The sequence below is a fragment of the Fundulus heteroclitus genome, chromosome 3 (assembly GCF_011125445.2).
Source record: "Fundulus heteroclitus isolate FHET01 chromosome 3, MU-UCD_Fhet_4.1, whole genome shotgun sequence".
Classification (NCBI taxonomy): Eukaryota; Metazoa; Chordata; class Actinopteri; order Cyprinodontiformes; family Fundulidae; genus Fundulus; species Fundulus heteroclitus.
In genome coordinates, this window is record NC_046363.1 from 3,526,673 (window position 1) to 3,670,851 (window position 144,179).

At 42.5% G+C, this 144,179-nt stretch overlaps 1 long non-coding RNA gene across 1 annotated transcript; it reads right to left on the reverse strand.

Annotated features, from left to right (window-relative positions):
* Positions 1 to 109,594: 109,594 nt before the first annotated feature.
* On the reverse strand, positions 109,595 to 110,328 carry LOC118557730. The gene is made up of 2 exons (XR_004927964.1): positions 109,747 to 110,328; positions 109,595 to 109,674 (listed from the first exon to the last, which is right to left on the reverse strand). It is a non-coding gene; the product is annotated as an uncharacterized LOC118557730 (long non-coding RNA).
* Between the last annotated feature and the right edge of the window lie 33,851 nt (positions 110,329 to 144,179).

The window sequence follows — 144,179 nt, forward strand, 5'->3', positions numbered from 1 at the left end:
GAATTTAATAACAGAAAAAAATTAACATCCAGAGAACACCCCTATATGCTGTTTATCTGAATTATCACTATATTTGTCATGATTTCGGTTTTTTGTTTTGGACTTCTCCTGTCAGCCTGTCACCTCTCAGCCACCAGCCACTATCCAATCAGTTCAGTCAACAATCAATTAGCTCACGTCAACTCCACCTGCTGCCACTAATTGGTCAACTCGGCTCACCTGTGCACCTGTCTACTTGTACCTGTTTTAGCCAACCCATCCCTGCCAGAACCTCTTTGTTCTCTTCTCTTGCAGTTTGATGTGCCCTGTCTCTACCAGATCCTGTGTGCTCTGTCAGTTGGACTCTTCTGATAAAGGTTGCCTGCGTCTGCATGCTGCAGTTCTGCTTGTTTCAGAGCAAGTGCCATCCGCTTGCTCCTCCATTTCTGGTGGTTCCCCGGTCCACATTGCCTGTTTGGATCTGTCACTGCCTACATCTTCTGGTCCTCTGCTCATCCCTGCCTGCCAGCACCTTCAGCCATAACTCATCTGCCAAGCCTGTTTCTGCTTGCCCGCCTCACCTGCCATTATTCATCCTCTTAATAAACCTTTAAAAAGTAACTCTGTTTCCGGCTGAAAATCGGGTTCACCAGCAATAACCTTTACAGTAGAAGAGTCCAACTGGCTGAGTGATATGTGGAGTGATACGAAAACAAGCATTATGTTTAAAACAAACCGACGTTACGTTGACTCGGTGGTAGCGCTAATGTTATCGGGGAAAGCTAACAACGATATGCTAGTGAACATTCGGTGCTAATTTAAAAGACTTCAGTTCTATTTGGTCGCAATGAGTGGACCGGACAACACAAACATTAATATCCCATCAGTGTATGAAACCCTTATGGAAATAAAGTTTGTTATAACCGTAAAAAACATACTCCAGCCACATCAGCATAGTATGGTTTCAAAGAAGCTAGCGGTAGCTATGCCTGATAGCTCCAGGTGTTTTTAAAAACACAGTGTGAAAACACATTAAGTAAACCATTCTAAACTTTTCCTGTTTATTTCTCTGCCAAACCTCTGCTGTTGTCTCTGGTTGTCGTGACGAGGCGTCTGGTTGCAGTAAAGCTGGTTGGGTGAGCTGGACACGGCTCCAGTTAGGGGGATGTGCTCAGCCTCTGAAGGGGGGGGGGCTCTCTGCATGGCTTTCCAGCACCGGGGACCACCGCACAGCCTTATCTGTTGTGGCTGTGTTCGTTTTCTGGAGGCTGTGGCATAATCAGCTTTCCTCTAACAGCTGAGAAAGATCACAAGGCTAGTTTTGGCATAGACAGATTCTTTAGTCCAGCGTCTGATTATGCAGAAGACAGGCTGCAGACTTAGCTTTGATCCAACCTACATATATGGTGGTTCTTCGAACTTCAGTCGGATCCTCCGCTCTGCAGGGGGAGATGAGTGTGTTCTCCCCAATGCTACTAGGGCAGCGGGTGAAAGAGGGGAATAAACCTGGGCAGCAAGTTTTTATACAATGAGCCCTGCTGCTGACCTCCCCTGGAGGTCTGTAAAAGTCTCACATTTCAGTAGTTTTAAACTTTAGTCTGATTTTATTCCTCATGGCTTGATTGCCCACTGCAAAAGCTTTGTTATTTGACTTATCTTACACATACATTCATTAGAAAGGCCCACACCACAAAGAGTTCAAAGATTTATTGCAGGAAGGGGATGAAGGGGTGAAGGGATGAAGGGATGAAGGGGTAAGGGAATGGAGGGATGTATGGATAAAGAGATGAGAGGTCGACTCAGTGTGGGGGTATGGTCTTTGGGAAAATCCATTCCATTTATTTTCCTGAGCCTGCAGAACCCCCAAAAGAAACTGAATTAATTGGAACTGAGGCGAGAGTGAACATGGAGTAAATCACTGAGATTATTATGGATGTAGGAACGGTACGCCTGGGATGACCAGTAACCTAAATCTTGAATAGTTTGATATGCGGTACCGTAGCTGGATGCTGTAGAAGGGGCTCCTATTCTGAAAGAAAAGGCGGAATAATGTTGGGGAGAGATGCCAGACCTCAACAGGATTAAACAGAGATGTCTGGAAAACTACAATGATGAAGAGTGGCTCTTGAGGGGAGGCATTTGCTGAAAGTCTGGATTGAACATAGTTAGAGATTGGTTTGTATGGGGTGAGGAAGGGATTAAGGCAGAAGAGATGAATTGGACAAGAAACAGCAAGCTGATCAGTCTTGCTTCTCCGGAGAGTGAAGATCAGTGTAATGACTGAGGATAGAGATATCTGAAAAAGCATGGATGAATGGAAAGGTTGTGCTTAGATGAGGTTGGAGCAAATTCTGAGCAGCATAGGAACCTGAAGAAGGCTAGTAGAAACATTGATCCTACAGTCTGTTCTATGAAGGGGATAAATAGCCAGAAAGTAACGTGAGGATGCAACAGCTCAGGAGATCTGCTGTGAGTGGTAAGTCACTGATTGGCGCTTGAAGGTTTTTTTCTTTTTGCCTCATTTCAGAAGCATGGAAACATGACAATGAGACATGAATTAGCAGTTGTTGCCTTTTACCAACTTGAAGAAAAAAGTGATTCCAGACAGGTAAGTTTGAATGATAGAGGAACATATTTTGAGGACTAAATGAAAGTGAGTAGTAAAGAGGCTAATGGTTGTGGTTGGTTGGGGCCATTTAGCTGCAAACCACCTGCCTCTATAATAGCTGCCAAAGCCTATTGAGGGAACAGCATCAGTGTAGAGTTGGATGTCATGAGGATGAGTGAGAAAGTTGTTGGAAAATAAAGATATATTCCACGAGGAAAGAAAATGATGCCAGAGAAACATTTTTTCATCCTGCAGAAGTGATCACGGATGAGTGAACCATGAAGAGAACGAATGCTGGCTGCTTTTGACAAAAGATTAGAAATTAAACATTTGTCCTGAGGAATGATTTGAGTGGCATAATTCGGATGGCCAGTAGGAAGTTGATTGAGCAAAGTGGTCTGATGAATCTTTACGGGAAGTAAATATGCTTGGAGGGATGAGGAGTTGAGAGTAATCCCCAAAAACTCTAAACAGGTGCATAGACCAATAGTTTTTTCATTAGAAAGAGGAACAACCAGCTCTGAGAAAGTTTTGGTTAGAGTGCTGAGCCCATAACGAGGAGGAGAAGATGGCGAGGTCACAATCCGGAAGTCGTCAAGAACATGGATCACGTAAGGTAGCTTGTAATTGTTAAGGAGAATCCAGCATAGAACTTCTGATAAAGAAAACACCAAAAAAAGGCCAGAAATCTGGGTGAATGGGGAGGACTTTGAATGCGCTGGTGATATCTGCTTTAGAGGGTCAGGTGCCTTGGCCTGTCCAGCGAAAAAGTTTGATGGCGTGATCGATATTTGCGTCTTGCATTGAAAGAAATCTGTAAATGGGATGATACTATTGTTACTGGGAACATGAGAACCAAGGAGGAACTGAGAGATATATGATTAGCCTTTTCTTGCCTGAGTATTTCTGTGTAGCGATACTGATGGGGCGAACACAAAAAAATAGGGAAGTGTGGCTGACTAAATAGAGTTATCATGAACCGTTCCTTGACTTCTTCGGCTAGAAGAAATTCGACTGTTTCAGGATCAGAAAGAGTGGACTGAAGATTGTGACAGTGATAGGTGGAGTCTGGAAGGATGTCTATGCCAGGGTGAAAACTGTGAGTAAACCTGTTAACAAGAAAGCTGACAAAATCTCCATCAGGGTGATGATTAAGGGCGGAAATGAGAGCATTGATCTTGACTGGGGTGGAGAGATGGCTTCTTTGTCAATCTGCTGTGTCAGTAGGATTGTGGGGCCAGGGATTCCTAGCGTGGGTGCCGCCACAGAAGGAGCAGGCGTGCAGCAATCTGAAGCTGGAAACTAACTGCCAAGATCTTTGAAATTATTGCATATCATCTTGCCTCTATGGTACAGGATGGAATGGCCCCATTTGTTGACACCTTTAGGAGTTTGGAAACAAACTGAGAGACAACATTATTTGGTTTTGGGCATGATGGGGGGGCAGCGGGGGACAGATGATAAGAGACTGAAGCAGTATGAGATGAGGAATGGCAGATGAGAGGGATGATGGAGGTACAAGCAGTGGCTGGATGGGATGGAACACCACAAAGACTGCAAGAAAGAGATGCGCGACCTGCAAAAAATGTGAAACTAAAATTCAGGATCGAGTGAACCCCAGTATGTCCCCTGATTGAACTGTTATAAGCGGCCTGCTGCCAGGGTAGCGAAATAAATGTGATACTGATAGAAGCCTCTGGTGCCTCAGAACTGGAGAGCCATGTCAAGAAAACTGGAGAGATAAACGTCTGATTTGGACCTGTGATCTGGATAGACTGAGCATATGAGCAGTGACAATGCCAGAGCAAATTCGGTGGAAGTGAGGTCTTTGGTACGAGGACCTAATGGATTGCTTAATTGCATAAATCCCAGACTTGTATGTGACTCCCCAGGCTGACTAAGGCTAATGGCTGAAGTAATGGGGCTAAATCTACACAATTACCGTTTAGAATTTGTTGGTATAGTGTGGGTGAAATGGGAGAAGGATATTGAACTGATGAAGAGGGCTGGGCAGTAGGAAGTGTTATGGCGAGATTGTAAGGGTTATTGCCAAAATAACATATATTTGAGAATGAGGGAGGAAAGGGGGGAAGGAATGATCAGAAGGAAATGGAGCAGAAAGTCATGAAGTATTTGGCTGGGCTGAATTTATGGTAATTTGAACTCTTTGAAAAAAATCAGGTGCCAAACTAAGCTGAAAGCCAGCAGGAAGTGCGAGTGGTTTGCTTGATGCCTCTAAGTGGTCCACAGCAACAGGATTGCTGTGTTGTTGGAAGAGAGTGATGTACCTCAGACGGATGTTAAACTCAAGGTGCTGTGCTGCGAGATTGAGCTTGAAGGTCGAAAATCACGGAGCACAGGTGTTTATGGCATGGAGCTTTTCTCTTCATCCGAATTGCCTGCTGGCAGTGGTCAGAGGGTCTGGTGGCACCAATGTATGGCAGCCTCGCCTCTGTCAGTCTGCCCCAGGTTAGCTGTGGCTACTAAGATAGCTCACCACCGTCAGGGTGTGAATGACTGATTGTAGTGTAAGTGTGTAGTGGAGTTGTCGGATTAGTTAAAGCGCTATACAAGTACAAGCCATTTACTGTTTTACTTTGGACACTGAGGACACTAAGGTTCAGCCCAAAACAAACAAACACTAACCACAGTAGAAAAAAATGCATGTTTTGGGTAATAAAACCATACTGACAAGCTAAACCTTTTGTCTAATATTAACTCTTTCAGCTATTTTTTCATCACAAAACAAATACATAAACAGGAGCAAATAAAATGAACACAATGAGGTAACTTTGTCAAAAATATTTGAAAATGTGATGGAAAATCTTTTTCATCAATTTTGAGCTGAAAGGTGAAAACTTTCTCATTACTATTTATGAAAAATTATGTGTGACAACAAAACCAGTGATTTGCAGTGATGTTTATGACTAGTGAGGCACTGAATCCTCTGTAGTCAGTACAAATACATGAACCCAACATAGAAGCTTTTATTTCTGTTTGGACCTTAACTGAAACATTAAGTTATTTTGAAAGCTTTTAATAATGCTTCAATGAGTTCCATACTGTTCAACAATGCGTTAGCAAGAAAAAAGATTTAATATAAGATCAAATTGTATTTTTTTTTACTTTTTTTTGGAATTGAAAGTAACATCTGATCTTACTGATCTTTGCTATTGTCCCGAGTTGACATTGAATTGATTGTCTGGTTGTCTGTACCTTTCTAATCCATTCCATCTCTAAAACATTCCGGCACTCTCTTCAATAAGAACATCAAAATGGCAGGCTTAAATTGAGAAATATTCCAATGCAGGCAACAATTACAGAAAAAATGGGCAGGTTTGAAAGATTTATTGAAAGCAAGATACAAAAACGATAGATGTTCTGGTTTTGCTGCATGATCCTAACCTGACAACAGCCAGCTGCATGTATCGCTCCGCCTAGCTCCACTCACATACATCTGGGACATCGCTCATTGAAAATGATTTCCCCAACCAAATTTATGGTCCGGCCAATCAGGACGCAGGGCGGGTGTTTCCTGGATGTGACGTAGCGGAGAAGCGTTCCAACAACAACGGCGGCTCGCATCGAGGAAGCAAGCGTTAGCATTGATGCTGCTATTTCTTCTGTGTTGTCCAATCTACCTGATATTGTTTCATTAAAAGAACATCAGAGAACGGCTCTGAAGGCTTTTGTTGGTGGAAACGATGTTTTCGCCCTTCTCCCGACCGGTTTTGGCAAGCGGTTAGCCGCTAACGAGCGGTTAGCCGCTAACCGTTAGCGATTAGCGCGAACCGTTAGCGGTTAGCGCGAACCATATTAGTCCTCAACGCGGTCCGCCCGGGATCGACTCCGACTCGCGGCGCTTTGCCCCCCCACTTCCTGTCAGCTCACTGTCAATAAAACTATTTTTTTCCCCTGCGTCTCTCTCGTCAGCGTCACGGGTTAGCTTCGGTGTGAGTGGTTGAAATAGCACGTCGATAAAGATGACGGACAAGTGGCTTATCCAATCATATGCAAGAATTTTTGATAAGCCCTAGCCTTCAATAAAGGCAATTACTATGGCGGTGTCCCAGATGTATGTGAGTGGAGCTAGGCGGAGCGAGACATACATCTGGCTGTTGTCAGGTTAGCATGATCCTGGTCTGAGAGGTAAATGTTATTGTCTGGATAGTAAAGTGATGGATAATAATGAAATCACTGGTGGAAAATTCTTACTGTTGGTTGAGATGGCTGAGGCCCAGGGGCAGGTGAGCAAATCAACACAATTTATATTTGGTATGCGGATGTAAGCGGTTTCATTTCTAATGCTGTCTCTTTGTTTCCTTTCATCAAGGAATTGTGTTTGGAGGAGCTGAGAGTGTTGGAGGGTGAACAGACAGATAAGAGTGAAGTAGGTAGCTGAGATAGCCAAGTAGCTGGTATCAAGAGGGTTGCCAGAGAAGCAATGAGGTGATTCACTGTGGGGAACTTGAGAAGATTTCTCCAGGGACTAAAGGAGTAAGGATGCACAGTGTTGAAACAGTGTTGGAAGCATGACTGTGGACTGTTTCTGAGAAAGGAAGGACAAACTTGTATCAGTTTTTAGAACAAGAGAAAAAGACTAACCCTGAAAACTTAAGTCTGATTACCAGGCTGTGATCAACAACAATCTGACATCTGCCTCAGGGAATATGCTCCTTTTTTAAGTTCCTCCTGAATAGTCCTGATGTGCTGCAGCTGCCGAACCACACCTTCCAGTCATACCCTGCAGAGAAGAGGTAGAAGATACACACACACACACACACACACACACACACACACACACACACACACACACACACCAATCTGCCCACGGATGGGAGGATATGACCAAATCATTCTACTTCTGTGGGAGCTGAGATGTGAACATGGTTAAATTCTCAGACATTAATCAGCTTAAGGAAAGTTAAGTACTATTATTTGCTGTAGCAATACGCAGCCTGTTAAAAGTAATAATTCTTTGAATAATCTTTATTGAACAAATAGCCATTGTGGCTGCACAGTGGCGCAGTGGGTAGCGCTGTTGCCTTGCAGCAAGAAGGTCCTGGGTTCAAGTACACCCCTGGGTCTTTCTGCATGGAGTTTGCATGTTCTCCCTGTGCATGCGTGGGTTCTCTCCGGGTACTCCGGCTTCCTCCCACAGTCCAAAAACATGACTGTTAGGTTAATTGGCCTCTCTAAAAAAAAATTGTCCTTAGGTGTGAGTGTGTGCGTGAATGGTTGTTTGTCCTGTCTGTCTCTGTGTTGCCCTGCGACAGACTGGCGACCTGTCCAGGGTGTACCCCGCCTCTCGCCCAGTGAATGCTGGAGATAGGCACCAGCACCCCCCGCGACCCCATGAGGGAAAAGCGGTTTGGAAAATGGAACAAATAGATTATTATGGGTTTTTAAACAAATATAGGAAAATAAACAAATGTCCTTTGAAAAAATAGTTGTTTAAAACTTAATCAAAGGTAAATGAGTCCTTTTCAGATGCGGTAAGACCATAACCAATAATATTGGTTGAATTATTAATATTTAAAAGTTACAGGGCTGAAAGTCGGTACAGCAGGGTTATTCAACTACAATGCTTAGGGGGCCATCAGCTTCAGGTCTGGACATCTAGCAGTTAAAGTCATTACATTATTACAATTATAGTATTACAAGTTCAGTGTTGGGAAAGTTCTCTTTCTACGTGAACTAGTTCAAAGTTCAGTTCACACATTTTAAAATGAACTAGTTCAGTTCATAGTTCATAAATCAAAATTTTGAACTAAGTTCACAGTTCCAAAAAATGAACTAGTGCGTAGTTCTTTTTTTTCATATATTGCTCAATTACACCATAGCCTACTGTAGAGCCACAGACAGCAATAATTTTATCAGTTGTAACACTGAAACTGTGCGTCAGATTTCATCTTCATATCCAGTTTTGAATCCTTATCCAACCAGGGTTTACATTAGCATTGAGGGGACAGCATTTCCCCATTGTTGCTTTAACGCTTTGTTGCTGTCCATTCACTTCACACTAGTAGCAGCTGCAGCTTTCACCCCTACAGTATATTCTCAAAAACATCAGGAAAAATGTGCTGCTTGAAAGGTCTTTTTTATGAGGAATTATTTAAAAAAAAACAGGAAAGTAGTCTTTTAGGTGCAAATGTTTTTTTAATTTTAATATTTTTTTCCATTTGAAATTCCATTTCAGTACATACTAAAAAGGAATACTGGAATCCTGGAAAATTATACCAGGCAGGTTTAACAAACAAGTTACATGAATAGTAAAACCCTCAAGAACATTTTAACACAAACTGAGGGACCAGGCTGAGGTAGGAATTTAAGGTTGAACTTGAAAGTGCAATATTCAACGTGCAAAACATTTAAACATTATCAAGTCACTTTTCAATTTTTTGGCCATTGAATGAGTAAAAAAAACAAAAAAACAATAACTTAAAAGACTCAGAGTCTGGTTCCAAGGCCATGGACAGTGCTTCTACTTTCTGTCCAGTGAGTGAAAATACCTTAACTGAATGAATATATGTCACTGGTTACAGTCCACATAAATAACTAAAATAATACTAATTAATGAAAAGTATGCAGGGCCAAGGACAGTGTTATTTTCTGTCCAGCCCAAAAATCCCTTATCTGATTGATGATCCTCGGTCACAGTGGTCTCTCCCTGGTGGATCTGCTGTTTTTTGCTTCCTGTAAACAAGATATGCCCTGTTATTTTCATGCAGTTCACCTCTACACATCAATATAGTCATCTCCATTGGCAATACATTGTACTTCCACAGCCCAATAAACAGATCACAACAATACTACAATATTACATATACCTTCAAATCTTTTTGTTGGCATTCAAGATCAGCTGCTTCTCAAAGTTGGCATCTCCCAACCGGTTTCTCCTCGGTCTGAATGAGATAAGAAATTTGAACATCATGATTATTATGGCAAAAATGGTAACACTTAATCTGTATTAAAGCAATTGTGAACTGACACAATCACTGACATAATTTGACCTAATTTGTATAGCCTATTGAAAACCCGAATTAGAATAATATCACCAAGAACTATGACTGAGGCTGGGTATTTACTGTGCTTATTACCAAAGAATAATAATTATGTAATATAATCACACTTTATTCTTACCTGAATATTAGACCACCGATGCTAAAGAGCCTCTCTACTGGAGCGCTTGAGGGCAGGGCAGTGTTGTGTTTTATGAACAGCCTTCTGAGCTTTGGAAACTGCATGAATTCATCAAACCTGTCATGGTGCAGCTTTGTCTGCTGCACCATGCACATATTCAGGGCACTTTTCACCCTCCATACACCCCAGTCTCCTCTCCACCTCAGCAATCATCTACACCTGTCAGCCTTAATCAAGCCAGGACTCAGTCCACCTGTCAGCTTCACTATTTAAACCTCCCTCAGTTTGCCCTTCCCTGTCGGCTCGTCTGTTACCTATGCTCTTGACTGCTCACCTTACCTTTTCATTACCAGCCCGGGTTCCCTTCATCTCCGTCCGTCCGCCTGCTGTGGTTCTGGTTCTGCTTCCACTCCAGTCCAGCAAGTATTCATTCAGTCATGCTGCTTAATTCTCCTGGTCTAGTTCTGGTTCCAAGTCTCTACTCTGCCGTGCTGCTGTCAAGTTCTAGTTCCAAGTCTCCACTCTGCTGTGTTGCTGCTCCTGCTGCCTCCATGCTCCGTCTCCATCCAGCTTGCCATCCTCAGCCACTAACAGCCTCCTGCTTCCATCTGGTCTGAACTCTGGTCTTCATCTTCAATAAAACTCACAAAACAGAACTCTGTGTGTGGTTGTGTTCGGGTTCCTCACAAAAACATGACAGAACGAGCCGACCACAAGAACCCGACACCCACACAGAGCTTCCATACAGGAACTGGCAAGATGGATCTTGCCCCGCTCCCGGACCGTAGCTCAGCGGAGCATGTTCTCCAGGAGAACGTGGGGCTCCTCATGGAACAGGTCCAGGATTGTCTGAATGTCATCGCCACGCTCAGTCCACCTTGGAGGCGGATGAGTGCGGTGACTCAGGTGCGGAATCTGCTGAAGAGCAAAGAGGAGCTCCTACCGTTTTTCAAATTTCCGGAGCTATATGAGGAGCTCGACTGGAACCAACGGGCTGCAGTCGCCCAGCTCTTCAGCCGGCCACCTCCTCCCAGACCTCCCTTCACCGCGGCTGTTTCCAGCGCTGATGCCACCGCAGCTGTGGCTTTCGTTCCGCCCACCAGCCTGTCAATCACGGCTGCCATCTCCACTGCTACGACTCCACCCGCTCCTGATTCTACCGCGGTGCCTGTCGATGATCCGGCTCTCACCACTGCTGCCGCTGCTGCTGTCTTTTCTGCAACCCCTGCTTCCTCGTTGGCAGCAGCAGCCACTCCCTTGCTGCCCGGTCCCTCCCGGCGCAGACGGCGAGCTCGCCGGCATAGGAGTTCCGCCACAGCGCTCCCTGAGATCCTGCCTGAGGCAGCCGCCGCAGTCACTCTGACCGGGTCAGAAGCCACCTCAGTTCCCTTGGTGGTTCGAACGGGTGTGGCTGCAATGTTTGTCGATCAGGAGAGTCCGGTCGAAGCTCCTCAGGTCGACGAGTCTCAGGTGTGGGATTTTTTCTATGGGGACAGGGATGACCTGTTCCTCAGTCTACCCATCGGAGCCGAAGATCCAGATCCTGCTCGGCCAGCAGCAAGAAAACCAGATCCTGCTCTGCCTGCAGTTGAAGATGTAGTTCTCTCCCAGTCGGCCACAGAAAGCCCTGATCCTGCTTCAGGGGCTGCATCAGAAGAGCCTGCTGCCGAGGATCTGGTCGACGCCAGCCCGGCGTCCGACGTGGGTGCAGAGCACGCCAGCCCGGCGTCCGACGTGGGTGCAGAGCACGCCAGCCCGGCGTCCGACGTGGGTGCAGAGCACGCCAGCCCGGCGTCCGACGTGGGTGCAGAGCACGCCAGCCCGGCGTCCGACGTGGGTGCAGAGCACGCCAGCCCGGCGTCCGACGTGGGTGCAGAGCACGCCAGCCCGGCGTCCGACGTGGGTGCAGAGCACGCCAGCCCGGCGTCCGACGTGGGTCCGCTGCCTTCCTGCGACGCGGTGACCCAGGAGGGAACGCCGCCTTCTGAAGCCTGTAGCCAGGCGCCTTCTGAAGCCTGTAGCCAGGCGTTTCCTGAGGCCTGTAGCCAGGCGTTTCCTGAAGCCTGTAGCCAGGCGTTTCCTGAGGCCTGTAGCCAGGCGTTTCCTGAGGCCTGTAGCCAGGCGTTTCCTGAGGCCTGTAGCCAGGCGTTTCCTGAGGCCTGTAGCCAGGCGTTTCCTGAGGCCTGTAGCCAGGCGTTTCCTGAGGCCTGTAGCCAGGCGTCTCCTGAACCATGTAGCCAGGCGTCTCCTGAACCATGTAGCCAGGCGTCTCCTGAACCATGTAGCCCTGTGGTCTCTGTCCCTTGTAGCCCTGTGGTCTGTAGCCCCGTAGCTTGTAGCCCTGTGACCTCCGTAGCCTCTAGTCCTGTGACCTCCGTAGCCTGTGGCCTTGCGCTGCCCTTAGTAGGTAGCCGCCTGTCCTCCAGGGTACTTTTCCACCGCTGGCCACATCAGACTCTGCTACTTCGCAAGCGGGGTCGCCCACCGCGACGCCCGTGTCTGACTTTGCCTCGTCGGGGTCGCCCTCCGCGACGCCCGCTTTTAGTTCTGCCTCGTCGGGGTCGCCCTCCGCGACGCCCGAATCTGACTCTGCCTCGTCGGGGTCGCCCTCCGCGACGCCCGAATCTGACTCTGCCTCGTTGGGGTCGCCCTCCGCGACGCCCGAATCTGACTTTGCCTCGTCGGGGTCGTCCGCCACGACGCCCATTTTTGACTTGGCTGTCCCGCCGTCGGGGCCGCCCTCCTCGAGGTTTCGATCGGGCGCTATTGCTCCGCCGCCTGCCACGTCCTGGCCGTCCTCCACGACCACTCTATGTGGCCTAGCTGCTGCCGGTCTCCTAGCAGCCGTCACTGTCTGTGCCCTTAAGGCTCCAGTGCTTTCTTGTTTATTTGTTCTTGTTCTGCCTTAGTTTTGGGTTAGTTATCATCCCTTGGTTTCAGAATTATTTATTGGTTCTTATATTTCTTATAGTCCTTTAGTTTCTGTTTTGACTTCCCCTAGTTTCCCTGTTGTGCTAGTTCTCCTGAGTCCTCCTAGTTTCTCTGTTTCCCTGGTGTTTAGATTTTTTTGTTTTTCTGGCGTGTTAGTACACCCTCTAGTTCCCCCTTCGTTTCCTAGGTTTTTGCCTGCCAGCGTTGTTTAGAAGTTTTCTTGTTTGCCCTGTTTGGGTAGTTTTTGGTTTTACTCCGGCCCCCCATCCTAGCCTCCCACCACCCACCCTGGGTGGGTTGTTTTTTGTTGTGTTGTTTTGGCCGTCTGGGAGCTTGGCACCAGCATAGCGGAGAGTATGTGGTCCCTCTTCTCCAGAAGACCTGCCAGCCTTGTGCTCAGTGACTCCAAGATACTCTTTATGAGGGGTCGGCAAGTAATGAGACCATCTGCTGCAGTGGGCTTTTTGCTCTCATCCAACAGGTCATTCATATCACATTGCAGCTGCACAATGGTTGGAGCCAGATAGCCAAGAAAGATGTTCTTCTCTGCTTGGAGGATGTTAAGTGCAAGTGCTAATGGCCTCATCACATCCACAAACTTGTGTATGAAGTTGACTTCCTGTGGAGAGAATCGGCGAAAGCCAAACTTATCACTCACAGTGTGCAAAAGTAGCTCGTCATGTAGGGGAGTGGCATCATTTTCAGGGGTTACCTCAGCCACATTCATTTCTACCTTGGTAGTTAGTGTTGCTATGCGAGATAGTCGCTCCATGGCAAGAAATACTGAATTCCATCTTGTGTCATTTGGCACAACAAAGCCAATCCCAAGCTTTTCCTCCACAACATCAGAAGCCTTTGTACTTCGCTTAACCAGGTTCCACAGAGCAGATGCTTTTGCAAAAACAGCCCTCGACATTGTTTGGTAGCGTTTTTCAGTTACTTTTTCCGAATCTTTGGCCACTAGATTCAAGGTGTGGGCCATGCACCTTCTGTGTGGGGGGAGAGAGGGATGATGCAGATCTGAGAGAGGCTCAGGCTCCATCTGCTCATCCTCATCTGAGCTCTCATTGGCAGCAGAAAAGGCTGATACTGGTTCACTGTCATCTTCACTTTCAGTTTCAACTGTCTCTGGCACTTCAGTATCAATAACAACATCCATGCCAAAACAGTTGAACGCTTTGACAAAATTTGCAGCATTGTCTGTTACTGTACACACAACCTTGTTGTGGATTTTGAATTCTTTATTAACATCTGACAATAATCTTGCCAACACATCATGTGTATGTGCTCCTTTAATCCGACGAAATGCCATTGCTGCAGAGTGTCTCTTAGACACATCAGTTTTGTTTAGCCAGTGGATAGTGATTCCCATAAATGCCTTGTTCACAGCTGACCAGCAATCTGCTGTTGTGCACACAGCATCGATCTCAGACAGTTCACTTTTAAGTTCAGATATGTTTTCTTTAAATTTTTTATTTAACAGTGTTTGTACTTGTTTTCTTGATGGCACCTGTCTGGATGGCTGCAACCCCTTAACTAAGTTTATGAACGCTGGGCTTTCCACTTTGCTCAAAGGCTGCAGGTCTCCAACAATAAACTGCACCACCAGGTTGTTCACCTGCGGCTGGGAGATGACAACGGAGCCGCTACTGTACGCAGTTATTGGAATTTGGCTCGAGGATCTGTCCTGACTGTCTTTTGTTTTTTTAGTTGCTGGCACATACCTTGAGAGGCTAGCCGGGTGCTTTAGTTCTATATGCCGTTTCAGATTTGCTTTGGATGTTACTGAAGTGCGGATTTTTTTACTGAAAGCCGGCGGGCAAAGTTTGCAGAGAAATGTAAGATTGTTGCCATCATCCTCACCGACCACCTGGTCATAAAACTGTTTTAAGTGATCATACTGCTGCTTTGTCGCCTCCACGGTCGCCACCATGCTGCTGTGGCTTCCACGCTGCATTTTGTTTTGATGACGCACGCGGCGCGGCTGTAGGCTACGACACTGGTAGCTGGTGTTGCCAGATTGGGTGTTTTTCCGGCTACATATTAAGGCCTGTTTACTGTGTGATTTAGCCGGGGTTTCGCCTGGAGGGCTCTATAGAAATTTGGCAACCTATTGAACGAAGTTGAATTGAGAGAGCGTGCCGTTCCAGTGTTTCCTGCAGGAATTTGCTTAGGCGAGGCAGGCGGTGAGTTGGGGGGAAGAGACGACGACAAGTTTTGCGCGCGGGGGGGCGTATCCATCTTGGCGAGGCGGCCGCCTCACCAAGATAGCGCTGCGGGAAACCCTGCGTTCACAGACACCAGAATGAACGAGTTCACAATAACGTTCATCAGGCAGTAATACAGTACGTTCAGTTCACGTTCGCCCAAAATATGAACGAGTTCATGAACTTTCGTTCAATGAACGCATTCAGGCACAACACTGATTACAAGTATCTGTTACTTTTTAAATATCTTTTTACTGCATTAAATCACAGCATGCGTTGAAAATGTTCCAATTAAACATGAGATTCTACACTTTACATGTTCAAAACAAACCCTAGAAATAAAAGTAAAATACATGAACCTCATGTCCTTTCAGCCAAAACATGTGTCAGTTTTACTTATTTCTGTAACAGAAAAGAATAACGTTGTCAGGTATGCGGTTCTGTGCGGTAGAAGTGTGGTGTGCTCTTACCTTTCTCCTGCAGGGCGCGACAGTTGGACGCCAGCCACAGGTGTTTTCCATCCACGCAATTACGAGGAGTACTTAAGACGTCTGGAGGCGGCTGGAAGGCGTCAGAAAGCACAGGTGGTAAAGCATGAGTATGCAAGGCTTATTGTACAAAATATTTTCCAAATGTGTTTGTTTCTCTAGAAAAAATCACGTTCACTTCCAGTGGGAACAGTGCTGTTGGTCTTCTTTTTAGCCAGTGCAAGTCTGGAGTTAGTTTTGTTGTGGCAAATCTCCAGATAGAGCTATGGTGTTGCTCCGTTAACTTGGATCTGTGATGGACTTTGTTTACATTCATGATGCTGAACATCTGCCCACACATCACATCTGTTTGGTTGAGCCAAACAACGGCAGCATCTTCTGTGCCACCCTCCGCAGGATGGAAACATGGCTTTAAGTGAAGCATAAAAGTCATTCAGTTTAACAGAGTTGAACTTGTCCTTTAACACGGAGTCAGACTGAAGATCACTCAGTGCCAACTGCAGCTCCTGTGGTGCTGTTTCAGGATCTAGTGACAATGGACAGGACACCCGCTGAAATTACTTTTCAATTTTTTTTCAAAATCAGAGAACCGATGGCAGAATTCTCTGTGTAGATCACTCAGTAATTTGCTGTATTTTTTCACATTTTGGGCAGCTCTGTTTGCAAGGCTAACGTGGGAAAATGAGCGAAAAATTAGTTTGAATTTTGTTCAGAGAATAAGCTGAGCTTGGATTTGAAATTTCACATGTGTGTAGATGTTGTGCATAAACTGATCTTTCCCCTTCTAGCTGTTCAACTGTGGATAACTTTTGTTTAGCTTGTGGTTTTATTTTTCTATATAGCTCTTAAAATTGTTCTGAATTGTGTTGTCATGCACTTTTTAGTTTTTATCTCTTTTTATCCCGTTACTTTCTTATACATTTTTATATTTTATCTATTTTGTCTCAGCATCTTTTTCTTTGTATTTTAGCTTGTAAAGCACTTTGTGCAACATATGGACTGTTGAAAAGTGTTATATAAATAAACTTTGATTTTGATTGATTCCCCTAAGTTCAGCTCATTTATGTGTGAAAATATGTCCACAACAAAAGTAAAATCACAAAGTCTTGTCCCTCAGCTCAGGAAATTTGTCGGATTTTCCCATTAACACCAAAAATGGCCAAATCTCCTCTTTCAGCTCCCACACATGTTGGAACACTTTGCCCAAACGTAAGCAGCGGACACCAGAGTGGTAAAGCAAGTCCTGATGATCGCATTGGTTTCCTCCAGAAACATAATAATATGACAATGCTGAAGTCCCCTTTTGAGATAACTCCTCCGTTATCTCAAAACTGTAATTATTTAAGATAAAAATAAGGAGCTTTGTCATTATTTAGCATATTTTTACATTTCAGATAGTTTTTTTAACTGTGTACAATAAGCTAAATAAATAATTACTGTCAATAAAGATAAAAAATAAATAAATTAAAAAAAATATCTGTCTGATAAGCCCAGCGGTAGACTGGCGACCTGGGGTGTATCCCGCCTCTCGCCCATTGACAGCTGGAGATAGGCACCAGCACCCCTCATGACCCCACAAGGGATAGACATGTTAGAAAATGGATGGATGGATAGCTGTCTCATAAGTAAACATTTATAACAAAAAGAAGGATGTATTCTCAGTAATTATTCTCGAGTTGCTGCATTCTGTGATGATTTTGGAGACTGTTTATTGTAACATTGCCATTTGGAAGCTGATTTCTTCTGCTGTGGCACTGACAGCTTCAGTTTCTTTTGTTGTCTGAATCCAACATCTTTTTAAACACCATTGTGTTTTAGCACTTGCTGTGAGTCATTTATTATTTCACACCACTTACATTCAAGTAAGCAGATAAAATTCTATTCTACTGTCTCTGTGTGCAAAAATAATGCAAGGTTAGAAGGTCAGTCTTTTACCTATTAATGTACTTCTAGTTAAATGAAGAAAACCTACACTTTCCATGTTAGGAATAAAGAATTCAGAGGTGAGTAGCAGAGCCACTGCAATTTATCTTTACCTAATAAACCAGTCAGTAACTCATCGTCTTTTTGTGTTATAGTTCTTACATATTTCTATTTAGTCATTATTCCAAGAGATGCAAAATGTTTATTTACTATATGTATAGGTGTAATACATTTAATGTGCACTGTTGTGCTGTGCATTTTATTTCATTTCCAAAACCAAGTGTTTTAAAGAAATGCTCCTCTTGTTTTCTAACAAACCTGTGAAGCCTTCACAGAACAGCTAGAATCGTGCTCAGGTTACACACAGGTGGATTCTCCATAATAATCAGATGACAGGCAAACTGTATTTTGACAGGCATCCATCTTCTTTAACATTAAAGCCTGAGACGTTTAAAAAGAACATACTGGCATCTGTCCGGAAAAGGGAAGACTACAACAGCCCTTCAACAGTATAAAAAAGACAGTGCCCACATATACAGGAAGTATTTATGAGTCTGTTCAGCACAGGTGCTTTTCATTAGACAAGCAGCTTTAGGTATGAGTGTTCACACCTGCCCTCTGCAGTCAAATAACACCTCTCCTTTTTTATAATATCATTGAGTTCAGTCACTAGAAGTGGTTTATTGGGCGAACATTTACAGAGGTAGTCGGGTTAACATTTTAATCGTTAGTCTATAAGAGTGCTTAGACTTTATCGTGTAAACCAGGCATGCCCAACTCCAGTTCTTGAGGGCCCTTTTCCTACATGTATTGCATATTTCCCTGCCCCAGCCCATCTAATTCAAATTAATGATTTACCTTTTCAGTCTGTAATCAAGGTCTGCAGAGGCCTACTAAATAAACTTATTAGGTTCAGCTGTGTTGAACCAGGACAACATCTAAAACACGCAGGAAACTGGCCCTTGGGAACAGACTTTGGACATCATTGATTCCACGGTATATGCGATATGAGCAGATCAACAAAAATTTACTTTTTTTTTTAGTTTAAAACCCCATCAGAACACTTAATGATCAATGGCAGCCATCACCTGTTACTCATCAGCTGATACTGAAGAGTTACACAATGTATACTACTTATATTCATACTTCTTCAAGCTTTTCAGAATTTCTTAGTACTTTTATTTAGTCATCCATGACTTTCTTTTGCAGGCAACTTATCCAGGGTGTAACCTGCTTCCCATCTAATCACGCTGGAAACAGACATCAGCTCTCCCATTACCCTGTAAGAACACACAGATATAGACAATGTATGGATGGAAGACTTCCTGTTGCCCTGGGGTATAAAGATTATGTGACACACAAGCCTGTTTTTCTCAGAGTGTATTCCGATCATGAGGCTGCTTCGAATCTGGACCACCACCCAGTGGCTCTCCAAAGTTGGATCCTCTGAATCAGCTTCAGAGTGATCATGAGACCATGTGGATTTTTAGAACATGTTTTAGAACATGCTTTGGAGACTACGTCTTGCGTCATCACGTCATGTCACTATGATGACAGAATGTAACGTTATATTTATCTTGATCACTGAAAGCTGTAATGAGCGAGACATCTGCATGATGATTTAAATGTAATTAGGTTTTGTTTCTCACTGCAGTAGCAAGGGAAACTTATCTGTGGCCTAGTTTGTGTGTAAATCACTCCACATACTTCAGCAATCCAACTATTATCAAATTAATTACAATACATTTTCAAACCTTACATTTAAATTGGAAAGACACGCTGCCGCTGGTAGAGGGGGATGGCTCCTGCAATGACAAAAAAAAATTGCAATGCATTCTGGGCATTTTATATCCAGCCGAGGCTGTGGAGGATCCATTGATGGATCCTTCATGAATTAGCTAAACGAAGGACGTTAGCTCCGGAGGACGTGGGGAATTAAATCAACTGGAACACCACTTGGTGTGGCATTGATGATGTGGACCACTCTGTAGTGATCGAGAGTCAAAGCAGCCTCCCAGTCGGAGTGTACTTATTGTTGCTCTTGAACATGGGAAAGGCAAGAAAACATGTAATTCCTCTATCCATCCATCAACTATCTCTGTTTTTCTGTTTACCTGAGATCAAAGGGGCAACCGGACCATGAGAGAAATGGCAGATAGGATATATAGTAGAACGTATTTTGTGTCTCAGTGTAACTGTGTGGTATGGGAACTGTACAGTGCAGGAAAGAAAGGGTACAATGCATTGCCACAGATCCCATCCATGATCTGTGGCATGAGGATGCTTCAGATGCTTCTGAAGCATCCTCATGCTTCAGAAGCATCAGATGCATCCTCATGCTTCAGAAGCATCTGAAGCATGAGGATGCATCTGAAGCATTTACCTCATGCTTCAGATGCTTCTGAAGCATGAGGTAAATGCTTGAGAAGCATCAAATACAATAAAGTCAGAAACAGCTTCTTTCCTAAAGCTGTGAGGGCTATCACCCACTACTAAGATGTCTGTGGTCCATCACATGTTGCTATTACACTACTGGTAATGCTTATTTGCACACTGTTATTTCTCTAAATGAAGCCTTAAGATTGCTAGACAAAAATTACTGAGCATGAGTGCATCATTGAAGGAGCACTGAAAGATTAATTCATGCAACATCACAGTAATTCATGTCATTCGCAAAGGGACCGATATCAGACTTCTCTGATACTAGGGTATGATACGATTTGTATCAGAGTATTTTTTTGCACACTTTATTGTTGTTTTTAAACTGTAAATACTAAATCAGTGTTATGTTATCCATGTATATCCTAAGTCTCAAAGGACATTTCTGTAATGATTTGTGACGAGAGAACCCAAAAGTAAGCCGGACACTGAGCTGGAACTTAAAGAAAGGGTTTTAATAACAAAATCCAGGTGGCAAAAGGCAGACTCAAAAAACAGGACAGGTACGGGCCGACAGACAGGCAGGATGGGTACAAAAATAATCAGAGGCTGGAGAGGGCTTACCGCAGACTGGCACGAGGGGTACACACAAGACGTTCCAGCAACAAACAAACAACTAAGGCAGGCTTAAATAGGAAAATGGAACAGGTGAGAAGGGCGGGACCAATTAACCAGAACAGGTGAAAGCAATAGAGGGAACATACAGACTAATAAAGAAAGTAAGACCAAGACTAATGAACACATCAAAAACAACACAACACAGAAATAAATCCTAAAACAAAAAAGTTGACTAACTGAAAATAACCTAAACCACAACAGAACGTTACAGAGCCCCCCCCTCAAGGGCGGATTCCAGACGCCCTCCGAAGTCTAGAGAAAAATAAAATCAGACCGGGCGGGTGGAGGGGGCTACAGGTCGGAGGGCCAGAGTCCGAAAAAGAACACATAATCAATAAAAAAAACAACCCACAAAGGGCGAGCCTCAAAAAATAAAGAGTCCAAAACAGTCTACGTGACCGTCCCAGAGGACGGTCCCGGCGAGACAAGATCTCCGGTGGTCGTCCCGGAAGACCAGCTAGACGTGACAGGGTCTCCGGCGGTCATCCCGGCGGACGGCCCAGACGCGACAGGTTCTCCGGCGGTCGTCCCGGCGGACGGCCCAGACGCAACAGATTCTCCGGCGGTCGTCCCGGCGGACGGCTCAGACGTGACAGACTCTCCGGCGGTCGTCCCGGCGGACGGCCCAGACGTGACAGATTCTCCGGCGGTCGTCCCGGCGGACGGCCCAGACGTGACAGATTCTCCGGCGGACGGCCCCGGCGAGACAGGTTCTCCGGCGAACGACCCCGGCGAGACAGGTTCTCCGGCGGACGGCCCCGGCGAGACAGGTTCTCCGGCGGACGGCCCCGGCGAGACAGGTTCTCCGGCGGACGGCCCCGGCGAGACAGGTTCTCCGGCGGACGGCCCAGGCGAGTCAGGACCTCAGGAGGCCGCCGGCGGAGCAGGGCAACAGAAGGCCGTCGGCGGAGCAGGAACCGCATAGACCGTCGGCGGAGCAGGAACCTCGGACCCCGACTCCTGAAGGGAGAGAAGACAGAGCCGGGTTCCGGACTACAGGCTAGGGGAGGCGTCGGACTACAGACTACGGAGGACGCCGAACTACGGGCTAAGGCAGGTGCCGGACTACGGGCTGAGGAGGGCGCCGGACTACAGGCTGAGGAGGGCGCCGGACTACAGGCTGAGGAGGGCGCCGGACTACAGGCTGAGGAGGGCGCCGGACTACAGGCTGAGGAGGGCGCCGGACTACGGGCTGAGGAGGGCGCCGGACTACGGGCTGAGGAGGGCGCCGGACTACGGGCTAAGGCGGGCGCCGGACTACGGGCTAAGGCGGGCGCCGGACTACGGGCTAAGGCGGGCGCCGGACTACGGGCTAAGGCGGGCGCCGGACTACGGGCTAAGGCGGGCGCCGGACTACGGGCTGAGGAGGGCGCCGGACTACAGGCTGAGGAGGGCGCCGGACTACAGGCTACAGGCGGCGGCGCCTGGTTAACAGCTACAGGCGGCGACGCCTGGTTAACAGCTACAGACGGTGGCGCCTGGTTAACAGCTGCAGGCGGCGCCTGGTTAACAGCTACAGGCGGCGGCGCCTGGTTAACGGCTACGGAAGGGGGAGCCTGGCTACAGGCGACTGACGAAGGAGCCTGGCTACAGGCGACTGACGAAGGAGCCTGGCTACAGGCGACTGACGAAGGAGCCTGGCTACAGGCGACTGACGAAGGAGCCTGGCTACAGGCGACTGACGAAGGAGCCTGGCTACAGGCGACTGACGAAGGAGCCTGGCTACAGGCGACTGACGAAAGAGCCTGGCTACAGGCGACTGACGAAGGAGCCTGGCTACAGGCGACTGACGAAGGAGCCTGGCTACAGGCGACTGACGAAGGAGCCTGACTACAGGCGACTGACGAAGGAGCCTGACTACAGGCGACTGACGAAGGAGCCTGACTACAGGCGACTGACGAAGGAGCCTGGCTGCAGGCGACTGACGAAGGAGCCTGGCTACAGGCGACTGACGAAGGAGCCTGGCTACAGGCGACTGACGAAGGAGCCTGGCTACAGGCGACTGACGAAGGAGCCTGACTACAGGCGACGGAGGAAAGAGCCTGGCTACAGGCGACCGACGAAGGAGCCTGGCTACAGGCGACTACCGAAGGAGCCTGACTACAGGCGACTGAGGGGGATGCCTGGCTATAGGCGACTGAAAAAGGAGCCTGGCTACAGGCGACTAATGAAGGAGCCTGAGTACAGGCGACGGAGGAAAGAGCCTGGCTACAGGCGACCGACGAAGGAGCCTGGCTACAGGCGACTACCGAAGGAGCCTGACTACAGGCGACAGAAGGGGATGCCTGGCTACAGGCGGCTGAAGGGGATGCCTGGCTACAGGCGGCTGAAGGGGTTGCCTGGCTACAGGCGGCTGAAGGGGATGCCTGGCTACAGGCGGCTGAAGGGGATGCCTGGCTACAGGCGGCTGAAGGGAATGCCTGGCTGCAGGCGACTGAAGGGGGAGCCTGGCTGCAGGCGACTGAAGGGGGAGCCTGGCTGCAGGCTGCTAAAGGGGAAGCCTGGCTACAGACGTCTAAAGGGGGAGTCTGGCTACAGGCTGCTAAAGGGGGAGCCTGGCTACAGGCTGCTAAAGGGGAAGCCTGGCTACAGGCTGCTAAAGAGGGAGCCTGGCTACAGGCTGCTAAAGAGGGAGCCTGGCTACGGGCTGCTAAAGGGGGAGCCTGGCTACAGGCTGCAAAGGTGGGAGCCTGGCTACAGGCTTCAGGAGGCCCCGGGCTACAGGCTTCAGGAGGCCCCGGGCTACAGGCTTCGGGAGGCCCCGGGCTACAGGCTTCAGGAGGCCCCGGGCTACAGGCTTCGGGAGGCCCCGGGCTACAGGCTTCAGGAGGCCCCGGGCTACAGGCTTCAGGAGGCCCCGGGCTACAGGCTTCAGGCAGTCCTTTAAAAAAGAATAATCGCCCAATCAGTCTCTGGAGGGGCTCCGGGAGTGACAGCCAGTATAAAAACTCAGACAGCTGACTGTCACATAGGGTGAGTGGAGAGGCTGGAGGTGAATGCTTATGTGGAGATCCAGAGACTCTAAGGTCTTGAGGGCAACTTGACTTCTTGGCCCTCCTCCGAGACCCTAGGGGTCGGCCCACCCTTCGAGGAGTTGGGCGACGTACGCGTCCTCTTCTGCTTCGGCGGGGAACGTGATTGCCCCGACCCCCCTGGACCCAACCAGTGTGGGGAAGTGACTGACCCTCCTGGGTCGACACAACATGGTCCGGCAGCGGACCCTCCTGGGTCTCCACGTCGCCGGACGGCGACTGATCCTCCTGGATCGCTGCGTCGCAGGACGGCGACTGACCCTCATGGGTCTTGAGCGGAGGCGGGTCCTGCCGGACGCCCACTAGGAAACTGGGCGGAGGCAGACCCTTCAGAACCCCCTCAGAGGGGCTGGACAGAGGTGGGATCTCCTGGACCCCCTTGTAATGCTTAGACGGGGACGGACCTTCCAGGGCTCCGTCTTGACTCTGAGGAGCTGGTTCAGGTGCCGAGGCGTCGGCCGGTCCTTCGGGGACAGGATCAGGGGCCGAGGCGTCTTCCGGACCATCGGGGACTGACTCAGGGGCCGAGGCGTCCTCCGGACCCTCGGGGACTGACTCAGGGGCCGAGGCGTCTTCCGGATCCTCGGGGGCTGACTCAGGGGCCGGGGCGTCTTCCGGACCCTCGGGGACAGACTCAGGGGCCGAGGCGTCTTCCAGACCCTCGGGGACAGACTCAGGGGCCGAGGCGTCTTCCAGACCCTCGGGGACAGACTCAGGTCGGCTGTAAAATGACCGGAGGGCTGACCTGTAATGTTCCTCCACCTCCTTTAATTTCCTCTCCAGCTCTTCAGAATATTGGGCAAATAAGGCCTCCCTAAGACGCTTAATCACCGGGGCAAAGGACCTTATTTTGTCTTCCAATAAACTATGATCATCATCAGTGGTACCACTAGGAGGAGCTGTGGGAGCAACAGCACCGGAAGGTGGAGGACGCCGGCCCGCCGAGCAGGAAGAAGCCGCAGCCCATCGTTTCCTCCTCCGACGACATGGCTGAGAAACTTGCTGCGGAACTGGTGCTTCCGGCAGAGTCGGCTCCGGGAAAAGATCCGGGCGCAAATCCCGCACCACCTCCGCGTCGACCTCCATAAAAAACTCTGGTTCTGGAACGAAAGGAGCAGGGGAGGACTGACAGCGGACGTCCGGTGAGGGGACATCTGGACGCTGAAGGGTGAGTGGAGTGCTAGCCTGAATAAGCATAGCTCGTCCTGAACGGAAATAACGTGTCGGCTTTGGGTTCATTGCAGGCTGGAACGTAATGTAATGATTTGTGACGAGAGAACCCAAAAGTAAGCCGGACACTGAGCTGGAACTTAAAGAAAGGGTTTTAATAACAAAATCCAGGTGGCAAAAGGCAGACTCAAAAAACAGGACAGGTACGGGCCGACAGACAGGCAGGATGGGTACAAAAATAATCAGAGGCTGGAGAGGGCTTACCGCAGACTGGCACGAGGGGTACACACAAGACGTTCCAGCAACAAACAAACAACTAAGGCAGGCTTAAATAGGAAAATGGAACAGGTGAGAAGGGCGGGACCAATTAACCAGAACAGGTGAAAGCAATAGAGGGAACATACAGACTAATAAAGAAAGTAAGACCAAGACTAATGAACACATCAAAAACAACACAACACAGAAATAAATCCTAAAACAAAAAAGTTGACTAACTGAAAATAACCTAAACCACAACAGAACGTTACAATTTCACCATGATGACAAAGATTCATGATTGATTCTATAGTTCCTTCAGCGAGTTCTGGGTCTTCCCCTGGGGTCTTCTCTCAGTGGGACACGCCTGGAAAACCCCCAAAGGGAGGCACCCAGTGGGCTTCCTGATCCGATGCCAAAATACCCTCAACTGGCTCCTTTCAATGCGGAGAAGCAGTCTACTCACTTTAAACTGGGTTGTAAGGCATGTAAAGGCTCCACAAAGCTAACTGTTAGATAATTTGCTTAAAGAATGACATATTGGTGAAAAGAATTGTCCCATTATATAAACTAAATGTATAGGTTTGTTAAATTCTACTTAGACTTTAACTGGGACCTTGTGCTTTGGTCAAACAAGACTGAGATTTGGATTTCAGCAACACAGCCAGTGTTGCCAGATTAGGCAGTTTTCCACCCACTTCAGCTGTTTTAATTTTTATTTTGCGGGTATAATTTGCTTTGGGCGGGTGGACATAATTTGGGCAGATTTGGAGTTAGTTTGATGGTTTTTGAGTTAACTTATTAATGTCATAATTTCATCATTAGTCATTGGTTCATAGCAGGTATTGGGGAAATTTGGCTCAACCATGTACTGATCACAAGTCACAACGGACGGTATAGTTCAGATGAGTAAGTTCAGACGTTCAGCGTTCGGACTTTCAGCCTTTCAGTCATCTGTGGATTTTGTAACAACGATAAGAAATCGTAACAACCATAATAAATGTGATTGTTTTAAATGTTCTGTAGAAATAAGCGTTGCATATTTGTGTGCACATTGATCATAGTTTGTAACGGTTTTTAACAGATCTTTGGGCTATAAAACCTTGACTCTATCTGGCAACACAGAACGCAAGATTCTAGGTGGTTCTGTCATGAAACAAAAGATTAATGTGTGGAAAAGCATGTTTTACCCACTATTGAAGATGATGGAAACCTATGATTTAATGACATTGCATCAGGAGCATTTATGGTGGCATATTAACTTCTTGCAAGCGTAACAGTAGCATCAACTGGTTCCTAACGAGCATAAATGAGATCCACACGCAGAATTTCTCTGCTCTCTAAGGTGGACGGATCCAGTTGTAAACATAAAACTACACGATTGGTCATAGTCCCTGTCCTCTGTGATTGACCGTCATAAAGAGACGGAGAAGAAGAAGAACCAGGAAAACTGCATTGCAGATCATCAGGAAGTAAGTTACATAAACCTTACAATGCATAATATTCTTTACATATTAAGTGTAACTGTCAGGTTTGGGGGTGTGAACCTGAAATTACCAGCGCAGAGTATATTAAAAAATGCTTATTGAAAAAGTTGAATGCTGATAGACCAGTGTTTGCAGGCAGAAACAGACTTGACCAGAAGCAGGCTGAGTACACAGGGACTGGGAGTGTCAAGGCAGCAGAGCACAAGTGAGGTTTGTTGTGAGGCAAGTGTATGAAGGCAGGGGAACAGGTGAGCAGAGTAGGAACTAACTAGTGGCAACAGGTGGAACTGGTCTGAGCTGATGACTGGTGGCTGGTGACAGAGGAGTGGACTGAGTTCATAGGATGGTGAGAGATGGCAGAAGTCTTAGGGGAGTGGAACTAATTAGTCCAGATTTTCCAAGACTATGACAGTAACACAGTTTGTCATTTCTTTAGCTTGATCTTCAGGGATAATATTTTAGTAACTTACCTTACATTGCCACCACTGTACGGCATCTTGTAGTTGTAAATTTGTCATAAGCCTGTCTTAGTTGTTTTTTTATGTCTTTATAACTGGCTAAATTATACAATGCTGCCAGTGGGTATTTGCCTTGTTAAGGAGTGCCCTGGCTAATGTCACAAAAGCAGCCTATTTGCACAGGATTAGTTTTACCTAGGCACCTGATGCAATAATAATATTGCATCAGGTGCCTTATGCAATATATTTATCGCATCAGCCCCCCCCCCTTCCCCCCCATTAGTGGTGCACTCGCACAGAATAACCTAAGCCTGACAGTCTGCGGAAATTTACAGACATCTCCCGGATATGATCTAATATTGCTGTATAACAGAAGACTACAAACAGAAGAAACTAATTATTTCTGCACAATGCAACGCACGATGTGATCTACCATTTGCATCTGAAATTTTTTAAAGTTTTGGTGGTCTGGAACCCAAAAGATTTTCAAAACATTCTAATGCAACTTCTATTCTTCACCAAAAGCAAATAAAAATGTGGCCAGGAAACAAAAAACGCCCAACCACGTATTTGATCCCACCCTGTTCAGCCCGAATCACAGAGATGCCTATTCGCATTGGATTAATGCTATCACAGAACCTCGGAGTTTAGCACAAGATAGCAGGTCATTTGCGGGGTAATTTTTATTTTACAAATTACTGACATGCCGCATTCACACGGGATTAAAAACACAGACAATCACATGTGGCCCAAAGATAAAACTAATCCCGTGCAAATAGGGCTCGGCATTCAAAATAACTCCATCTGAAGATTGTTGTGTTTACATGATTATTTTAAGATGCAGTGGAGTGGATGTGATATAATGAAAAGGAAATACTAAAGCACCTCAGTACATCAAATTAGTCAGAAAATGTTTTTTTCTTTATGGTTTCCTGCTCAACATTTTAGAAATAAAAAAACTAACATTGTTGAGATTTCATTTGTTTTTATTACTCACTCTGGGCACCTGAGTACTTTAATGTTGAGAATCGAGAAATTATGCAGGGGACGTTAATGACATTCTATTCTCTCTCTCTCTGTTGAGGTGTTGGGCCTGTTTAGTAGGCAAATGACAGTTGCGTTTCCCCATCTCTCTCAAGCTTATCTACTGTTTCAATCTGTCTCCCAGGTTCATCTTGAAGTCTTTTCCACACTTAAATAGGCCTGGGAACCCATGAAATCAACAGACATGTGTAAGATAAACAAGCTATTTAAGAAGTGCTTATATAACATAATAAGATTTTATCTTCTTTCTGCTCCCTTTTGCTCATGGGAAATGTATGACGGAAAGTGACCGTTTTTGTAATTGTTTCCCATGGTACAATGAATAAATTAAACATCTTAGGGTCCAATTCAAAAAGCATGAAAATGTGGACCCATAACACTGATCGTGCATGCCTTTTTGCGTACACCAGATCCAAACCTGGCCATATCTATCAATTGCTGTAGGAGCAGCACCAAGAAGAAGCCTAGTAAGTATGAAAGTGTTAAAATGTAGAATTGAAAGAGTTTTACACAAACCTTTTTCAGTTACTGTCTTTTTTATACTGTTACTGTAACAATCGATGTATGTGTGCTAGCATTGTTGAGTACCGAAATGATGACAATACTTGAGATAAACAAAAAATAAAACATGTGTCATGATTTAGGTGTTTGCTTGTTTTTCTTTGGACTTTTCTGGACTTTTCTTAACCAGCCTTTACCTCTAAGCCATCATCCAATCAGCTCAGTCTCCCTCCAGCCACCACTCTGCTCTAGATCAGCTCACCTGTTAACTTGTCTACATATACCTGCCTCAGTCTTTCACTCACTGCCATAATATCTCTTCTCATCTCATCAGATCCTTTGTGATGTGCTCTGCCTCTACCTGTTCCTGTGCTCAGCCAGCTGGACTATTCTATTGAAAGTTGCCTGTTTCTGCATGCTGCACAGGTTTGCCTGTTTTCCCGTGAGCTCCAGCCACTCACTCTGCTCTTTCTGGTGGATTCTCAGTCTGCATCGCCTGCTTTGTTCAGCTCCTGCATTTTTCACTGGTCTGGCCTGTCACTACCTGCATCTGGTCAAGTCTGGTCCTGCCTGCCTGCCTCATCATTCACTACTCATCATTTCAATAAACTTTTTAAGGACTTAACTCTGTGTTGGTTGAATATCGGGTTCATACTTGTAAACATTAGTGTGTACACTTAAGTCGCTTGGTTGTTCTTGATTTCATTACAGGATTAAAATTAAACATTTCAAATACAATTACATGTTTATAGAACAGCAACATGAAAGTTTACAACAGCAAAGTCTCTGTTTGAGCTCAATATGTGACGTCACAATAGTGAGTAATGTATAAAAGAATTAAAGAAACTAAGAAACGTTAGTCTCAGTCCTTCCTCCTCACTACTGCCATTAACTGCCTGGTGGTAAAAGGTGCAGCAGCTGGTTTGTCTCAGTCAGGAGCAGAGTTTAAAATATTCTGACAAATTTAAGATTATACACCAGTCAATGCTAGAAACAAACATTTTTCAGTTTAGCTTGTTTTTAACAATTGGACATATCTGTCACTTTCTACATGTGTGTGATTGTAAGCCAAAATATGCTGATACAGCTTTGTCTTTTCTACTTGCAATGTTTTTTTTCTAACATAGCGTTGCCTACAGTAAAAAGCACAGCAGTCATTAACTCAAGCAGTCTGGAGTTAACTTCACTTGACTGTGTCCACTTTGCTGGTTGCTCTGTGTGTGCGTAGGGCATAGAGATCAGACAAAGGCTGAGAATAAACATTACGGTGTTTTGAACCATCCATAACTTATGTCATCTAAGAAGAGACTGTCAGTTTACTAAATGATAGAAAATATGTCTCCTAAAGAAAAACTCTCTGCATGATTCACATAGTCTCATGATCTAAAAATAAGGTTTGTAAAGGTTAAACATATTAGTGGTCACACTGATTTTTTTGACTTTATTATTACTGTGCATCCATTGAAAAAAAAATACCATATGCAATGAGACAATAATCTTACTTAATGTTTACAGCACACTTAGTTTTGTGAAGATAGCTTCATTAGCTGGGGCATTCAGTTTATTAATTGCCAATAAACTGTTAACATAGTTGTCTTATAGTACTGTCTACATATCCTGGTTGTTATTTTGAAAAATGGGGGCATATTTGTTGAAATCCTGTTGAGTGTGTAAAATCATCAGTGGGGCTCACTCCTTGGGTTAAATAGTGGTCTCGCATTGAATTTTGAATTAACATAGCTTTCTGTTGACCTGATATAGTGACGTAGGTAGCTCTGCTGCTGTGAGTTATGAAAGCAGCCCCGTCTTAAAAAAACAAACAGAACAAAGAAAAAAACACACATAGCTCCATCTTGTGCTTCCATAGCAGACACTGTTGCCATTTTCAAACCCTGTAGGGATTCGTTTTTTCTTCAAAAAAGCGGAATTTGTGTGGAAGTTACCAATTGTTCTGCCATTAGTGTCTTGAAACAGCCAGGAAGGGGACTGGTGTGAGACTGCGGTGAAGTTAGTATTAGGTTGGATATTGGATATTCGCGCTCCATGGTTTCAACAGCCAGCCCGCAGACACAGAGCGGCAGCCAAAGATCAGCCTCCGACAGGCTCCAACAGAGGCAGAAGCTGCTGAAGCCGCAGACTGTGATCACTGTCCAACCTAGAACTAACTCCACCGCGGTTGCTGTGAACTTCCCTCTCTGCCTTCCCTCTTATTGAAACCTGTCTGCTGCAGTCAGAGCAAAGAGAAGATTAGCCATGCTTCATGTCCACATTACAAATACATCATGATGTGCAAAGCTGCCGGTGATCCCTCCTGGATTACAAAGCAGAAAAAATATACTAATATATGGCTGGACTGATCCTGTCCTCCACTGCCCCGGCAACGCCGGCACCTTGAGCCTCCCTCAACCTCTGGGGATGAGTTTTGTTTTGTTAAAATATTTTAACTGAAGGTCAAGCTAAGGAAATGATTAACTATGTTACACACCCATATTGGATACAGTGTGTGTGTTGCTAAATGTAGCTACATTTAGCAACTTTTCAGACCCCGCTAGTGACTTATTTGTTTTTCCAAAAAAAAAACGCTGTCTCACACACAGAAACAGCTGCTACGTCGTCATAAAACCTTCCTGCAGTCAGACAAAAGAGAGCAGAGAGGTGACTAGCAATAGTTGCCAAATGGTTGATTAAAAGTGTCCACATTGGCATTGTATAATGTTGGTATATATATATATATATATATATATATATATATATATATATATATATACTTTGTAGTATAATGGCAAATAGCTTGTATTTGTATAACGCCTTATCAAGTCCAACGACCCGAAAGCACTTTATATTACAGTCAGTCATTCACAACCACATTCACATCCTGACAGTGGTAAGCTATGTTAAAAGCCACGGCTGCCCTGGGAAGCAAGGCAGAAGTGAGGCTGCCATACATCTGACCACCGCCAGCAGGTGAAGTGTCTTGCATATCAGGTTGTGGGGAAAACTGAAAGATTTTCAATAACTTTTTGGAAAAGAATGCAATAACGACGATTCAGTTTCAGTCTTTGCAATTTGGACAGAAAACTATAAGAGTGATAAACTGAGGGGCAGTCATGAACAGAGACCAACACACTTCCTCTCTGTAGTGAAGCTCCTAGGAGAACTTTTTTGTCTGGTTCTGCTTCTGCTGTTACACTATCCCAACAGTAGATCTCCCATCTAGAGTCTAGGTACAATTAGAGCGCTTTTATAGTACCACTAACATATTCCATATGAATGTGATTTTCTGTCTGGTATTGCTAATACAATCCAAATCACAGCTTGTGTGGCTTCCTTTTTGCACATTATGGACAACAAGGTGATGCTCAGATGTTTTTCTACTGGTTAAAAGTCTGCCTGTGCCTGTTTTACAGAGATAGCAGTGACATCCAGAAACCCATCTTCTTGCTATCTGAACCCCAGCAACGAATATCCCTCCAACCCCTCTCTCTCTCTCTCTCTCACACACACACACACACACACACACACACACACACACACACACACACACACACACACACACACACACACACACACACACACACACATTAGTAGGTTGCTAGAAGCAGCATTTACACACAGAGGGCAGACTGCTCTGGACACAAACTGAAACTGGGTGGGGCAAAATAGAAGAAGAGGAAAATTGAAATGGTAAGGCACAGTGCTGTGTGTGTGTGTGTGTGTGTGTGTGTGTGTGTGTGTGTGTGTGTGTGTGTGTGTGTGTGTGTGTGTGTGTGTGTGTGTGTGTGTGTGTTTGAGTGTGTATGATATTGGATAAGAGCAGCTATGTTGTGAGACTTCTGGTTTGACCATTGCAAAGTCAGAAAAAGGTCTAGAGGAAAGGCTTCAGAATTGAACAAGCCAGGAAGGAACAGAAGGGGAGCAGAATCAGCACATATGAGAAAAGTCAGTGAGGAAATTGAAAAATGTGATCTGTGGATGGAAAATCTCGGCCAACATAGAACGATAAGGGCAGAAATCTATTTTTTTGTTAATTCCATGCAATGCATTGTGCATACTCTGACTGACAGAACTCTGTTATGTGCAAATAGAGACAGGCAACAGCAAACCGGCTTAAATCAGAAACAACCGGACTTTCGTTCAGTGCTCTGTAAAAATGTTTCGACACCTATCCAGGAGTCTTTATCAATTCTGGTGGCTCTCACTCCAGAAACCACTTCAGCAACCTGCACTGCTGTTTTTAAAGGACATGAAGGCCCATCCACCTAGAGGTATTCTAAGTCAGACGCAGATCAGTGACCCACCCGCCACTGTCTTGGGTGATTAGAAGCTATTGCTTGGTATGAATGGACAACCTGGTCACCTGCATCTTGATAAGACTGCTGATGTAATCTCTTTGGAATGTGTTGGAGGACCGGGCTGTAAACACCGGGGTGGATAGGTGTCAAAACGTTTTCCGAAAGGACTGAGCAAATGTTTGGTTGCCTCCTATGTAAGCCTGTTTGCTGTAACATTTATTTATTACATCATTAAATAATTAAATGTGCCATCAACCAATTACATTTACATGTTAAATTATGACAATAAATAAAAATAATTTTATTAAGGAATTATTTAAAAATACATATAATTATATGCCTCTGCATTCAATAATTCTATGTCTGCCATCCAGCAGTGTCATCATGAAATTATTTAAAGCTGCTGAAGGTAACTTTTGTATATATGTATTTTTCATGTATTTGTTAAAACTGTTACTCTGTCCTGACAGTAAAATATGAGCCAGATAATCTAAAGGGGAAAGAAAACCTTCTCTGGCTCCTACCAGTGTTCCCACTGTCATTTGCAGAAATACACCACTCCCGGTCACAAACAACCAATCAGAGCTAAAAGGAATGTTTGACTCTGATTGGTTGTTAGCAGTGTCAGTCACTCTTGTGTACGAGCTGCTTACATCCCCTCCCCCACACAGCCTTACTGTCATTCACACTCAACAGTGCCTGTGGGCTGCAGCTGTGTGGAGAAATGGTGGAGAAGCAAACTGCTTTACAGGAAATCTGCTCAGAAATCAAAGACAGGTAAACATTGGAGCAGCACGGAGGGCTCTGCTGCAGGGTAGGAGCTGTGGAGGTAGGGCTGTAACTGTAAACTTCACTCATCAAACTCAGTTGGCCACTTCTTCCTATGACTCTGAGGTGAATATTTTTGCTGGAAAGATAACTATCCATAACTTCAATAACATGTTTTTTTTTATTTACCACAAACTGGGTCAGCAACTCCAGCCTACAGTATATACCTAGTTTGGTATTAAATGTGTCTAATAAGTTTGCAAGGGTGTGTTAGGAGTAATCTTGAAGGAGGAGTTTGTCAGGAATTTTATGGAGGTCAGAAGAGTGTCAGATGATGATGAGTATGAGGTTAGAAGTTGGAGGTATGATGTTCAATGTTTTTAGTGGTGATGCCCCACAGTCAGGGTATGAATTAAAGGTGAAGGATAAATTCTGGAGTTAGATGTAATAAAGGAGGATATCCCAAGATATGAGACAGTGAGATGCAGATTTCATTGAACACCCTGGAGCTGTCAACAGAGGTGATGAAGAATTGATGGGCAGGTTTGTTTTCCAGAACAGGTTCGTAGAAAGATACATAGTAGTAGACAATAGAAAAGGATTTTGTGAATAAGTCAGCAACACAGGGTGATTTACAAGAGTGGTGGTAGGAGTTCACAGATGGATTACATCTTGTGTACACAATGTAACAGGAAGGAACTCAGTGACTGCAACATAGTGGTTAGTGAGAGGGTTTTTCAGATGGCACGTGATGGTGATATGTAGAGTGATTCTGATGGTGAGGAAGATAAAGAGGATAATGGTTGAGCAGAGGAAAAGTGGGGGACGCTGAAAATGGAAGAACGTTTTGTGGCTTTCAGGGAGGAGTTGGGACAGACTGGGTGGGCAGGAGATACTTCCAGACTACAGCTAATGCTATCAGGGAGACAGGTAGAAGAGTACTTGTCATTTCCTTTAGAAGGAAAGTTGACAAGGATACTTGAATGATCAAAAACAGGTGTTTGGAGAAAGAGATCAGCAAAGAAAAGTGAGACTGAGGACCAAAGAGAGTTGCCAGGACTCCAGATATTTGAGGGGCAATTTGAAGATAGAAGTACCTAAGGTTAACCGAAGGGCATAAAATGACTTGTATGATAGGTTGTACAGTGAGGGAGAGAAATGTTTCTACATGTTTGCAGGGCATAGTGACAGAGATTGGAAGGAAGATTGTTCAGCATAGTTGGGGTGATTAAGGAATGAGAAGTCAGTATACTGACAGGTGCAACGAAAGTTATAGAAAGATGGAAGGAGTACTTTGAAGAGTTGATAAAGGAGGAAAATGAAAGAGATCAAAGACCAGAAGAAGTGCCCAATGTGGATCAGGACATAGCAAAAAAATTTGTACGGATGAAGTAAGGAAGGCATTGAAAAGGGTGAACTGTGGAAAAGCAATTGGTCCTGATGATATACCTGTGGAGGAATGGAAGTATCTAGGAGGGACAGTGGTAGTGATTTTGACTAGGCTGTTCAGTGAGATCTTAGAGATTAAGAAGATGTCTGAGGAATGGAGGAGAAGTGTGCTACTAGCAATTTTCAAGAACAAGTGACATGTGCAGAGTTGTGGCGACTACAGAGGAAAACAAATGATGAGTCACTCATTTAAGTAATGCAAAAGAATACTGTATGCTAGACTAAGGTCTGATGTAAGAAAAAGTACTACCTACCCTGTATTTGCTTTGGGAATGTTAATGGAGAAGTACAAAGAAGGTCAGAGGGAGCTGCATTGTGGTTTAGTAGATCTAGAGAAAGCATATGACAGTGTGTAGAGAGAGAAGTTGAGCTATTGTTTGAGTCTGGAGTACCAGACAAGTACAAATGTCACAGTGGTGTAGGACATGTATGCGAGCTTTAAGACAGTGGTGAGGTGTAACATAGGTGTGACAGAAGAGTTCAAGGTGCAAGTAGGACTGCATCAAGGATCGTCTCTAAGCCCCTTCTCCTTTGCTGTGGTGATGAACAGGTTATCAGATGAGGTTAGACGGGGATTTTCATGGACTATGATGTTTTCAGATGACAATCCTATTCGCACAGATAAGCATTATCTCGGGACCCCATGTAATAAATAAATTACTTCCCTATGTCTTCTTTCTATGTGGTGTATTCACATCAGGATAACTGAAGCCTGAGGTATTGCTGAAATCCGTGGACATTTCCCGGATATGATGTAAACTTATTGCATATGGCATATCATTTTACTTCTGTTTGGTTATCTTATCAATCAACTCGAGGAATAAAGTGAACTAGTGTGTGATCTGATTTTAAAATGACTTTGCAGGCTATAGCCACAGCTTGGTGCTGTTTTACTCCCAGCGCTAGCCTGCTGTAGAACAGAAGGCTACAAACAGAAGAAAATGATTCTTACCGCAAAGTGCAATGCAAGATGTGAGCCACCATTTGCCTCAGCTCCTTCTTTTCAGCCTTTTCTTTTTGATTTTTCATGTCTTTTTCGTGCCGATAGGGTTTTGCTGGCCTAGGACCCAAAGGGGTTTCTCAACACTCTAATGCAGCCTCTATTCTTCACAAAAAGCAAATAAAAATGCATCCAGGAAACAAAAAACACCTAATCAGATCCCACCCATTTCTGTTCAAATTACAGAGATGCCCATTTGCATTGGATTAGTCTTATCACAGGACCTCGGAGTTCAGCAAAATATAGTTGCTAATTTGTTTTTACTTTACATATTACTGACATGACTGATTCGCACAGGATTAACAACACAGACACGAATGAAGGTTAGCTGTGGCAAGACAGTATAAATGTGTGAAGGAAAGGGACCCAGTTGGAGCGGGGAAGTTACAGGGAGCAGAGATAAAGAAAGTGCAGGATATTAAGTACTTCAGGTCATCAGTCCAGAGCAACTGTGATTGTGGAAAAGAGGTGAAGAAGTGTGTCCAAACAGGTTGGAATGGGTGAAGAAAAGTGTCAGGTGTGTTGTGTGAGAAACATGTCAGCGAGAATGAAAGGAAATGTGTACAAGACATGGCAGGATTAGCAATGTACAGTTTAGAGACAGTAGCACCGAGTAAGAGACAGGAGACAGAGCTGGAGATAACAGAGGTGAATATGTTACAGTTCTCTTTGGTCCATCAGTAGAGGCTGGAACTGCCAGGCAGGAAGCGTAGAAGAAGAAGAAGGAGGAGAATTATGGATGGTGTGAAAGAGGACATGAGATTGGTTGATGTGAGAGAAGAAGATGTAGGTGATTGGGGACAGACAAGATGCTGTGGCATCCACTGACAGGGAAAAGCCAAAAGAACACACACACAGGGACCGCGGCCTCGCCAGTTTTATTATTATTATTTATTTTTATTTTTTTTATGTTGGCGAGACGCTACCGCCGCCGCCTCGCCAAGCCGCAGCCGCCACCGCGCCGCGGTAGCGTCTCGCCAACATAAAAAAATAAAATAAATAATAATAATAATAATAATAATAAAACTGGATATGCTTGCATGTTTATTTGACGTTAACACGCGGTTCTTTGTTGTTGCTTTCACGCGTGCATATAGTGAATGGCAGGGCAAAAACACATGGAGTTCTCGCCGTAAAGCAAGACTTCTGTGGGTGCGGGCCGTGAGCTCTTGCAATTGCAAGTGCGGTATTTCCCCCACAGACCCCCAGGGCGGCCGAGAAAACCTTTGTTCGACCTGAAATGACTCATTTAATCATCCAAATCGGTATGGAACACATTAATTAACTGAAAAATGTTGCATAGTATGCCTTTAAAATAAAACAAACACAGCAGCATGAACCATCAGATATTTCAACAAAGGTCTGTTAATTTATTTAGAAATCTACCTTTTTGTCTCTCTATTTGTCTGTCTCATCTATGTACTTTTACCAAAATTCTTTATTTGAGTGGGTGGGCATCCAAATTACCAAATATTAAGTCCTATTATTTTAGATTTTACTGTTGCAAAATAAATTATCAGTTACACAGACAATACCTCTACAGGCACAATTATTGCTTAAACAAATTAACAAAATAAGAAAAATGAGGCAACTAAACAATAGAGCCCCCCCTTAAACCAGTCAGCAATTTATTCAGAGAGAGAAAATAAGCTGTTAATATCCAGGGAGCCCAACAGAGGAAAATGTTAAACACAAAAAGAAAAAAACAATTGCAAAAAATATGCATTTAGATATTCAGTCACACAGATCTACAGCAGAATATGGATGATTGAAAGGGTGAATCAGTCACATCATTCTGTCCATAGCAGTGTGTAGTTAAGGTTACATCTTTTTGTGGTTTTGTCCAATTTTCATCTACATTTCACATGTAAGGCACACGCATTCACTTTTGGGCTTCAGGACTGACTAAATAGTTCATTGTTGAGGATACCCCATCACATTACTTATGCTTCCTGTCTAAATCCTTTTAACACCATTAATTAATTAAGGTTATGTTTCTTCTTGTTTTTCTTAAACAGGAATGAGGAAATCATTCATCACCTGTCACAATTCTGTTTGTGTTCTGAACATATTTGTGTATAGTTTAATATTTTGTTTAGTGCCTTCCTCAGTTCCCCACCTTAGAGGTCTGGCCAGATCTGTACTGTCCTCTATAAACTGGTGGGAGTAATTGCAAATTCCTAAAAAGCTTCGGAGTTCAAACAGACTCACTGGAGCTTTTATGCCATGGATTGCTAGGTTTCTGCTGTCAGGCTGACATACTCTACCTTTTTTCGGCTCCCCTGACCTTTTTCAAGCCCCAGCTTGGCTCTTGCTGTGGTAGGTTGGCTCAGGACGTGGTAGAGTTCTGCCAGTTGTTCCTCAAAGGTCTTACTCCTTATTAAAATGTCATCAACGTAAATGAGCTTCCTATGTGCTGCAGCATCAGACATGGCTTTGTGGAGAAAAATGTTAAACTCAGCCGCAGAGTTAAAGTGCATTCACACCAGCCCTGTTTAGCACACATTGATCCAACTCTGGTTGGTTTGCCCAGAAAGTGTGGTTCTCTTGGGAACGAAATCTGATGTGGACCAAAATAATGAACACAGGGTCACTTCAAATCCTATGTAATGAACTAGAATCTGGACCCAAAATTCAGCCAGACACAAATAGAGACTTTTAAGAGCTCTGTTAGAGTAACATGTGTTGCTGGTGTGGGACTGGAACTGGCTCAGGAACCTTTGCATGGAAGAGACAGGTTAGTGGCTGTGAGTCCAACACTGGGAATTGCTGAGCCCTGTATTAAAGCCACTAACCTCTGCTGAATCCACGGTGTAGCACTAAATCCAAGCAGTGGTTCCAGGAGAATCTTGGCTTGTCCTGTGCTTGCAAAAGCCGGGTCCAAAACTCGACTGAAGTCTTAGTGTTGCTAATATTCCTGTTTCTCCTAAAATCTGTAACCATCTCCTTTGTTTTATTCACATTCAGAATGAGATGATTGTTTCCACTCCATGTCACAAAGCAGTCCTGTACTAAACCTCCTGTCCATCTCTGATGCATCCAACAACTGCAGAGTCATCTGAGTATTTCTGCAGAAGACAAAAATGGCAGTCTGAGGTGTGGTGCTCCTGTGCTGCTGACTGCCTGGTCAGAACCACAGCCCTTCAATCTCACTAACTGTGGTCTGTTTGTCATTTAGTCTCTGATCCAGGCGATTGTTGACGGCTCTACCTGAGTCTTCTGGAGTTTGTGACAAAGCAAATTAGATTAAATTGTGTCAAATGCACTGAATAAATCAAACAACATGATCCTCACAGTGTTGCCTGTCTTCACAAAATATTTGATAGAAGAGATGTTTTTTTTCGCTCTTTTTCTCTCTCTCTCTCTCTCTCTCTTTTTCTTTCTGAAAACAGTTGTATATTCTCTCTCTTCTTGCTCCTGTTCTACATCATTGTTGCCTCCTTTCCAGCTCATATGGGATTTAGGAACATATAGGGAAGTATTGTTTCACCTTTTGAGATGTTAATCAGCTGCTCTGGATTGTATAAAACCATCCATTCTGACAAAACAGATGTCTTAGCAGCAGCTACAAGAGCATCCTCCTGTGCTGCCATGTTTATGTTGGTTCATCTCTGGGCTCTGCAGCTCTTGCTTTCGTCACAGCTCCATGTCCCGCCTTTAACCAAAACACTACAATGTGATTGGCCCAAACAGTTTTTGGGTCAGTCACAAACGGCTGGAGTGGGAATGATACAAGGTGGATTCTCATGTGTTTGTGAACGCACGAATACTGCAAGAATTCAGCTTTGAGTCAAGGTTACATGGATAATGTTACAAATCCTAAATGTTATCAAATAAATACTGAATAAACTATCACTCAAAATTATTCTTAAATCTGGTAGATATAGATTTAAAGATATTTTCATTCAATCAAGAACTAGGTAGGAAACAAAGCAGGTATCTTTAAAAATACAACAATAAGAATAAGTTTTTAAAATATACGTTATTTACATTTATTTTACTCAGAATTATTTAATATGTGCTGAACAGCTTTTTGAATCTTTCTAATGTTATTTTGACATTTGACACTGGAGCACAGAGTCACGAAGGAGGGATGTCCTCTTACCATCATCATCATTTCCAATTCTTTAAAAATAAGTAATTAATAAATGAAAATGAAAATTATAATCGATAATGAATATTTATTGCAAAGGTGAAAAAATAAAGAACCTAATAAAAAAAAAAAAAATATATATATATATATATATATATATATATATATATATATATATATATATATATATATATATATATATATATACACATACATGTCTGATTGTATTATTTAATTACTGCTTACATTTATTTATTCCCTGCATTTTTTGTTCATTTAATAATATGCATATTTATTTGAGCATTCATTTATTTTTGAATTTATTTTTAAATCTGTCAAAGTTGGTCGCCCATACACTCTATGAAAAATTATTCAGATAAGGGGAGAAGAAAGCATATTACTCCATAAGCTGGAAAGTGTTTTTAAATGTGAGTGGGCAAAGAGGTAATTTTGAGGGGTTATGTCCTTTAGGGCGCAGCTTTTGCTCCCTCCAAACCTATCATGATGTGTCTGATCAAGGAAATGAAATGGCTCCACTTTCACTTCATGTCCGGACTGTGTCTTATGGTGCTCTATGTCTTTGCTTCACTGACCTGGTTTCTGTTCAGGTAACCTGTCCTGAGAATGGTCAGCAGGACTAAACGCCTCTTCACTTGAGGAGGTAATTCTCTCGCTAATTGGCAATTCATTTGGGAATGAAGCTCAACACCTTCCCTACACCAAATGTCTGCTGTTACTGTTCCTTTGCCAGCTTTAACAGTTATTGCACATGACAGATGCCACCATCTTATGGGAAAACACAGGATTATCTTGTTGAAGCAGGCAGAGCGCAGGAATGCAAATGGTAAAAGGTTAAATAAGACAAAAATCAGAAGTGATTAAAATAAAGTTAGGTTAAAGCTCCAGTGTGTAGGATTTTCACACTGAATGAATTACAAACGACCTCACCGTTAAGCGTGTAATAACTATTACAGAAGCCTTAAATGTGACAATGTAAACATGTCCTCCATGTATTAGCTACTGCTAATAGTAAATAGCTATGGTCATCGTGTGAAATGGTTTTTGGCACTGTTGCCAAGTCCACTTTTTTTTTTCTAAAGTTGCTTGTAAATTCTGCGTGTGAATTTCCGCGGGGGATCCATCCCCAAAGCTGGGTAACAGTTTTGAGTCCTGGACAGATGGAAGCACTGTGGGTAGCAGCCATGATCCAGCATTAGCTTCTGGACTCCCCAAACTGGGAGAATTCAATTCAATTTGATTCAATTCAATTCAATTTTATTTATAAAGCGGCAATTCATGAAACATGTCATCTCGAGGCACTTTACAAAGTCAAATTCAATCATATTATACAGATTGGTGAAAAATGTCCTATATAAGGAAACCAGTTGATTGCTTCAAAGTCCCGACAAGCAACATTCACTCCTGAGGAAGCGTAGAGCTACAGGGAGAGTCGTCTGCATTGTACATAGCTTTGCAGCAATCCCTCATACTGAGCAAGCATGAAGCGACAGTGGTGCTGTCGCTTCATGCTTCACAGACCTTCACAGAAGGTTGTTTTCTGTTCAAGGTTACTTGAACAGAAAACAAGTAACTCCAGCTGGAGGATTGCTGGGATCCTCCAAAGAATCTTTGGAGGATCCCAGCGAGCGCCGTTGTTCGGCTTTCCCCATTAAATACAGCATTGTGACTGGCTTGGTAAAATCCCCGTGTGCCCTGCTGAGTTCAACAGGCAAGCAGATAGGAGCTCCTATTTGATGATGTGGTGAAGCCACTGTCATATTTATGTATGCCAAATGCACAGTGACCAAGACCGCACAGTTCAGGGGTAAATTTCACAGGAATCACATTTTGTGTGCGCACCATTACAACTGCACATTTGTTTCAAGTTGTCTTCTGGTACCTGCATGTTTACATTCATACATATCATACTGGTAGAGAGGAGTTTAATACAAAGGACTAAAAACAAATCAACAATATGATGACCATAACATTAAAGCATACAGAGCTCTGGTATCAGAATAGTATCGGTTATGGCAGATATCCAAATTATGGTATCGGGTTCAGATCAGAAGTGAAAAATGTGGATCGTGCATCCTTAGTTTAAATAAGATTGGAAGGCTCCTGATGTTAACTGGGGGCAGTAACACTATGGAAAACCTGGGCTACGTTCACACTGCAGCTCTTGATGTTCAATTCTGATTTTTGGCTGAAATCTGATTTTTTTTGGGGTGGCCGTTCATACTACTATAAAATGCGACTGCCATCATATTTCTGTCTGAACGGTTCAAGACCGAAAAGCGACCTGCATGCACAGATTACAGGAGACATCACACAGCAGTGCACTGTTTACAGAAGTAATTGTGGGTGTAATTGTTTCTAGAAGTCTTCAATAAAGTTTTGTTAAAAAAAACTTGAAAAAAATGCGGAAATGTGTGGGCATCACTCTTTGTCATTATTAGAAAGCTGTTGAGCAATGGGAGCCGACAATATCGAGACCACATCATAGCAAGACAAAGTAAGGTACGAAGAAAGCAGCACAGCTATTAAGAATTGTCTTTTATGAAGCGCTAACTGCTACTGCTCTTTGTGGATGAGAGCCAGAAGAGTGACGTGAAAGACGAATGAAAAGCGACATGATCGTTCAGACTGCAGACGCTCTGAAATCTGAATTATTACCACATATGGAAGTGGCACAAATTTTTGGGGGGTGAAAAGATTACAATAAGACCGGTCACATTGCCATGAAAAAGACAGATATGGGTCACATTTCCCTGCAGTGTAAATATAGCCCTAGTCTTTCAATCACATTTACCAAAGAAATACATTGTTCATCATGGGAAGGAAATCAGTGCCTTAAATTTGGAGTTTTCCTCAGTTACTTGTGATATCATAGGCCTGGTTTGTGACAACTGAGACAAAAGACAATAATACACTTAAACAGGAATACAGACTCTGAAACAAAATAAAACAAAAATAAACAATGTTAATGCCAGTTATGGTTAACTATACTGCACAAAGATCCAGCCATAAGTTTATGTTCTGCTTCCATAGAGTTTACAGTTGACAAATTGTGTTGAGATTTTCTGATCACAATTAGATTTAACTATAATTGCATCTCTCTTCAGAGGTCTTCAGGGCATGTCCTGCTGGGAGGAAGATCCAGAACTCACTGGAGGGACTACAAATCCCACCTAGCTTGGGTCCGTCTTAGGATTTTGTAGAAAGAATTGACTGATGTTGGCAGAGAGAGGGAGGCAGGGACAATATGTTCTCTCTTGGATCTGTTGCTCCTACAACCCAATCTTAGATAGGTAGAAAACAATGGATGGATAGATGTAGAGGATCCACGTTGCCAGGATAACAATTTGAATGGGACCCTCTGGTGAACTTCAGAAAGCAGAGAGAATACACAAAATTTTAATTTTCACCAGGAGATATTTGAACAACTAAGTGAGAGTCTTGGTATTACCATTCTAGTTGACTAGCAGACGTAGAATGGTTGTCAGGCAGCTCCTAATAACCTCTGTAGGCTGAGATTGTAGGAGATTGTACTGTGAGCTGTATTGCTTGTTTCCACTCACCATTGGAAACACAGGTTGGGAAGAGTCAGGACAGTCCTTCACACTTAAACCTCCATACCTTGACCAAAGTATTCCCAGCAAATTATCACACTCTTATGAGGAGTTAAGTGTAGGATTATATTTACTTTAATAACTGACATTTTAGCTCCTGTAGTTTGGAAACTTTAGATTGGAAGAAAAAAAAAACTCAGATGAGACAGAAAGCTGAGGATGACACGACAGGAAAATCAATAAATGAAAAGCAAGTCTTACATGTACAATTTAAGAAGTTAATTAAAAACTCAATTACACAGCATGTGACATCAATCTCCTTAACAACACCTCATCTACTCCAATTACAAGCTGCATGCATCCAATATCCTGGCTGTTCCCATCCATCAGCTCCCACAAACACGCATGCACTTCAGCTGCTTCCTTACTGATCCATTTGAGTCCTCTCACTTCTGTAAATTCTCTTGAAAGGTTACAGAGTGACCTTTACCTCCACTTTCAGGTCTCACAGCTTAGGCAGCTGTGTGTGTGTGTGTGTGTGTATGCGCGCGTGTTTGTGTGTGATCCAGCACTTCATCGGAACGAAGATGGCAGGCTCATTATCATAGGCCTCCACTAAAACAGATAAGGTAGGGATCCATCGGACTGAAATGATGGGACCTGAGCTGGCTTCTAATGGGGATGCCGGTTGCCAGGCTGGCCTCTGTAAGTGGATTTCTACTGCGATCTGCTGTTTGTTTATTGGAGTGTCTGTTGTTCTGGATGCACTCCATAGAGGATACAAATTGCATTATTCACGGCGGGCAGGCTGGTAATGGCAAGGATGAATGATGGCACCTATTTCTCTCCTGACAGAGAAGGTCGAGAGAGGAGCTCTATACAATTACACACAAGTTTGTGTTCGATCAGCGGACAGCTACGGGTGAAGTGCTCGCTGCACGCTGGAGGACCAGAGGAACAGGGTTTAGAGAAAGGGGGGCTCGGCTTCCTCTCAGGGTTTCAGAGTATGAAGTGCAGCGTTACTAAATGAATTTGCCTTTGCTAAATTACGTTCTGAACTCAGATCCCAGGGGATATCTGCTATTTTTTAAGCCTTGCTATTGATTTTTCTCACTAAGTCCACAACGTCCCTTTAGGTTCAGCAAACAATCAGCTAACAGAGTAAAAATAAATCAAAAAGCTTGGCATATTAAGTGTTTTTTTTTTTCCTCTTTTTTCCGGGCTTCTTATTCTTCTTCCTTTTCTACTCCAAAACACAAATCTGGATGATGTGCAAGCATTTCTGTTTGGATATGAGCCATGTGTCAGTTTGCCACAACATGTCAATAACAATCATGAAATAACAGATTTCATCCAGCTAGAATCATCCACTTTTGCCCTGATGGATGTTCTGTCTGAAAGACAGTCAGAGTAAACCTGGTCACACTTCATATGGCTGACACTTACTTAACCCTTTTATTCCCTTCAACCCACTATTAGCCATTCAGATGTGTCTATCAGTACCTCTCCATTAACTGACAATAAGCCAAAAGGTCTGATGTTGTTACGCGGGGGGCATTCTTCAAATGACGTCACATTAGCCCTGAGACAGCCCAGTTTCCCTGCTGGTCGAACAGGAAGAGTGCAGATTACAATGGTAACAACTGCAATACTAATCCTTTTGGAAGATGACGACATCCCCGGTGCTTCATTTCAACCTGCTTCAATTAAGAAACCCAGCATAGAACAGCTGAAACGTGGGTTGAAATTTAGAGGCCTCAAAATGGGCAGAAAGAAAGCAGTATTAGTAGAAAGGTAGGAGAGGGAGAGGGTGTCCTCTCCTCTCTCACAACAAATCAAACTCAAGGAAGAAACCCGTTGAATCTGTGTAGAATTGCATCTAAAACTAAGAAAAATTATATATGTATTATTACTGGCCTATGCTCATTGCAGAAAATAGACCTAAAAACAATCATCCCGCTGTAATCAGACACTCAGATCCTGTCTCACCTTCACACACACACACACACACACACACACACGCACACACACACACACACACACACACACACACTCCTTTCTAGTGCGCATGCGCAAAAGCAGCATGCTGCCGTAACATCACTCTGGCTTGCTTTTTAACTTTCCTACTTTTATCTTTTTTTGATTGCTTTTGTTTTTTCACGGTAACTCTGTGAAGTATTGTCCTCTCTAACGAGGTCGTTTTCAGCGAGTTTTCGTGTTTATTTTGTGTTGTTTTAATCATGCCGCTTCCACCGTGACACGCTGCCTTTGTTTACTCCGGAGAACAGCCGACCGCTCTAATGCCGACCGGCGTGGTAGGCTGGTCGTGACATCATTGATATTGTTCTTTTGCGCATGCAGGTTAGTTTGGACCTGTAAGCACTTCAGACTGGAGTCAGCTAGAGGCAACTTTTTAAAAATAATGTAACCAACCTCACAAAAAAAAAAAAAAAAAATTATTAGATTACAGAAAAAAATTGGATTGTGCATTAAGACCTACAGTGTGAACATGGTCTAGCAGTGAGCTTTGACACGTGTAAAACATTTGTCCGTAATCCGATATTTCTGATTGAAGACAATGCTCTTTCCTGTTCAGTGTTTAAAGGAGCAATAAGCAAAATGTCAATGTTTTAGATAGAAAGAACTAAAAAAATAATGAAAGGGATGAAGTCCTAAAGTTAATATTTCAGATGGACTATGTCATGATGTCACGCCGCAGCTGTGTTGTCCTCCAGTCTCTTGTTTACATAACCGGGCCGAACCGTGTGGGTACGTACATGCATGTGAACAGCTGCCACCCAGGACTTAGCCACTCCCTGCCTGTTTTGGTGGTCAGTGCTCAAGCACCACCTAGTCATGAAATATTGCTTATTGCTCCTTTAATGAAGACTTGATGTTGTTTTAAAAGAATATGTTAAAATATAATCTGCTCAAAGCCGACATTCCTGGTGGAAGCCATTGTCACTTCCTGTTTGGTGGCCAAGGACTAACGAAGACTTGCTGTCGTGTTTTGAAAATACCTGAAAATATAATCTGTTGTAAGACAAAGTTTGAAATTTCTACAGACTATAAAGGGTCGTTCACTGCTCTTTTCTCTTTCACCAACCTGTGTAGCATTCAGTAATCATAGTCCGAAGTATGAATATTAGTTAGTGTTATGGTTCCAGATCCTATGTTGTCCTGGCCCTCCTTTTTCTGGTCAGTCCCTGGCAAACACATTCTGTTAATTAAAAACACATTTTTCATTATGCTGCTGCCATCCTCGTCTCTACATTTGACTCCCGAACAACACCAAAACATGACAGTATCTGCATGAAAAAATTATTTCCAATGCTGTTTTGGGGTTGTTTAGCATATTTATGGATTAATTCCTTCACACTCATCCATTGTTGTCTATTAAAACAGTTTTCAAACTTTCCTGGCTCGGGGAAATTATGATGATATAAAATAAGCAGTTAGGGGTTTTGTGGGACTCATGTCAATAAAACATTTATGCGCTCCTAAAATTTGCACGTAAAATTCTACAGCACACTGGGTCCTGTGTCCAGAAGCTGTAATGACAAAACTATAAGCAAAAAGCTGGCAGATTAAAGAGTTTCTCCAACAGGGAACTGTTGCTGTCCTTCATGGTGTTGTGCTCCACCTTAGTTTCAAAGCTGGTGTTCACCTATAATGCAATTCCATTCTTTTCCCCATTACCCAAACAGATTGTGACCAACTAATCCTATTATAAAATGCATGTTCTTCAACAGAAGTTAAAAATAATTTGAAAGGATATTAATATGATTTCCTGTCATGTCCACGTCATGAAATATTCTCATCATGAAGTTTTTGATCATGTTTGTGCTTAACTAAAAGGAAATGTCTTCAATTCAGTATAATCACAAATACAAAACTAGTCCGATGAGTGTCGTATGTGCTGTTTTATGTTGGAAGAGCCAAATTATAATCAAGAATAGTGTCATACTAGTGGCTCAGTGAACTTATGCTGTGGAATATTTCATATTCACATAAGGTGAATATGAAACTTAGGCTTGGATTTTTTCCTTCCAGTAGGGGGTGATAAAAACAACTTTAAATTTGAAGGAACATCAAGAGCATAGGAGCGGTGCTTGAATTAATATAGTCCCACAGCAGTTCAAACTGTTGCTTTTGGTGTTTTCTTTTGGCACTTTTTACTATATCATCTAATTCATGAAATTTCCATGCTTCCTGCTCCGTGATGGTGATACACTTGAAACAAGGTGGATACAAATGTTTTTTTGTAGCGCAGAAAGAGATAGTGGTCATATGTTAAAGCTATAGTTGGTAATCCTGTTCAGAAACACTTTTTGTTATGCTGTGTAAAATCGTCCTTCCATCCTCAAAGTAGTTAATACTTTAGGTATTCAGTAAAAGGTTGTTTTGGTTGTCTTGCACAGACAAGCACTGGTGCATGGGTCTGCATTTGAGTGTAAGGGTTGTGCTTAATCAGTAGCTGATGTTATTTTGACTTTGAATGGGACTTTGATTTTTAAGACAGTTTTCACAGATTTTGCTTTTGCATGAACACAAAACCTCCTGGCACCTTTGATGCCTGCTTTAGATCAGTGGATGCTGGGTAATATGTGACGGTTGGGCTGCAGGCTGAGAAGCATTACAAAGACCAAGGCAACATGCAAATAATAGACCCTATTTAGCTAAGGTCCATAATACATGTGCTCTCATTTCCAACCAACCTAAGTGACAATGACTCACAATTTAGTTGTTATAAATAGCCTTTTGGAAAGTTTTCAACAAATAATGTAATGTTTTATTCATGTTTTGCCATAAATAAACCAGACTTTTGAAAATGTCAGTTTTAATGACTCAAAACTTAATTTGAATGTTGAGAAGAGGTCCGAACACAGTGGACAATCACTGTTTTGTATAATATAGTGAAAATGTCTTCAACCAACAACTAAAAAGGGTTCGGATTCCTCCAGAGTGTCATAAAAACATAAAAATCTGGAAACACAACATTCATCCAGGTTTACTGTTAACTTCCAGTTCCCTCTCCCTGACCTGGCTATCCTTGGAAAAATAAATTCCATCCATTTTCATTTTCCAAAGCCATTGCATTTTCTCAAACAAGATAACTTGAACAGCAAAGCTTATAAGATACCACTGCATAAAATGAATTTCAAGGCATGTGAAAAATGGTAATTAATGTTTTTCAAAGGTACTAGTAGTCCCATGAGCATGGCCTTTGGATAAAAGTTGAATCATTAAGATTAATTTATTTTGTATAGCAAACATAAATCATTCTTTGCATCCCTACAAAGTGTTTAAGCTGTTGGCCTTATTAAAAAGGTTTAGAGCTTATTCTTTGTATATAAAAAAACAAGCAGATTAACCCTTTGGTGATCTGTTTTGTGAACAAAACCTCAGTTTCCCTGACATTATTGTCCAAGACTACAAATCATTTTGTAATGAGTCAAATGATCTCCAGAAGTTTGCCTAAAAATACAACTTTAAATTCAGTATTCAAGATAAACTACGGTAAATTAAAATTTAGAGATTTGGAGATCAGAGTTCTGACTGAAAGGTTGTTTGAAAAGCACATCAGCTAACTTTCTACCCACCACTGTGGAGGACATGGAACTATGCCACAAGGGGCTTTTTTAATCAGACTTGTATTTGTTGGCTGATTATTAACTGCGGTAATTAAAGACAAAGAAATATGATTCAACACTATCCCGTGTCTGCTCAGTCATATTTACATAACAAAGAGTGGTTTATTGGTTATAGACAGCAAGGGCAAGATCAGGGTCTAGGCCCACCAGTAAATGATAAATATGAGGTCAGTTTCCATTTTTTAAACCTAAACTGATGGAAAATAAGGTCCTACCCAATGCACATATTTAAAAAAAAATAACCAATCTGCCTAAAATCTTTTTAGGCAGATTGGTTACATGTTGAATTTTGACTTTCTGCCTTATAACCTACTGATGAGTTGATAATTTACAAACTAAAAGCTTATGGTTGGTAATGCTTGGTAATAGCTAAACTGCTCTATCTTCCTTTAAGGACTGTTTTTTTAAGGACTTTAAGGACTGTTTTAATACTTGCATGCTTCAGTATTCATACATGTAACGTTATGGATTATATTCCCTGAGACATAAACTTTGGAATATCTGAGGTACGGCCCTCCCTGAACTCCACTGGCCTGCTACAAACACACCGAACTTCTATATAATGTATGTTAGTGTTGCTGATTCAAAATACTCTAGTCACATTATTAGTATTCTCTAGATAATTTATCTGTAATAGTTTAATTCCTTTTTTGCTGTCTTAAACTATAACCACACTCTAAAAAGAAGCTAATTCAAACATTTCAGATATATTTAGATTTTAATAACTTCTCATCCAGTTCCAACTTTTATCTGCATCTATGAGAATTTCATTGATGTGTGCAATTACTCATAATTGTTTGCTGATGCTGTTAAGTTTTAAGCTGGTATTAAGAAGGGTTGATCACTTCCTTTTTCCCCAGTTGTGAGTCTCCCACACTAACCATACAAAGTCTACACTAAGATTTTTCACACTGGAACACTTTCATCATAGGGCTTGACCCGATAAGGATAAGCTTTGTAATTACACATTTTCTTCACCATCTGGAGAAAAAGGGAAACCTGATGCGACCACCAAGTTCCCCTGCCAGTGCAGTGTCCTCTCAAAGCAGAATTAATGACAGAATGGGAAAGCCCTTAGCTGTGTCAGCCCCAGTGTTGGAGGCTGAATGGAGGAGGAGAATGAGTGCCATCCTTTTGCAGAAATGTATTGATTTATGGAGTTCATAGTCTGTGATGGCACAGAGGGAGAAGACGCGGCTCACTCCACTTCCTGAGACTTACACTTTAATGAAGTCATTTATCTCTGATCTGAGTCTCTCTTATCAGGCCTTGTACCAAAGTATGCGCACGCACACGTACAAACACACACACACACACACACACACACACACACACACACACACACAACCTACTGGTCAATATCTAAACCCTCAGTTTCTGAGGCCAATGAAATTATGAACAATTATATTTTTGTTTATTTTATTTTATTATTTTTACTGAGTAGCAGATGTGATTTAAAATGTTCCTGAGTAAGTATGGTGTAAGAAAGCTGTCAAAAAGATGTGATCAGATTGTAAATTGTCAATTCTGCTGTCATATATGCGAGTCTAACAATGTTGTGGGTTATGATTGTTTTTATGTGAGTATGAATCCGAAAGTTGTGAGTCCAAAGTCTTGTAAATACTACTCTAATCTCTATGACTACAAATCTTCAATGCTGTGGACAAAAATTCAAGTGTGTGGGTATGAGTTGGAAAGTGACTGAATGACGCCACAAGGGGACAGAATCGAATGAGGAGAAAGTCTCTGCAGCAGTTATGGCAGGTCATTTTAACATAAAATTGGCTTTTATTAACTTATATTCCAGATATTGACATTTGGGGACAAACCGACGTACTAGCATTTTAGAGACTAGGTAGAAGTTCCCATGCTGACAGAGCTATGTACAAACTGTTTTTAAACTGTGGCCAGATTTAGCATGATAGCTAATTGCTTGGAAAATGAGCAAAAGCAACTGGGGAGCTGTCGGTGCTTGTAACTACAGTCCCACTGAACAGAGATCCCTGGGGTAGACCCAGAACTCGCCACACAGGCTGAATATGTATATGTTCTTGCTGGCCTGGGAACACCTCATGATCTTCCACCAATGTGTTGAAGGGTGTTGTTATGGAGAGGGACATGTAGTTTTTTTACCAGAACTACTAACCCCTGGACCTCTGGATAAGTGCAAGGAGACATAAAAATGTACCTCATAAAGCCCGCTTTATATTTGTAGGATCTTTATACAGCAGATTAAACTCCCAACATGACTTTTACAACACACTGTTGAAATTATTAATATTTACAACTACATAAGATGACATCACCTGCATTGAACTCATTAAATCTTTCAGTGTTGGCAACAGAGAGAGCCACCAGAGAGGAATATTTTCCTTTAAAGTTAAAAAAATATTATGTATAAAGAAAGAACTACAAAAGGGTTTTGAGGAGGTAAAATACATTTATTTATCTGGGTATGCCATCTTTTTACCATTTTCTTTATTACACATTTTGTGCTCTATCTTGGGCCCCAGGCACCACCAGTCCGCAAAGCTTTTGTATGATAAAGAAAGGGATGACTTTGGTAAATCTCCCCCACAAATCTTGTATACCTCTGGCTCCCACAGTATGCTGCGGATCATGAATAATGCAAACTGTTTCTCAGCTTCCCATCTTGTTCGCATATGACCTATAGCCAAAATGATTATGCAGATTTAGAGAAATATATAAATAATCAGATGTTATAAATGGCGACCTGAGGCACAGGAGATTAGTGTGCATTTATCAGTCACTGGGGAACATAATGAAGGCAGTATATCCTCCTGTTAGTTTTTTTTATTTTTTTATTCTTCAGCAGAAGTGATTGGCCTGAATTAACAGGCTGATGTGGTAGCTGGTGTTTGCTAAGACCTTTAAAATGTAATTATTTTCAGCCTTGCAAATGGGTGATGGCAGCTTAGCTTTCGGCTCATGGATTATCTTGCCTGCTAAAGTGAAGATACAGCGGTACTGTTTACTATGCCAGCAGTTTACAGCGGTTTCTTCCAGGCCACTTCTGTATGTAGTTCCAGTCAGGAGGGTGCATTCACTCATAAACAGAGTGAATGTACGCATATACAGAATTATCCAGACTGAACTATACAAACTTTGTGAAACTACTAAGAAGCTTCTGGGAAGATTGTGGCCACATATTTAGGCCCGTGCCAACTATAGGTTGCTGAACGTTTTCTTTTTAGCCAGAACCTTATTATCTACCTAGGCTGTTTCCTGGGTGCACTTTCAATGAGGATTCTGAAACCAGGCCATTTAAGTCCCCTGGTGCTGAGCAGCTCCTCCCTCTGCAGGAGTGTTACTGCGATCTGGGAGCATAGATCTCTGATCATGGCAAAAACAAAACCAGGATCACATAAGAAACTGTGGAATCAGACCAAAATGACATGGATTTCAGGTTCCTTCATGCCCTCATGGTTCACCAGCCACATAATGCCACTCCAAACTGTGTGAAAATGAATAGGTAGCATGTATTTAAAATCAACTGCGATCGCAACTGCAGGAAAAAGGAGAATTGGAGTAATTTACAATCAAAAAAGACATGAAACTGAATTAAATTCAGTTTTAGAAGTTTTGTGATAATTTACAAATATGTAATGGTAAAAACCTGCTAAATGAGACACATAAGAAGAATTTTCATACCCAAACATACACTGCTAAAGATCAACAATCGTGGGGTGTTTTAATCATAGAACATAAACACTGAAAAAAGTTTTCACTTTATCATTATCTCTTAAAAAGGCTTTAATGAGGGCATCCTCTCTCTCTGTCTCCATAGGGATGCTGTAAACTGGGCTCTGCACTTCCTTTAATTAAATATTTCCACTAAGGTTGTATTTTATCTAACTATTATAACCCAAACACTGACAAAAGACTGATCTTCACCAGGGGTGGCTGGGTTTAAACGTATTTTCAAACACAACCCAGAACAGAACAAAAAATATGAACTGGAAGATGACTAAACTGAGATGCTTGGGGTTTCAACCAGTTAGAAATGCTTAGCATCCTCTCACTACAGAGTTCCAGATGTGGTTCAGGGTCCAATCTTCCTTTTCATCTGTTTTCTGGGTTGAATTTGTATCTTGATACTCTAATTGGATCTGGTTCTTGCCGTGGAAGCGTAGGAGGGAGAAAAAAAGACTCTAGAAAATAACCCTTGTTTTTGAAAAGCTTCCTGCATTGGAGTTGCACATTTTGGCTTCTGAACATCTGAACATTCCACATTCCAGGCAGTTGCACATTACAACCACCTGCGCCCCTTGTAGACCTAAAAATGTGACCGGATCAAACTCTCTGAATCATTATTAATGCCGCCTAATGCATCTATCCAGCATCTGATAACCATCAGCACTGTTGTAATCACCTGATAAGAGTTCTCCTCTCATAATCAAAAAGTGCCAGCAAGTCATTGTAATCATCTCTGGTCAGTATGTGCATTAAACGGATTATTACGGATTAAGTCCAGGCGGGGCACTTTTTGTTCTTGACCTGGTGTTAAACAGTTGTTGTTTTTTTGCACTTTTCATATCAATACAAAATCACATAGCAGTTGGCTGTTTTTTATGGACAATTTGTTGCTAGATTTGTGGCCCTTAGAGCACTTCTGTCTTTTTTTTCTGATGTTGTATTTTATACCCAAATAGGGTTGGGGGGGAGGTTTGCATCTGTGGACTCTACTTTTTTTTTCTTCCTGATAAAGCAGGACACAATTCACAATAGAATACGTGATGCAGCCAAAGAAAGGCTGGCTCTGTGGAGTCCAAATATCTCTGTGCTCAGCTGGGGGCATAAGCACCGCACCATCCAAATAAATTGTTCCAACTGTTGTGAACAGACCGATGCTGCTCTGCAGAGACAAAACCAACAGAAAACCTTTTTTTGTTAAGTAGCTAGTGGATGCTGAATTGCTTGGCCAGATGACTACAGTGTTGGACAGAGAGGTTGGTTTGCTCGATATAACCAACCTGGTAAATACAGTTCCAAAAATCCGCTCCTGTGCAGAACATTCTCTTTGTTCTGCACATTTCCCAGGATAATAAAGGTAACACCCTTTGGATTGGATTTTTGTTGTTGTAGGGGAAATGGTATTCAACAAACATGGGTCAACACATTATCCTGGCCAACACGTTGCTGACATTATGGGCCATAGTGATAAACATTCACATGAAAAAATTAAACTAGAGGCAGAAAACCGCTCAGCTTCAAAGTAGAGTCATGATGTTATTTGGATTCTTATTGTAAGTTATATGCCACAATCATTAGCAATGCATGTTGCTCCTTAACAAAAACAACAATTAAAACTTGTTTCATTGTTGCAAAATATCAAGAATCTGATCAGCATTCGGAGAGATTGACCTTATCAGAACCTTACTGGCAGAGTGCAGCGGAGCTCACTGCGCATGTTTATGTTCCCCAGAGGAAAACTTCCTATCTGTCTAATATAATAAAACCAATAAAGCGTTGCAGGATCCGTGTTGACATAATGTCTAATTATCATAAACCATGGAGATGACTGGAGATACAGTTGAAAGTCAGCTTTTGCATTGTGTGTCTCCCCATGAGACTTGGTAAACAGGATGGAAAGCTCCTTCTATACTCATCTTCCTGACATGCAAAGGATTTGGTTTAAACCTTTATTGTTTTAGTTATTTTATCTTTACGGTTCTCCTTGAAGTTGCGTACCGCAACTATTGTTGCTGTATCTAAAAACAAATCTAAATTGAGGAAATGTGAACATTTTAGATCATGATTATTGTGTGCAAATGTATCCCAGTTATCGTTAACATTATATTTTTGATGAGATGTGTTGAAAGTAAGCATAGCACATTACTACATGGTTAAACTTGAAGTGAGGATGGAGCCCACAGTATTAAGCAGTTTTCATGTATCAGAAGTGTTATCACCATAAAATAAAATAAACTTCTAGTTTAGCCACATCTGCATTTGAATTGCTTATGTAGGGAAACTTATAAAGAGTAATGATTTATGTTTTCTCATGCCATGTTTGTGCTTTGGGGCCACCACACATCTCTGACCTTCTCCCTGCTTTAATCAGTCTTATCTAGACCAGCCTTGCTAGACGCACAACAATTTTTGCGCTGCTGATTGGTTGATTATTTGCTAGGTAATGTTTAAATTTGGGTGCCATAGTTTGCATAGCAGCCAAGGTTCCAGAGGTGGGCAAACCATGGGCCGTGTGTATGCTTCAGGGTCACCTTCAGGGTCATGTTTTTGGGAAAAATGTTGAGGCTGAGGGCCCTTTTGGAAGTGGGTCTCGTGGCTGGGTCATGGATCTCTGACCTGGGTGAGTGAAGCACGCATAGTATACAAGGAGTGGTGTAAAAATGAGCTTCATTGTTGTTGACCACAGATCTGTTGGGGAAGAAAGTGAAACAATACAGAGACATTTTAAACTCAGTTAATGGCTTTGTTCCAGCCCACCTCCTGGCAGCCAGCAGGTGACAAGAATCCAACTGCTGATAGCTAGTGGACTCCAGCAGCTAGCAAGTTAGTGGGCTCCAGCAGCTCATGGACTCTGGCATTTCAGCAAATCTCTAACCAGCAGTTGGGTTTCACCTGGCAGCAGCCACCAGACACCAGCAGCTTAACTCCCAGTGACGCAACTGGCGGCAACCTAATGGGAGATGATCTGATAAGACGACAGACAGCAGCTCAAGGTCTCGGGAGGATTCAGTCCAGGAACAACAGATCCCAACATTAATGGGCTATCAGTGATAACACCTAATATTCAGCTCCTTAACTGAATATGGAGAACATTTCTAAAATATAAAACAAACAAAAAGAGCAACACAATCGCTGATTGTGGCCATCTTGGATTCTTTCTTCTCACATGGCCAACACATTCTCACTCCCAACTAGTCTAATAGCCTGACGCATGGTAAGGCTACCCCTCTCGTCATATATTGACGCACACAGTGCATGTCAGGTTGTGGTCATTGTGTCACGTTACACGCATGTGTCCTGCGATGAAACCTTTAGCCTACAAAGATGGTGTTGGAAGATTTGGTTGTGCATAGTAACATGCATACTACTGTTTCTTTAGGGGTTAAGGTTGGGCGTAGGGTAAGGGATGGGTTAGAGTTCGTCTCGCGAGTACCAGCCACAACCTCTCACACACTGTGCTCGTCAATAAATGATGAGAGTGGTACCCCCGTCGCATCAAGATCTGATGCACAGAGGGCTTGAACAAGTGTCAGCTTTTGACGAGTTGGGAGTGAGATTGACTAGATTCTGTAACAGGTGAAATATTTACCACTGCTCCACATAAGTCTAGTTCTAAAACATTTAACATTCCCAACAGGAAACTAAATCATTAAAACTTATGACGGTTACTTTCTAACCATAAATTGAGCAAATTACTACTTACCTTAAGAACTCCAAAGTGGTCCCTGCCCTGGCTCCTGACTGTTTAGACAGTAGCAGGAGCTAGAAATAAAAATGATGGCTTTACTGAAGACAGTGATGTGCTAGTCCACAGAAGACATCAGGCATAATTTACAAAGTCAAAGATCTTATCTGTAATAGCATGTGCCCAAAGTCATCTAAGTGTAAAAACCCTGAAATTTCAGTGGGACAGTTCAGCTAACAGCTTGCAAAGCAGAGCTATTTCTAAAGCACTTTCCTGCATTTATAATAACTGTAAAATTAAATAAAGCAGCTCCTGGATTAACTACTTTGGCATTTTGACTAATTTTGAAGGGAAATAAATCTGATATGTTACTATATGCAGTCTAAACCTCTGCTAAATAAAGCAAGTCATATTAACAAGAAAAACCCACTCCAAAAAAATGTAATCCCTTTAGGTTACTTTGTCCACAAAAATGTACTTCCTATATAAAACACGCATCAACGAAAATTTTATTTTCATTCACTTGGTCAAAAAACTATTTTACAGGGTCAAAATGATTGTACAGCACTGTTTAAACAACTGTTGTAAAAGTGCTTTACATTAAAAAAATCAATCAAGACAACAACATAAAGGATGTAACAAAAACACAACATAAATTCCAAATCAATCAAAATATAAAAATCAGTGCAAAAAAAAACTAAAAACACAGGATGAGGCTTTTTTACATATTAAAAGACTTATTTTACACATATTTATAAGTTTTCACATATTAAAAGACTTATTAAAAGACGTATTTTATCTGTGAAAATCACTTTTAGGTTCTTGTAATATGGTCCGAAAAAAAAAAAAACATTTTTTATTTGCCCTTAATCAATAATGGTAATTCAGTCAACAGATACATAATACTTATATGGACAAGATAATCCACTCAAATAATGTAATCTAATGTGAGACTCAAAGAATTTAAAATATCTATCTTTAAAGTGCTCCAGAGTCACATTAACTGCCTGGAGGACATGGAGGTCACCTGCTTCTACGCACATAAGCTTTCTCAGGGTCCTGGACTCCTGTGCCCATATTCACAAAGATTCCTAAGACTAAAAGTAGCTCTTAGTGACGTCATTTTAGGAAAAATCTTAGAATTTCCCAAATTCTAAGATTTTTTATTTTATTTTTTTTGAATTTTGCCTCCCTAACATAAGTTATTCACAAAGCACCATAGGCCTTAAGATAACTCCTTATGTTAAAGGTCTTTTAGTACACCCAATAGTGTCTTAAGTAGGGAAGATAGTAGAAATAGAGAGAAATGAGATTAACTTCTTTCCATATTCAGCGTTAAGATAAACTTAAATTCAAACAGGTGAATACGCTACAGAAAAGTCTTATAATCCTAGATTTAGCCAAAAAGTCTTTTTGATCTTGTTCCGATATTGAAATATTAAGCAAGGGAACATTCTGTTAGATATTTAATCTTCTTTCCTTAGACAGAAAAACCTTTTGACCAAGCTGTACAATCTGATTGAATTTGACTTTGGAAAGAGCCTTGAGATGACGTGTATCATGAATTGAGAGGATTTTGCTTAAAATAAGTGCAATAAACTGCCGGTTCATTTTCATTTGGTGCAATCCTAATAATAGTTTTTTTCACAATTTAAGTATTTGTGGTCCAGTTTGGTTACACTGTTGACTAAAAAATAAATAAAAAAACAATAAGTTTCCACAGATGTTAGTTCTTGCCTTGTTTTTGACTGCCGTTTGGGTCATAATTCCATGGCCACTCAAAACCAGTTTGACAAGCACGTGACACTTACCAAGTGCAGTTGTCTTACTGCACTGACAGATTAGGAAAAGGAGAGAACAAGATAACATCCTCGGACTCTGCTTCTACACCTAGAAAGAGAGATATAAAGAGAAGCAAAACAAACCGATAAAGTATTACAGGTACAAACAACCAACACCTTGATACCATCAATGAAAAATGCACAGTATTATTTATTACGAGACGTATAAAATGACAGCTAAAGCTAATAATAGGGGTTTTATGTATGGCAGTGAATCTGTAAGTATGTGAATTCAAGCATCTGTAGGTGTTTGTGAGTATGCACTTGTGTATATATAAGGTTTATCCATAAGAAAAATGCTCAAAAGTGGTTGTGAGGAGCCAAAGACCCTTTACCTAGAGCAACGAGGAAGACTCGGGGAAAACCAGAATCCCAGACACCCGAAAGAGCCCTCAGAGCAAAGGTGCCAGAGAGGGACCAACACAGGGATAGCTGTTTCCCCCACCCCAGGGAAGAGCAGGGAGGAGCTCTTTGGAAACCCCCAACAGCCACAGTGCTGAAATCCCCGGGAGCTGCGACGAGCTTGCAGGCTCCACCTGCAGCTAGCTACGCCAGAGCAGCTCCAGCAATGGGCCCAGAGACCCGAGGTCCAGGGGTACCTCACCCCCCAGCAGGTCTCGACAAAGCCCAGGCCCCACGAAGCAGCTGCCAGGAGTGAGTCGACACACCTCTGAGCACCCAGCCCCAGACTCTGAGGACACCAACACACCAGTGGGTCGATGCGCCAGCCAACAGAGGGGAGCAGGACAGCTGGGATGGGTTCCCCATTTTCTGCAGACCTGAGATGTTACAGGAGACGGGGCAGTCCAAATGCAATCTGACATAAAGACAAACAGAAAACCAGGTACACAGTCAAATTCACACATCCCCACTCTTGTGTTCCCACATCCATACACTCTTACATACAAAAAAGGGACACAGTACACACATACATCCTATACTCCCAGGCCTAGGTACTGGCACCAAGGAGTATCCAGCCCTCAGACCCAGGAGATGAACCCCATCATCGGGGGGGACCACCACCACCACCACTCAACCTACCTGGTCCATACACTGGACCTAACCCCCGACCCCAATCCCTGCTCAGACGACCGATGCTCCCATCCACCCGGAGATGGGGCCAACATGAACCGAATGAGCCAGCCAACCAGAGCCCACTCCACAAACCTTGAGACGCTGCCCCCCCTTTATAATCTGGGGAGAGCAGAGGTGCCAGACACAGCTGCAGCGGACCCCCAGGACCCAACGGCCAGCCCTGAGCCCGACTAGGTGGCTCACCCTCCTCCAGACACCAAACTCCAGATGGCAATCAGAGAACAAGGGTGTGAGAAAGACCGAGAGCCTGCCTCCACCTGCTCAAATGTCGTGCTGTTGTATGTTGTTCTCAAGTGCATTTAAAAATTGGAGGGCCAAAAGTGGGGGTGCCCGGCACAGCCCACCCTAAGGTCAAAGGTAGTGATGAAGGGAGAGAGGAACCAAGAGAGAGTGAGGAATTGGAGACAACAGAGGAGAATATTGCAATGTATCTGGGCAAAGAAAACTAGAGGGATCAGAAAATGTTTCTCTATCTCTTTCCTCACCTCACATCGTTTACGTCAATAGAGGGAAAATTGAATCTGGGCCGAATGTTTTGTCTACAAGTTAAATTCAGTGACACGGTTTCTGTATCTGTATCTGTATCAATAGCACATCACCTACAAACAGCGCTGCCCATGGTGCTGTGACTGTGAACCGGCTACACGCACTGATGCACATGTCATGCTCACACCGCTGCCACCACTACTGCAGCTGGTGGGAAAATTGGTGGTAGAAACAATTTCTTGAGCTGTGCTTTTCATTGTGATTCAAATAGGTGCAGTTCATTTTAAATATGCCGTTTTAGCGCATATTCAGATAGGAGCAGGGAAACCAGCAACTGGTGGTGGGAGGCTGTAACTGCTGTGAAAAAAATCAGGAAATAACTTTTTGTTTCACTGAATAATAGCAGCTTTACAGACGCTGGAGGTTGGTACTCTCTCTCTTTCTCTCTCTCTGTCTCTCTCTCTCTCTCTCTCTTTCTCTCTCTCCTTCTCTCATATACCAAACTGGTACATGAAATAAATAAAGTGAGAACACACACACACAGGCAGATTATCAGTGTATAGTCTGTGAATCCACCTGCATGGTTTCTGATTCAGAGATGTTTCAGGTTGTCTGTGGAGTTTTAACCAATCTGAGTGTCTCTTTCTTTCCCTCGCTCCAGGCTGAGCCACCAATTAACCTGAAAATCCTCAGGATCCTGTTGTGGATGTTGTGTGTAACTTTATTGCAATTTAATTTATTTGTTCTAATTTTATTTCCATAACCTTTGTTATCATGGTTATGTTATTGTAACTGCGACTGCATTTTTTTTGTTATGTGTGTCATTTGAACATGATAAACATGCCGCCTTTAATATGGCTATAAAAAGGCTTGTTACATTTGTTTGTTTTTTTGGGGGTTGTTGTGCTATTTGGCCATGGACTAGAATTCAGTTTGAATTGGGATCGTACCATCGGAGAGTAGTCGGGATGGGTTGTAAGCAAAGGAATTTCACACATCCACACAGAGACAGCCTCTCTCAGCAGGGTGCGTGCTATGAGTGCACTACTTACGCTCTTTCCACTTATTTCTGGTACTCTCAAGGAGAGAGTCCGCCCTGGGGAACCAGCCAGCCACACTTGTGAGCTTCATGGGACTCACAAGCTGAGGAAAATATACTTTCTGTAAAACTCATTTCCCGTCGCTTCGGTGGAGCGACAAAAGGGGGAAATTCTTGTTGTCCTCTGCAAAGCAGAGGACCTGACAGAGTTTGCAAATCTGCAGACTAGATCAAAGCAAAGTTTGCAGTCTCACTTCTGCACAACCAGCTGCTGAAGTAAAGAATGCCGAAACAGCTTTGTTTATTTTTGTCAGCTGTTGCAAGAAAGCTGACGCGAGACGGCGCGGAGCGGTCTCCTATCCTCACCAGGCCAAGCTGAGAAAAGAGCTGAGCTGAAATTGCCTGCTGCAACCGAATCAGACACTGCATGCAGGACCTCGGACCTTCCTGCTTCGACTGCGTTTCGGCTAGCTCAGAGGACGCATGCTCTGAGCGCATATTCAGATAGGAGCAGGGAAACCTTGTTGCTGAAATAACCAACGTTTCCTTGGATGCCCAAAGTGAACCGGACTGGCGCAGAGGCACCAACAGGTTTAGCAGAGAAATGAACAGGGAAAGTTCAATGGTTTATTTAGAAGGTTTATGTAATACATTTGCACCGTGTCTTTGCAACACGTGGAGCTTACAGGGTAGCTTTCTCCGAAACAGGTCATTGCTGATTCGAGTGTGTTTTCATGGTTATAACAAACGTTATCTCCACAAGGGTTTCATACATTGATGGGATATTAATGTTTATGTTATCCAGTCCACTCATTACAACCAGAATGAAGCCGAAGCTTTCTAAAATTATTGCCGAATGTCCCCTAGCCTAATACTATTAGCTTCCGGTAACATTCGCCCTTCCCGGATATGTGACTAAAATTTGTTTCAAACATAAGGTTTGTTTCGTTTCGCTCCACCATCGTTTGATAATGCTACGAACATTATCACCGCATTGATGTCTATTAATGTCTAATTAAAGGTGTTTTGTTTAACTTTAGTTGAGACTGATCTATACTTTTATATTAATGTCAGATTAGCCAATTTTAGCGACTGATCGCTAGAGCGACCCCTAGTTCCCGAAGGTATAATCACATTAATAAAATCAAGTGTCCTAGAAGTTTACTGATTCTTTCTTTAAAATGTAATTTTATGAAATAATGTTTTGTTTCTCAGGATTTGCATTGTGAATTTGTTGTAAACATACCAAATGTTCTGAATTAGTTAAGCTAATTTAAGATAATTCACTGTTCTTTAAGATGAACTTTGGTTCTTTGACTCACATCTAAAATGTAACTTTCAATAAGCTATGAGGGTGTTACATATTTAATGTCAGTTAACTCAATTGTTAAGAATTTATATAACAAAAATCATGTATTTTGCAATTTACAGGAAACATCTGCAACAGAATGAATTTCCCCTGTCACAGGTCAATATACTCCTGGGTAATGAACTTAAACCCAAGTTGCCTACCAACCTCTACATCAGTGAATGGATCTGTACGTTTGTGAATGTGATTGGGTGAATGTGGCTGTGGGGTATGTCTAGAAAAACATTACATAAATGCAGTCTATTTACCATATATGCACACATATAAATAGTACAATAAAAATAGCTTTATAACCAACATGCTGATAGAAAATACAGTTTGTGGCCAGTCTTAAAACAGTTGACTACATTCTGCTATTCTGTTTAGAAGGGTCAAACAGTGTTAATACAAATCCCTGGCTGCCTACAGAATCTCCCATGAAGTCCAGTAGTACACAAATGCAGTTGTAGCGGCCAGCTCCCAACGGCCAGCAACAGTAGCTGTAATCTCTGAGCACAACCTCCTCCTGCACAAGCTGTAAAGCCAAGCAGCAGAGGTTAATGGTATTTTCCCTGCAGTCCACAAGGACCGCTTTAGTGATATTTGTAATTACATGTTGTGCAAATCCGCACAGGGGCAGCTACTGTAAACATGCATTTGTACACACAACATAATACCGGATCACAATGAAGTACAAGCCAAAACCTTCAAAGCTTTGTCCTGGCACAAACCCACACACAAACAGGCTTTTCCCTCTCTGCCACACACACACGTGAAACCACAACAGCCCAGGATACACAGATTCAGACACAGAACTGTGGGATTTCCCACTAATTAATCCCAACACACACACACACACACACACACACACACACACACACACACACACACACACACTGTGATCACTGCATGTGTATAGATTTGCTGTCACTCATGGTGATTTGATACGTAACTTGGCTGCTTGTCACTATGGTGAGAAATTAGTCTGCTGGTCCAGAGGTTCCCTACCCTCAATGACAAAAACAAACAGCTGGACCAGTCAGCTTTCACCTGAGGACATCATTCTTCTCTCCATAACTAAAATAGTGCAATAAAATTTTCAGATCACCTGCAAGTTTGGACCTAAAATATCAGCAATAGCGTCATAATTTAAAACTTGAATGTAAATTAAACACATTTGTTTTTGCTCACATTAATATGAAAGTATAGATCAGTCTCAACAATGTGACACAGTTTTATTAGGTCAAAACGAATGAATCAAATAATGTCAAAATGAATGTTTCCCAGAAACCACTCAACACCCACAGCAACATCTCTGTAGGATTACGGGTGAGATCCTACTGATAATTATAATGGCATGAACTTGTTGTGCCATTACGCACTGTTTAAGTTATTTTATGTTTAATAAACAACTCTCGGTCTGTTAGGTATTGTCAGGTAAATATCAAGTCAGTTAAATAGCTGTCATTTTTATCATTATCTGATCAATACATTAATCAAAAGTACAGTTTAATTTTTCGTCAATATCTTTAGCAAATGAATGCAAAATATTTTCCTACTGCATAATGTATATGTTTTGTGGATGATACATACACATTCATGACATGGATTTACCATTACAAAATGAACATATATTTCCTCAATTCTTTGAAAGTAAATTATTGTCCATATCATTTCTCTTATTCCCAGTTCTACCTCAGCTGATACTGCTCCAATTTTTCCAACAGCTGACTCATCTCCTAATCACCCTTTTATCTGCGTGGGCCCCTCTCTCCCTTTGCTGTTCATTTGAGAGGCTGATGGGTGGCAGATAATGAGGGCTAATGGTCTGTCTGGATGACTGAGTGAATGTAGGATTGCTTAGAGCAGGCCATGCCAATGGTACCATCTTTCCACAGAGGCGTTTCATTTTTACAAAATGTGAATTTGGGTTTCAGAAGTTTTGCCTTTCTCTGGAATAGTTTATGTGCTTTTATTGTCTTTCCGCTTTAGTCATTAAAAGACGAATAATGAAATTTAGGCAATTGGCTGCAATTGAAAGGAATTGCATTTGTTTCTCTAAATAAAAATTTGCTTGCAGATATTGGTATAAATAGAGGAAAATGTGGTCTTAGTTTCAGAGGCTAGATAGCCTCACTGGGAGGCAGAGCTAGCAGCTGGTAGCTATAACAATTAATGTGTGAGGACAGAACAGCTCCCCATCAGCCTCCTGTAAATACCTGACATGCGGCGAGCTACTCGGCAGATGTGATACAAGAATTCATTAGTGTCTCTTGTTCCTCATAGTTGTCCCAAGAAAGCTATTATCTGTTCCAGGAAGAGCTGAGAAGAAAAAAGGGAGTGGGGAAAAGTAATTCTTGTAACAACACCGCAACAATCTGTGATCCTGTTATTTTCTAAAATTTTAAAACATTTGCAGAGCATGAAGTCAGTCTAGTTTGCCTCTCACCTGCACTGAACTGACATTATTGATTCAGATGGCCCACCATGATTGGTCAGACAATGATCTCTGCAGATGATCCTCATAAATATATGTGTGAACATTGGTATTAAGATGGTAAACAAAAATGTATGAAGAGCCGATAACTCTTCATGAACTAAATTGTAAGTCAAACTGGTCAAGCCCATAAGGCAATACTCACAATACTACCACCCAAAGCACACACCTAACACTAATATTCCTATGATCACACAACTGATTTGCACCATAATACAAGCTAAACCATTGTTAGCCACCAGAATGCTTTTTCATAGGCTGTGGTCCCTGAGCACAATAAATATGGGTGCCATAGACATTACAATTAAAAGTTACTGAATATTTGTTTTTCTTTTGTTCTGATGTTCAGCGTCAAGTCAAGTTTATTTGTATAGAAAATTTGAGCAGCAAGGCGGTTCAAAGTGCTTTACATTATGAAAACATCATAAACACATTGAAACAGCCACTGGTTGTGAGACCATTGACAAACATTAAATTGTATCAAGTGAAAACATCAACACACATCAAATATGTTGGTCAATGGTCCTGTTATTACGGGCTGAAAGCCGCTCTAAACGGGTGGGTTTTCTGTCTTGATTTAAAGGAACTCAGTGTTGTGTTGGCCTAATTTGCAGTTTTCTGGAAGTTTGTTCCAGAGTTGTGGAGCATAGAAGCCTAATGCTGCTTTTCCATTTTTAGTTCTGGGTATGCAGAGTATACCAGAACCAGAAGACCTGAGTGATCTGGAGTGTTGATACAGTAATAACAGGCATTTAATGTATTGTGGTGCTAAGCCATTCAGTGATTTATAAACTAACAGAAGCATATTAAAGTATATTCCCTGAGCTACAGTGTAAAGACTTTAGAACTTGGATAATGTGCTCTAGCTTCCCGGTTTTAGTAAGAACACGGACAGCAGCATTCTGGATCAGCTGCAGCTGTCTGGCTGATTTGTTGGGTAGACCTGTGAAGACAGCGCTGCGGTAATCAATGCAACTAAAGATAAACGCATGTATGAGTTTCTCTAGATCTCGTTGTGACATTAGTCCTTTAATCCTGGAAATGTTCTTCAGGTGATAGAAGGCTGACTTTGTAACTGTCTTTTTGTGTCCTTGGATCAGGTCAGGATCAGGTCTTAGCCCATCACTACACCCTGATTTCAGGTCTAATCACAAGTTGTAATAACTGAATCTGCGTGCTGACCCTAGTTTGTTTCACCTTAGGTCTGGACTAAGCAACACCTAGTGCGTGCCTATCAAAGGATGGTTTTAACCAGTCACAGTATCAAATTATAATGAAAGCAGGAGGCATCATGAGAAACCACAGAAAGGTAAACTAGCACTCAGACCTGAACCTCCAAAAGCATCTAAAGACAATTACAAGGTCTGCTTTCTATCAACTGAGGAACATTTCTAGGATTAAAGGACTAATATCTCAGCAGGATCTGGAAAAACTAATCCATGCGTTTATTTTTAGTCGAATAGATTACTGCAACAGTGTTTTTACAGGTCTGCCTAAAAAGTGGATCAGATAACTGCAGCTGATCCAGAACGCTGCTGCCTGCGTCCTCACTAAGACTAAGAAAGTAGAGCACATCACCCCAGTTCTAAAGTCCTTACACTGGCTCCTTTTTTCTCACAGGACAGAGTTTAAAATACTTCTGTTAGTCTATAAATCCCTGAATGGCTTAGCACCTAAATACATCACAGACTTGTTATCAGTGCATCAAACCTCCAGACCACTCAGGTCTTCTGGCTCCAGTCTACTCTGCATACCTAGAACCAGAACCAAACATGGAGAAGCAGCATTTAGTTCCTATGCTCCACTTATCTGGAACAAACTTTAAAAGTGCGGAAAGCCTGAGTTCCTTTAAATCAAGATTAAATACACATTTGTTTAGGATTGCCTTTGACTGTTCTAGTTAAACTGTTCTACTGAAACATCACTAGTTCAACTTTTTTAGTCCAACTGTTTTTAATGTTCTATTTTGTTTCTACATTTTATTCCTACTTGCTTTTATTCTGTTTTATTTTTCTATATTTTAGTCACGTAAAGCACTTTGCATTGTCTCTGTACTGAATTGTGCTATACAGATAAATTTGCCTTGCCTTGCCTTGCCTAGTCAAGGTACTTCTTGCTGGTCTTTTTTCAAAGATGAAATTGTAGATTCTGACAAAACATATGTGATAGCAGCGGCTACACATGCGTCCTCCTGCGCTGCCATGTGTACATTGGTTTGGCTGTGGGCTCAGCAGCATTCGTCACAGGAGTGTGTCTGGCCTTCTCTGGTGTCTATGCATTTGGGTCCAATGGGGCCAGGCCCCACCAGATGTCGCTGTGGAGCTCTATGTTCCAATAATCAATGGGACAGGATTGTTCTTTATAGAGTAATATTGTAAGAAAGACCAATAAAGTTCTGTAAGAAACATTTTTGTCTATATATCTTTCTTTTTCTGTGCCTATATATCTAAGTCTGCCAGAAAACTGACCAGCTCAGTAGGCTAAATCCTCTTGAGGCACCTTGATATTGGGGCCAGCCCTCCAACGTTTGTTTAAATAATGGACATCTGAAATTGCAGTGCGCGTGGCCAACACGCTCTCAGTAGACAGCCGTGGGGCACAAATCCTCTGGCCCCAAGCTCGGAATGTCTAATCAAAATACTTGAATTGGACATGTTACGGTTACCTTCTGCCAGACAGTGTGGGTAAGGCAAGGCAAATTTATTTGTATAGCACATTTCAGTACAAGGACAATGGAAAGTGCTTTACATGATTAAAACACTGGAAAATAAAAACAGAATAAAAGCAAGTAAAACGGCAGTTGGAATAAAATGTAGGAAAATGGAAACAAAATAAAACATAGAAAATGTAAACTAAAAGCAAATATTAGTCTAGTGTTGGTTGTCCTTGTTAGCTCACTAAATGATTGATGTGAATCTCTTCTGTTCAATAAATGAATATGAGTGAGCCTTTATTTGTAATTTTATGTATAAAAATGTAATTGCATATTGAATTTTCTAGTGTGTTGCTTCATGCTAATTTAAGTGTTTAATTTAACACTAATCAAAGTCAGGCGGTTTGCACCATAAAAAAAAAAAATTGTTGCGGCTAATAGGTTTTGAGTTTTTGTGTCCCACTTAACTTATCATGCCAGATGCCACTGCCCACCTTAAACAACAATACTGCACTGTGATTGGCCTGAATTGCTTTTGGTTCGGTCACAAATGTTTGAAGCACTAGTAGCACAAGGTGGATGCTCGAGTGTTTGGGAATGCACAAATAGTGTGAGAATTCAGCTTGCAGGCTAGGTGAGACAGAGGCATACATGGCGTTGGTAGACCAGTTACAAAATCTAAGGCGGTGTGGAAACAGGGTCTCCTGGGAATGTCAAATAGCTAAAGAAGGCCCATGGGGGGATGCTTTTGGCTCTTGTTGCAGGCACAGACTGAACAGGTTAAGACATAGTCCCTGACATCCCGATGCAAGGATGGCTTGGAATTGGTACTAAGGGGCACAATGCATGCCACTCAGCTACCTCTCACAACATTAAACTATGTTCAATGTCTCTTAAAACCACCTTTCCCATTCTGATGCTCGCTTTGAACTTCAAAAAATAATTTTTACCTCATTTAGATATCTAAATGGACTTAGTTACCGCAATTTGATTGGTTAGAGTTGTCTTAACAAGCAATTAACGAAGTGTACCAGGTGTAATAAAAGTCACCAGTTCATATTTCCACTATATGTGAAATATCAATTACCTGCTTTTAAACTTCTTGTTAGTAACTTGTTGCTAACTGAACTAGATCAGAGTGATGGTACATCAATTTTGATTGCAAACCATAAGATTCATTTGGCAGCGGTACTGATTGAGCTCAGCCAAACTTGATAAATTCACGTTTGAAATGTCTTTGTTAAGAACTGGATTATAGTGATGTAAGAAACCATTTGTCATTACAAAACCAGATTCTGAACTACATTAACCATTGTATGAGTAGACATGAATTGTTTTTTTTTTTTTATTTCCTTTATTTAACCAGGTAAATCCCGTTGAGATCTGGATCTCATTTTCAAGGAGAACCTGGGCAGAAATCTGCAAAAAGGTGTTTTTTTGTTAAGGTGTGAAGGTCTGTCATCCATCCATTTAAAAAAAAAAGATTCAAAAACATCAAATGATTTTTGGATAGAATTGTGTTTAAAACGACATGCCTATGCAGATTAAAAAGCTTTTATATGAATGATAGTATTCCAGCTGCAACTATTTTAAATGAATGTTTGTAGATTCTTATGATGTCCTGTAGAAACTAAACCAAATTAATTTGGTAAAAGATAAATTACTGCACTTAAAAAACCTGAGGTTTCAGCTTTTAACAGCTAATTCAGCTTACCTTACGTTTTTTGATTAAGTGCATCTGTTGAAAACATTTTTATGGATGGAAAGAGTTACTTGGCTGTTCAGCAGGGTGCCGCCTTCCTAGCTGTAACACAGTCCATCACCTGGAAAGAATCTAATTAAGCAGTGTGACTGCGATGAAGCGATACCCTGCATGCTGCTGAATGAGATGGCAAAAACTAAGCCTAAATAAATTGCAACAATGAAAACTATCAAATGTGCTGTGTGAACTATATAATGTTCACACAGGAGCATAACCACGAGCATAAGGCACCTGGCCTTTGTTAGCAGTCAGCTGCAGACTGAATGGTATGGCTCCAGATCTAAACCAAAGCTGTTCATAATCTTAACACTTTCAGGGGGGGTTAAAGATCCACTTCTACTATTTGGCTTTTCAATTTAATCAAGCTTGACATTTTAACCATGTCTATTTTTTTTACATTGTTTTATTTATTTTGAGCTAATGATAGATTCAGCTGACAAGAGGAAAGCTACCTGAAATACAGGAAGCTGGATTTGGAAATGTCTGCACCTGTCTAGACAAGTTTAATCCTAGTGTGGCATAACCAGGGTGGTGAAAAATGTACCACTCAATGTTAAAAAGACTATTTTAATATAGACAGAATTTATTGCAACGACCCTACTTCAGAGTTACGTTTAACTACAGATGAGGCTGGAGACAATTTTGTCCAACATAACAAATTTTAATCACTATATTAGAACACTTCTTTATTCAATATAAATATACTAATTAAAACCACAATCACTTACATACATGCAAAAAGTATACAGACTGTTTAAAAGGCTCAGCTCTAGGTTTTTACGGTTGGACAGGATGGTGTGACTTAAACAAAAGGAAACACAGCAAACAATACAGATAAAGGAAATAGTACACAAAACCAGAAAAATTACCACCACCCGGAAGGGACCAACATCAAGAGCTGGCTGTTGTCCTGTCACAAATATATAAAAAATTAGAGAAAAAAAACACGCAATTTATGTAGACACAAATGAACTCAAAGAAATTAAATCACAGCAATAAACAGGTATGTATACCCTTTTTTAACCATGCCGAGACCGGTCCGAGCTCGGTAACTGAAATAACTTTCGAGTGTAAATGGATCGCAAACTGAACTGGACCATGCCAGACACACCACACTAAATCTAGACCAGTTCGATGAGTGGGCTCGGCCCGGTTTTTCCCTGGCTCGGTTCTCAGATAAAAAAGCGCGCATGAGCAGACCGCGTCATCTCCTTACAGTCAGCTGACTAATTTTGCGGTTTCAGACAATTACTAGCTAAAATACTAGCTTCCCTACCGTGCCACACGGTTTCCAGTGATGATTCTGCTTAGCAGTGTGATGAACACGCTGCATCTGTAAGACCTTATTAGACATTTGTTTGTCTTATCCACGTCCCAAAAGCCGGCTCTGTCAAGTAAATTCACCAAAGGTTGCCTTCTTCGCCTGACAATCCACAAAAAGCAATTATAAGCAAGCATATACGAAACAAAAATATATTGCAATATACTGGTAAATATCATGCAATACATGAGTAAATATATTCCCATAGACAGTATTTTGTATTTATATTTTGAAATATATTGCAATATAACCATATACTATATATGCGTATATACTGATTAATATAAGAAGAATGTATTGCAATTAAGACAAAAATTGACACTATATTTTTACATGTAACAGTCCTCCACACTGGATCTTGGAGGTATGCATGCATAGGTAGATGCTTGCATATTTTGGCAGATGAATTAGCATACATTTTCTTTTGAGCAGTGTTCCTGCCCTGGAATTCCCTTTTTTAGACCAGCTACATTTTCAACATGAATCAATATAGTATGTGATCTATCATACTTTTGCCCAAAAGCAAAACATTTTTTTCCCATTATCGTCTTGTTCTGCTTGGAATGTCCATGATCAGAACCTGGGAGGATATATTTTCTTTTCAGTCGAACTAAGTCCATTTTATCTGCCTGTCTCTGGGAGCAGTCAACGTTCGTTTGAAAACAGGCATGACACGAGACTGGCCAGAATTCTTAGTGGTCTGGCAGGGAGTTTTGACATTTATTAATGGCGCTCTCCTCTGTTGTTCCATTTTTAGATCACTAAAATAGGATTCTTTCTAGTCAAAATTACACTCCTAATAGTCATAATTGTAATTTTAGATTTCATAAATTATACTTTTGCCAATAGAAACTGAATTTCAGGATGTCAAAACAAACCTAAAAGTAATAATTAAGTTTTAGATACACAGAAGTATTTGCACATTTTAAGTAGCTGTTTATATATGGAAAATATTATTTTAGATATCTGAAATGTTCATTTTGACGACGAAAACATGTATTTGACATATCTGAAATACAAATGTTCCAGTTAATAAATGTTAAAATAGCCTGCCACTCACAGGCATAATAAGTAGACATTTGTCCATGTGATTGTGCTAGTAATAACAGTCAGTCTGTATCACTTTTACAGAATGTTACTGTTAATGAGCCCATGTTAAACGAGCAATTATTTGAAGTCTGAGCTTGTATTTTGTGTGTCCCAACAACTAGAGGAGTTAGTGATAGCGCTTAAAGAATTGTATTTGTATTTTCGTTATGTGTCAGTCCTATAATTTGCTCCTGTTATTATTTTAATATGTCAATTGATTTATAGCTTCTTGGACAATACTGGTCTTCATGGTTGCTGTATGTATAAAATTGTAATTTTTTTTTCTCAGAGATTCCCGCTCTGTCGGTGGAGGTGAGAAAACTTGTCTCAGTCAACACCACAACTAATAAAGATGTTGACGGACCTAAGAGTGACGGCCCTGGGGAAACTTCACTTTGCTCACCTTCCAGATCTTTACAAGTAAGTATTTAATGTTTTAATTTCTAATAAAAGGTTGTCATGGTTTTGAGGCGTTTGGCCCACATGCAGACACAGTCGGAGAACAGAGACAGTTAAAGATGTTTATTTAGGCTCAACACGGATCTTATGCACACAATGTGAGCAGCAGGTGAGGTTGGAACGTCAGAGCGAAAGTTACTGTGGGAAGAAAGAGGATAATGATTAAACGCTAGTCGAACCAGGGGAATCTACCAGATGCTGCTCTGCTTACCACTTGGTAGGGAGGACCTATCTGGGGAGAATGAGTGGAAGGAGTTCTGTGACCGTAAGCTCTCTGATGGAGGGAGATGGCTGAGCGACAGGTGGGCTGGCAGATGGAACGCAGGCGGGGAGCCCGAGTAGCACCACCGCGGAGGCAGACAGGAGGAGCAGCTGGAAGAACCAAGGTGAATCCAGGAAGGGGAGTCTCTTGTCCAGCTTGGTATCACCAAGTGGGCTTTGGGGGAAACAGCAGAGCAAAATCTGAGCTGCAGGGATTCAGGAACCGGTCTTCAGCGTACGGAGACAACACGGGTGAGTAAATCCAGAACACGACGAACTGAAGAAGACAGGAGACAAAGTTAGAGCCAAGAATAAATGAACTTCGAAAACTCGCAGGAACGAAGATCAGGTGACAGATCTATGGCCTAGGTATACCACGACGGGGTAACACTCTGGCGTCTTCCAGCTGACTGAGCACTCCTTTTAAGCTTGAGAAGAGCAGCCCAAACGAGCCACAGGTGCGGGCCACGCCCACCCGTCAACAGCAGCCACCTGTGGAGCAGAGTTAGTAGAGCACGGAAACACAGAAAACGGACAGAGGTTGAAGATTGTATAAAAAATGTTTGTGGCTATTCAGAACAAAGTCTGTTAGCGAATTTTTGAATAAAACGTAAGCGTAAGAGCAGCCTGGTAGATTCACAGCTTCCTCCCCGGCCACACGTTTAAGAAAACGTGCACGAGCCAAGTTCCGACATCAGCACCTAGCACACTGAGAATACAGATTCTCACATCATTTCACAAACACAAGTAACCCAGTGGTTCCACTGAGAGCGTAAGTGCTGTGGTTTCTTCCAAACACCTTATTCCACCAGGAGTATCTCGGCACACGTCATTAAGCAGTATTAGTATACTTGTAGGCTTTAAATAGAACAATAAAGTGGTTATTTGGCCAGCACTACCTACGCCTCATGTGCCTGTTCTTTATCTGCACTTTTCCTTTTTCCAGCACCCCTTTCTGCAGGTACCTGTTCACTATGTTTCCTCTGTCCGTCATCCCAGCATCACCATCATTTATCAGTTACAGCTGATTGAGGCTCTGTCCTGGAAACAGTCTGATCCTGATTAACTCATAATATCAAAGGACAAGTGGTGGTCATTTATCATTATCAGATGTCAAAATAATGGGCACTTCTGGAGACACCCTTTTCTGGGGACAGTTGATCCATAGCTTTCAAATGTGATGGGGCAACATTACCTCCACATATAATTATTGTGACGTCCATGGCTTGTGGCATTTTTCTCTAGGGTTTCGCATTCTAACGCTTGTAGTGAATTTCCTTGTGTCATCCTTGCTCATGCTCTAATTTTGATATTTTATATAATTTTTTTTCCCAGAGGGTGAAAATCGGGAACAACGTCACTGTCTCATCACATTGTTGGGAAACTGCAAAAACTTGCACCACTGCCAATGGTATGGCATGGGTACTACTGATGGACCTCTTTGATGTTGAAGTCCTCCTCAAGTCCAACCTTAAAGGAGGGGTCAGCAAGTTGGATCCCAATGCTGAGCAGTGCCAGGCTCTCTACTCGAGGAAACTTTACCTTACCTTTACAAGGTAAATACTTCTGAGTTGGTTGCTTTCCAATTTTAATTTTGTCTCTGCCAGGAGGGGAGGTTTTCCCTTTGGGTATACCGCGAACCAGAGCAGGGGGGGTATTGAGGCAGGGGGACACCAAGCAGGAAGACTGAGGGATCATTGTTGTTCTGTTCCACAGATGCAGTTCTAAACCAGTTTCCGACAGCCAAAGAAGCTGATAGGAAGTCCATCAACAGTCGAATCTGTGAGCTAAGACACCAAGTGAAGTGGAAAAGCATGTAAGAGTGTCACTCTGATATTGTTTTTGCAGTGTACCAACAACAAGAGGAGTTAGTGACAGCACTTTAAAGAATTGTTTTTGTATTCTATTTCTGTTTCATTACTTTCAGCAATAGACCAGTTCATTTTTATTGTTTTGACCCGGGTTTTTCGCGCATGTGCACTGGACTGGTAGGCAAAAGGCGAACACAATGGCGGACACAAACAAAGAAACTGACAAGTTTCTTTGACGTATTTGACGTATTTTTGTTCTTTAGAGAACGTATCACAAGATCGTTATAAGAGTAAGTTGATGGTTGATGGTATCAGATTGCCAGTTCCATAAAGCAAAAACCTGAATGGATGGAACCAAGGGTTCCGTACGGCGACATTTACAGCTGCCTTATAAACACGCATACGAAAGCGAAGTCAGACACAGACAAAAGAGGAAGACCCGCCACCGGTAGGTTAAAAAAAACGTTGTTCACTAAGGATTATTTTGGTGTTTTTGTCTTATTAATCCTTTTCACAGACTCATGCCAGAGGGTTTGCATACATTGTACATGTACGTATATTATTACGAAACAAACGTTTACGTCTTGACTTAAGTATATATATCCTAATTTTTTATTTATAAAATTATTTAAGTAGAACAATGACTAGTGCAATATTAAGATGTATTTACCAGAGATGAAGTGTAGACTGCAAATTCTGTCATGGTATGATGGCTCTCACAGTCGATTGGGATTGTCTGCCTGCGTGCTTTTCATTGAAGTTATCCATTTCTTCGTCCTTCGGTATACAAAAGAAACGTACAACCGATGATTTAGAATGCCTCTGTGTGCAACCGGGAGCACAACAAGTTGTAGGCATTGTTTAGATTCCAAAAATAAACTAACAGTACACTCGAATTCAGCCGTTTTGTCACACTGGTGTGACCCGGATGTAGCGCGGATGTAGCTCGTGATGTCACGCGTGAACTGGTCTATACTTTACAATGTTGAAAGTGTTAAATTACTTAAATTTATATTTTGTACTTTATACTTGTCATGATTTCGGCACTGTTGCCTGGTCTGATCTCTCATGTCACACACCTGTTCTAGCTCCGCCCGTTCCTCATCACTTCAGATCTGTTCCACCTGCTCTCTCTAGTATTTAACCAGCTCTAAGACCAGGCAACAGTGCCAGTTTATTTCGATCCTTGTGTGAGACTTATTCCAGCGTTTATAATTCTGATTCCTGATCCTGACCTGTTTGCCTTTCGACCTCCGAGCCTGCTTACTCCCGTCTGATTCTGTTTGCCCGATCTGACCTCTGCCTGTCCTGACTACCCGCTGGATCCCTGCCCTGTGTACCGAACCTGGAACCGTGACCCGACTCCGTCCTGGATTATCCTTCGGTACCTCACTGGCTCTCTGATCTCCTGGCTCCGACCTTCGACCACGTCCCCGACTTCGGCTTCGCTCTACGACTCATCCTGCTCACGTTTGCTCTCACGGTTCTGATCTCCTGCCTGTCCTCCGACCACCGAAACACCCGCCGCTGGGACTTCATGAGCGGCAACCGCCGCAGCGAATCGACGACCCGCCTGCTGGGACCCACTGGGACTGAACTGAACATTAAGACCAGGTTAGTGACCGACACGTTTGTGTGCAAACACCTTCAGATAAGCGTGGTCACTAACCTGCCGTCTCCTTCTGCAGAGGATCCCGCTGTAGACGCTAACGCCTCCCGCTCCGCACCTGATCTTAATAAACTGTTAAACTTGAACGGTTTGTCTGCCTTGAATTCTGGGTCCACCTGTTCTGAGCCTAACAATACTGGTATGTCTGCGGGGTAGCAGGGCCATGCTGAGAGGAGGTGTGGATAACACATTGCTTCACAGCAGGCTGCTGTGATGACAGCGAGATTTCTCCGCTCCCACTGCGTGATGAGGAGAGAAGGAGTTATCAGCAGAGAGCTCGGTGGGCTCTGATTGAGCGCAGAGAGCTTCTCTGGCTCAGGCCTCTAAGAGATTGTCGCGGCTGGAGTGGGAGAAACACACAACGCTGTGTCTGAAACAAAAGTTTAGAGGCTACCGGCTACTTGGCGATTCCATTCAGCGAGGATTTTCTCACCTCCGGGACTTTTCGGGTTTGGAAATGTGTGTAAGGAGACATTATCCTTGTTGGTATTTGACCAACCATAAGCCACACACTTTTTAGCCATGTTTAATCCATCTATTTGTGTTTGAGAAAGCGAGTTTGCAACCCGGAAGTAACTTGTTGCAATGTCAACAGATCAACGCTTGTAAACGAATGACGTCATCGGTCACGTGACACCCGGCGCAACATTTTTTATGAGCCTTGCACTAAAAAGTCTTGAAAATCCACTTTCTCATAGAATTTTTTATTTTTTTATTTTTTTTTTACTCGGGTCATAATAATATATTAACTTTCTAATATATAGCAACTTGTATGATCTCAGAATCAAGAAGTTCTTTAAAGATACAACATTTGTTAGTACACAACTTCGACTAATATGGAGAAGTACTATTTTACTGAGCTGTACGCTGTGATTCTCCATTTGTACACGCAAAGTTACCCTTTCAGTTTGCTTTATTGATACTGAGTGATTTTGTTGCTGGACATATCATCTTTAAGGCCATCTCACTAACATGTACACCCCAATAAAGGTGACAGCAAGAAGCACATTTAGCAGCACTGTGACATAATGTTAGATGTTAGATAATGTTAATAATGAAACAATTATTGTGTGCCATATTATAGGCCAATCTTTGTCAGGTCAGGATTTCACCTAACCTCAAAAGGACAGGATGAGCTAAGATAAGATAGGCTTTATTGATCTCACATTGGAGAAGTTTACATGTCACATTGGCTCAGTAATCAGTAATCAGAAGAAGGTGCCAAAAGTAGGACAAGGTGCATCAAGTATATACAGTGTGTCCTCTTTTATACAGTGGATCAAAAAGAGGTAGGTAAGAAAATAAGAATAAAAATACAAAATAGAAATAAGGCACAGGATGTCTTATGTACATTCACGGTGATTTATATACATTTGTATTGACATATATTCAGGAGAATAGCAGCAGAAGTCACTTCTTTCAGGATTATCGCACAGTGTATCAAATAGAATTGCACATTAGTTATTGCACGTAGGTTATTACAGTTACAGCTATGGTTACAGTTGTGGTTACAGTTATGGTTACAGTTGTGGTTACAGTTATGGTGCAGCATTGTGTAATCTGATGGCAGCAGGAATGAATGGCCTGCGGTAGCGCTCCTTTTTACAGACAGGATATCTATGTCTGGCACTAAAGGAGCTGCTCAGCTCCTCTACAGCCTGATGCAGGGGGTGGAAGGTGTTGTCCATGATGGATGTGAGCTTGGACAACACCCTCCTCTCAGTCACTTCCTCCACAGAGTCCAGATTGCAGCCCAGGACAGAAGTGGCCTTCCTCACCAGCTTGTTCAGCCTCTTTCTGTGCCGCTCTGTGCTGCCAGGAGCCCAGCAGACGACAGCGTAGAGGAGGGCTGAGGCCACCACAGAGTCATAAAAAGTTTTAACTTTTGCATCATCGGGGCACTCTGCCCCGATGCTGCAGAGTGCCACCTCTGACTGACAGCCGTTTAACCAAACTCTCGCGGCAAGTAATAAGGTCTCATACTCACTGCCAGGATTTCAACATCCGAGCTGCATATCTGCTGTTTCACGTGAACATGGGCCGCATTACACCACCTCTCATTCACAAACACCGCCAGCCCTCCTCCTCTCTTTTTTCCACTCTCTGCCAAAGTTCTGTCTGCGCGGATGAGTTTAAAGCCGTCTTATGAGATCGCCGAATCCGTTACAGTCTCATTTAGCCACGTTTCCCTGAAGCACATAATACCTCCTTTGTACCTCCTGTACCTTCTTTGGAAACGGGTTAGTGCTGCTAGCTCCTCGGTCTTGGGGGGGAGAGATCGCACGTTACCCGTGATAACCGATGGTGGATAACTCTTCCTCCACTTTGTCCTGCTGCCCCTGCAGCCTCTCCGTTTCCTCCGTATTTCAGCCAGTATCGCAGGTTTCTCAGCATGTTGATGAACGGGGCCGCAGCGCGTAGAGTCATGTAGTCATCTCCCAGATATGGTCCCAGCTAAGACGATTGTCTTGGTGTTTGGTTCATGAATTATTGGGAGGTTTTCAAGGGTTGCTTTGGCCCAAATATTTCTAAATAACGTATTATTCCAGGTCTGTAAAATATTTTTTGTTCAGATAACAAGTGCACGTTGTGTAATATAGGAATAGCTGCCTTTATAGCCGGGCATACGCTGTATGATGTTTTCAGTCATGGCACTCATATACCGCTCAAACTGTACAACGAAACCGCAGGGTTTAAAAGTTCACTGCTCACGATATATGTTCTTACACTGTGCGGCCCGACGCTCTGATGCGATCTGACTGCTCACACTGTGCGTTCAAAAACCACACGTCGGACTTAGCCCAGTAGAGAGATGGCGCTACTCGGACTCGTCTACCTGGAAGCCAAATGTCAACAGTAGAAGAAGAAAAAGGCAGAAGTGTCGATGCTCACTGTAAAAAAACAAGTTGCTCCTCCATAGTTTGACTCCATGTCACACGTACTGCCGTCAGACGTTGGGGGAAATCGGCTCGTTAGATGGTTGTAACTCCACTTCAACAGCAGGACGCGCCCACGATCGCTCATGAGGGCCAACTGAATTTCAAACATGTTTGATTTTTATCTGACCATCTGTTTAGGTGGTGGTTTAGGAGGTGGTCGTGAGAGGTGAATCGCCCCTCGTTACCCCCTGTATACTGCACAAGCAAGCTGAAATTCGGCCCGATCCAAAAAATTCTCGCACGACTGAAGAATCAGCCCGAAAAGGGCAAAAACTCGTACAGTGTACGCCTGGCTTAACAAGTGTTAACTAGCTCCCCATCCAACGTGGATGGGGAGCTAGTTTGAGTTAACCTTTCTGAGTAAGGCGTTAGAGGGGAGGGGCTTACCTAATGTGACAAAAACACAGTACATATGTGCTTGATTTTTAAAAAATATTTCTGGTTTCCTAACAATGCCAGGACCAAAAACAACAATAATGTTTCAGTGAAAGTGGTGTGGATAAGTAAATATCTTTAAATGGAGATATTTCAGTTGAGACATGATGAAATCCAGACCAAAACGTTTTGGGTATTGTCTTCTCTTAATGGAGCCAAAGTGATCTTAAAGAAACTAATTAATGAAAGACAAAATCTGCTGCAGACATGTAAGAACCAACCAACATTCACTACAAAATAATCAGATGGAGACACAATTATTGCAATAAGGTTAAATTGATGTTCACAAAAAATAAACTTTGATTGTATTTCAGATTGGACACATAACCCAATGCATTTCAGACTGTTCTTAAAAAAAACTCTGCAAGAATCCGCAGAATAAAATTATATACTCAGAGGGGAAAAGGGTCCTAGCAGATTCACTATAGCTCAGATGTAAAATGCACATGTGTTTGGGTAAAAGCTAATATAACTGGGGAAAGTAAATCTACCACAGAGTGTTTTTGTTATTCAACCATCATGTACTGAGCATATTGTCAGTTACTGAAACTGTATGCAGTTTAGAAGCGAGAAACTGAAAATAATCCCTGTGAAAAGGGAAGAACCACAGCTGACCTTAAAGGTTTACGCTTTTGGAGGACAAACTATGATTTACCTTAAACTGAGTGATGCTTCTGCAGGTTTATGAATACATGTACAATTTAACATTGCTAAAGTACTGGAAATTCTACTTTTGATCCAACTGAAAAAAAATATTCTGTCACGTAATGTCTTAAGGGATATTTTACTCTCTGCACAACCAAGTCCTAACTGCTGGAACATTTGAACTGCTGGGAAGTTTGGTTGCCACAATCAGAAGCCAAGCATGGTGTTATGTGGATGAGCTTTGCCATTCTCTTCTGTCATGAGGATGGGGATTTGAACATTGCCCAGACTGTGGTCTCAATTGTGGTGTCGATTGTGGTCTCAATCTCAGCTAATTAACAATGGTTGTGATGAAATTTATCCACATCAATGGCTGCTAGTATCCATCAGCGTTATCAGTACCATGTGAGCGGATTTAGTTGCTGAATTTCATGCCCTATGTGGCATGAAAATGTTTTGAACTGACTCCAGCATGTTTTTATGCAGTGGGCTGATTATTACACATTGCTACCTAAAAATTACAATGCCACCACTTTTACAGTAGATAGCAAAATCTTCCCATTAAAATTCTAGGTTTTAATGACAGAAAATGAGTCCATATTAAAGTATTTCAAAACTTTTACATCTTTAACGTGAAGTATATACTCTCTTAAAATAAATCTGTTTGAGGCAAAAACAACAAAGAGCTGCTGTAAACTGGTTGCATCAATGTGTACAAGCATTCAATGTTGTTTGGTAGGGGTCTGTCAACAGCCTACGTTCTAATGGGCAATATTTGTCCTCAAATTCTGAGGCAACCTTTTGTCCTAAACCCTCTTCAGGTGAGAGCACAGGTTTGCATTGGAATTAGGTCTGAACTCTGGCTTAACCTTACCAAAACTCTCAGTTTCTTCTGGAGAGCCATTCTTTCGTTGATGTGGGTGTATGTTTGGACTCACAGCAATGCCGAAAAATAAAGTAAATGGACATAACTTATATAGCACTTCTCCAGTCACACTGACCACTCAAAGCACTTAACACCACAGCCACATTCACCCAATCAAACTTGGTAATATGCACACATTCATACAAGTGCCCTGTGAAGTGCCTTGCCTATGGGGGCATCAACAGGAGAAAGGGGGAAGTTGGAATCAAACTCACAACCTTCTGATTGCAACACAACTACTGTACCCATTGAGCCACAAGCAATGATGAACTAACTCTTCAGCCTCAGCTTTCTGGAAAGCCTCGGAGAAAATTAATTGAAATCTGCTTTATCCACCCTGAAAAATAGATAGAGGAAAGTGTGATTCTGCAGCAACCATGTTTACCTTTGGATATGCAGATTATTTTTTTAGAATAAACTGAGTTTTTTTGTGCCACAGTTACCTTTCAGCTCTGGTTTCATTTGACTATCACACATTTCTCCAAAAGATTTTGGGAGATATTAGATGTTTTATTTTCTTGGAAGAAATTGTTTATTTTTAAACCTTATCTTGCTTCAGGTAAACTGGGAAAATAGAAAAATGTTGTCACCAGTGAGGGAAATCCCTGCAGTTCATCAGTCTTGGTGTGTAATTTCTCTGCAATTAATAGTTTCAGCTAAAATGTATACAAATGAGGTCCCACCAAAATAGCTGAACTTTGTGGTTAATCAAATTCACTGTAGTCTATGACAGGTGTGTGGGAAAGAAGATCTAAAGAGAAAAGATGGAAAGTTTCAACAAAGAAGAACCTGTCGAAAGGACCTACTCCATTTTTTAAATTTTTCTACCTGGATTATTGAGATACATCAGGACAAGATAAAAAAAAAGATGCTTCGTCAAAGTATCTTTTGTGCATCATACATAGATATGACATCTTTTTGTTTGATTTTTTTCCTGTAATTCATTTCAGATCAAAAAAATACAGAACAATGGCACTTTACCATCCGGTACAAAAAATACAAAATCAAAGCTATTAAATCATGCAGTTAGATTTAAATTCAGCAACATATTTTTGTGGTTGTTCCATATAACATATACTGTATGTCATTACTGAAATAATTGATCCTGGTTTAATTTTTTTAAAACACACACACACAAAAAAAAAAAATAACGTGGGTGTGTACACTATTGTGTGTCCACTGTAATTTATTGTTAAAATGTCTCTACTGTTACAATTTCAATCTTCAGGCTGAAAATATACTGTGAAAAATAGTACACAAGATGGAAAAAGGAGAACAGAGACCTTCACTGTAAAGCATATTCCACTGTTGCAATTGGACCTGATGAGTGATGAACATACTGAATTATGTTGGTGAAATGCTCTAATGGGTTTAAGACGCAAGAAGAAGGCCAACATGGGAAAAGACGGTTGGTAATTATATCACAATGGAGGCTGAAGAATTGAATGAGCTTAGAAATCCACCTCTAAGAAAATAAACGACCCCCTTTTCCTAATCTTGTTATATATTACAGCATCTCCCACTGTTCAACCTAATATGTAAACTCAATTATTCCTCCCACTGATAGATAAACAACCACATTGGCTGACACAGTGTTCACACCATCCTTTGGTGCACTTTTTTTCCAGCAGTGTTTTGCTATTTGTGTCCAAGATCAGCCTTTTATTAAATCTGGACCAGTCAGTGTCATCCTCATTAGATTATGATGGATAGGTTGCTGTTTGTTTTGTTACGTAAATGAAAAATGAAAGACTTTCCTCTGAAAGCTGGGAAGTTCCTCTACCTTGATTTGATGAGGGATTTGGAGAGACTGTCATATTAAATTACTCAAATGCTTTAGGTGCCTGGGAAAGACAGTCTCGGATCTAGACTGTCCAGGGTATTGACAGGTGGGTTAGTTTAGCAAAAATAAAGTACATGGCATGAGGTTAAGGCTTCAATATTTATTCAGGTCACAGTCCAAACCTCACCTGTAGGCTCTAGCTCTAGGTAGCTAAAAGGAAGACTGAATGTCCAAAGCCAACCACAAAGTTTATCTCAGGTAGCATTATGAATAAGACAGAGATTCACAAAACATCTTGTATCTTTACCCTCTAATGCTTCAAAGGTGTTGTAGTTAGTCACCCTCTGGTCTGAAGTTCATGTCAAGCTGGACACATCCTAGGAAATGGACTTAGGAGCTACTTCATTAGGTACAGTTGGTGTTGGGGTTTCCTCCGTTTTGGACCTGCAAGTACCTGGTTCAAACCCAACAGACCATGGGTCCCTGAGCAAGACCTTTATCCCAAAGTTGCTCTCCAGGCGCTGTAAAAGTTGTGCATTGCTCCCTAAGGGATGGGTTGAATGCATAAGACAAATTTAATTGGAATGTACAATTACAATGACAAAGATTTCTTGCTAGGTTTCTTTCTTTCTTGCTTGCTTGCAAACTGAGTATGGGTAATATGTGGTCATAAGGGAATTAATTGTGTCAGCAACATTTCTCTTTGTAGACTGTGACATTTAATGGTGACCTGTTAAACATTTAGGATAAGTCGATGGGCTATACAAAACATGTTCATTATATTTTTTCTGCACACAATCATTCTCAGATAATGAGATTTCACCTCCCCAGTTTCGCCTATTTTGAGCTCCTTTCAGGATGAGGCCGGTGCTTTTAGGGCTCTGTCATGGTTATTTAAATAAGCCCCCAACTCAGTGTTTACACTCACAATGTATACACATGAAAATGGCTGCAAACAGATGCACAATAGTTCAACAGTACATCTTTGACTCTGAGTTAGATCCAGAAGCTGAAGAAGTGAAGCCTCCACCTCTGCCAGCAAGTATGCAGCAACAGTTTCTGAATGGTACTTAGGTAGCATATCTCTACACGGCTACCTTAGTAAGAGTTCCAGAGCTACATTGAAAGTCACGTTTCTGCAGTATTAAACTATTCTGATATATTGTCTCAACTGCCAAGAAACATCGGGCTTTGAGTGTTATAGTTTTATAAAGTGTTGGTTTATAAAAGCGAGGCATTTTGGTTGTTTTAGATTGGAAGAGTCTGGGGAAAAAATATAAGACACTAATAGCGCTAATATCCCTATGGGATTTACAATGCAAATCAGCATCATGCTAACAATTAATTGTCTGTGTCTTTTTAGCTATAGTGTAAGTGGATAATATGCATGTTTAGCATGTATTATTCCCAATGTTAAATTGTATGCAATTTATTCCAATAATAATCATAATTTTAACTTAATGTTGTGCAATGTCACATGTTTTAAAGTTATTTAATGTTTATCATATAACTCTCGGTCTGTTAGGTATTGTCAGACTGATATCAGCCCAAACAGCCGATATTAGGACAATAGTTGAAATAGTGATCCGAGCACTAGCAGTCTTTTAGCAGCAAACTCTGCACACATGTGGAATAAATGAGTGACAACTTCTATTCAAGTTTAAGAATTTATTAACAGAAATAAATGCAAATTCAGGGACTACGTCATTTCTTGTTGTTTACCTGTATTGATATATTTTAATCAACAAATCCTCTCTACTAGTCTAGTGAAACTTAAAGCAAGAGTCAACGATTTTTCCAGAAGTTTCCCCAAGTCCCTTTTTGTAAAACTGCGCATGCGCAAGACCGTCTTACCTTGCTCTTCTGCTTTTCAGGGGGATCACACGAAAAAAATATCCCAAATCCACTCTGGTCTTATTTTTTTCTACTGAGTCCTTCCTTTTCTTCTCAAAACATGAATGTGGTTTGCTTCTTGTGACTCTCAGCCATGACTCTCTAACCGCTAACCTAGCTGCTAAGCTAACCATCACTAAACAGCCTATTTCCGTGGCAGTCGGCTGCTTAGGTTTCGATGTTGATTTCACAGAAGGCAAGATGTACTTAGCTTGGTTCCAGCCTACACACATGTTTGTGGGTCATTAAACTCCATGGACCCATGGTGGCTTTGTCTTTCCGGTGTAGAACTTCTTCGATCAGTGGTCCACGGAAAAGAGGGAGATGAAAGGAGGAGAGCATGACTTTATAACAGTGGGCACCCTACTGTTAGGGGCAGTTACTTGGGGAGTGAGTCTTCAGCTTCTTATAGCATCAGAGACAGTCTGATTTTATTTCTCCTATTCCTTGTGGCTTCAGCCACAGTCTTATTACATTCCTGGCTGAACCCCAGCAGTAAGGTGTGGTAAAAAAAAAAATAATGTGTTAAATTTTTGTATGTTACAGTTCACTTGGGTTGCTAGGTGAGGGGATGGGCTGGGCTCGGGTGGGGTTGCTAAGTGAGTGGCAGTGTCCACTGGTTGTGATGTAATAATTGGGAGGTTTTTGAAACAGCTCGTTTTCCATACACCAACAAAACATTCACTTATTGGCAACAGCTGGATGTGTTTTTTAGCTTTTTTTGTCATGATTCATGCTGCTGCCATACTTTGCTCTTTTATCCATGTCTGTCCTTGCTGCAATCTGTCAGATCAAGTTCACCTGCAGTTAATCTGAACAACTTCCAGCCACACCTGTTACCTGCTGCATATATATCTCACCTCAGTCTCTCCCACCTTGCCGGATTAATGAACATTTGCCAGTAGAGATCCAATGGTTCCTTCCTTGCTTTCTAAAATTTACCATTGTTTTTCAACCACAGATTTGCCCCTTATGCCTAGCCCTTGATGGATCTTCTCTGGAAATCTGATTACTGGAGGTCCACCCTTGCACGGCTTTAGGACTTCCAATCAATGTCTGCTCCTTTTAGATGAGTAGTGCCTTCTTTGCCTCTTTGTGAATGAGTATTGCCCCTCTGCTGTTTTCATCTTCGGATTCTGATTATAGTCTAAAAGGAAAGTTTTTTTTGTTTTTTGTCTGTGTCATTTTGTGCATCAAATTTACACAGATTGAAGAGGAGTGCCTGCTTAATCCACCATGCAAACACTACCATCCCACCTGGTCAAGTAAAGCTTCAGCACTTCTTTTTCTCTTCCTTCTCTGATAATATTGAAGATACTGCTTTTTGGCGCAATTGAACCAGTACAGTGCTTCCAGAGGAAGGTCCATTGCTAAATATCCTGTCAGAAGTTGCATTAAACTTTTTTGTAGTTTATCCACCCCTGTCTTTTGTCTGAATTTCTGGGCCCTCAGTTTGATTCCTTACAGCTTGGACTGTTTCTAGAAGCAGTATAGACCAAAATGGAAGTACAAAAGCATGCAAAAGGTGAATTTTTCATAATAGGTCACCTTTAAATGATGCTCCACTGGTATAGGCCTATTGCAACATGATATCACGAGCACCAGATCCACCCCATTATTAAAGTAGAGCATGAAACTCTGAAAATCTGAAAACTAACTGTAATAAGCTTTTGAGACATGCTAAAAACACTGAGGACAGGGGGAATGTTTAACTTCTATAAACATTTGGAGGTTTAGCCCAGACCCCTCGCTTTTCCACTTCCCTTTGTAAAGAGTGTCCCTTACAGTGTATTTATGTATATTCCCCACTATGTTTGTCTACAACGTGCACCACATTTCTATGTCTACACACACCTGCTGAATGGGCTCTACCCAGGTCCCCCCCCCCCCTCCACCCAGCTATTTAGGAACTCAGAACTTAAAGGACTTTGGCTGTGCTCATAGAATTAGGGGTTGCAGTAAATGTAACAAACTTACTTCATGTTGCCTTGCCCTTTAATGCTGCTGCAAGTGGGTTAAAGGTAAAGCAGGATGTAGTTGATGCCTCACTAGGTCCATCCGGACCACAAACATAAAGCATGTGCTTGCACAGAAAACTTCAAACTCAACATTTGGCATGCATGGATAATTACATGCTCAGAGGTGCCCTGGGTTAGATAACTGCCTGCTGCTTTGAATAGTGAAGACAAAGGTTGCGAACTGTGACAGTCTGTCAATGAGCAGAGCAGGTCAACAACTCCTCAGGAAATGCATGTAAACAGAAAGAAACAAATCAGCAGCTGGGTCATGTGCAATGATGCAACAACCCCTGTGTGTCCAATTCAAACGGGAGCTTCTAGTCAAGAGAATACATAACCATGTGAAATAGCCTCACACAACCAGTGTGTGAGGCGCTGAAAAGACAGCAGGCACCCTGCAGTTATCTCTGTAATGTATGTGATGTATGTATGCTGCGAGCGTTGCAGTGCAGCCCTGCACGCTGCGTAACATGAGAGCACAAGCACGGGGCGGTAAAGATTAGACATGGCTTCCTTCTCATTTATGAGGAGGATAACTTTCGTGACCTGAAAGAGCTTCTGCTGCTTTCATGTGTAGTGGTGGGTAAATCTGGCTTCAGAAAGTAAACACCATGTCTAGTTTTCCTTCATCCTGTCCACTTATCCTGGTAATTTTAAACCAGTGCTCTCAAAAGCCAGTGTCTACAACATTTAGATGTGTTCCTGGCTCTACATCTGAATCAAATGACTAAACTACCTCACTGGAAGAGACTCATCTTAAAGTTGCAAGACACCAGCCCTGGAAGACGATAGTTTGAGACCAATGGTTTAAACATTAGTCCCTGTCTACACTGTGAAGCAGGAAATGCAAATGGTTGGAACTAACCTCCTTCCAGGCTTTTTACTAACTGAACCTGGATTACCAACCTTTGTTTGTGTGTAAAAGGACGGTTAGGACCATAGATATATATTACTGGAATGGAAATCACTACAGCATTACACAGGCATCATTGCTATGCATTGAGTTAGGGCTGCTGCAGAAACAAGCATCAGAAGTACATACAACTTGTTCTTTTCAACCCCTTAAGCCCACCCTTACCGGTACAGGTATGGGCCTTGAGGGGCGGGGCTACCATTTTTTGTTCAGCTTTTTTTCTAAATCCTTCTAACATAGAGGCTTTAAAGTTTCTAAAATAAATCACAATTTTTTTCATACATATCTTTGGTTTTACAGCACTTTAAACACAGGAGATGCCATTTAAATGTCTATCAAAAATTGATGACTCTCTCTGCAAAAAAGCTTGACTGCACGGACATGCTCCACTCCATCCTCCATTCCTGGTATTGTTGGAAACCTGAGACTCTGGTCTGTCCAGGAAGGTATAGCATGTCTTTGTCTGATGTGTCTCGGTGACATAATTGCCGTGTGTACCGTAAACTGTACAACTCACAGTCACAGCTGCTTTGAGCATGTGTTGCTATACACATGCAGCAGACGCAGCCGTTGTTGTTTTTGGTTATCTCTTTGGCGGTGTGGATTTTTTGAGAACATCTGCAGAAAAAATTCAGTGGACACCACTGACTGCTGAAGAGTTCTTTGTTTCTTAGCAGTTGTAGTGTTCAGTGGATTTTTCCATGTTCCATCTACAGTGATATTACTTTAAATATGATAGTATTTATAAATTTTTTGCAAAGTTTATCTAAAAATCTTGTGATTTTGTTTTCATACAATGATATATATATAGACCTGTCCAGGGTGTACCCCGCATCTCGCCCAGTGTACGCTTGAGATAAGCACCAGCACCCCGCGACCCCTTGAGGGATAAAGCGGATCAGAAAATGGATGGATGGATATATATATATATATATATATATATATATATATATATATATATATATAAAATCTTTTAAACCCCACATCACAGCCATATCAAGACACAAAAGTTCAGATTTTTCAACTCCAGCAACTGTCGCTTCGTATCCCTCGCAGGTTTTGTGTCACTCTGGCTTTGCTTTAATCGCCAAAATCGCACATTTTGCGTCTCTAGAATTGCCTCTGTGGCCTTGCTTAGAGCCACGTCGCTCCTGCGTTGCACCTGTGCATAGGGATATTAGGGAAATCGGCCTGCAATGTTTGCGTTCAATGTGAATGCACCTTAACAAATAAACAAAAATAAATAATTACCAAATAAACAAAGGATGACAGTTTTCTCTTTAAGATGAAAAATTTGGAGATCCTAGACCAACCCAAAGTTGCTTTGTCCATGAGCCCTTAAAGACAGAAACTGTAATAATCACTCTTTCATGCTAATGATCAGGCTACATTATGACCATCCATCAAAGGCAAAGAATGGGCAACTTATTTTCCCAAAGGTCCACGTCACTAACTGTGACCTTGGAGGAGGACCATGGCAATGATCTCAGTTATTCAAGATGCATCAATCAATTGGCCAGACACTGGAATAGTCCAATTGTCCACAAACTGGTTCTGACCGTTAATTAGCAGATCAGATATGGAATAATCAAATTTTCCCCTCATTTTCATCAAATTATACCTTTATTTTTTTTAATTTTGTTGGATAAAAACACAACCTAACACAACATTTTATTCTAAATGTCAAAGTCCTACAAAAGGAAAATAGATGGAATAACTAGACCAGTCCTCAAAGGAATCCTGAAATCACCATCAGCCTTTAGAAACATATCTGGTGTATTTCTAAACTATTCTTATTATAAATGTGACCATCAATAAACATGGCTTTTATCTACTGCTGACAATAATGGACATAGCAAATAAAAACATTTACACATTAGACCCATATTACAAAATTAAATTATGTTCACACTCGATATAAGTTATGAACATTTACATAATCAGGTAATAATGTGATTATTCAGATGCTGAAGCAAACCTAAAGACACGCTTAAATCCTCTCTGTTCTATATTTTCACCACTTGTTCTCTATACTTAAAAAATAAAGCCTGCACACAAGATTGAAAATACAATTAATGGCAATTCTTACAGTTTTGTACTCCTTTGTTTCTAGACAATAACTATCCGCTTCCCCATGCCTTTTATTTTTGAGGATGGTTCTGCTTTTGTCATCTAACATCGGCATGAATATTTTAGATGGCATGAAATTTTCAGTCCTTTCTGTACAGTGGTAACAGGAAAAGCCACTCTGTACCTAGGATGCAAAGTTACAGTTTATTTATGAGAAGATGCCAAGAAAAACCAAGTCAGACTGGAAACCGGACAGAGAAGCACAACCATGTCTTCACCATTTCTTCACCATGAGGAAAGTCAACATGAATCCCGGTAAAGGGTTGGAAGTGACAAATTGTTCTTTTTCATTAGTACTACTTGGCTTGACTCAACTCATCTCCTCTCAGCTCTGCACAATTTGTTTTATTTTCCATTACAATTGAGTCCCACCTCAATGTGGATGTGGGCATTATAGCAAGATGGCTCCTGGTGTTCAAAAACTAACATGACAGCACACATTTACTGTAATTTGCATTTTGTTTCTTACACTGGAAGCTAAATATTTGTTAAGACATCCTGAAATTCTGCAATCACTGCGATAACATCCCACCTTTGGGAGGCTTAGTAACTGACAGACATCCTACAGCGATACATTTTCAAGAAGACTATCTGAAACACATACATAGCACAATAACTAATATCTTCCCAATAAACCCTTGTATACTGGGCTCATTGTGTACATAATCCCTAGAACATTTCCAGGATTAAAGGACTAATGTCTCCGCAGGCCCTGGAAAAACTAATCCATGCATTTATTTTTAGTCGAATTGATTACTGCAACAATGTCTTCACAGGTCTCCCAAAAAAGTCGGTCAGACAATTGCAGTTGATCCAGAACGCTGCTGCTCACGTCCTCACAAAGACTAAGAAAATAGAACACATCACCCCAGTCTTAAAGTCCTTACACTGGCTCCCTGTATTTCAGAGAATAGACTTTAAAATACTTCTGTTAGTCTATAAATTCAATTCAATTCAATTCAATTTTATTTATATAGCGCCAAATCATGAAACATGTCATCTCAAGGCACTTTACAAAGTCAACTTCAATCATATTATACAGATTGGGTCAGATTATACAGATTGGTCAAAAATGTCCTATATAAGGAAACCAGTTGATTGCATCAAAGTCCCGACAAGCAGCATTCACTCCTGGGGAACCGTAGAGCCACAGGAAGAGTCATCTGCATTGTACATGGCTTTGCTGCAATCCCTCATACTGAGCATGCATGAAGCGACAGTGGGAAGAAAAACCACCCATTAACGGGAAAAAAAACCTCCGGCAGAACCGGGCTCAGTATGAACGGTCATCTGCCTCGACCGACTGGGGTTACAGAAGACAGAACAGAGACACAACAAGAGAAACAAAAAAGCACAGAAGCACACATTGATCTAGTAATCTGTTCTACATTAGATGGTAGTAGTGGGTGAGCCGTCTTCTCTGGATGATGTCACAGTTAACAGAACGCCAGACCAGGTGTACCTACTATGAAGAGAAAAGAGAGAGAACAGAAAGTTAAAGCAGAAATGACAACATATAATGCATAATTGAAGAACAGTAGAACTCAATATAGTGAGAAAATTAGATCCTGATATACTCCAGTAACCTAAGCCTATAGCAGTAAAACTAGCTGAGAGTAACATGAGTCACTAGTTATAATTTTTGTCAAAAAGAAAAGTTTTAAGCCTAGTCTTAAAAGTAGACAGGGTGTCTGCCTCACGGACCAAAACTGGGAGTTGGTTCCACAGGAGAGGAGCCTGATAGCTAAAGGATCTGCCTCCCATTCTACTTTTAGAGACTCTAGGAACCACCAGCAGACCTGCAGTCTGAGAGCGAAGTGCTCTGTTAGGAACATACGGGGTAATCAGAGCTCTGATATATGATGGAGCTTGATTATTAAGGGCTTTATACGTTAGAAGAAGAATTTTAAATTCTATTCTTGATTTAACAGGAAGCCAATGAAGGGAAGGTAAAATTGGAGAAATATGATCCCTCTTGTTGATTTTCATCAGAACTCTTGCTGCAGCATTTTGGATCAGCTGAAGGCTTTGAACTGCATTTTGTGGACTTCCTGATAGTAAAGAATTACAATAGTCCAGCCTTGAAGTAACAAATGCATGGACTAGTTTTTCAGCATCACTCCTGGACAGAATGTTTCTAATTTTGGCGATATTCCGGAGGTGAAAAAAGGAAACTCTGGAAACCTGTTTAATATGGGATTTAAATGACATGTCTTGGTCGAAAACAACACCAAGATTTTTAACTTTATTACCAGAGGCCAAGTTAATGCCATCCAGATTAAGGGATTGATTAAGAACTTTATTTTTTGAAGACTCTGGCCCAAAGATTACAACTTCTGTCTTGTCAGAATTTAAATGCAGGAAATTTAAAGTCATCCAGCTTTTGATGTCATCAAGACATGACTGCAGTCGAAGTAACTGATTGGATTCATCAGGATTTATGGATAAATATAGCTGAGTGTCATCAGCATAACAGTGGAAATTAATCCCATGCTGTCTGATAATTTTGCCAATCGGAAGCATATATATAGTAAATAGAATTGGTCCAAGGACTGAACCCTGTGGTACTCCACAAGTGACCCTAGAGTTTGAGGAAGATTTATTATTAACATGAACAAACTGGAATCTGTCCGACAGATAAGATTTAAACCAGCCTAATGCTTTTCCCTTAATCCCTACAGTATGCTCAAGTCTTTGTAGGAGAATATTGTGATCAACTGTATCAAATGCAGCACTGAGATCTAACAGGACAAGTATAGACACAAGTTATAACGTTAGGCTTTAACCGATTTAGCGACCGATTGCTACAGCAACCCCTAGTCCCCGGAGGTAGGATCGCATTAATAAGATCAGCCGTTCATAAGGTTTAAATGATTTTACTGAGCAAATCAGTCTTTAGAATGTCATTTACTCAAAATAATGTTATGGTTAACTTGGGATTTGCATTGTGAATGTGTTGAAAATATGCCAAATGTTGTTCTGAATTAGTTAAGCTAATTCAACTCCATTCCATGCTTTTGAATCAGATCTGCAGTGAACAGGATTTACTAAATTATTCTGATGATGATGAATCACCTTTGTTTGTTTTTGCATGTAAATAGTTCCTTAGCTTTTTATCTTCATTTTGCTTAGTAGTTTAGTTAAGTTTCACTAGCCTAGTAGAGAGGATATATTGATCGAAATATAGTGTTAATTCAGATAAACAGCATTACATAGTCATGTTCTCTGGATGTTCATTTTATTTCTGTTCTGAACTTGAAAATAAGTTGTCACTCATTTATTCTATGTGTGTGCAGAGTTTGCTGTTAAAAGATCGCTAGTGCTCGAATTCATCCCTTTCACCCATTGTCTTGATATCAGCTTAAGAGCTGATCATCACCAGACAATACTTAACAGACAGAGAGTTATTTATGAAACATTAAATAACTTTAAACCGTGTATAATTGCACAACAGTGTGTTGACATATCACTTGATTTTAAAAATGCTCGGTAGTACTGGGACCGCAGTTCCCGGCTCGCCTCACGTAGCACCTGGTGCTAACACCTTTCTCCCGGCACAGTTGCTTTCCAACTCCTGCTGGCTTTCTGCAATGAGAAATAATTCAGATATCAAACTGCTCAGTTAGTTTATTATTATTCTTTACAAATAAATGTATTTAAACTTTGCTCAGAAAGTTACTGTTTAAGTTGGAAAAGGTTTTACTAATAAATTGCAGAAATATTTTTACATCAAAAAATTTAGTTTAGTGGTATCAACATAAAAAGAAACATAATGCTAATTAATGAATGAGAATAAAATGAAAGATGATAAAATAACATAAAAAAGATTGTGAGCCATAATAAATATATAAAGGGAAAAATAATAAGCGTGTACAGTCAGGGGCGGACCGGCCAGCAATCGGGAGCACCTAAATATCATTAATTTGTGTGTTACTGATGTACATATGAGTAAGCACTGCTGTATATTTTTTTTAACCTTAGGTTTTCTCTGGATCCATCACCAGCCAAACATTAAATTTTAAAGAGTCATTACTCAGGATGTTGCTCAGAATGTTTGGGATTTGTTTGATCCATGTTGTCTGGGGGACTGCCCTGATACTGATGTTGATACTGAGTGTTAATCATTGCTCAGAGATTCCTAATGCATTGGTGCCACTGAAAACTGCTATTGTACCACTCCAAAAGGCTTCTCCCTGGATAAACAAATCTATTTGGAAATTCAAAAGAGAGTGTTGCTTGTGGAAATTTTAACGCTTGTGGAAATCCACTAAGCTCTAGGTTCACAGGCTCCACCTCAGGGAACTTTGGATTTCTTTAAATGACCTGATAAAAATGGCCAGAATGAAATATTTCTCAAATCTTATTACCTTAAATAAGAACAATTCTAAGGCGCTGTTTGAAACAATAAATTCCCTCGTCTCACCTGTGACCCCTACAATACCTGTGCCCTCTAAAGCTGACTGTGATAACTTCATATTTTGTTTGTGCTGGAAGTCGATAATTTAAGAGGGAGCATTTGTCCTTCAAAGTGTCAAAACTTTGTTTCTATCTCTCCACCTTCCCAGTCTCTGAATATGTTTGATCCAGTTACTTTAGAGGACATCTCAGGTTAACTTGATCTATTGAAAAATTTCTACTTGCCCAAATGACAACCTCCCTGCAATATTGTTTTAAAAGTTTTTCACTGTTTGTCAGGAGTTGTGGATTTGAACCCAAATTCAGCCACACACAGAACCACGTTTAACTGGGTTTATTGAAAACAGGATGAGTAGTGGAGAAGGAGACAAGAGGATTGTACCAGACAGCAGCGGAGGGATGATGATGAAGGCTGGAGCTGGCAGACGCGTCGGAGCTTGTGCAAGTGGACATGAAGAGCAAAGGTAGGCAGGCGTGAGGCGAGGCAAGGATGATGAGGGACATGGGCAGGTTCTTCGGGAGACGGCAGGGAGAGAGACGAGGGAAGTCGAAAGACGAACCGGCGAGGATGAGCTGACTGAGGAGTGTTTAAGTAGGAACATTGACAGGTGGAATGAGGGATGATTAACTGCAGCAGGTGGAACTGATAAGTGATGGAGCTGAAAGCTGGGCTGTATGGGAGGTGGAAGGTGTCGGGAAACATCAAGGGTGCAGCAGGCATACTGCACCCTGACACTGGTATTGGCCCTTATATTGTAGAGATTTACAATACCTCACTTTCAACAGGTGTGGCTCCAAGTTCTTTCAAGCATGCTATTGTTGAACCATTTTTGAAAAAGCACAACTTAGATCCTACCCAGCTTAAAACTTACAGGTCTATCTCCAAGATTCCTTTTATATCCAAGGTTCTTGAAAAAGTAGTGGCAGAATAGCACATTTCTTTTATGGAGACAATTTTCAGTCTGGATTTCATAAGCTCCATTCCACAGAAACTGCCTTACTCAAAGTTTCTAGTGACATTTTAATGTCTGCAGACTCTGGATCATCAACAGTAATGGTTCTACTGAATCTTACACCTGCCTTTGATACTATCGATCACAGTGTCTTGATTAATAGGCTTCATAATGTAGACGATCTATTGGGTAAGTCTCTAGAATGGTTTAAATCAGTGGTTCCCAAACTTGTTTCTTCAATGCCCCCTTTTCTAAGATCCAAGCCAAGTTAAGACCCCCCATCATTTGCTCTATCTCACCTCTTCCCAAAGTTGTTCAACCTTAATTTCTTCACCATCAAAACATTTAAAGAATAGAGTGAATAGTTACAAACTTTTATGAAAATTATGCAGTTTCTTTTAAAACTGGCAACAGAGTATTCATGCATGAAAAATAACATTTCTTTTTCAAGAGAACAAGCCCTAGGCATGTTCACACATCTCTATCAAAAAATGAACTGTACATAAGGATCTGAAACGCAGATGTATTGCATTTGAACTTGCATGCAGGAACACGTGTATTTATATATATATATATATATATACATATATACAAATATATATATATATATATATATATATATATATATATATATATATATATATAAGGCTTACATATTTGAACACCCTGCGACTTTGCAAGTTATCCCACTTAGAGATCATGGAGGGGTCTGAAATTTTCATCTTTGGTGCATGCCCACTGTGAGAGACATATATTTTTTTAAAAATCCGGAAATCACAATGTATGATTTTTATTTATTTATTTATTTATTTGTGGGTTACTGCTGCAAATAAATATTTGAACACCTGTGAAAATCAATGTTAAAATTTGGTACCGTAGCCTTTGTTTGCAATTTAAGAGGTGAAACGTTTCCTGTAGTTTTTCACCAGGTTTGCACAAACTGAAGCAGGGATTTTGGCCCATTCCTCCACACAGATGTTTTCCAGATCAGCCAGGTTTCTGCACTATCGCTGAGAAACACAGAATTTGAGCTCCCTCCAAATATTTTCTATAGGGTTTAGTTCTAGAGACTGGCTAGGCCACTCTAGAACTTTGATATGCTCCTTATGGAGCCACTCATTGGTTATCCTGGCTGGTCATTGTCATGTTGGAAGAACCAGCCACGACCCATCTTCAATGCTCTAACTGAAGGAGGGAAGGAGGTTGTTCCCCAAAATCTCGCAATACATGTCCATGATCATCCAGCAGGCAGGTGTGGCAGGGAATCCAGCATCTCACAAACTACAGGGCCAACCTTGCAGCTACGGAAGGTAATGACCCACTGGCAGAGGAGCTAAACCTCTTCTTTACCCGCTTCGAGGTGAATCCAAAAGGGGCAGCCATATCACACCAAGCGACCCACAACACCACAATCCTTGTTGTAGAGGAGCACAAGGTGAGGCACACACTGCAGGCCGCCGGTTGACAGCAGAGAGTTATGGTGGGCAAACACACCCATTGCTCTCAGCTTCAGTACTGGCTCTCCACAGGGCTTTGTGGTGAGCCCCCTGCTCTATTCTCTGGACACACAGGACTGCACAGGACGAGTCGACTTACATGGGTGAGGTGGAGAGGCTTTCAGTGTGGTTCAGGAAGAACAATCTGCTTCTTAGCACCCCAAAGACAAAAGGGCTCATAATACACTACAGGAAGAAAAAAACGGACATTACACCACTAACCATGGAGGGAGACAGTATGGAGAGGGTAGCTGATTTCCGTTTCCTGGGGGTCCACATTGAGCAGGGCCTCACATGGAACATGAACACCTTTGAGCTGACAAAAAGGCAGAGTAAAGACTGCAATTCCTGAGGGTTCTCAGGAAGAACAATATCAAGCAAAAACTGCTGGTGTCCTTCAATAAGTGCTCCAAAGAGAGCATGCTAACTTACTGTATCTGTGTATGGTATACCAGCAGCACTGTGGCTCAAAGGAAAACTCCCCAAAGGGTTGTGAATGCAGCCTGAAAAATCATCAGCTGCCTTCTCCCCTCACTGGAGGACTTGCACAGCGACCACTGTTTAAAAAAAGCATGACATATCACAAAAGTCACTTCTCACCCAGGACACTCACTGTTTGTACTGTTGTCATCAGTATGGAGATGGTACAGAATAATAACAAGACCTAATTGATTCAGAGACAATTTTATTCGACAGCTATAACAAAACTTCATGCACTTAAAAACAACCCAGAAATCGACATGAAGGATTGTGTCTAAGAATGTGCCTGTGTAGGTTATTTCTATTAATTAGTTATCAGTTATTTGTTGTATTTTTTAATTAGCACTGACTGATGGTAATTTTAATTTTGTGACAATGACAATAAAGATCTAATCTAATCAGACATGATGGCTTGAGTATTTCAAAACGTCTTGATCCACTGGGATCTTCACACACAACAGCTCAGGTCTACAGAAAACTGTCTGGTAAAGAGAATACATCCTGCAAGATAGTTGATATCTGACGTCAGAGGAGAATGAGACAACTTATTTGAGATGATAGAAAGGGGATCCCTTGCTCAAATAAGCACCCATTCTAACCAAGAAAGGCAGAATACCATCACTGAATGGGCAAGACATCGAATCTTGAAGCAGGTGGGCTACAGCAGTAGACACCCAAACTGGGTGTCAATCGTTTATTTAAGGACAGGAAACTGAAGCTACAATTTACACACCTTAGACAAAATGGACATTGTTTCACCAAAATGGACATGATTCAATGATATTCAATTTCAGCTGCAACATTCAGATGGTTGCGTCAGAATGTTTATAAGCAAAATGTCAGAATAGCTTTATCCTGACCTGATTCAGGGCTCTGATATAGTTATTTTTTGAGTTTGTACCAAACGCAGGCAAGAGGACAGCAAAATATTAATGGATGTGTTAAACAAAATGGAATCTTATAACATTATCTGGAGGGACACAGAAATACTTAACCAAGATCAAATTGGTGGGGGGCACTGAGGGGATAGCAGAATCTGACGGATAACCAAAACACTAAGTGTAAGTACACTGCATGTGCTGCAGCTGTGTGGACAGCCTGACTGGAAGAGCTGATAAAAATAACTATTGGGCACAATAAATAAAAAGGAAACCCTGGAATCAGGGAAAATAACATTGTTATGCAGTCACATATACTCTTCCCTGATCTGTCTCATTTCCAATTGGACCACATTCTTTTGATAAGCTAAACCAGGTTCTTATACATTTTCTAAACTCTCCTAGCAGTTAAGTTTCTCAGTTCTCTCACTTCCTCCTAGATCATTTCAATCTGAAAAACTCACACAGAAAGAAAATGCAATTAGAAGATTTTTATTGATACAATATTTTAAGAGTTTGGCGCTCAGACCTCGGCAGAAAAAAATCACGCTGAATTATACTTCAATATGCATAAGCAGGCGTATGAGAATAGGAATATTTCCCCCAGGTCTGAAACTGGTGGTGGAGTGCAGATAAATAAAGTTTGTTCAGTCCATATGATGATCTGTTTGAGCTTGATGTCCAACTTGATAAACACAGGTTTGCATGAACTGTCCATGATGAGCAAGCATGAAGCGACAGTGGAGAGGAAAAACTCCCCTTTGGGAAGAAACCTGTGGCAGAACCAGGCTCAGCATGGCGGTCTTCTGCCGGACCGTTTTAAGGAGTGACAGGGAATTCCATGAGAGTCCAGGAGGAATTACACTCTGTAGGGACGAGGTTGAAGGAGGACCGTAGGAAAGCCAGGCGGAGCTTGGTACGATGGTGGAGAAGGGGATGGAGGTGGGTTGAATTCAGTCATCAGAGTCCAAACCAGACGCGGCACGCCACCGCTTGCTCGCTGAGGAGAAGGCTGAGACAAGGATGTGGAGTTCTTTTAAGATGAACCCAGGATGCTGATTGGCTTCGAGGAGGAGCAGTTCAAAGCTGATTGGCTTGCGTCGGAGGCGAATGAGTCTGATTGATGGAGGTAGGCAATAGAGTTTCTTCAGTCTGAATTTTCGCTTTAGCTCCATTTGATACCTACTCTTGACAGTCAGTATCCTCCATTCTGATTGCCCTATGCTGCATTGACCTGGGGTTCCATGTAGGATTATCCTTCTTTTTCCTTTAAGCCTGTCATGATTTGGGTTTTGTTTTTGGACTTTTCTTTCCTTCCCCTCTCTCTGTTCAGTCACCTCCAAGCCACCACTCAACACATTACCAGATCCACCTGCTGCCACTAATTACCCTCAATGTCATTCCATCTGATCCTCTGCCTACATATACCTGCCTCACTCATCCACTCCCTGCCAGAACTTGTATTGTCCCATTGCCTGCAACTATTTATTTCACAGTGTCTTCTTGTCGCCCTGCCTGACTATTCCATGGACCTGCTCTCGCCCAGCCTGCTCTAGTTTCTTTTACTAGTGCATGTGTGCTCCACCTGGTGAAGGTCACCCCTGGATTCTTTGTGCTACGCTCTGCATCACTGGAAACAATTTGCTACTTTAGGTCAAGTCTGTGTCATCACACTACTTCTGGTACCACCCGTTCAATTTTGTCACTGCCTGCTTGTAAACTCAACAAAAATATAAACGCAACACTTTTGGTTTTGCTCCCAGTTTTAATTTTTTCCACATACACAATATCACCATTTCCCTCAAATATTGTTCAGAAACCAGTCTAAATCTGTGATAGTGAGCACTTCTCCTTTGCTGAGATAATCCATCCAACCTCACCGGTGTGCCATATCAAGATGCTGATTAGACACCATGATTAGTGCACAGGTGTGCCCTAGACTGCCCACAATAAAAGGCCACTCTGAAAGTTACAATGTTATTACAGTTTAGTCTTTTATGGAGAAAAGTCAGATTTTGAGGCTTGGCCACATCCACATGCTTTGATGCAGCAAAAATATTTTGATAGCTTTTGATCCCCAGTGCCCCGGTGTAAAATTTCACTGAGTCATTTTGAAGTCTGTAAATCAAAAGCTGTAGGTGTTCGCTCAGATACATGTGTAAAAGAAATGACAGTGGTACTACAATGGTGTAAGGTATATTTTTGGTCCCTTTGGACCTATTGAGCATTGCTTAAACTCAGCTTACCTAAGTATCCTTGCTGACCATGTCCATCCTTTTAATACCATCTTGTGATGGCTACTTCCAACAGTATAATGCACCATATCACAAAGCTCGAATAATCTAAAACTTACATAATGAACCTAATGAGTTTGCAGTGGTTCAGAGGTTTTCACACTTAACAAATCTTAATCCAATGGGACATCTTTGGAATGTAGTAGAGAAGGATATTTGGATTTTGAATATCCACCTAACAAACCTAAAGCACCTTTAGATGCTGTCTTGTCAATATGGACCACAATCTTTGCACAATGTTTCTAACACTGTGGTAAATGGCACAAAGACTTAAGCCAGTTCTTAATCCTGAAGGATTCACCCTGATATACAAAAATGGGGTACAACCCGGTACTAGCAAGGTGTACTTGATAAGGTGGCCAGTGGTTGTAGACTGACAAAAGAATCAACATCCATAAACGGATACTGCTCATATCCAATGGTGATATTACCATCTGAGTGATTCACACTATGCACACCTATACCTACATGATGTATATCAACTTTTTGTGTCAAACAGAATCCTTTACTTGTCAAGCAATAAATGTTTTGCCAGAGGTTGCTGAATTACAAACAAATGTAGGTTCAATTGAGTCCTTACTTTCTGCGCATTAACTGACATTATTGCTGTCCATCATGTAAATTCCACTCTGTTCTTATTTCCAGACACACTTACTCTGATTGTCATATTCCATTATATTTTTCATTTGATTTGCATTAAGGTCTTGTTTTTCTTTTAAATTAATAACGTTTGTGGTCCTTTTCCTCACATCTTATAATCTATTGTCATTGCTTCTGACAAAAAAATAAAAATAAATGAAATAAACTGACTACTTATAAAGCCAGGGCCAAGTTTAGTGACTCATCTGTGGAGCACTGTTACATTTATTCTGATGTATTAGGAAATCAAACATATCTAAATCGTTCAGGAAATTAATATGTGTCTTTTGTCTTGACTGGCCAATCAGGCATGAATTAATTTGTATTGGTTGGGGTTAGTTGTGAACCTGAGGTAATTTTGTATTTGTGATGACTTTCTGGTGGCATTTTTCAAACAGATTAGAAGTAAGAGAGGCTGGGTAGAGCAGGCGTGTCAAACTCATTTCTATATTGGGCCAGTTTGTCATCATTAAAAGGGCCGGATGCACCTGTATAGTTGATACTTTTGATTAATTAATTAATTTAATTTCAGTTCACATAGAAATAATATAAAAGTTGATTTTGGGGTGAGTTACACTTTAAACTCTCATCATTCTGCAATATTTTTTCTCTTTTTGGACATGTCTGTGTTGTTTTAATGTGTTGTGAGAAAACTGACATCTAGCATCAAGATGCTGTTGCTAAACAATAAAAACAAAATCAACGTTTGCAACAGGAGGCACAGTTTTAGCCACTTTATCCAATCTAAAAGGGTATATGCCTCTACTTTATGACATGGTATGCCTTCTTTGGCTCTTAGGGGTCGGATAAATTGCCTTGATGGGCTGGATTCGGCCCACAGGCCTTGAGTTTGACACATACCTGTGTGCGAAAGTCTGTGTGCATGTGAACATACCTGGACTGTCAGAAATAACATTAGAACAATATTAGTGGGGAGGAAAAAATAGCACGTCAGATACAATTGCCTCCACCAGACTGTCACTCTGATGTCTCACACCTCCTAGCCTGAGTAGTCAGCCACATTGCAGTGAAACAAAATAAGTATATTGCACCTTCCCAACTCACAAGCGCTTTCAAGCGTCTGAAAGGCTATACTAGGTTATTTGGTGTGAAATAAGTAAGACTGAGTGAATGATTCGGGCATCATTTATGGAGATAAGTAATTACAGTGCATCTTCCCTCTACTGACCTTGTCTCAGAATAACTGATGGGAGTAAATACTGGAATGATGTTGTATCCCCAAGGTGAAGGCATGAAAATGGTCAATTCCAGAGAGCATGGAACATGGATTGATTTGAATGGCTCATGGTTGAGCGGAAAGGTTAATTCATTTCTGTGTATTAAGTTTCATTTATGCTCTGTTCAGAAACAGTACCACATGGACAACAAATCTAATCCCTCTCTTGGTTGCCCAACAGATTGATGTTCACTTCTGGGTAAATATTTAGAATCCTGAGTGTTCAGACTTGTTTATTTAGAAGTTTCCCAATTAAGCAAATTATCACAATAATAAGTTTGTTCAAACATTTACAGCTGCTGTTTAGAATAATTCTGATCACCTGAATTTGAACTGTGCTGCAGTATGTGCTCACACATATGGGATTTCTAGAAATCTAAGACCAAATCCTCTCTTTGAAAAAACTCTCAGCTGTTCCAAGCTTTTTGACATTTTGAGCAGATGGGCTCTATGACCATCATCTAGAGTACTCTGTCTATTCTGTGGGGTTTTTTTAAGTACATGGGGAAAACCCATACAATTAAATTAAAGGACATGCCAACTGGACACAGACTGTGGTTAGTCTGTGGTCATGGAAGGCAGTGCTTCAGTTGTCACCATGAAAACATATAAAATAAAGAAAATAATAACTATAAAGTAATGCATACCTATTTGGTACTGTAAGTAGAATCTGGTTTTGAATGTGAAAATGAGAGATCAAATAGCTTAACCTCAATAGTGGGTTGTTGTGGAGTTATACACTGTTTAAAAGTTATTTATTGTTTCATAAATAGCTCTCTGCCTGTTAGGTATTGTCCAGACAGAGGACATCAGCTCGTAAACTGATATCAGTTTAAGAGCTGTCACTTCTTACATAGAATAAGAAGTGACAACTTCTCTTCAAGTTCAAGAATTTATTAACAGAAATAAAGTGAACATCCAGAGAACATCACTGTATAATGCTGTTTATCTAAGTTAACACTATATTTCATTCAACAAATCCTCTCTACTAGGCTAGTGAAACTTAACTATTAAGCAAAAAGAAGATAAAATGAACCTAAGCTAAGGAGCATGCAAAAGAACACAAAAACAAAACAAAGTGGTTGATCATCATCAGAATAATTCAGTGAATCCTGGTTCACTGCAGATCTGATTCAAAGAGCATTGAATGGAGTTCAATTATCTTAACTAATTTAAAACAACATTTGCCATGTGTTTCAACCCATTCACAATGCAATTCCCCAGTTACACAAAACATTATTTGAGGAAATAACATTTTAAAGAATGATTTGCTCAGTAAAATCATTAACTTCAGGGACGCTTGATTTTATTAATGTGATTATACCTCCGGGAGGCAAGGAGTCACTGTAGCAATCGGTTGCTAAAATCGGCTAATCCTAAAGTTAAACAAAATGTCATTGAATCGACATTAATATTCCATATTAATGCGGTAATAACGTTCATAGCACTATCGAACGATGGTGGAGCAAAATGAAACAAACTTTATGTTTGAAACAAGCTTTTTTGTGCCTATCCGGGAATCAGAAGTTGTCAGAAGCTAATAGCCGTTTGGCTAGCGGATTTACGGTGCTAACTTTGTAAGCTTCCGCTTTATTTTTAGCGCTAAAGATCGGAACGGATAACACAAACATCAATATCCCATCAATGTATAAAACTCTTATGAAGATAACGTTTGTTATACCCATAAAAACACACTCGAATTACATCGGCAATGTCATGGTATCAACATGCTAGTGGGGAGCTACTCCATAGCTCCATGTGTTTAAAATCACAATGTACGCATTACACAAGCTTTCCAAACAACCATTTAGCTTTCCCTGTGGTTTCTCTGCCGAACCTGTCGGTGCCTCGAGTGAGTTTGGTTCAGTTTGGCCATCCAAGGAAAACCGTTGATTCTTTCAGCAGCGGGCTAGCTCTTAGCAGCAGCAGACGTGGCCAGCCGCAATGTTGTTGGGATCGGCCGATCTGAGGCCCCGCGGCGGTCTCTGACCCGGTTGCAGTCAAGTCCTCGTCTAGCAGCAGGCGATTTCAGCAGATTTTGACCTCAGCTTGGGGAAGTGGCTTTTCAGCTCCGACTGGAGTCCACTGACGGAGCAAAACAAAGCTGGCATTAAGCAGAAGTGAAAGACTTATCTTTGATTTGGCTGGCAGTTTCTTCAATGCCAGCATGAACTGAGTTTCAGAGAAGCTCGTTTTTCTCGGGCCCCATGAGGCCCCATGGTGGCTGGCTTGTCCAGCCACCCTCCCCTTCAGATGTCCAAGGCAGAAGTGAAGTGGCCAGAGTGAGGGGTTGTTCTGTTGGAGCAAAGTTTTATAGCACTGACGGAACCCTGCTGAGAGAGGGCTGTCTCTGCTTTGGGTGTAAACTTCCTTGCTCACAATCCATTTTGATTCCTTACTGTGAGGGACCAGACTCAAACAAGGACAAAAAAATGTTCAGAGTAGAAAATAATTCAGTTTAATTCTTCCAAAAATAGTAAACAAAACAAAGACTTAACGGAAGAATAAATCAAAGGATAAATAACAAATTTGGGCCCAATTTAGCTGAGGTCAACTAAACTCTAACTCAACACAAACAAAACTGACCTCCCAACAAAGAACAAAAGGCTGCTTAAATAGGGATGGAGTAACCCAAGTCTACCACATGAGGGAGGCACAACATAACAAAGAACAAATAAATACAAAATTAACTAAAACATTCTATGAAACAAATAAAGCAAAACTAACTCTTACTTAGCAGAAACAATAATAGATTTATATTTAAGTGACAAAATTAACTAATTAAAAACAACTTGAAACAAGTCTCCCCTGTCAGTCTTTCAAACAAACAAATGGTATGCTCCAGGTTTCCTCCTCCAGCTGGTTTGTATCAGCAGCACCTCAAACAAAACACAAGTGTAAATAAACCATTCAGACAGTCATTAACCAAAGTGTGCACCCATTAGAAAATACCTGTCTCAGTATCAATCAGTATAGAAATCTTTTGTTGGATCATATTAATCTAGAGACAGCATCTGCTTCCACATCTGATTGGTCTCTTTGGGCTCCTCTGATCAACACCATCACTTAGTGGAATAGGGGGCGGTGGGTTGCTTCCTGCAGGGCGCAGTGGCTGGATGGAGGGGTTCCTGGGGCCCTGGGGGCACTTGGAGTAGGGCGCCTGGTGGATCCGGCTCCGGGGTCTGTTGCCCCCATCTGGGAGGAGTTTGGGAGGCCTACGGGTGGCCTACAGCAGCCGCTTGCGGCGCTCTTTGGGAGCTGCGTGTTGACGGACGTGGGTTACTGACCTGGTAGCTGTGCTGCCGCTGAGTGGGGCCGGGGTGGGTCTGGGGTCCCTGGGGCGCGCCGCCCTCGGGCGCGGGCCCCGGCGGGGCCTCGGGGGTTCCGGTTCCGGGGGGTGTGCCGCTTTTGGTGTGGGCCGGCGCGCGCCCGGGTGTCCGTCCCTGCACGGGGCCTCTGGTGCGCTGGGGGGCCTCGGGGCCCGTTGAGCTGGTAGGGGGGCATGGTCATTAACACCTCTGGGCAGATGCTCTTCTCCTTCATTGGATAGGCACTCTGCCAGTGGGGGGAGGGGGAAAGGAGGGGGAGTAGGGATCTACCCAGCCTGGATGTCTACTGTCGAATGTATGGTGAGTTGTTTGAACGTTAGTGTTGGGGAGGGATTAAATCCACGGGTGGGGGGGGGGGGGGGGGTTGGGGGGGGTTGACGTTCTGGTGGGCTTGTGTCCGGCCCCCTGTCCCGGTCCTGGTCCGTGTCGTCTTCCGGTGCGGGTTTCACCTGGGGGGTGGGGTTAGGGCCGGCTGGCCAGGGTCCCCCCCTCTTATTATTATTATTATTTATTATTTATTTATTTATTTAGTTTAAGTAGGCTTGGTGGGTGGGCTGGGAGGGGCTGAGGTGTTGGTCCTGGTGGGTGGTTGGCTGGCGGGCCCTGCGGCCTCTCCCTGGCCCCCGGGCTACGGTGGTGCCGCTGGCGAGGCCCCCTTCTCTGGGTGGGGCTTTCGGGGAGCGGGGGTGCCTATTGGAGTCAGTAGGGGAGCTGGCTCCCTGGGTTGGCTTCCCAGTCATTTGCTCCCCATCCCCGGACTCCTCCCTCTGCCTGCTCCATCACGCCGCCACACATGTAGGTCATGAGGGAGGGGGCGTTACTGGAGGTTGCCACTTTCTGGTGACGCCCCTCTCCCCAATTTTATCATGCATCTTAGACACTTTCACTTCAAACATTTTTCACATCGCACACTCATATAGGCCATGGTGGGGGGGGTGGGGGGAAGACGTCTGGGGGGGGCTTATGTTGTGTGGGCCTCACCTCGGACGGCTCCCTTCACCTCCTCTCCCACTTAGACATTGAGGGTTCTGGCCAGTCACACGGAGGGGGTGCGCTGGCAACAGCTACCTTCCGGAAGGGGGGTGGGCTGTGCCGTGCATCCCCTTCGGCACTTCCAGTTTTTAAACGCACTTGAGAACAACATGCAACAACACAACATTTGAGCAGGCGTAGGGAGGGTCGGGGTCTTCTGCACACCCCCGTTCTCCGATGGCGGCAAGGAGTCTGGGGCCTGGAGGAGGTGCGGGCCACTGTGTCCGGGGTCTTGGCGGGGGGCTGCGGTGTGCAGTCAGCGGCTTGCCAGGTCTGGGGCTGATGCCTCTGCTCCCCCCAGGGGGCGGGGGGCAGGGATGGCAAGGGTAAGGTGGGGGGAGGGAGGGGGTTTATTAGGTATTTAGGGGGAGGGGGGGCTCTGGCCGGGTGGCTCGTGCGGGTCGTGTTGGCCCGCCCTCTTGGGGGGGCCCGGTCCGGGGGGCGTCTGGTCTGGGGCCGGGGCCGGGGGTCGGGCACAAGCAGTCGTATAGTCGATTTGGGGTGACCCCCCCCCCCCCCTTTGGTCAGTGTTGGATGTGAGTGTTATGTGGGAATGTGTGTACAGCGTCTTTTTTTTTTTTTTTTTTCTCTGTGTGAGGTGAGTGGGGCACAAGGGAGGGATGGGGTGAATGAGTTTTTTTTTTTTTTTTTCCAGGTATGGGTGTGGTCCGCTCCCTCTCCCAATAACATCTCAAGTCTCCGATAGGTGCGGAGCCCATCCCCCCACGTCCTGCCCTCCTCCACTTCGTTGGCGGGCGCCTTGGCCCCCTGGCGCATTGGTTGGCTTCGGGTTTGGGGCGGGTTCCCGGGCGTGCGCCGGCCCACTCCCGGCGGCCTCTTCGCGGGGCCTGGCCCCCCGGGGGGCGGCCGGGGCCCTCGTCGCGGGGGCGGGGCGCCCCTGGGGCCTCTGGCCCTCAGGGCCCATGGCCGGGCTCGTCTCCGCGGCTCTTGAGGGCGTCGGCATTGCGGTGGCTGGGGGATTTCCTCGGGGTCGTCTCTGCTCCTTCCTTGGGGGGGGGGGTTGCAGATATCCTGTGTCGGCCCCTCCTGGGCGACCTGCTTTAGGGACCCCCTTGGGAGTCCGGGGTTACGGGTCCCCTGACGCCTGCCTCTGTGCTTGGGGAAGGTGGGTCTTCGGTTCTCCACAATCACTATCAAGCTATTTCTGGATAATCTTCACCTAAACTAGTGCACTTTCACATCTCCCACAGGTGCTGGGTCCCAGGTATTAAGTGTTCACTTATATACAGTAATCTTATAATTTATTTATTTATTTATGTTTTTTCACTTTCTTTTTTCAAATATCACATTACACATGTCAGCTTACATAATAATATATATGATTTAGCAATGGCATCTAGGTGTTATTCGAGTGTATCTGTTGCTTTATGTCTGTTGGTTGTGCTGTTCTTTTTGTGTCTCTTTCCAGGTGATGGAGCAGACAGAGGACGTTTTATCATTCTCTTCCTTTTATCTCCTCTTTCTTTCACCTCTACTCTTTTTTTTTCTTTTCTTTCACTTTTTGTTCTTCCTTTACTCTCCCATTGTCATGTCCATATAATTTGAAATTCTCCTTGCAGGAATCATAATAAAGCTATTTACAAGCATAAATCAAGTGGAGCACTAAGGCGAAAGCTGTTTGCTCCACTTGTAAAAGCAAAATCTGTCGAGCTCTATCTGGCATTGAGATATCAATTCCTATTGCCATATTGCTAGACAGGACAAAAAAAAAAAAAAAAAAAAAAAAGAAAATACCTGTCTAAATGAAATAACTTAAACTGGAATATAATATAAAGACAGAAAAGAATACTAACACGATGTGGTGGTGGGAAGATCATCCACCACACTTCCCCATGTCACATGTTCAGAATTCAAACAAAATTTTGCCATGGCGCGATGGAATAACAGGGTACACTCACTCCAACAAATCTAGTCAGGTATTTTCTTCTGTCTCAAAAGAAGGTACCATATTTTCCAGACTATAAGTCGCTCCGGAGTACAAGTCGCACCAGCCATTAAATGCATAATAAAGAAGAAAAAAACATATATAAGTCGCACTGGAGTATAAGTCGCATTTTTGGGGGAAATTTATTTGATAATATACAACATGGCAATACATGAAAGGCGATTTTAAATAAAAATAGAACGGAGGCAACAACAGGCTGAATAATTGTGCCAGTGTTTCCCGCAGCGCTATCTTGGCGAGGCGGCCGCTTTGCCAAACTCACGCTACCGCCTCACCAACATTCCAAAAAAAAAAAAAAAAAAACCTAAGTCGATATGCTTGCATGTTTATTTGACGGTAAAAGGCGTTTTGTTGTTGCTTTCGCGCGTGCATATAGTCCACCCTGCCCCCCCCCCCCCCCCCCCCCCCCCCCCCAGGTGGTTCCCAAAGGTTTAGTCTCAGAAGATATGAGGGAGCAGTATATGCTTCTACCACTCTGATAATACCACTTACCTCTCCACCTCAGTGCCCAAACAGACCCTGCCTGGAGATCCAGATGCTCTGCCTAATCATTATCTCAAAATGTTCAATTAATCAATTAACATATTTGTTTCCCTGTTCTGAGTCAATTACTCAATAATCATGATACTGACAAGGATATGAACCATTTGTCCTTTTAGTACATGCAGCTGGAATTGGGGAACCAAAGAGGTGTAACCTACACCTTGTAGTATTTCTTTCAAACAATCAAATCACTATGTCACATTCATTCTGTCATCCTGTCTTGCCCCGTTGTCGTTACAGGACTGTATCAACCTCCGGAGACAGATTGACAAATTAGAAGGTAAAATTGTCAATTTGTTTAACTTTCATTAAACATAAATTAGTGCACACAACCTAACGCCATCAAACACACAGCTGGCCACATGCACATGTCCCTTTTACTTGAATGTTTACAATAGCCCTATATTTTTAAAACGGACATATCCTGATTTTCAATTCTTCCTTTTCAGATTGAAATCAATTTCAAAAGGTGTGGTCTAAAGGGGAACTGCAATACTTCCTCATTAATTTACCCCCAGGTCCTCCACTTTTTACTCCTGTTCTGAAGCGCACCTGAGAGCAACTTGTTTTGGCACTTTCTCTCTTTAAAGGAGCAATTGGCAAACTCTTATTATTTTTAGAAATAACAAAAAATTAATTGGTATGTTAAGAACTAAATAAAACATGCCTAACACAGGTATGTGAAGAACTAAAACTAATATTTTAGATAGACTATGGCAGGGGTCACTGACATGGTGCCCGCTGGCACCAAGGACCATATGTTGTTATGAATTTGGATGGACCCAAGAGACAACCCGAAAACAGGTCAGTGACGCTTTGATATTTTATTTAAAAGAAAGGGTTGCACGGCCCTTGCTTCGTGCGGCTCACGCTCAGCGGCTGGCAGCTCCTGGAGGCGAGACGACAGGTTAGTGATCAGCTGAGCCAGATAGAACTGTGGACTAGAAGCTAGATCACTAACCTGGTGGAGAGTGGGCTTGTCGGGGTTTCTTCAGGCTCCAGAGAGCGGCAGAGTCCGTGCAGGATAATCCAAGGCCGTTTGTCCTAGTCCAGTCCGGGTCCGATAGCGTGAGGTCGATAGATAAGGCAGAGGTTTCCGAGGGTAATCCGAAAGGAGGTTCCAGGTCCAGGTCCGAGTCAAAATCCAAAAGAGCAGGCAGTTTAGGGGACAGGCAATCTCAGGTACTCACAGGCTGATTTGGTCAGAACACGGGTGGGCAATCCGAATCCAGAGGCTGACAGGCAGAACTCAGGGCAGGCAGACAGAATCCGAGAAGGGCAGAGCTGGCTCAAAAACAGGGCAAAAACAGGTCGGGCTTCAGACGGACAGACAGGTTAATCAGAATGCTGGAAGTTCTCACCGGGTTGGCTCGAGACGTTCTGGCACTGGAGGCTGAAAGGCACGAGACCTTTATACAGGTGAGGTGGAGCCGGAACAGGTGTCAGCAATTAACAGCCCCAGTGCCAGAAACGTTACAGAGCCCCCCCCTCAAGGGCGAATTCCAGGCGCCCTGGGCTGGTCCGGATGGGCCCTGTGGAAGTCGCTAATGCGGTACCGCGCGCGAGCTATTTTTAGAAACACAACGTCACAATGACGTCACATCACGTGGTACACAGTGGGGCAAACTTCTGAACCCCGCCGCTGCTTTGCTTTAAAAGAGACATGCGTTAGCCTAGGTTTTACTCGGTAAATGACTGCTTTTTCCAAATCTAAGACCATGGTTTTTAAACATTGTTGCTATGGAACGTGCAACAGCGACTCGAGGTACGCTGATCGGCCGCATATGAAGGATGTTTTCTTCAAGACTGCCAAGGAGAAATCTGTGCGCTTGGAACACCGGGGCGGTCGGCCTACACAACAGTTCAACCCGGAAAAAGTTACCAAATTCAAGTACATATGTAGCAAGCATTTTGTCGGAGGAAAGGGCCCAACCGAAGAACATCCTGACCCAATTCCAGCGACATCAAGTCAAGGTAAGAGTATTTTGGTGGCCGACATGTTAATAAAGTAGCGCCTGCTACCATGACAGCATATAGGATATCATGGTAGCAGGCGCTAACATGATAGCCTGCTACCAGGCTTACTCAAAAGCATTTCAAATGAGACAAACATTAAACATATACCCATTCCTGGACGGTGATTGCAAACAACAACAAAAAAAAAAAAACGGCCGACGCTGCCATGACCGCCGCGCAGGAAAAAAAACCAAAGCTTACCGTTCATCATCTCGGCCAGTTTTCCAGTCTTTTTAAGCCCTCGAACCTCAAGCTATCGTTTGAGCTGAAGGTTGGTGTGTTCTTCCACAGTGCGACCAGTAATCCGTGTGCCTGGGACATCGTCTTGGGAAAGTTTAACGGCTGTAAAGTCGGTCAGATCGCTGGTTCTGTTGCGCTTGTAATAGCTGGGTTATCCGTGCTTTCTCTCCCGTATGCCCTACCTAAGCGGCAAAAGGGGCGTTGCTCTTGAGACGGTGACGTCACGTGCGCGGTACCGCATTAGAGATTTATCTAAAATGTGGCGGGAGGGAACCCACTGGCGTTCTTCAGGCCCGTAACCCTCCCAGTCGATGAGGTACTGGGTACCCCGACCCCATATACGGGACTTCAGGATCTTCTTAACGGTGTATGCAGGGGAGCCATCAACCAGACGGATGGGAGGTGGGGGCGTGGCGGTGGGAACCAGACTGGAGGTCTTGACAGGGTTGACCCGTGAAACATGAAACGTGGGATGGACTTTCATAGTAGGAGGCAGACGGAGACGGACCGCCACCGGATTCACCACTTTGGATATGGTGAAAGGCCCGATATACCGGGGCGCCAACTTCTTACTGTCAACCTTCAGGGGAAGGTCTCTGGTGGACAGCCAAACTCTGTCTCCAACCTGGTATTGTGGGGCAGGAACCCGCCGACGGTTGGCTGTGCGGGCCTGATTATGGGAGGCAGCGAGAATGGCCCTCTTGGCCCTCCTCCAGGCGCGTTGGCACCTTAAGGCTGAGAGGCGGGCAGACGGGACTCTGGACTTCACCTCTTCAGTGGTGAACACTGGCGGCTGGAACCCATAAACCACGTAGAACGGGGAGAGACCTGTGGAACTGGAGGGTGTGGCATTAATAGCGTGCTCCACCCAGGGTAAATGTTGAGCCCACTTAGAGGGATCAGATTGGCAGAAAAGGCGAATCTTAGTCTCAACCTCCTGATTCATCCTCTCTGATTGGCCATCTGTTTGAGGGTGGAAACCGGAGGAGAGGTTGACTGAGATACCAAGCATGGCGCAGAACTCCTTCCAATAACGGGCCACAAATTGTGGACCCCTATCTGAAACTATATCAGAGGGTAGGCCATGCATTCTGAACACCTCCTTGGCTAAGATCAACCCCATCTCCTTGGCTGAAGGAAGCTTAGGTAAAGGGACCAAATGGACCATTTTAGAAAAGCGGTCCACAATAGTGAGGATAACAGAGTAGCCTTCTGAGGGCGGAAGACCAGTAACAAAGTCCATTGACAGGCTGGACCAAGGCCGGGAAGGGACAGGTAGAGGACGGAGCAAACCTGCAGGGGGGCGACGGGAAGCCTTAGCCTGGTTGCAGGGGGAGCAGGCAGAGACAAACTGACTGACATCTGTGGTTAAGGAGGGCCACCAAAACTGGGAGCGAACGAGCTTCAGGGTCTTATTGATGCCGGGATGCCCATACAGACGGGAACTGTGGCAGAAGTCGATGACTTTAGGTCTGAGGTGGTGAGGGACAAAGAGTCTGTCCTTGGGGCAGGCCTCAGGAATCTGAGCAGACCCTAGGGACTCCCTTACCTCTCTCTCAAGCCCGAGACGGGAAACGGCACATCTTACTGTGTCGGGCAAAATGAACCCCCGTTCCTGGTCGGGGTCCTTTTCAGTGGTTTCGAAGACCCTGGACAGTGCATCGGGCTTGACATTCTTGGATCCGGGTCTGTAGGAGAGGGTGAAATTAAAACGGCCGAAAAACAAAGCCCACCTGGCCTGTCTAGGGTTGAGCCTCTTGGCCGTCTTCAAGTACTCCAGATTGCGGTGATCAGTCCAGACCAGAAACGGGAGCTTGGAACCCTCGAGCCAGTGCCTCCACTCTTCGAGGGCTAGCTTAACGGCCAAGAGTTCACGATTGCCCACGTCATAATTCTGCTCAGCCTTAGACAGCTTTCTGGAAAAAAAAGCACAGGGATGAATGCGGCCGTCAGTGGACTCTTGGCTGAGGATTGCTCCAACCCCAGAGCTAGAAGCATCCACCTCCACTATAAACTGCCTCTCTGGGTCAGGAGAAATGAGAATCGGAGCAGAGGTGAACAGTCTCTTTAAGCGCTTAAAGGCTTGGTCTGACTGCTCGTTCCAAGCAAACCTTGTCTTGCTTGAGGTGAGTGCATGTAGTGGAGAGGCAACCTGGCTGTAGTTACGAATGAACCTTCTGTAGAAATTAGCAAACCCCAGGAACCTCTGGAGCTGCTTACGGTCTACAGGGGTGGGCCACTCGGTGACGGCACGGACCTTGGCTGGGTCCATGGAAATCTGACCCGGGGACAGAACAAAACCGAGGAAGGAGGTTGATGTTGTGTGGAACTCACATTTCTCAGCTTTTACATAAAGCTGGTTCTGAAGGAGACGGAGAAGGACTGAGCGAACATGCTGTTTATGAAGGGTGAGGTTCTCTGAATAAATGAGGATATCATCCAGATAAACGAAAACAAAGTGGCCAATCATATCCCTGAGAACCTCGTTTACCAAATTCTGGAAAACCGCTGGGGCATTGGTTAGGCCAAAGGGCATTACCAAATATTCATAATGGCCAGTTGGTGTGTTGAAAGCGGTTTTCCATTCATCGCCCTCCTTTATGCGGACCAAATGATAGGCGTTGCGCAGATCCAACTTAGTGAAAACTTTCGCCGCTTGGACTTGGTCGAAAGCGGTATTCATTAAAGGGATAGGGTATCGGTTCTTCACCGAGATGCCATTGAGCCCCCTATAATCAATACAAGGACGGAGGGAGCCGTCCTTCTTCCCAACAAAGAAAAACCCAGCCCCCGCAGGAGAGGAAGAGGGGCGAATGATGCCCGCTCTTAGGGCCTCATTAATGTAATCTTGCATTGCTTGGGACTCAGGCGGTGATAAGGAATAGAGACGACCTCTGGGTGGGGTGGCTCCGGGTAATAAATCGATTGCGCAGTCAAAAGGGCGATGAGGAGGAAGGCTCGTGGCCTTTGCCTTATTAAACACCTCCTTAAGATCATGGTAGCAGGAAGGAACCCTGGACAAATCGGGATAATAATCATCAGCCTTACCCTCTGAAGAACTAGGCGACTGAGCAGAGAACAGACACGACTCAGAACAGGAACTCGCCCAGCCCGTCACCTCCACCCGCCGCCAGTCTATCTGGGGGTTGTGTCTTCTGAGCCAGGTCGCACCCAAAATAACTGGGACCTGCGGGGAGTCAATAATCATAAAAACCAGTTTCCTCTATGATTACCTCCCATAGTTAATTCCACAGGTTCCGAGATTAGGCGAGAGTGGTTCAGTTCGTGGCCGTCCAGGGCGAGCACACTGCGTGGGGAGGAACCATGATGAAGAGGAATGTTCAATTTCCTGGCCAAAGCCTCATCCATGAATTCTGTGTCGGCACCAGAATCGATAAAGACAGAAACCTTGTAGGACTTAGAAGACGTGGTTAGAGTGGCCGGAAGTAACCTGTCGGAAGGAACAGCGAGTCTGGTGTAGCTCAGTAGGGACCCCTTACCCTCTGATGAGCTTGTTCCTTTTACCGGACAAAACCGGGCTCGGTGACCCGTTCCTCCACAGTAGAGGCAGAGACCCAGCTGCAGCCTGCGCTGGTACTCCTCCTTAGGTAACTCCGCCTTTCCACGTTGCATAGGTTCCGGTTGTGGCGACTTAGGAGGAGCTGAGGATGAAACAGAGGAAGCAGCAGAAAAACGAGGGTGATTTGTGGAGGTTGAACGACGCTCCCTCCGTCGCTCCAAGAGGCGGAGATCAACTCGCGTAACAAGCTCCTCGAGCTGTTTCAGCGATTTGGGATACTCCCGGGTGGCGAGCTCATCCTTTATTTTGTCGTTTAAACCATGAATAAAAACGTCCATGAGAGCAATCTCATTCCACAAACTCTCTGCTGCCAGTAAATGAAAATCGATAATGTAGTCTGAGACAGACCTGTCCCCCTGTCTCAAGGATAAGAGCCCCCTAGAGGACTCCCTGCAGGGCAGCACGGGACTGAAAACTCGAGTCAGTTCTCTAGAGAAGTCATGATACGAGTGGCAAATACGTGCATCATTTTGCCACTCGGAGGTGCCCCATAATCTGGCTTTACCGGCCAACAGGGAGATTACATAGGCCACCTTAGACCGTTCAGAGGGGAAGGAGGACGGTTGCAGCTCGAAGTGAATTTCACATTGTGTCAAAAAAGCCCGGCAATGCTCCGGATCGCCACTAAAAGAGCCTGGGGGGGTGAGACGCGGCTCGGGTACGGACGACGTAACCGGAAGTGACGGGCCGCTCGGAGGAGCTGTTTGCGGAAGTGGAGGGGACGGGTTGCGGAGATGATAGAGGATCTCCGAAACACCGGATTCTAGCTCTGAAATAGATTTTTCCACTCCCGCGCGCCACTGAGCCTCGGGCGAAGGATCCATTTTACTTTTGGCCAGAACGTACTGTTATGAATTTGGATGGACCCAAGAGACAACCCGAAAACAGGTCAGTGACGCTTTGATATTTTATTTAAAAGAAAGGGTTGCACGGCCCTTGCTTCGTGCGGCTCACGCTCAGCGGCTGGCAGCTCCTGGAGGCGAGACGACAGGTTAGTGATCAGCTGAGCCAGATAGAACTGTGGACTAGAAGCTAGATCACTAACCTGGTGGAGAGTGGGCTTGTCGGGGTTTCTTCAGGCTCCAGAGAGCGGCAGAGTCCGTGCAGGATAATCCAAGGCCGTTTGTCCTAGTCCAGTCCGGGTCCGATAGCGTGAGGTCGATAGATAAGGCAGAGGTTTCCGAGGGTAATCCGAAAGGAGGTTCCAGGTCCAGGTCCGAGTCAAAATCCAAAAGAGCAGGCAGTTTAGGGGACAGGCAATCTCAGGTACTCACAGGCTGATTTGGTCAGAACACGGGTGGGCAATCCGAATCCAGAGGCTGACAGGCAGAACTCAGGGCAGGCAGACAGAATCCGAGAAGGGCAGAGCTGGCTCAAAAACAGGGCAAAAACAGGTCGGGCTTCAGACGGACAGACAGGTTAATCAGAATGCTGGAAGTTCTCACCGGGTTGGCTCGAGACGTTCTGGCACTGGAGGCTGAAAGGCACGAGACCTTTATACAGGTGAGGTGGAGCCGGAACAGGTGTCAGCAATTAACAGCCCCAGTGCCAGAAACGTTACATATGTGGTGCCCACGAGCCTGTTCTAACAACAAAAAAAGCACAATCCACCAGTGAGCTGCAACTAAACTTTATTTTATTCCCTTACTCTTATTGTTTAATCACAGTTGCATTTATATAGATTTAAAAATTATGATATAACAAAGCATGAAAAAATTATTTTACATAAGGTTAAGGGCTTGATCTGACTGTTCTAGTTCAAAGGTCAGTACTGGTAGCCCTTCGTATGACACAACACAAATGAAGTAGCTCACGGTTTCAAAACGGTTGGTGACACCTGGACTACGGTACGACGTCACACCACATCTCTCTATGTTGTTCTCCAGTCTCTTGTTTACATAGCTGGGCCGGCCGCATGCACGTGCATGTGAACAGCTGCCACTCAGGGCTTAGCTCCTCCCTGCCCTAAAGTACCACCATCAGAGCAACACAGCTGGAGCACCATGGCGGAGAGCACCCCCAGCAGATTAAAAGGTTATCTTGCTAATGGTCTTATAAAGTTAGGAGTTACTTCTGCACAAGAAATGTTTCTCTGAAAGGTGAGGTTGTTTTGCTGTGTCTTTATCCTTTGCAAATATGTGCACAGGAGGCGACGCATAAGAAGAGAAAGGTGGGGCCAGGTGGCAGCTGGAGTGAAAGCAGAGAGGCATGGCTTGTCGTGCATCTTGTTTTGTTCTACAGACAGAGCTCAAGCACCACCTAGTGGTGAAATATTGCTCCTTTAAATCTAGATGAAGCACTTCACGCCCTGCCCCCGTCCATGTCGCAGAGTGTGCCACTCCACCCTGATCGGCCATTTTTGTAGTATGCTGGAGGATGGTGTTACGGACAACCTATCCACTTGTAGCTTCGGCATCCTTCAACTTAGACTACAAAATCACTCTGAGAAATAAATATGGTGGATTCGCGAGACTGGTAAGCTAGAAGTCCATGACTTTGTTTAGTATCTCTGTTACAAATACTGTGATGAAATTGTTCAAAAAATTGAGAAAACAAATTTTTTTACCCAAACACAATATAGAGATATCTATGCAGCTCTTGGAGAGGATATTCAACTTTTCTGCATTCCGAGACTCCCTAAATACACAACAAAATATGTTTAAGGGCTAGAAAAGTGGACTTTGCATAATACAGTATGTCCCCTTCAAAGTTGCACAGTAAAAACATGCGATCTTCAAATAACCTGCCAAATCCATGGGTTCACCAAAAGCAACCACCATATTTTTCGGACTATAAGTCAGACTTTTTTTCATAGTTTGCCGATCCTGCAACTTATATTCAGCTGCAACTTATATATCAAATTTAAATGGTAATTCATCTTCACCGACATGAACCAAGGAGTAAACATTACTGTCTATAGCCACAACAGGGCTTGCTAGGCTTGTGAAAACTATTCCGCTCCTGTACCACTTAAAATAGGGTGACCAGACATGCCCAATTTCCGAGGACTGTTTTTGATGACTTGTCCCCGGAAATGTCCCCAATTTCAGTGTATATGATGGAGTAAAAAAGTTTGCCGCAACGAGAGGTATTTGCCCACTCCCGACGTAGTAGAATAGCTGAGCTGAACGCACCATCCCCACCCTGTTGGCATTGCAGATCATGTAAAACAAACCAAGCCCCTGACAGAGACGACTGCTCGAAGGCCCCAGACCGAGACAGAACCTTTTATTGGGCTGTCTGTGAAGCTAATAACAGCTAGTGCTAGGTTACAGGTCTGTTGTCTGGGCGAGTTAAACTTTGTTGATGCACGTAGGCTGTACTGTTAGCTTAACACGTAGCACCAATATGCTTTAGCATAATTTACACGTAATTTTGACAACTTTCAGCGTAATGGGCTGTAGCTGCTAAAATCCTATATTTTAAGTTACTGGTTGCTTCCTAAAAGGCAAATCATGCTTCTTTATCTGGAAATTTGATGGTCGAGTCAGGGTTTGGCAGCTGCCAGGGGAACGGTACTTGTCTGACTGCATTGTGCCCAGTGTTACGTTTGGTGGAGGGGATTAAGGTGTGGGATTGTTTTTCAGGACCTAGGCTTGGCCTATTAGTTCCAGTGAAAGGAACTCTGAATGCTTCAGCAGACTCAGACATTTTGGACAATTCCATGCTCCCAACTTTGTGGGAACAGGTTGGAGCTGGCCCGTTCCTCCTCCTACATGACTGTGCACCAGAGCACAAAGCACGGTCCATAAAGACATGGATGGCAGAGTCTGGTGTGGATGAACTTGACCGGCCAGAACAGAGTACTGACCTCGACCCGATAGAACACCTTTGGGATGACCGATAGAACACCTTTGGGATGAATTAGAGCGGAGACTAAGAGCCAGGCCTATCTATCTATCTATCTATCTATCTATCTATCTATCTATCTATCTATCTATCTATCTATCTATCTATCTATCTATCTATCTATCTATCTATCTATCTATCTATCTATCTATCTATCTATCTATCTATCTACTTTCTTGGCTGTTCAAATTGTAGTTCAAAGGAACGACTATTGTGAATTATATCGACGTGCAAGCTCTTTCATGCACATTTTTGTGCATGAAAGTCCCATGCAATTCTTGAGTGAATCAGCCCCCACTGTGAGCTTTAGATTTTGCTGCATGGCATTTCATTGTGTTTTCAGCAGCTGTGATACAGCCTGAATAATATGAAATCTGATGCAATATTGAATATCTCCAAATTGTCAGTGTTATATTTCATACTTTTTCCATTTTTCATCAAGCTATTCAGATGACTTGGATACAGGCAAAAGATCCCTGACACAGTCTTTGCAGAACATCCTTTGGCGTTCTCTCTCATTTTAATCTCGTCTTTAATGTATTTCACAGCGATAAGGGTTGAAAGCCTCCGAGGCGCTGGGCACCAGAGAAGATCTGGAGATAGAGATGAGCTAGCGGCCGGCCCTGATAAAACCACAGTAGATCCAGTCGAGTTTCCTGTGGCTCCAGCTCTCACTTTGAATCTTAGTAGAATGGCTGCAGAGCTTCATTACTTTCTTCCAAAACTAGTATCATCTCATCCAAGCCTATGATACATCTTAGACAGTTTTTTTAATAACAGCAGGTAAAACAGGTTTTGAACACAGTGCTTATTTTTTCAGTTTAAACATTTCTAATATATAATATAATTCATACCATATGTTTCAAAAACCCAAGCTATTCACACACACAAATAAATCAAAGCACATTTGTCCATAAATGAAATTGAAAGTGATGAAAAATTGGAATGACAGAGAATAATTACTGTAAACTGCAATAAAAGTAGGTGAAAGGCATGAAAAGGCAAGACACTAGCTGCAATCTGTTACTACTTACAAAGTATTCCTGCTGCTTTGTCCACATCAATATTAACAAGATATAACAAGTTCAGTTTTTCTCACCAAAAAAAGTTATGTACTCACTCACAATGATCTCTATGCACACTTACTATATAAGACTCTACTATTAAAAAAAGTAAACTAAAATTTTCTGGAGAAGATTTGCAAAAAAGCCAGCTAAGGGAGTATAGTTTCGTAAGACAAGATCAAAGCTAAACACTTTCAATGTCATTGGATGCACTATGTTTGTAGGAAGAATGATTATGCACATTACCCCAGACCCAAAAGTCCAGTTTACTGGTGGCAACATCTTTATGTGATTCGGGAGTGTTAAACTTTGTACACATCTAAAAGATATAGAACACTGGTCCCCGAGGACCGGAGTTTGTAGCCTCTGTCTTACAGCATATCCTACTGGAAGAGTTCCTATAAATGAACAACAGATGAAAGGAAGAATTTGAAAATGGGGAAAAAATGGACGGTCTCAGACGCACATGACCCTCTTTCACAAAGAATGGCCAATCTACCCTGAGTAGAAAGCTGATACTCTGAGTAGATCTACCCCACTCCGTCGTTCTCAGTATTTTCGATTTCAGAACTGATATCAATCAGGTAACTAAACTCAGCGTCCAATCAACCTTGAGTTAAGTCCGTGCACAAACATGAAAGAAGCCTTCATCGATAGGCCACAGATAACGTGATTCACAATGGCAACAGCAGAAAATAAGAGGCCCCGAAATGTGCATTTCTCATCAGTGTTATTGAAAATATTTAATAACAGCATATGGAGAATACATATCAAGACATATTTAACTAAAAGAAACAATGCTGTTGCTGCAGAAAAAAGTGAACATTACTGACAGAGAATTGCTGAACTCAATGTGTGAGTATTATTTGATGGAGAATTTAAGCTATATTCTCACACTACACCCATTAAACACCTCAAAAAAGGGTGTGTGTGGATTGAGTACGTATCTATAGGTGCAACCCAACAGACACAAAAAAGGACACGGAAGCAAATTGATGAAATATAAAAAAATACAGTTTAATCAGATTAGGTCCAGTTAAAAGCTAATGTTGTGCATAACCTTACCTAATTAAAGCAACATACAGGATTACCAACATATGCAATTAAAGCTATAGTTGGTAATCCTGTTCATAAATACTTTTTGTTATACTGTGTAAAATGGTCCTTCTATCCTGAAAGTAGTAAATACATTATGTATTCACAAAAGGAGGTTATAATAGCCATGATTATCCCACCATCATGGCTTCTTCAAACCCCACTCAAACCTTTCTATCCGACCAATGATGTCTTACACAAACTCCTCCTACCCCACAAGAAACTTACTGCAGAGACTTCCTAGATTAGGGTGACCAGACGTCCCCGATTTCCAGGGACAGTCCACGTTTTAAATGACCTGTCCCCAGCAAAAGCTGTCCGTGGAAATGTCCCCAATTTCAGTGTATCATGATGGAGTAAAAAAGTTCAGTGCAACAAGAGTTACTTACCCGGTCTTGCCGACATCCCAACAAAGCAGAAGAGCTGAGCCAAACGCACCTTCCCTTCTGACATAAAAACATGAATATGAATTGTTAAAATCATGCACACACCCTTTTGACAGCTTTCTTACTCCATACTTATTTAGGTATGGGTAAGTGAGGCGAAGAGTACCATCTAATCTTTGTAAATACAAATTGCAAGCTGCAGTCAAAATACAGGGCAAGGAGTGTCCCGTACAGGACACCTTAATTTGGGCCAAAATACGGTACAACCCGACTAATACAAGATAATTGGCAAACCTAGTAGTGAGTAAGTTTAGCCTCAGTTTAGGAAGAGTTGAATCTAGTTTATTTTCCTGATCTTGTAGATCCAATTGGGGAAAAAGTTCAATATTTAGAGACCCTCTCTAAACTGTACAGAGCTACATAGTTGAGTAACATCATTGCTTTCCTACATTGTTGAGACAGGGTTATTCAACTGGTGGCACGTGGGCCTCTTTCAGCCCTTGGGTGATTGTAATACAGCCTGCAACTGACTTCTTTGTAAAAAGAAAAACACAAACAACACAAATGGAAATATTGCATGAAAAATTCCACAAATGAGCAACAGCGTTGAACAGCCTTTGTTTGTATACTGTTCATTTACTACCTTCTAGTAGCCACTTACTACCCTCTTGTGGCCAAGAGTAAGATAAAAAAAATTCTCTAAAGCAGTCCACAAATAAGTAAAGCTGCCACACGTTTTGGCTGAAATGACACGAGGTTCACACATTTTTCTTTAATTTGTGATTATTTTGAATGACGTAATGTGCACAAAAATGTATACATATTTTTGCATGTTTCTTTTTCAGTCTTACATAAAGGATGAAATAATTTTCTGCACTTGAAGTCTTTCTTTGAATTATCCATTTGGGTTCTGCTTATCACATTTATGATTGTATACAGTAGAAAAAACTATATAAATAGTAACATTATTGTAATACATGATGATATCTGGTCCTTGAGCTGGTGGCCTTCAGTAACTGTGGCTCCATAAGCAATTTAGGTGAATAGCCATGCTAAAATATATTTTTTGATTCAGGTCTTTATGCCTCTCAATGATGTCAACGTTTCAAAAATTAAATAACAAAAATAATCACTCTAGAAAGACCCAGATACCCAAACACTGCGTCTAGGTCGGACTGTTAGTACCACAAGTAATCCTGGAGTGTTAGTGCTAAAATCTGGAACTATACTTTTTTTAAATAAAAAAGGCAGTCATAAGGAGTTGTATATGTAAGCAGAAAAAATCTAATTCTCTTCTGGATCTCAGAGGAAGCCAACAGAAATAAACAGCGTTACATTGGGAAAATAGGATTTGCCCTGCATGTTCTCCTCAGGAATCTTGCTCCTCTCTTTGTGTTTCTCTTTCATTTAATATCATCTTGTTGCTGAGTTGTTTCCTTCTCCTCTCTCCTGACAAAACTAGCTCATTTGTTTTCTTTTCCTGCCCATCTCATTAGGCCTGCTCTACATGGCCTTCAGACTCTCTTTGTCAGGTTATTTTTGTTTGTCATTATAACATTCCTTGGCTGTATTCGTCTGTGACCTGTCTTGCTTCTTTTTTACACATCGATCTAAGCCTTGGCCTTTTGCACTGTTTGCCTTCCTCCTTTACACCTTGTGCTGACTTTCACCCAGAAAAATAGAGCTTTACTCTCTCTGCATTGTTCTGTGTCATGCTTTAAGCAGGCCCCCCAAACTCAAGACAGAATTTCTCATTTTTCTGTTTCTGTTTTAAAAAGCAGCGTGTAATACATTCAGTACATTTAATTAAATCACCTGAGCTAAGGGCAAGTCTTTTTATGCCACTGCTTACAGCTTCCACACAAACAACACATGAAGAGTAGTGGCTATGAGATAAATGTGTTAAAATAAAACTTTTTTCCTGTGGGAAACAGAGCAGTGATTTTGCATACCACAATTATTCATGAAAAATGTGAGAATATTGACATATTTTGTTTATTTTATATTGATTTGTTTCAAAAACAGTTTAGAAGAAAACCCGCCAAAAAGAACAGACTTTTCATTCAAATATAGTTTTAAAAAGGTGTGAGTAGAAGTAAAAACTTATTTCTACTGCATAATGAAATTCAAACAAGTCAGGGGCTTTCTTTGACTATATGTAAGGCAGAGCAGTGCTCCCCCCCAATAGCTATTGCTGCACAAAATATGTCTGCATGACAGAATGTTTTTCCTAAATTGAGTACATAATAAAAAAATAAAATAAAACTTTCCCGTTTGAAAATCCTTTTAGTCTAAAAAAATGCTTTTCTTACAAAAGAAGAGCCACCTATATGCCTTTGTAAGCCATTATTTAAATAATAGGCTACAATGGCAACAAGCAAAGAAAGATAACTGGTCCGGTGGACATAGTACCAACTTGGATTATTAATCAGCCTGCATAATATTCCCTGTATTCTGCAAAAGAAAACTAACAAGTGATTGCTTAATGTTGGCGGTGTTATTGTTTTATATTTCTGTGCTGATCTTTCATTGCTTTGTACGTCTATATGAAAAAAACTGATGTTGCTGCTGGCATTAGCATTTCTGCTTAAAATCTTCCTTTTATTCCTTAAAACGAAGAGTTATCACACCATAAGAATATCCCACTGGTCCAAGGTTATTAGAAGCAGGTGGTAAAAAAAAGAAGTGCTAAACCGTTTCTTCAGTGTCACATTGTTAAAAAAGGAGCCTTGTCTGAAGTGGAAATGCAGAAAAGTGAAAACCACGTCTCAACGATCAGTGTCTTCAATTTTGCTTACAGCCTATATTTTTTTTAAAGGAACACCTGATGCAACACGGTGGCAAACCTACACCTGTCTTGGCTTGTGCCGACTTATTTTAATATTTGTTGCTGCATAAATTTGAACACCCTCAGAATCAACTTTTTTCTCAGCATCAAATGGAAAATCTGGGTTTCAAATTCAGTTATGGATCAGATATGTTGACTGTGCTGGTAATACCTGTAAATGCATATTTGACAAACCAAAGAAACATGTTTTCTTGCTGGTGTCATGGTCTTTAGGTGTCTAACCCACATGCAGATTTCACTCGAGAGAAGCAGAGCAGTTTTAAGACGTTTATTCAGTAATCGGTCTGACAGATGTTGAGAGAGTGGGTTACTTTCAGCACACAGTGCTAAGGAAAAGACATGCGGCTCGGCCTGAGTGATCTGTGGGTGGCAGACAGTTAGGTTTGTAAAGGGGGCGTGGTACTGCGAAGTAGAGGAACGAAGGCTTACCGCCAAGCACTGCGACCTAGCCAATCGCCGAAACAGGACTTTATTCCGCCCGAAATACAACAGACAATAGGACCTCTGCGCTGCCCGCTGCTAAGGCCTATGTCCTGGAGAAGACGCAAAGGGAAGAGACAAGGCTCCCACAGCGGTATCTGCGCCAGGCTAACAGCTAATCCACACCAGCCAGCTCTACCCAGTCTCCTCCTGCCGAATGTTAGATCCTTCAACAATAAAATGGATGAAATCCAGCTCAAAATCGCCTCACGTAAGTTGGACAGCTGTGTAGTGATTTTCACTGAGACCTGGCTTAATGACTCGGTGCCTGATGAGGGGGTTGAGCTAGCAGGCTGCTCTGTATAGACTACAGACTACAAGTGCAGCGACAAGCAGCCCACCAGCAACTAGTCTCTCCCTGACACCTTAAACAGCTTCTTTGCATGTGTCGACTCTCCAAGCAGCAGGGAGCCTTAACATCTTCCTCAGCCAAAGGAGCACCATCAGCCTCACGTACTGCATTTGCACCAAGTGTCCTCCTTGAAGAAGGTCAACATCAACAAAGTTGCAGGTCCAGACATGGTGCGAGGTCAGAAACTTAAATCGTCCGGACTAGCTAGCAGGGGTCTTTCTGGACATCTCTAACCTCTCCCTGCAGCACTTCATCGTTCCTGGCTGCCTGAAGTCCTGCATCAATGTGCCTGTCCCCCAAAAAAACACCATCACCTGTCTCAATGATTATTGTCCTGTTGCTCTGACCCCCGCCATCATGGATTATGAAGTGCTTTGAAAGGATCCTCCTTAAGTACCCCAAGGATGCAATTCCTGTTGGCCAGGACAGCCTGCAGTTTGCCTACAGGGAGAATCGCTCCACGGAGGATGCTGTCTCGTTAGTACTACACTCAGCTCTGACTCATCTGCAGCAGCCCAACACCTGTTAGAATGCTATTCATAGACTTCAGCTCAGCATTCAACACTGTGCTACCAGACATGCTGATCTGAAGCTCCACAGCCTGGGATTATCTCCATCGCTCTGCTCCTCTTCAGGAGAGGGGGCAGCCCAAACCCAACCTGGCATAAAGACAAACAGAAAACCAGAAAGACAGTCACATTCACACCCTATTACCCCCACATGCACACACTTACCAAAAAAAAAAGACAAAAAAGGGACGCAGTACATCACACACATCTTATACTTCTAGCCCCCAGACCTGAGACCTGAGAGGTGAACCCCAATATTGGGACGGGGGCGGGGAGAACCACCATCAAACCTCAACCTACCCAGTCCATACTCCAGCCCTAACCCCCCACCCTGATCCCAGCCCAGACGACCCACGGGCCCATTTACCCGGAGATGGGGCCAACATAAACCAAATGGGCCGGCCAACCAAAGCCCACCACATGAACCCTGAGACGCTGCCTCCCCCACACCCTGCCCTCCATAATCCGGGGGAGAGCAGAAGTGCCAGCTCCATTGCCCATTTTCAGCTCCGAGCCTGACCAGGTGGCCTGCTCTTCCTCGTCCAGGCCCCAAACTCCGGATGGCAGTCGGAGAACAGTGGTGTGAGAAAGAAAGCATGTAAATGGGGCAGAGGAAGCCACCAGGGGAGAAGCCTACACAATCAGTGCCCCCCTCCCCCCAAGATGCCTTTACCCTTCCTTCAATTCTTGCCCTACATATGTGTGTTGTGGGAATGTTGGAAATGAAAGTGTTTAAGATGTTAGACAAAATTGGGGCCAAGGATGTCATAAGACAAGGGGGCTGGGGATGGAGAGGGATGACTGGGCCACAACATGCCCTTCCAGGAAGCCAGCTACCCGCTGGCTCCAATAGGCACCCATTAGGCCCGTTTACACTACACTTTTTTAACCGAGCCGAGACCAGTCCGAGCTTGGTAACCGAGATAACTCTTGTGTCTAAATGGTCAGCAGACTGAACCGGACCGCGCTAACTGCAGACCAGTTCCTGAGCAGATCTCGGCCTGTTTTTTTTTCTAGCCCGGTTTTCTGATAACTAGCGCATGAGCAGACCGCGTCATGCCCTTGCAGTCAGCTGACTGTCAGCGGGGAGTTTCCGGCGTGTCTGGCTGCACGTCCCGATTCACACTCCATTCAGACAAATTTCAGACATTCATAATAATACTAGCTTCCTTTTTTCTTTTTTCTTTTTTTTTTTTTTTTCCAAGATGGCGCTGCGCAGGCAGCAGCCAGTCACATCGGCGGTATCCCTTCTTTTCCTACTTTCTCCTTTTTATTGTGTTTTCTGGATTGCATGTATATTTTTGAATACCGCATCGGGTATTCTGAGCCTGGATGCCCTGAAGAAACCAACTTTTGGGACTCTATTGATTATATTTTTGTTACTTTCGGCACATTTCGATGCCGCGAGTGGAGATCCCTTTGTCCGCAACTCCGAGCGTCCCTTGATCTACACGAGGAACCAGCTTCTCGGACTACGTGACTCCTCGCGCTGCGGCCCCGTTCATCACCACGCTGAGAAACTATACATCCCCGCAGAAATACGGAGGAGGCGGAGAGGATGTCGGGGCGGGAGGACGAAGCGGAGGAAAGGTTATTTACCATCGGTTGTCACGGGAAACGTTAGATCTTTACGGAACAAGATGGAGGAACTCACAGCACTAACCCGTTTCCAAAGTAAGTACAGAGACGCTAGCATTATGTGCTTCACGGAGACGTGGTTAGATGGATCTGTCCCGGACTCAGTGATCTCCACGGACGGCTTTAAACTTATCCGCGCGGACAGAACTTTTGCGGGGAGCGGAAAAAAGAGAGGGGGAGGGCTGGCGGTGTTTGTGAATGAGAGGTGGTGTAACGCGGCGCATGTTCACGTGAAGCAGCAGATATGCTGCTCGGATGTTGAACTTCTCGCAGTGAGCTTAAGACCTTATTACTTGCCGAGAGAGTTCGGCCACGTGATCATGCTCTGTGTTTACATCCCTCCCTCCGCGGACGCCGCCGCCGCGTGTGAGCGGATCCACGCCGCTGTAAACAATCTGCAAACACAGCACCCCCGCGCTCTCCTGCTGATCACAGGGGATTTCAACCATGCCTCCCTCCGCTCCACCCTCCCCACGCTCACCCAGTACGTCACGTGTAAAACAAGGGACAATAAAACGCTGGACCTTTTTTATGCTAACGTTAAGGACGCTTACACCTCCGCCCCCCTCCCCCCACTGGGACGCTCAGACCACAACCTCGTCTATCTGCTTCCCCATTACATTCCACTGGTGAGGAGACAAAAGGCACAGAAGAAGTCAGTGAAAGTTTGGTCAGATGAAGCCAGTGAGAGACTGAAGGACTGTTTCAGAACCACAGACTGGAGCATGTTTCAAAGCTCTCATGGAGAGGACATCAACAGCCTGACTGAATGCATCACTGACTACATGAACTTCTGTGTGGAGAGCATTGTGCCTACACGACGGCTACGATGCTTTCCAAACAACCCCCGCTGGGTGACCCCTGAGCTGAAAGTCCTCCTGAACCAGAAGAAGAGGGCTTTCTACTCAGGGGACAGAGAGGAGCAGCGTAGAGTCCAGCTGGAGCTCCAGTGGAAGATCAGGGCAGCAAAGAAGGACTATGGGAAGAAGATGGAGGAGCAGCTGGCACAGAACAACGTCAGGGATGTGTGGAGAGGTCTGAAGAACATCTCCGGCTTCGGGCAGAGGACCAGCAGGGCTGCAGATGGAGACACCAAGACTGCAGATGAGTTGAACTCATTCTTCACTCGGTTCGACTCCCCCCACACTGGCCCCCTCCTTGCCCTCAACTCTCCACATGTCTCCAGCCACCAGCGCTCCAGAGACCTACCATCCCCCCCACCGCCACTCCGATCAACGACTGACCCATCCACACCTTCAGCCCTACCTTCCTCCCCCCTCACAGTCACACCAATGCAGGTGAGAGGACAGCTGACGAGGCTGAAACAAAGGAAAGCCTCAGGACCGGATGGCATCCCCCCCAGGCTGCTGAGGACCTGTGCAGATGAGCTCTGTGAGGTCCTCAGCTACATCTACAACCTGAGCCTCAGCCTGGGGGTGGTGCCCACCCTGTGGAAGACCTCCTGTGTGGTACCGGTTCCCAAAACACCGCACGCCAGGGAACCGGCCGACTTCAGACCACTCTCCCTGACCTCCCACCTGATGAAGACCATGGAGCGCCTCATCCTAGCTCACCTGCGCACCGTGGTGAGCCCCACCCTGGACCCGCTGCAGTTTGCCTACCAGCCCAACATCGGAGTAGAGGATGCCATCATCTACCTGCTGCAGCGGGCGCTCACCCACCTGGAGACCACCGGGAGCGCTGTGAGAGTCATGTTCTTTGACTTCTCCAGCGCTTTCAACACCATCAGACCGGTGCTACTGAGGGGGAAGCTGGAGGACGCTGGGGTGGACAAACATCTGGCTGACTGGACCATGGACTACCTCACTGACCGCCCTCAGTACGTGCGGCTGCACGGCTGTCAGTCAGAGGTGGCACTCTGCAGCACCGGGGCCCCCCAGGGCACCGTCCTGTCTCCGTTTCTCTTCACCCTTTACACCTCAGACTTCACCTACAACACGGACAGCTGCCACCTTCAGAAGTTCTCTGACGACTCGGCCATTGTGGGCTGTGTGTCTGAGGGGAACGAGCTGGAGTACCGGTCGGTCATCATGGACTTTGTGGACTGGTGTGAGAAGAACCATCTGTGCTTAAACACCAGTAAGACCAAGGAGATGGTGATCGACTTCAGGAGAAGACCCCCACCTCACTCACCTGTGAACATCCAGGGGCAGGACATAGAAACTGTGGAGAGTTTCAAATACCTGGGTGTTCACGTCAACAATAAGCTGGACTGGACACATAACACCGACGCCCTGTATAAGAAGGGCCAGAGCCGCCTCCACCTCCTGAGGAGGCTGAGGTCCTTTGGAGTGAGCCGGCCTCTGCTAAAAACTTTTTATGACTCTGTGGTGGCCTCAGCCCTCCTCTACGCTGTCGTCTGCTGGGCTCCTGGCAGCACAGAGCGGGACAGAAAGAGGCTGAACAAGCTGGTGAGGAAGGCCACTTCTGTCCTGGGCTGTACTCTGGACTCTGTGGAGGAAGTGGCTGAGAGGAGGGTGTTGTCCAAGTTCACATCCATCATGGACAACACCTTCCACCCGCTGCACCAGACTGTAGAGGAGCTGAGCAGCTCCTTCAGTGCAAGACTTAGACATCCTGTCTGTAAAAAGGAGCGCTACCGCAGGTCATTTATTCCTGCTGCTATAAGATTTTACAATGCTGCACTATAACTGTGACCATAACTGTAATAATTAATGTGCGATAACCAAGGTGCAATAATCTATTTAATACACTGTCCTACAACCCGTGCAATAATCCTGATGTAGTGACTTCTGCTGCTATCATCACCTGAACATAAGTCAGCCCACATGTATGTATGTATGTATGTATGTATGTATGTATGTATGTATGTATGTATGTATGTACAAATGTATACAATGTATATGCACGTACATACGCGTAGGTGCGTATGTAAGTAGGCGCATAGATATATGTATAGATTTAAGTATATAGATATGTTTATATATATATATATAGACCACTAAGAATGTAAATGAGACACCATATGCCCATTCCTATTTCCTTTTTTTTTGTATTTTTTTTTTGGTATTCTTTCTGATCCATTGTATATATGAAGATTCACTGTATATAATGAATGCACCTTCCCTACTCTGCACCTTCTTGTATGAGCCGATGTGACGAGTGAATTTCTCCATTGTGAGATCAATAAAGACTATCTTATCTTATCTTATCTTACCATGCCACACGATTTCCAGAGATGATTCTGCTTAGCAGTGTGATGAACCTCAGTGTCTGTTGTTGTTTCCTGCGTCTGTAAATCCTTATTAGACGTTTGTTTGTCTTATCCACGTCTCTATGTCTAACCATAACATCCTGAATGTTACAGGGGCCGCCATTTTGATTTGCTCAGTCCCGCCTTCAATTCCAGAGAGTGGTAGTACCGCAGATCGCCACTAGGAGGTGAGGAGCAACCAAGGAACCGAGATAACCGAGATAACTCTTGTGTGTAAACGGCCGTCTTATCTCCTATTAACTGATCCAAGCTCGGACTGGTCTCGGCATGGCTCGGTTTTTAGGTGTAGTGTAAACGGGCTTATATTCTCCAAAAACCAAACCGGAGAGGGAGGCACCACTAGCTGCGTCCCCAAAGTCTGCGTTGCTAGAGACAGGCAGTGAGGCCCGAGAGCCAACTGCAAACCGAAACCAACACTCCCGCCTCCCCCAACCACATACTACCTCCCGGACCACCCTGACCCTCCTTTGGGGAGTCGGGATTATCTGGGATGAGAAAAAAATAACACTCCAGTCAGCCAGCCCGCCGAACCATGCAGACCGCTGTTCCCCGGATAGAACTGGCACCAAAAACTGTTATGAACCAGCACCAAGACAAGGAGATGGGCACAGAGCAATCCAAGTTAGCTATAATCTTGCTATGGTGCCATATTTTCATATATTTAGTTCATTCTGTTCATTGCTGATGCAGTGACTGATGTTGCAAATCTAGGTTGCATTGATATTGATATAATGTCAACTATAGATAAAAAATTATTTAATATTGGTGAACTGTTCTTCTACAGAGTTGTGATGAAAGCTGCCAAGTAAACACGTCAGAATAAAAACCAGAAATGCATCTGAGCTAAATTCAAAGGGGCAGAAATTAGTCAATTTATACTTTTCTGCCTGTTTTTAATGTGCTGATAAATGTGTCAGATATTGTTAACCTTGTCTATTTTTAAGTACCTTATCCAAGCCTTTTTTGTTTTCAAATTAAATGCTCTCCTCTAGTACTCAGTTCATTTGTTTTGTTTTGTTTTTTTCCTTTTATCTTGTATTGTTTCATATTATGTATTATATCCTTTGTGGTTTGATCGAAAGTATTTTCATTTCATGGATATTACAATAGAAATGTCAGTGTATTTCATTGATTTCATATAATTCATTCTTCAGGGTAGCAAAGCTGGGAGTAGTTTCCACATGGAGGGAGAGGGCTTAGCAGGTTCATCAGAGCAGATCTCAAACTTTGTGGCTGTTCAAACCAACATTCAGGGCTTCCCATAGTGTAGAAAAATGCTTTGTCCCCAAGATGACCTCTATCTCTTTCAATGGAATGGGATGCAGGTAAGCATACTAATATAGATGATTATTTGTTTCCATATTATTTCACTGAATGTAATAAGTCAGAGAAGCTATAGTTAAAATGTATTAAAATATTAACCACAAGTGTGTTATTTTTCCTTTTAAATCTAGGAGGTGGATGTTTAAATTTGTGTACACTGTTTCAAATGTTTTTTTTTTCCTTTCACTTTTTTAAGACACATTGTCTTTCAGTTTATGTGGATGATCTGATGGCCATCATCCAGTCTCTACGTGAAGAAGAGTTCTTGGATGAAGCTGAGGTGCTCGAGACCACTGAGCAGAGAAAGTTACCACAGAGGTCAGCGTATGAAAGACCAGATAAACACCAGGCCCTGAAAGACCACATATTACGCTTCTGCTCCAACTGATTGTATTATATATATTCCCAATATGTTGGACTTTTTCCGCTGTTAAAACAATGTAATATTTTGGTGGTGATGATATGTGTGCTTTACCAATATCGATGTCTTTTCTTGTGACCAGGTTATTCTAGAGGAAATGAGCACCAGCGTTGTTGCTGTTGCTTTTTTATTCTTATCAAGCATCACATGTTGGTTGACATGGGTGGCTGCCAAGAAAACTATTCAGAAGACAATCACAATCACAGATCTACTCTGTTTGAATAGAACAGCTTTACAAATATTAAATCCTTAGCAAATATTAATTGTTTCTTGCCTGTGCTTCAAACATGAGATGAAATAAAATTTCGGTATGGATCTTGAAAATATTTTAATGGAAAGTTAAGTATAATGAATGCTTTGTTTCCAGCTAAATATTCATGTGTGTTATTCATGTTACAAGTAGTAGTGGATCCAGGCCCCTGGTTGATTTAACTCAGTGGGTTCCAAGTAATAAACAGATCTGGAGAGTGAAGAAGCCAGATAACCTGTGTCTGTGGGGTTCTGTGTGTGTATGCATTGGTTGTGTGCTAACTGCAAGAGAGCAACATGTTACGTAGCACCAAGATCGTTCAATACACTGGAATCACAACAGGAAAATTGGCCTTCATTTTAATTTAAAATGATTTATTTGCTCTGCTACAGTTAATGTTATAGAAAGGAAACTTATCACCCACTTGAAAATGGTGGTGCTAATCCACGTGCTGTAGCACCAGGAAAGATTGAAAGATATGAACAAAAAAAATGCAGTTATACAAATAAGTAAAAGGTTGTTGTTGTTTTTTTCTCACATGTCCTTTCGCTGCCTTTCAGGCATGCTACATGAGATAGCTGGTTGCCTACATGTAAGAGGGGAGCTTTGTCCTTCAAAATGGACATCCGGAGATGATGTTTGTTTCTTGATTGACTTTATTAAATCAGGTTGCATAAGAAAATAGAACTGTATAACCTTCAACGTTTTAAATTATTTGTGTTTGTGCTAGTTAGTGAGAAATATAATAATCTTGCAGCATTCAGTGCCAAAGAAGAGCAAGGAGGGGCAGTAAATTTAATAAATTTAGGGGCTTTTTATTTCAAAAACCATATATCAGTAGTTCAGCTACACTGGAGACAACCCCTAGAATCACCCCTACAATCAAACAGAAGTGTCAACATTTGTGCTTCCTTCTGTGGATTATTTCGAGGAATTTTAAAGAAAACTATTATGTGAACTAGAGGATCATCCCACAGGAGCACATTCAGCAGAGATTACATCAGCAGTCTTGTCATGATTCAGGAAATAAAAATGTGTGCAGGAACAAAAATTGCCTATTCACGCATCGGATCCTGCTTATTTTTGTCCAAATCACAAGGATGCCGATTCACATTGGATTAGCATTATCCCAGGCCCTCTGAGTGTAGCAAAATATAGAAGGTAATTTGTGGGGGAATTTTTAAATTACTGACATGACACATTCGTATAGGATTAAAAACATAGACAATCTCAGTTATTTTAAACTAATCTTTGGTAAATTTTAGCTGTGATAGTGTTCTGGTCTGGAGGGATGCTAACTACTGTAGCCTAGCAAGTCATGCTGATATAGACATTAAGGAGAAAATACACCAGATGCATTACAGCATGTAAATGCAGCAAAGCATCATGTCTCTTAAAATGAATTTATCTCAGCTCGTTGATAAATTCAAGCCACCCTCTAAATGTGTCTTTGCCTATCCCCCAACCTTAACTCTGAAGTCAGAGGTATGTATTATAGGACAGGGTGTGATTTACAGTGTCCATGGCTGCAGCTGGATATAACTGCCCCTCCCTGCTCTCAGTTGGGTTTTAATACAAACAACTGTAGGGAATGACTCAAAAGTGGACAGCAACAAATTCAAGAAGTTGTGTTCACCTACTTGCAGTTGTAGTGGGAAATTTAGCACAAGACTCAGCTGTGCACCTACACCTGAAGGATGAGGGACACTCTTTTGAGGACCAAAATGTTCATACTTTGGACAGCGAAGATAGATGGTTTCATAGGGGGGAAAAAACGGAAAAAACATTTCTAAACAGAGGAGGAGGCGACAGATTTCAGCTCGCAAAAGCATCCAGTTCAGCTTTAAGCCTAATGGCCAGTTAGTTACTACTCAATTCACACCTTTGCCTTCACCTGGAACCTGGAACCAAACATCTCTAACCAAACAGTGAGCCAGGTTAACAACAGCATTTATGATGCCCTAGTATTAGGGTAGGCCAATTTGCATGTTAACTTAGATATGCTGCACAGCACATATTTGAATTAAGAAAGCCCTTAAACAACTCAAGTCCAGTTGTTTTGTTTCTTAAACTTTTTTTAGGATTTATCATGCACTGGATGACTCAGAATCTTCAAAGGCACATTTTCCTCTTCTGTACCTCTGTAATAAATCCATTTGCATGAAACGTTAAACACGTGAACAAGTCCAAAATCATCCACTCTTTTGCAATACCTTCATTGATTTATGCTGAAAAAAATTATATCAGAAATTGTCACAAGTAATTTCAAATGATTAATTTAAGAAATTGTCCTTCATTACTTACCAAAACTCCAACAGTTTATATCTACTAGAATACCCTGACCAAAACTTGTTTTTATTTTGTTGTTCTTCTTTTGCATAAAAAACAGGATTTCCAACAGAGTAACACTCCCTTGGGGGCTTCAGACATGAAGAAAGCATGTAGCTTTAAAGAGACAAACACGCCCTTTGCCTGGCTCTTTCCGGTGGGGAGGAAAAGACCGTTAGTGCCCTCTGGTGGTCATACTGTGACAGAAAAGAACATTTGGCTTCAATGAGGTTTTCAATATATTTGTCTACACATGTAAAGATGAACACAGAGGATGCTTCTGACCGCTAACAGCAGCAATGAAGATGCACTGTGGAAGATTTGTCAGTTTGATTCCAGCTCCTTCCACCGAGTGTACGTGTGTTCTTTTACTTGCGACTGAGAAAGAACACTTTGCTCATTTTACTAGTAAAATGTCAATCCTCACTTATTCTGGGCTAGGGCTTACGTTAAGCACTATGTCGTCAATTAGGTTTAGGTCATGGTTAGTATTTGCTGATCAAAGTTAGGGTTAGGCCATAGAAAGGCTTGAAGATGAATGGAAATCTATGGAAGACAAGGCACAGTTCTCACTATCTACTTGAAACAAGGATCTCTGTGTGTGTGTGTGTGTGTGTGTGTGTGTGTGTGTGTGTGTGTGTGTGTGTGTGTGTGTGTGTACAAATGTATCATCCTTTAAACATAGAAGTGACATGTTATTTTGTATAATGATACAGCTGACAGTTGACTGTGGATTATTTAGGAATGAGGAAATTTCATGACTGGATTTGCTGCACAGGTAGCATCCTATCACAGTTCCACGCTGGAATTCACTGAGCTCCTGAGAGCGACCCATTCTTTCACAAATGTTTGCCCAACAGTCTGCATGCCTAGGTGCTTGAGTTCATACACCTTCTGTAATTCACATACGTGATTTTGAAATGTTTTCTCATGAATTCTAGATAAGAAAGAATATTAGATATAGGTCTGTAATGTATTAAGTCTCTTGATAAAAAGAAGGTTTCTTAAGTAAAAGTTTATTTACAGCTCCCTTAACAGTCTGTGGTACATATCCATTTACTAAGTGGGGATTCATCACATGCAAAATAGGTGTGGTATTTAAAGGGAACACTTCCTTAAATAGCTTAATGGGGATTGGGTCTAACATACAACATGAAGGTTTAAATGAAGCTAATATTTTACATAATGCAGGAAGCTTGATCAAAACAGATCAAGCACAGATTAGGCTCAAACATTATTTCTAAAGCTACGTCACTTACTTAAGACTTAGTTGCCTTGAATTTCTAAAGATTGTATTTTTAATGAATCAATTTTATTTATAAAGAATTCCATGAAGTCCTCCCTGCTGAGAGCTCAGGGGACGGCTCAGAGATATATAACTCTGTCTGTATCTGGGTGCTGTAATAAAATGAAACATTGGTCTCATTATTCTCTCTCTCTTCTATTAATGATAACACATTTGCTGGGCCAGCTTGGTGAAGAGTCTTTTTATACAAAATTTGACTACTTTTCCAGATTAAGTAGGATTCTACATATGTACAGTGGCATTTCCAATTGCCTAATCTTGTGCTTCCAAGAATAAAATTTTAAATTAACCCATGAAGCCAGCCTCCTATGAATAAGAGGCGGACTTCTTTTTCAAGGAGACGACATTGTTTAATTCAAAATGCATCGAGGAACAGTGTGAACAAGAATATCAATTTGAAAAGGGTAGAAATGAAATGCTGCCCTCTGTTGTGTCTTTCTGTGATACTGAGAAAATTAAAAAGTAAATGTTGTTACAGTATTGCCTAGTAAAATCTGATATAGTGACATTTTCTCTCAGGTGCTATGTACTTGGTTAGATTAAAATCAAAGGATATGAAAAAATGATCAGACAAAAGAATATGGTGAAAAAGTTGAATATTTATGTCACTCATTTCAGAAAGTAAAACTCATGTTTTACAGATTAAATAAACGGAGTGAATGATTACAATTATTTTTTTTTCTTTTAACTTTGTGATGTTATGAACCAGATAACCTGAGAATCGGATACTCAGCCAGACACAGTGTTTCACTTTAAAGAGGTTTTTTAAATCCAAGAACCAGAGAACCTGGCCAGCCAGACTGATAAGGTGTAGCACTCTCCGCTCTGCACAATATAAATCTGGACCTGCTCCCATCAAATCCCTTTGGGAAAAGGAGGGACATTCAGCAGAACTTTCTGAGCTGATTGGGCAAAGTGACACCTATAAACTTACATCAAGTTATGCTGGAATCGCTCCGGTTTCGTTATTGAAAAGCAGTTCTCCGAATAATGCAAAAGGAGAAAGAAGGTTAAGATTAAAAATAGTTATTCCATAATAGGCCAAATAAAAGCAACAAAGTAATAACACAATGTGAATAATACAGAGAATCATTTTAGCCCCAGCGCTGGACCACAGCACGGCCGTCTTTAGAAGAACTGGCAAAGTGTGGGAAAAAAAACATCAGTTTACATCTCCTCTTATACTCTAAGCTCCATCCGTTCAGGATGTGTGTCACCCTTATATGTTTGTAGCTGGACACAGATATCAATATCAGGTTTTACCTGGCCTTCACAAAGAATATAGTGTTGCTGCAGCGGTGTGCATGAAAAGCAAAAAGTGGAAACTTATCCCAAATAAGGCAAACATCCTAAAGAAAATTCAGAGTGTACACATTCATGTCTCTTCACATGGGTACATGGTAGAGGCTAACATTACCAAATCCATCTATAAAGCTGGTCAAGGTGCGCTGATTTGGATGGTGACGCTGATTTAGACAAAACAGATGTGATAGCAGCAGCTGCGTGTGCATCCCCCTGAGCTGCCATGTTTATTTTGTTTTGGCTGTGGGCTCAGCAGCTCTTGGTTTTGTCACAGCTGTATGTCCCGCCTCAAACCATAATACTGCAACGTGATTGGTCCAAACCATTTTGGTTAGGTCTCGGAACAGTTGAGACAGGAACTGGACAAGATGGATTGTCATGTGTTTGTGAACGCACAAATTCCGCGAGAATTCAGCTTGCAGACAAGGTTAGGAGATAATATGATTGGGCGCCGACTGACTTCAGTACATGATGATTTAGTACATCAATATAGGAAAACCAGTGAATGGAGTGAAGCTGACTGTGCTGCTGTGAGAGGAGGCTCACAGGAGCAACAGATAATCTTGATTGCAGGATGAAGGGGGAATATGAGAGAACCATGCAGTCACCAGCACATGACAGATAATTATGGCTTACAGATCTTGTAAACCCAAAATTAACTTTCTCAGAAAATTAGACTTAAAATGACTTAAAATCAATATACTTAAAACAGAAATTTCAGGATTCTGAAGGTATGCTCATTTCTATGCATTCAGTAATGCGGTACCGCGCACGTGACGTCACCGTCTCAAGAGCAACGCCCCTTTTGCCGCTTAGGTAGGGCATACAGGAGAGAAAGCACGGATAACCCAGCTATTACAAGCGCAACAGAACCAGCGATCTGACCGACTTTACCGCCGTTAAACTTTCCCAAGACGATGTCCCAGGCGCACGGTTTACTGGTCGCACTGTCGAAGAACACACCAACCTTCAGCTCAAACGATGGCTTGAGGTTCGAGGGCTTAAAAAAACTGGAAAACTGGCCGAGTTGATCGAACGGTAAACTTTGTTTTTTTTTTCCTGCGCGGCGATCATGGCAGCGTCGGCCGTTTTTTTTTTTGTTGTTGTTGTTTGCAATCACCGTCCAGGAATGGGTATATGTTTAATGTTTGTCTCATTTGAAATGTTTTTGAGTAAGCTATCCTGGTAGCAGGCTATCATGTTAGCGCCTGCTACCATGATAGCCTATATGCTGTCATGGTAGCAGGCGCTACTTTATTAACATGTCGGCCACCAAAATACTCTTACCTTGACTTGATGTCGCTGGAATTGGGTCAGGATGTTCTTCGGTTGTGCCCTTTCCTCCGACAAAATGCTTGCTACATATGTACTTGAATTTGGTAACTTTTTCCGGGTTGAACTGTTGTGTAGGCCGACCGCCCCGGTCCCAGCGCACACATTTCTCCTTGGCAGTCTTGAAGAAAACATCCTTCATATGCGGCCGATCAGCGTACCTCGAGTCGCTGTTGCACGTTCCATAGCAACAATGTTTAAAAACCATGGTCTTAGATTTGGAAAAAGCAGTCGTTTACCGAGTAAAACCTAGGCTAACGCATGTCTCTTTTAAAGCAAAGCAGCGGCGGGTTTCAAAAGTTTGCCCCACTGCGTACCACGTGATGTGACGTCATTGTGACGTTGTGTTTCTAAAAATAGCTCGCGCGCGGTACCGCATTGGTTAGGCCTCCTTTTGTCACGTTTGATGGCATTGGATCAAAGCGCAGACAAGAGGTCGGGAGTCGCATGTTGAATAATGGTGATTTATTAAATAAAGGAGCAAGGCTTACAGAGGGACAGGGATACAGGAATCAGGAACACGGCAACGATGACACCAGAGCAGAGTTGCAACGTGGATGAATATGGAGGACCTGACAACTAGAAGGGCCTGAGCTGACAATATATATAGAAGGGGAGAGGGGAGAAACAATAGGTGAAGCAAAAAACACAGCTGGGATAAGTTAGTGGCACTTAGGCAGATGGAAAGGGGGTAGTGAGCTGGCAAGAGAGAGGGCAAAACATGAGAATGGCCAGACATGAGGAAAACCCCTTACTAAACTAAGGAAAAACAAGTAGAACATAGAAAATAACAGAACTACTAAAATAATAACGGACATAAGATAACTAGATAGGAACTGAATCTAACATATACCAAATAAGTTATAAAGATAATACTGAACCAAAGCCAAACTAATGATTGAAACAAGGACCTCAGGATAAACAATACTAAAGGTGAAAGACAAACAGACTGCAGGATCCCCAGGAAGCCCTGTGAAGTAATGTGTCTATGTGTGTCTATGTCCACACATAAAGCGCCTGACACCTTTTGCATTAATTCATCAATGCGACATGGCATGGGAGCGATAGGCCTGTGGTTCTGCTGATGTGTAATGGAAGCCCAGGTTGCTTTGGTAATGGCCTTCTGCATTGTTGGGTCTCATGTCTCCCATCTTCCTCTTGAGAATAATCCATAGATTCGCAGTGGGGTGCAAAGGTTCTCACCGTCCTCTCAGAGAGCTCTTATTTTATCTTAAAAATTCCTGTGAAGGAGTTTTAGCTTAAGAGTGATTCTCAATAGTTGAGTGATTCTGAGTAAGCGCTCGACAGAAATGTTTATCTGAGTGAGGACGGGTGGTAGACCCTGTTGCTGGGGGTGACACTGTCTTTATAGAGCTGTGATTGGTTGATACAAGAAACACACAAAGAAACACAAATGCTCAATCAAGAGATATTAACAGATTAGTTGGGTTTAAGAAATGTGTGAAAGGACGATGGAACTGCAGGAATTCTAAACTTTATGAGGACAAATCTCTGGTCATTGCAAGACAATTCAGAACCTCAATAATCAACTTGGTCATTTTTGGACCTCTCAAGAGCTGGAAAAAAAAATAGAAAAATGTCGTTGACTAAATGTTTTATCATTTGTTGAATTTTGGGTCTCTCTTTGTAAAAAAATTTATTTTGTTTTTGATTTTCTTTCTTACTCCCTGTATATAGTGACACATTTTTTATCCCATGTTCTTGATGAAAAAAATATTTTTAAAAATGACGAAACTTGTGATTGTATTTAGTAAAATGACCAACAGGAAATAGAGAAAGAAAGGTGGAGAAACTGAACTGGTCAGAGGACCGGTGCCTCTGTGTGCACAGCTCTGAGAGAACAGAGCAGTGTAGAAAGGTAAACTGATCCTTATCTCGGAGCAAAGAGGTGGACCTTGAAGCGCATTGCCGCAGATCAATGCGCCTTTTTTTCTCCTTTTACATGCCAGCCTGGAAACTGAGAAGCATGACATGCAGCAATCAAAAGCCAGAGAGGAGATAACATCACAAAAGCAACTTTCTAGATTACCGTTTATTTATAGCCCATGTGCATGTGTATGATTTGTCTGTCTTTAGAGGCTCTTGAGGTGCGGACTTCAACCTCTGTCTACTCCTTTTGAATCTCCCCCAAATTTGTGACACCCAAGTTTTAACCTGCGTACTGAGGTCTGGAGTTGTTGCTAAGAAATTTCTACATACTTGCTACTCTAATTTGTTCTTAGTAAGCACAAGGGTGTATGGTTTTTCGCTTCATTTGTCTCTGAGTTGGTTATACAGTCGACTGACAACTTGGTCACGCAGTGCCCACCCTCTAGTCCATGTGACAGCACACCATTTGATTTTACAACTTTTCCTTTTGAATTGTGCTTAGGCCTGTAGCTCATCATAGTTATGTTCATCTAAAATTAGTAATATTAATAAAACTAAATATTCCTTGTGCTTTCTTAAAATCACAGAAACAGCATAAATAACTTTTAAATATACTGTATAGATAATTAACATTGTGAATGCACACCAATGAGATGGAGACAGGTGACATAGAAAGTTGAGTCTAGCCTTGAATGTGCACAATGCAACAATTGGTCATAAAGTCATTTCGTTTTGGACACTAAAACTATGTCAATAAATTACTGAAAACTCAAAAATGTCAATAAGTTATTTAAAATTCAATTAGACAGAAAATACATGTAGCCCTACAATGCAGCACCTGGGGTCATCACTACTGAAGCAAGATAAAGAGGTAGTAAACCATAGTTCTAACTTGATTTGCGTTATTTTCTAGTTGTATGCAAACATATTTGCACTTTTAAACAGTACTGTTAATGGGATTTGGAAATCACTATAACAATTTGAAAGTGTCATCTTTAATCCATAATCGCCTGTGATTCTTAAGGGAATTACAGGTTTACTTTATGAAAATGTTTCATAATTAATCTACATAGATATTATTAATCTTTTATCGATATTTTAATCTGTTGTTTCTGTTTGCATTGAAACAGATACTATCTAGAAACTAGACCTTCAACATGATAATTGTCAAAGTTGTTAGATACAACAACACAAATACACGCATCCAAAACTGCACTCTTAAATGTAAGTAATGATCATGCCTATGCACTTTCATATCCGTGTGTAACCAAAGTTTAAAATGTATCAATCACACTTCAAAACTTTTCACTCTTTCTAAAGGACTGTAAGCACAAGACAGATCAAATATTCAGGTACATTCTTTTTTAACTTTCTTAATAGAATTTTGTCACATTGTCAAATTGAAGCAGATGATCATTTATAATAAGTAATTAATAAGATAAATTATTTATTTAACATTGTTAAGAATCAATGCTCTTATCCTCTTGTTATTGATAAAACTAAGCTAAAAGTTGATCCTTTTAATATTAGTGTTAACCTGAAATAGTGCATTCAGGGTTGTGTTTGTTCTATTTTTAGGCATCATGAGGATGAAATGAGATTGGATTTTCCTGAGGCACAGTGAAGTTATTTCCATCATTTCAGATACAGTACTCTGCAGTTTTGGACTTTAGGACACAGGCAGGCTGCCGAGGAGCTTTGACCACAAGCATAGCTTATGCAAACAACCATATCTAATTTACATTCACTAATACTTTAGGCAAAGTCTGACCTTGACATTGATTCTGATTGGAAAGTAGAACACAGAGGTTTTTAGGCCTGTCTTCAACTACAATTAAACAATTAAAGCTTAAAAAGCTTTTATTTCAGTGGAATTCCCATCCACTCTAATCCATTATTTTACCAAGTAGTATCAAGTTTTCTACACAGGTTTATGAACAGTTGCTGTTCAAGATTAAAGATATCATTTGAAACTTGGTTTCTTTTTATGTTTTTTCTAGAACTCAAAAACACCGTATAAAACAATTTTTTACCTTTATTTACTCAGACAAGGTCCCATTAAGTTAAAAAAAACACTTTTCCAAGGGAGATCTGGCCAACATGAATAAGATAGCATAAAAGCACAACTGACTGTTTTACATAATCAAAACACAACTGTCATGTTTTGTGTTGGAGTCAGGCCCAGACACAGAAAGGAAAAAAAAACTATCTCAAGGACACAATAAGGACAAGTGAAGAAATACAGCGGCCAAACGAAACACCAGGAGCTACTGCAACAGGCAGGGAGAGAAAACAGAAGGAACTGCAAGAAGGAAATTGGCCGACCGATATCTGCTTGGGAGGTGATTAGTGACATGAAAACCAGGTGGAACTAATCAACAGAATAAAGAGCGCCTGAGTGAGGACCTGAACTAAGGAGCTGAGCAGAAATGACTAATTAACACAGAAGTGAACACACAGGGATCTGCGACAAGCACAAATGGATCACACTAATCCAGCAGCTATAGAATAACACTAAAATAAGAAATTAAACCAATAGACAAAGGACACACAATAAAGAATTAGGGGTGGTCGATATGATGATCATAGGTCGTAAACAACAAGAAGCTGCCAAAACCGAGAGAAGGTGAGATCATGAAATGGGCATACAGAAAAATACAGAACAATACAGTTCTATGCTCTAGCTCAGATTTATACGTTTTGTTTCCCTTCGTTGCTTTCAACTTCAAAATACATATAAGGATAATGGTTATGTAGCTGGGATTAAATGGTAACTGCTGTTAATAATCACCATGGTAGCAGTACAATATATGTAGTTAGCTGAAAGCAAAATTCCAATTAAAACAATATTTAGTGACCCTGATTTAAAAAAAAAAAACTGAATCTGAATATTTTGATCATCCATCAAACGCATCTTCTCAGACCCAAGCAGAGGGCAGTGAAAGTAGGGCAAGGATTTTTCAACCATCAAAGAACACCAAGTGTTACATGGAGCCGAAACTGGAAACCTGTCTGCACAAGGAAGCTTTTTGGAGATGTTTCATCCTCACTGCGTGCAGAGGGAAATTACAGGAGCAGCCCTCTTTTCCAGTTGCTACTAGCTGTCTAGTCAGTTAACATCTTAATCTTCTCCCCAAAACACATAAAACGCCTTTTGAATGCATTAAACTGGTTACAGTTCTATTATCCTTTGAAGTATTTGCAGACGCTTAGTTTGTCTGCAAACATAACAATCTGAATATTTAACCTGACTTGTCAAACTGTAACTACCTTGTAGTTATTAAGTTAGGGCCCACAGATATTTCACATTTTTCTCTCTGCTGGAATTTTTGTTGTTGTTGTTGTTGTTGTTTATTTTTATGCAAATGTACATGGAGGGCTAAGCATATAGACTCAACAATCAATTGAGGGTGTAAATACAAGGCTTGTCTACTACAAGGTAATGATTTATAACAATAACCCAAAGAATGACCTTTCTGGAGAAGTTTTTCTGTGCCCATTTGGTCCTGGAAATAATAAAAAGCCATAAAATCACAGAACAGTGAGAAAAAGTTACCTACTTCAGGTAACCCACATACCCAAATCTAGACTGAATGCATTAAATACGCCAGAATTCCCTCGCCTTTATTTAGCTAACAATATTTTCGAACAAAGAGTTACTCTAATTAATAGAAAGGTACGATTTACATGCAAAGACTGCATATTTTATCCTTAAAGGAGCAATAAGCGAAATTTTATAATTTTTGATAGAAAGAATAAAAAACTGTTTTGTGAAAAAATAAAGGTTTCTTTAATGATGGACTATGGTTAAACGTCACACACCATCTCTGTGTGTTTACAAAGCAGGGACGGGGAAATGTGTGCAGAGT